At 35.3% G+C, this 112,968-nt stretch overlaps 16 protein-coding genes across 33 annotated transcripts; 11 read left to right on the top strand and 5 right to left on the bottom strand.

Moving 5' to 3' along the window:
• The first annotated feature begins 7,035 nt into the window (after positions 1-7,035).
• Positions 7,036-8,481, top strand: LOC109186244. Its single transcript, XM_019336171.1, has one exon. It carries the CDS (start codon positions 7,036-7,038, stop codon positions 8,479-8,481), a length of 1,446 nt encoding a protein of 481 aa, XP_019191716.1.
• A 9,482-nt stretch (positions 8,482-17,963) lies between these two features.
• On the top strand, positions 17,964-19,628 carry LOC109186184 (beta-D-glucosyl crocetin beta-1,6-glucosyltransferase-like). The gene has a single exon (XM_019336108.1). It carries the CDS (start codon positions 18,153-18,155, stop codon positions 19,521-19,523), a length of 1,371 nt encoding a protein of 456 aa, XP_019191653.1. The 5' UTR covers positions 17,964-18,152; the 3' UTR covers positions 19,524-19,628.
• A 1,812-nt stretch (positions 19,629-21,440) lies between these two features.
• Positions 21,441-26,302, top strand: LOC109186572 (neutral/alkaline invertase 3, chloroplastic-like). 3 transcript variants are annotated; one of them, XR_002055148.1, is made up of 8 exons: positions 21,441-21,624; positions 22,063-22,831; positions 23,662-23,827; positions 23,959-24,170; positions 24,595-25,088; positions 25,192-25,240; positions 25,653-26,097; positions 26,129-26,302. XR_002055148.1 is itself a non-coding variant. In XM_019336615.1 (7 exons), the coding sequence occupies exons 2-7, from the start codon at positions 22,172-22,174 to the stop codon at positions 25,980-25,982; spliced, it is 1,911 nt and encodes a 636-aa protein (XP_019192160.1). In that variant the 5' UTR covers positions 21,441-21,624; positions 22,063-22,171; the 3' UTR covers positions 25,983-26,269. The 3 variants fall into 3 exon arrangements, 2 of the variants coding, with proteins under 2 accessions (XP_019192160.1, XP_019192161.1); XM_019336615.1 differs by having other exon boundaries at positions 25,653-26,269; XM_019336616.1 differs by lacking the exon at positions 21,441-21,624 and adding an exon at positions 21,753-21,861 and having other exon boundaries at positions 25,653-26,269.
• A 3,071-nt stretch (positions 26,303-29,373) lies between these two features.
• LOC109186574 (peroxidase 5-like) lies at positions 29,374-31,150 on the top strand. Its single transcript, XM_019336619.1, has 2 exons — positions 29,374-29,614; positions 30,238-31,150. Exons 1-2 carry the CDS (start codon positions 29,381-29,383, stop codon positions 31,000-31,002), a joined length of 999 nt encoding a protein of 332 aa, XP_019192164.1. The 5' UTR covers positions 29,374-29,380; the 3' UTR covers positions 31,003-31,150.
• Positions 31,151-35,121: 3,971 nt separating this feature from the next.
• LOC109186573 (serine hydroxymethyltransferase, mitochondrial-like) lies at positions 35,122-40,501 on the top strand. Of its 2 annotated transcripts, none has more exons than XM_019336618.1 (16): positions 35,122-35,422; positions 35,562-35,612; positions 35,720-35,806; positions 35,934-36,055; positions 36,202-36,278; positions 36,557-36,681; positions 36,774-36,866; positions 37,603-37,695; positions 37,799-37,996; positions 38,166-38,270; positions 38,380-38,445; positions 38,551-38,628; positions 39,051-39,162; positions 39,343-39,453; positions 39,576-39,745; positions 40,288-40,501. In XM_019336618.1, exons 1-15 carry the CDS (start codon positions 35,336-35,338, stop codon positions 39,722-39,724), a joined length of 1,554 nt encoding a protein of 517 aa, XP_019192163.1. In that variant the 5' UTR covers positions 35,122-35,335; the 3' UTR covers positions 39,725-39,745; positions 40,288-40,501. The 2 variants fall into 2 exon arrangements, with proteins under 2 accessions (XP_019192163.1, XP_019192162.1); XM_019336617.1 differs by having other exon boundaries at positions 39,576-39,740; positions 40,291-40,501.
• A 1,113-nt stretch (positions 40,502-41,614) lies between these two features.
• On the top strand, positions 41,615-50,559 carry LOC109186571 (vacuolar protein sorting-associated protein 51 homolog). Of its 5 annotated transcripts, none has more exons than XM_019336610.1 (21): positions 41,615-41,778; positions 42,244-42,433; positions 42,620-42,759; positions 42,897-42,951; positions 43,072-43,179; positions 43,630-43,728; positions 43,855-43,932; positions 44,588-44,665; positions 45,209-45,358; positions 45,564-45,664; positions 45,816-45,880; positions 46,242-46,315; positions 46,431-46,497; positions 46,883-46,998; positions 47,603-47,869; positions 47,984-48,097; positions 48,934-49,005; positions 49,086-49,136; positions 49,407-49,637; positions 49,721-49,897; positions 50,132-50,559. In XM_019336610.1, the coding sequence occupies exons 2-21, from the start codon at positions 42,257-42,259 to the stop codon at positions 50,225-50,227; spliced, it is 2,316 nt and encodes a 771-aa protein (XP_019192155.1). In that variant the 5' UTR covers positions 41,615-41,778; positions 42,244-42,256; the 3' UTR covers positions 50,228-50,559. The 5 variants fall into 5 exon arrangements, with proteins under 5 accessions (XP_019192155.1, XP_019192157.1, XP_019192154.1 ...); XM_019336612.1 differs by having other exon boundaries at positions 41,616-41,817; positions 42,219-42,433; XM_019336609.1 differs by having other exon boundaries at positions 41,616-41,817.
• Positions 50,560-51,915: 1,356 nt separating this feature from the next.
• Positions 51,916-56,383, top strand: LOC109186821 (DEAD-box ATP-dependent RNA helicase 10). Of its 3 annotated transcripts, XM_019336975.1 has the most exons (15): positions 51,916-52,026; positions 52,249-52,261; positions 52,294-52,460; positions 52,575-52,698; positions 52,799-52,868; positions 53,012-53,074; positions 53,200-53,274; positions 53,361-53,480; positions 54,035-54,076; positions 54,157-54,231; positions 54,476-54,622; positions 54,809-54,946; positions 55,505-55,616; positions 55,701-55,789; positions 55,962-56,383. In XM_019336975.1, exons 3-15 carry the CDS (start codon positions 52,325-52,327, stop codon positions 56,076-56,078), a joined length of 1,308 nt encoding a protein of 435 aa, XP_019192520.1. In that variant the 5' UTR covers positions 51,916-52,026; positions 52,249-52,261; positions 52,294-52,324; the 3' UTR covers positions 56,079-56,383. The 3 variants fall into 3 exon arrangements, with proteins under 3 accessions (XP_019192520.1, XP_019192521.1, XP_019192522.1); XM_019336976.1 differs by having other exon boundaries at positions 51,916-52,022; positions 52,249-52,460; XM_019336977.1 differs by lacking the exon at positions 51,916-52,026 and having other exon boundaries at positions 52,246-52,264; positions 52,300-52,460.
• A 421-nt stretch (positions 56,384-56,804) lies between these two features.
• LOC109186823 (copper transport protein ATX1-like) lies at positions 56,805-58,425 on the bottom strand. 2 transcript variants are annotated; one of them, XM_019336979.1, is made up of 4 exons: positions 58,326-58,425; positions 57,431-57,506; positions 57,128-57,351; positions 56,805-57,079 (listed from the first exon to the last, which is right to left on the bottom strand). In XM_019336979.1, exons 1-4 carry the CDS (start codon positions 58,335-58,337, stop codon positions 57,017-57,019), a joined length of 375 nt encoding a protein of 124 aa, XP_019192524.1. In that variant the 5' UTR covers positions 58,338-58,425; the 3' UTR covers positions 56,805-57,016. The 2 variants fall into 2 exon arrangements, with proteins under 2 accessions (XP_019192524.1, XP_019192523.1); XM_019336978.1 differs by having other exon boundaries at positions 56,805-57,351.
• A 12,684-nt stretch (positions 58,426-71,109) lies between these two features.
• On the bottom strand, positions 71,110-74,641 carry LOC109186154 (GDSL esterase/lipase At5g03610-like). Of its 2 annotated transcripts, XM_019336078.1 has the most exons (6): positions 74,514-74,641; positions 74,223-74,396; positions 73,279-73,544; positions 72,249-72,543; positions 71,317-71,540; positions 71,110-71,234 (listed from the first exon to the last, which is right to left on the bottom strand). In XM_019336078.1, the coding sequence occupies exons 1-6, from the start codon at positions 74,572-74,574 to the stop codon at positions 71,205-71,207; spliced, it is 1,050 nt and encodes a 349-aa protein (XP_019191623.1). In that variant the 5' UTR covers positions 74,575-74,641; the 3' UTR covers positions 71,110-71,204. The 2 variants fall into 2 exon arrangements, with proteins under 2 accessions (XP_019191623.1, XP_019191624.1); XM_019336079.1 differs by lacking the exon at positions 71,110-71,234 and having other exon boundaries at positions 71,246-71,540; positions 74,514-74,640.
• Positions 74,642-80,828: 6,187 nt separating this feature from the next.
• On the top strand, positions 80,829-83,637 carry LOC109186829 (nifU-like protein 4, mitochondrial). Its single transcript, XM_019336987.1, has 4 exons — positions 80,829-81,217; positions 81,664-81,825; positions 82,930-83,414; positions 83,484-83,637. Exons 1-3 carry the CDS (start codon positions 80,995-80,997, stop codon positions 83,388-83,390), a joined length of 846 nt encoding a protein of 281 aa, XP_019192532.1. The 5' UTR covers positions 80,829-80,994; the 3' UTR covers positions 83,391-83,414; positions 83,484-83,637.
• An 82-nt stretch (positions 83,638-83,719) lies between these two features.
• LOC109186831 (zinc finger A20 and AN1 domain-containing stress-associated protein 4-like) lies at positions 83,720-84,977 on the bottom strand. Of its 2 annotated transcripts, none has more exons than XM_019336989.1 (2): positions 84,767-84,977; positions 83,720-84,518 (listed from the first exon to the last, which is right to left on the bottom strand). In XM_019336989.1, the coding sequence occupies exon 2, from the start codon at positions 84,510-84,512 to the stop codon at positions 84,000-84,002; it is 513 nt and encodes a 170-aa protein (XP_019192534.1). In that variant the 5' UTR covers positions 84,513-84,518; positions 84,767-84,977; the 3' UTR covers positions 83,720-83,999. The 2 variants fall into 2 exon arrangements, with proteins under 2 accessions (XP_019192534.1, XP_019192533.1); XM_019336988.1 differs by having other exon boundaries at positions 83,720-84,626.
• A 4,484-nt stretch (positions 84,978-89,461) lies between these two features.
• On the top strand, positions 89,462-94,013 carry LOC109186796. Of its 2 annotated transcripts, none has more exons than XM_019336941.1 (5): positions 89,462-89,988; positions 91,286-91,997; positions 92,504-92,876; positions 93,270-93,655; positions 93,741-94,013. In XM_019336941.1, the coding sequence occupies exons 1-4, from the start codon at positions 89,712-89,714 to the stop codon at positions 93,318-93,320; spliced, it is 1,413 nt and encodes a 470-aa protein (XP_019192486.1). In that variant the 5' UTR covers positions 89,462-89,711; the 3' UTR covers positions 93,321-93,655; positions 93,741-94,013. The 2 variants fall into 2 exon arrangements, with proteins under 2 accessions (XP_019192486.1, XP_019192487.1); XM_019336942.1 differs by having other exon boundaries at positions 93,764-94,013.
• A 448-nt stretch (positions 94,014-94,461) lies between these two features.
• On the bottom strand, positions 94,462-103,849 carry LOC109186858 (probable aspartyl aminopeptidase). 5 transcript variants are annotated; one of them, XR_002055178.1, is made up of 13 exons: positions 103,844-103,849; positions 99,440-99,678; positions 99,248-99,335; positions 98,624-98,759; positions 98,053-98,325; positions 97,721-97,868; positions 96,993-97,232; positions 96,691-96,823; positions 95,875-96,056; positions 95,541-95,653; positions 95,119-95,230; positions 94,802-94,899; positions 94,462-94,720 (listed from the first exon to the last, which is right to left on the bottom strand). XR_002055178.1 is itself a non-coding variant. In XM_019337028.1 (12 exons), the coding sequence occupies exons 2-11, from the start codon at positions 99,626-99,628 to the stop codon at positions 95,122-95,124; spliced, it is 1,611 nt and encodes a 536-aa protein (XP_019192573.1). In that variant the 5' UTR covers positions 99,629-99,678; positions 103,844-103,849; the 3' UTR covers positions 94,462-94,720; positions 95,119-95,121. The 5 variants fall into 5 exon arrangements, 4 of the variants coding, with proteins under 4 accessions (XP_019192573.1, XP_019192572.1, XP_019192570.1 ...); XM_019337028.1 differs by lacking the exon at positions 94,802-94,899; XM_019337027.1 differs by having other exon boundaries at positions 94,462-94,869.
• On the top strand, positions 101,259-102,179 carry LOC109186859 (protein YIPF5 homolog). The gene has a single exon (XM_019337029.1). It carries the CDS (start codon positions 101,302-101,304, stop codon positions 102,064-102,066), a length of 765 nt encoding a protein of 254 aa, XP_019192574.1. The 5' UTR covers positions 101,259-101,301; the 3' UTR covers positions 102,067-102,179.
• A 271-nt stretch (positions 103,850-104,120) lies between the features above and the next one.
• Positions 104,121-106,681, top strand: LOC109186401. The gene is made up of 5 exons (XM_019336361.1): positions 104,121-104,422; positions 104,602-104,858; positions 105,192-105,403; positions 105,586-105,850; positions 106,032-106,681. Exons 1-5 carry the CDS (start codon positions 104,392-104,394, stop codon positions 106,326-106,328), a joined length of 1,062 nt encoding a protein of 353 aa, XP_019191906.1. The 5' UTR covers positions 104,121-104,391; the 3' UTR covers positions 106,329-106,681.
• On the bottom strand, positions 106,490-112,239 carry LOC109186400 (diphosphomevalonate decarboxylase MVD2). The gene is made up of 10 exons (XM_019336360.1): positions 111,826-112,239; positions 111,112-111,310; positions 110,466-110,529; positions 109,951-110,014; positions 109,752-109,832; positions 108,441-108,527; positions 108,119-108,276; positions 107,923-107,971; positions 107,167-107,291; positions 106,490-107,012 (listed from the first exon to the last, which is right to left on the bottom strand). The coding sequence occupies exons 1-10, from the start codon at positions 112,030-112,032 to the stop codon at positions 106,793-106,795; spliced, it is 1,254 nt and encodes a 417-aa protein (XP_019191905.1). The 5' UTR covers positions 112,033-112,239; the 3' UTR covers positions 106,490-106,792.
• Between the last annotated feature and the right edge of the window lie 729 nt (positions 112,240-112,968).

Genomic DNA, 112,968 nt, shown 5'->3' on the forward strand with positions numbered 1-112,968 from the left:
TGCCTACGCATTCACTTTGGAACCATGAGATTATGAATTTTCTGTTATGAGATTATGAATTTTCTGTTATGAAATTATGAATTTTCTGTTATGAAATTATGAATTTTCTAATGAATCTACATTACATTCATAATCTCATAACAGAAAATTCATAATTTAATAAATATTTTACTTTTTATGCGATTATGAATTTTCTGTTATGAGATTATGAATTTACATTACATTCAAAATCTCATAACAGAAAATTCATAATTTGATCAAACGCGCGCCGTTAACTCCACATCCGCGATTTTTTTTTTTTTGTGTAAAAACGACGTCGTTTTGACTTGTGTTCAACATTCACGGTGAACACGTTTCCAGGGCATAATTTGCGTTTAAAATCAGTCCATCACACTAAATGGTAGTTGGCACGGTGTTAAACTCTTAATCAAGCCATTGATAGAATTTTTTTATTTTGGTCAATTTTTTGACTTGGTAATCATAAGATACAAGTTTGACTTTTAGTGAGTATAACTTAAGGGTTTTCTTGGTTTGAATCAATCAGTAAACATCCACCTAAATTTATCTTGCATGGATCGAGTTTTTTTTTTTAGTGAGAGTGGATTTTGAGTCGGGGTGGGCCTTAGGACAACCTCGTCAATACCAATTTACCCTATAGCTGGCACCTGCACTTGGTGGGGCGAGAGTGGTATTTAAAAATGTCCACCCGATGCGGGCCAGGCGATGTGGTGAGTGGATAAAGTATAAGGTGGATCGGGTGGTGAACCGTGGATGCCTCCTCGACGACCCATTGTCATCTCTAGCTATGAGCAATTTATACTAATTTATCCCCTTGTAATCTTTTACCTGTTAGAGTTATAAGACGATATTTATTCAATACACACCTTTGAATGGTGGCGACAGATTTTCCAATCACCAAAAAATATGCTAATTTACTATAATTTTATATTTTTAAATTTAAATTACTCATTTTTTTTCATTGAGTTCACATTGTAGTGGGTCATATTTGCCATATGTGGTGATTCATAGAAAAGAAAGAGAATTTTACAAATTTACTCGTTATCATTGACAAAATAGTGATAAGATAATAATTTAATAACTAAGTCTACAATATAAACATAATTATAGGACTAAAAGTGGTGTTTCTCATTTTAAAAATATAAAAATGGAAAAAGAAAATCAATCCAATATCCTAGGCTTGTCTTCTTGAGCATATCAGTCCAATATTTTCAATTCATCAATGATCGATCACCATTAATTATTACTACATAGTTATCTTATTTTAAATTTGTCTGATTGGTTAAACAAAAATATTGAAAAACCTTTGGCGTAGGAGAAAAGATATATGTATTTAAAATAAAAATAAAATAAAATAAGACAGAATGATTATTCCTTATTCTTTTTGGTCAATTTGCAGATATATATAGAAGAATTTTCCCCAAATTTCAAACCAAAGGAATTGAAGCATTTGTCTTTGGTAGGCAGACATCGTTGAACCAACTATAGCAACACATGCCATGCCATTCCCTAATCCGTTGGTCTAATGTAGCTTGGAATTAAATTACGACATCTCCTTTTCAAAATTATTAATTTATTTGTTTTTTTAAAAAAATTATTTCAAACTATTCTAAAATAAGTATTCATACAAGTACGATTATAAATTTAACATGTAAAAAGGCGTGATAATATTATATATTCTTCCAAAAGGCTGAACCCCAACCTTAAGGGCCCACACCCCGACCCGACAGAGCATTTGGGGGATAATATTATATATTGACTTTTCTTGTGGGAGTATAAATTATTACATTATAAATTTAATCTCATTGAAACTTATAAGGGAGATTGTGGGATCGAGCCTCAGTGGAGGCAATATTGACTCTTTGTGCTTCAATTGATTGAGAAAGTAGTTAGGAACATATACTGCATTGTAATAGAGTCAGTAGTATTCAAAAAAAGAAAAAAAAAAAACTCATTGAAACTTGCTTAATTATCTATTCGTTTCATGTTGCATACATGATATGGTCTTAGATAAAATTTAAACTTAATCTTATTATTAATTAATAAATCAATCATTTTTTATATACCAAATAATTTTAGCTTTTGAAACACACCGCAAACACATATAGAGAAGGGAGGGGGGTAAAACTTTTGTATCTTTTAATCCAGTTTTACCACGTCAAAAAAAAAAAAAAAATATATATATATATATATATATATATATATATATATGAGAGCAATTTTATAATAAGTTATTTATTTTCATTTTTTTATTTTTATTTCCAACCATATGATCAATATGATTATCAAAATATCACTATATATATATACACACACACACACAACCTAATCAAACGCCCATGAGAATAAATTCCTTAATTTAATTTGTATTATTTGATCTTTGTGGGCATGGATGTTGACATATCTATGATTCCCTCGTTAGGAAGAATTAAGCTAAGGACTAGCATAATTAATGAAACTTTGGCTTTATATTCTTCATCTTTCAACTAAAAGTTTGTATTAGTAGTAATAATATAATGGCCTGGGTGGTGCATCACTATTTGAAAGTTCAACATATGATTGTTAATAGTATAACACTATACGCCACTTGGAAATGAATGCTCCACTCAATATAAAATTATTTTTTTAAAAAAAAATATCAGAAATTAATCATTTTTTTAGGGTTATAATAAAACCATCCGTCATGATCGTCATCCACTTGAATCTTGACTTTTTGTATAACTTCATAACTTTATATTTGTTGGTGGGTTGGTAAATGGAGATTGCATACTGGACAATGGTCATATCTAATTAAATAGAAATAATATATAGTACGAAACCTACATGAATCAATCAACGGACTTGTGTTTAGATGACCAACTGTCTTCCTAACTGTCGCGTTTGAGAATTTTGATTTACAAAAAAGTTTGTAGTTACTTTTGAAGGTGTGCATTGGGAGAAGCTCGTTTGTGATTTTAACATTTAAAGGATCACAATAAGATAAATCAGTCTAGTTGTTCATGACTTACCAACTCAAATCAAGAAAGTCAATAACAGGCCGTCTCGCGAGAAGTTGAACTTAAAATTCAGATGGGTTTGGATAATGTATTCCTGTTTTTATTGCTCATATTTGACTTATTCTTTGCAAGTTGGGGCAAACTAGTGAATAAGAAATGTTGTGGAAGTTAATATATATGTCATATAGATTTATGCTTGATTTACAAAGAAAGTAAATAAATTCTTTTATAGAGGATCAAACTTTTGGAATTGTTTGTGAATTTGGACTATTTTTTTTTATTTTTTTTTTTTTTGTATTCAAAGGGTGAAATTTGTTATTTGTAATTAAATTATTTATTTATTATACATGAATAATTAAATATTTTAAATATTTAGGAGAGGGTCAATTAAACAGCCCTAACTCTATTTTCTTGGCCACTATTTGGTTATAGAAATTTCATGATTTTAATTTTTAAAGCTAATAATGAAGACAATTCAAAGAAAGACAATAATGAAGTATTTTAGCAACTAGGCTACAACTAGTTAGGCAAAAATATCTAGTCTAGTAGAAAAGTGATAATAAAAAGGGGATTTCCACTTTCAATTGCCATTCAGAAGCTAGGATGATGATGAGTTCCAGATGCAAGCAATGATGTCCCAAAAAATCTCTCTATTCTGATACTATTTCCATTGGTGGTGTATATGCAGGAATCTTGCATGCTTTTGTGGGGTTTTAAGGTTTTGCACATCAAAAGAATAGGCAGACAGAAAGCAATCATCTTACATGGAAATATCCTACAAAACAAAACAATGAAGATCATACTGTTAACACTATTCCTGTAATTTATGAGATACTTTCAATTTGACATGGCATGTGGTGATGTCATATATACATAAGCCTATGTAGATTGAAAGACTTGAAAAAATTGTAAGGTGTGTTTGGTTAATGGGTTTACATACCAAGAACGAGAATCAATATCATAGTTAATATTTATTTAGTTGACAACTTTTTAGGATTTGACTATCTATTTAATTAAAAATTTCTTTTCCTAAGGTTGGAATTACTATGCCACATCATTTTTTTTTTTTTTTATGAAATGGGTTTACAAATTTGCGTGTTTGCGAATTTGCAAACTCGGACAAAAGTCGTCGCTACTGCAGCAGTTTTTGTATTTTTTTTTTTAATTTTACTTTTTTACTTTTTTAATATTTTAATATAATTAATAATGTTATTTTAGTGTATTATATTGGGCCCACTTTTGAAAGTTGATTAGATTTGTAGGGATGTAATGTGAATAGTAGATGATTTGGAAGTGAGATCTATTTTTGAAAGTGGGAGAGATTTGTAGGGGATAATGTTAGCTTAATTGAAAATGGGTATAATTTCATCTCATTGATGATATAATTTTTAAGTTCGAAATAGTGCTTAATTTTAGATTTTTGTTTTGATTTTTAAAAATTCATATTGGTGTTTTGAGAAGTTGCAAATCCTCCGCCCTCCCATCCTTAGGAATTATAATTTCATTTCTCCCAAATACTGCCCACCTTAATAATCCTACATCTTTTTTTAGGAATTGCAATTACATAAGCGTTTTAGTCTTTATATTACTTATTCTCTTCTAATTCTCATATATATATATATATATATATATATATATATATATATATATATATATATATTAAAATTTCTAGTAATTCTATTTTAGCCTACCAAATAATAAGATTTAAATTTATACTTTATTTTCATATTATTTATTTCACACAGAATTATAATTTATTTCCTCCCTAATTCCGTCATTTACAACCAAATTGCATCTTAGGGGAGAGATAAACACCATTTAAGGAAAACAGTTCCTAGGGCCTGCATTCGTTGTTTATAATTTGGTAAATTAGTGTTTGGGTTATGGTGCTTGAGGGCCATCATTAGGTGGGTAAAAAGTCTTTGTATTCAGTATTATCAGAAATCATATCAAACTATTTTATTAGCAAAACTTTACACATGGCAGTTGGCAGCATCTTTTTGTTAAGAATAGGGAAAATGACACTTTTTCCCCCTGAATTACATACTTATAGCATTTTTCCCCATTAATTATTTAGGTAAGCACATTACCCCCCTCAATTATTCTAAAAGTGGTGATTTTTCCTCCTGATATATTAAATTGACATTTCTACCCTTAAAGCAAACATTTTATTTATTTTACTTCTCCAACAAATTATTGTGTATACGTAGGGATGACCACGGTTCGGTTCGAACTGAACCGAACACTAAAGCAATCGAATTAAAAATTTCCGGTTATGATTCAGATATATAACCCAACATTTGGATTTCAATTTATTAAAATTATGAATCAAACAAATTGGATCCTGAACGGTTGAACCGTGAACCGGGGGTTTCGGATCCGGTTCGCGATTTTAAACCTTCTTTATTTTAAATTTTTATTTTTTATTTTAAAATAGTCTAAATTCAACAATAAATGTATTTTATTTTTTCAGTTCGGAACATGAACCGTCCGTTCCGGTTCGCGATTTTAATAAACTTTAAATTTATCGGGTTTCGATTCTAAATTGTAATTGGAATATTTCGGTTTAGTTGTTATAGTGTTTGTTTGGTTTGAATCAAATTATGGTCATAATTTGTTGGAGAAGAAAAATAAATAAAATATTTATTTTAAATATTTATTTTAAGGGTAAATATGTCCATTTAACATTTCAGGGGGAAAAACAGCCACTTCAATAATTGAGGGGGAAAAAATGCTATAAGTATATAACACAAGGGGAAAAAGTGCCATTTTCCCTTAAGAATATATGATAATGAGAGACATTCTTCAAATCTCATAAGTCATATTTGACATTTGTTGTTTGTCTTTGCTTTGTCTAAATCCGTTTTGGTATAGGTTATGGAACCAATTTTATCTTTCTTTTTTTCTTTTTACGTGAACAAGGTGTATATAGTAACAATATTTGTTTATATTCAATCTAGCGGAGGTTAATGTTTTGGCATGGTGGAATGTCTAATTTGGTAAAAATGAAAGAAATCCAATTTATTATATGCATGTCTAGTTTGAGACTTGAGTATAAGCCAACTTTAGAATTTAAAGTAAAGTGTCAAAAAAGAATTAGAATTTAAAGTAAAGTGTCAAAAAAGAAAAAAAAAAAACGTTGTTATATTTTCGTAAATAACTTAAAATTTAAAGCACAATTAACAAAACTATAAGACATATTCCAAAATAAAATTAAAAAATAAAAAAAAATAAAAACAACAACAACAAGAAACAAAAGGAAAGAAGAAGAAATAGACAAACAAGGAAGATATAAGATGTGATGAAGGTGAAAAGCAAGTGCTCTCCACCATCACCAACAATTAAAATAACGAAAATCATTATGTTTCAAATCCAAGAAAAAGGTACTCAACTTTGAACCAAATTTTAGTGGATCTAATAGATTTAATTAACTAATTAAGTCTCACAAAAGTGAGCCAAGTTGGGAATTATCACATTAATTAATTAAATTAAATTTCCTTGATGTGAGGACACTTTTAATTAAATTTAATTTCCTTGATGTGAGGACACTTTTTATTTAATTATTTAATGATTTAATGGGGGTGATGGACCCCTGCCAGGCCACTATAAATAATATGAGCAATTATATTATATTATTTAATAATAAGAGTATTTTTCGTTACTTAAAATATCATGTTTCATTTTCTTTTTCTATTTCATTTTTAAAGTGATTTGAGAACAGTAGCTAAGAGATTGATAATACAAATTTATTTATATTTATCGTGAAACAAATTTCTGTGCGGACTAAATTGTTAGTAATATAATTAATTGTTGCTTTATCTTATACCATATGATTGTATTTCTAGTGGTTGAGATTTAGTCTAATTGTTTAGCCTACAGGATAGGAGAATAATGTGCAGACTTTAGTATAGCTTAGTCTCTCTCTGTAATTCAATTCATTCAATTCAGATTACCATTATCTCATCTGGTATCAAGAGCGATAGGTTAGCCTTTCTTTTTTCGAACAATCCCGAGAATTGAGATGTCGACTAACTCCTCCGAAAGAACCATCACCACCGCTCCTGCCGGTGCTCCACCGTCGGTCAACACTCTCACGGCAGCGCACCACTTTGTTTCCACTCGGCTCACCATGCGGAACTACTTATTCTGGCGCACTCAGGTAGTTCCGTTCTTACGTGGGCAGGGGCTGCTTGGTTTTGTCGATGGCTCCAAGCCGTGTCCGGCTGCCACCATTGCCGTCACTCCCGAGTCAGGTTCCTCCACCGTGACGGCGGCAACCACTGCACCGAACCCCGCCTACGAGGCGTGGATACAACAGGATCAGGCCATCCTATCCACGATCATCTCGTCACTATCCGACAAGGTGATGCATCTTGCTGTTGGACGTGAGACCTCGCGCGAGGTTTGGGATTCCCTTGCGTCTACGCTGGCTTCCACTACGAGAGCACGGTGCCTGAGCCTACTGGGGCAATTTCAGACTCTACGCCAAGGCCCAGGATCACCGGCCGACTACCTCGGACGCTGCAAGATGATTGCAGAGGCCCTCTCACTTGCCGGTCGACCGCTGTCCGACGAAGAGCAAATTTTGTATGTCCTCCGCGGCCTACGTCCAGAGTTCCGCACAATGGTGAATTCGCTCACTGCCACCGGCGCATCCGTCACCTTGACGCAGCTCTCCGATTTCCTCCAAGCCCAGGAGTTCATCCATGAGGATGATTTTGCAGTGGGCGAGTCAGCTGGTGGTGGAGGATCGCCGGCTGCCTTCTACGCTGGGCGTGGTAGACACGGCGACCAGCAGCACGGAAACCGTGGCGGTCGAGGACGGCAGAACCGCGGTGGCCGGAATGGGCAGAACGGCGGACGGCAGGGCCGTGGTGGTGGACCTCGCTTCCAGATATGCAGGTCCCATGGCCATACTGCGCTTTACTGTTACAAGCGCTACGCAGATCGCCCGGCCGGTCATGCGAATGTGGCTGTCTCTGGCGAGTCCGCGGTTCATGGTGCAGATGCTTGGTATCCCGACACTGGAGCCTCATCGCATGCCACTCCGGACGAGCAAATGTTGAATCATTCTGAGACATATACCGGCGGGGATGTGCTCAAAATTGGCAACGGTACAGGTTTGGACGTTTCTCGTATTGGACACACGGTTATCCATTCTAATTCTAATTCTAAATCCTTGTCTATGTCAAATATTCTCTGCGTTCCTAATTTAACGTTACCGTTATTATCCGTGTATCGTTTTACAAATGAAAACGATGTTTACTTTGAGTTTCACAAAAATCTGTTTTATGTGAAGGATTGCAAAACTCAGGTGGTTCTTCTTAAAGGGTCTACCTCGGGAGGAGTGTACAAGTTATTGGTTCCCAATCATCACCTTGTGCTTTCCTGTCTGCGCGTGCGTCCACCGAAGTCTGGCACCAACGCCTTGGTCATCCCCACAATCAAGCCTTGCAAAGAGTCCTAAAACACTGTTCGGTGGTCAACAATAAAACTAGTTTGTCAAAAGTTTGTACTTCGTGTCAATTAGGAAAATCCTCACGATTTCCTTTAAATAGAGTTTTGAGCACTAGTAATAATATATTGGATTTGATTTATACGGACATATGGGGTCCGTCTCCTGTAATTAGTGCGTCAGGATACCGCTACTTTGTACTGTTTGTGGATGACCACTCCCGCTTTTCCTGGTTTTATCCGTTAAGGCTAAAATCGGATATATATAAAATTTTTGAAGTGTTCCGGGCGATGGTAGAACGTCAATTTTCCCGTTCTATCATCGCCATCCAGTCTGATCTAGGGGGTGAATACCGCCGCCTTCACAAAGTTTTTGAGTCTCTCGGGATTATCCACCGCCAATCATGTGCCTACACACATGAGCAAAATGGGCGAGTTGAGCGCCGGAATAGACACATCGTCGAAACCGGCTTAGCACTTCTTGCTGAAAGCTCAACTCCTTCAATCTACTGGGACTGTGCGTTTGAAACTGCAACGTACTTGATTAATTCTCTACCATCTTCCGCTATAAACAATCAAAGTCCTTACTATCGACTATATAAAACCCAACCACCATACACTTTCTTTCGTGTATTCGGGTGTCGCTGCTATCCCTATCTACGGCCTTATAATCGGCATAAGATGGAATACCGGTCGATGCCCTGTGTCTTCTTAGGTTACCCAGTTTCCTATAGGGGATACCGTTGTCTTGATCCAATTACGGGAAAAGTCTTTATCTGTCGGCATGTCCGATTTGACGAATCCATATTTCCCTTTGCTATGCAGTCTGATGAACAGGTTGCTGCTAGCCCATCAACTCCACCTTGGGGATCCGGGCCAATAGTTGTGGGTTCTCAGTCCGTGCCCACTGCTATGGAGTTGCCTTTAGCACAAGAGCCGAGGCCGTTAGCTATTGCGGCTCCGCCAACTTCACCCACCAATGCCAGGACAGAACCACCGGCTAGGCGGGCCAGAGGCACCCGAAGGCGGGTCCAGGCTATTATACCACATGTCATGCGCACGAGGCGCCAAACACAAGGCCGGGGCGAAGAGTTCTACGCCCTAACTGCATCCACCAACCCAACTTGTTACTCACAAGCTATGGGTCACCCAGAGTGGCGTGAGGCCATCGACCAAGAGTTCAATGCCCTCCTACATAATAGCACCTGGGAGCTCATACCGGCCACACCGGATATGAACATCATCGGCTGCAAGTGGGTTTTTCGCACTAAGCGTAAAGCTGATGGCTCGATAGAACGCTATAAAGCACGTCTTGTTGCTAAGGGGTTCAATCAAGTTGCGGGCGAAGACTTCTTTGACACTTTTAGTCCGGTGGTTAAACCAACCACTGTTCGCATATTATTTTCCCTTGCTCTCTCTCACAGGTGGACTATGCGACAACTTGACGTTCACAATGCCTTCCTCAATGGCCATCTTTCAGAAACAGTATACATGAAACAACCCCCCGGCTACGAAGATCCAACGCATCCTGATCATGTGTGCCGACTCCAACGCTCACTATACGGGTTAAAACAGGCTCCGCGTGCATGGTTTAAATGGCTCCACGACTTTCTCATCACTACTGGGTTTCGAGCCTCTAAAACAGATGTCTCACTTTTCTACTACACTACGGGTTCGTCACGTGTCTTTCTCCTAGTGTACGTAGATGACATCATCATGATGGGCAACGACACGGATCTAGTCACCACATTGCTGCACCGACTCTCCGCGACATTCAAGATTAGAGATCTTGGACAACCCCGGTTCTTCCTAGGTATTGAAACACTACCAATTGGGGACACCTTGGTTCTTTCTCAACGTAGATACATAAAGGATATTCTCATACGCTCCGGAATGACGGACTGTAAAGCTTTGGCCACTCCAGCAGCAGTCACGAAACCGGTTGCTCCCTCGTCTGATCCGTTTGAGAATCCCACACAATACCGCAGGATTGTAGGGGCCCTGCAGTATTTGACTATCACCCGTCCGGATCTTGCCTACTCCGTCAACAGGTTGTGTCAGTTTATGCATACACCGACTACTGAACATTGGACTTTGCTTAAACGGGTCCTACGGTACATAAAGGGCACACAGGACCTAGGGTTACGGCTTACACCTTCGGCTACCTCAGATCTACATGCCTACTCTGACTCAGATTGGGCTGGATGCCCAATAGATCGTAAATCTACCAGTGGCTACGCTGTGTTCTTAGGTGCCAATCTAGTCTCTTGGGTCTCGCGCAAGCAGCGCACCGTGGCTCGGTCCTCGACAGAAGCTGAATACAAGGGTCTTGCAGATGTCTCAACTGAAGTGACATGGGTTATTTCCTTACTCCGTGAGCTTGGGTTACATTCAGGTACTCCTGCAACGCTATGGTGTGACAATCTGGGAGCCACATACCTAGCGGCCAATCCTGTTTTTCATGCTCGCACGAAGCACGTGGAGATCGACTACCACTTCGTTCGTGACAAAGTTGCAAGTGGTGATTTCCTAGTCAACTTTGTTTCCACCAAGGAACAGCTTGCGGATATCTTCACCAAACCGCTACCGGCCCCACGCTATCAGCTGCTTCGAGACAAGCTCAATGTTGTTTCCCTCCAACCTTGTGCTTGAGGGGGTGTGTTAGTAATATAATTAATTGTTGCTTTATCTTATACCATATGATTGTATTTCTAGTGGTTGAGATTTAGTCTAATTGTCTAGCCTACAGGATAGGAGAATAATGTGCAGACTTTAGTATAGCTTAGTCTCTCTCTGTAATTCAATTCATTCAATTCAGATTACCATTATCTCATCTAAATGACCTCATTTGGTTGTTGTAAATTCTTGAAACTGCGTTAGGGCGTTTGCTCTTTCTTGTTTCATATAGTTTAGTCTTTCTTTTTCATATATATCTAAAAAGATAGATATTAAACAAATATTAGCATTTTTTTAACTTTGTCAAAAATAAAAAGATGTATAATAATAAATTTTTATAATGTCAAATAATAGTTTTTTTTTTTTTTTTTTTTTTTGGGGGTGGGGGGTGGGGGATAAAAGCAAGGTTATGGAAAATGTCAAAATGCTCAAGTGGGGTGGGATAGTCTAATTCGGATAAGGACAAGTATAGTGTAAACGTAGACTTGGTTAAAATAAATAAGAGAGGGAAAAAAGGGCAACGTGAGGTAGGTAGGGACGCATATCATGCTGTGCATCTGTATGCACCATGCATGGTGCATCCGAATACAAAAACGACATCGTTTTAATAAAACGCACATTTCCCCTTAAAAAAAAATCAGGTTCGATTTCCAGCAACAACATATGAACTAAAATTCCATAATCGATGAATTATAATTCCATAATCTAATCTATTAACTAAAAATTCCAGAATGAATGAACTAAAATTCTATAATCTATAAACTAAAATTTCAGAATCGATGAACTACAATTCCATAATCGATGAACTATAATTCCATAATCAATGAACTATAATTTCATAATCTATGAACTAAAATTCCAGAATGAATGAACAATATAATATTGTTGTTGGGAATCGAACCTGAATTTTTTTTAAAGGAGAGACGCGCGTTTTTTAATAAAACGACGTCGTTTTGGCATCCGTATGCACCATGCATGGTGCATACGGATGCACAGCATAACGATTGAGGTAGGGATGGGTTAATTAAGTTGTTATTGGTATTTGGGTTTAGATTAAGCCATAGAGAAATCAAAATTGATCAAAAGTATTGGATAAAATAAAGAAAGTATAACTTTAAGTATTGTGTGAGACCTTTCTATCCTGAGACACATAATATTTTTTATAAGTACATATAAAACTATTATATTTAAATTAAAAGTATTATACATTTCATGTGAAATGTTATCACGTAAGATTTACTCAATTAGTAAATATTTTGTGTGGTTGGTAGACGCTTGGGAGGTTAGAGATGAGTAATATGGGCTTATCTCGTTTTGGTTTGGATGAAATATGTGAAATGTTATTCAGTTTTATTTTATATATACTGCAATTCTATTTCACCACAACTACAGTATCATTTTGATATAACTGCAGTTCCATTTGATAATATAAAAATAATATGTGAGGCAATGTCGGTTTAGATACACTGTAGTGTCACTCCGTTAACACTAACAGCGCCGCCGTTTCTTTACTTATAGAAATTACGCTATTTTGATGAGGGGTGCATAATCGATTATGCACCGCGGTCCATGATATAACGACTACCTCTAGTCCCCTAAGGCTTATTGTTCGTTCTTGGGCCACCATGTCTTCCTTACCTCTAGCCCACCAATACTCCTTCCTTCTTAGGCCACCATGCATTCTCTACCTCTACCCACCAAGACTTCTTCCTTCTTCTTAGGCCACCATTATTTCTTCTCTACCTCTACCCACCAAGACTTCTTCCTTCTTGAGCCACCCTATCTTCCCTACATCTAGCCCATCAAGACCCATTCCAACTCTTGGACTAACATGTCTTCTTCACCACCCCTTAACTTGGGCCAACCCTTCTTCTTTACCGCCCGCTTGGGTCAAGACTGTACCAATAAAATAGGCACCGGAGCCCCATGACATGGCAAATTATGCCCTGGACCTGTGTTCACAATGAATTGTGGACACGGGTCCAAAACGACGTTGTTTTTTTAAAAAAAAAACGCGTCACTCCAATTTTAAAAAAAAAAAATTGATTTTGTATCGCCGTTAACGGCGTTATTCGTTTGTGCCATTATGAATGTACAGTTATGGGATTATGAATGTACAGTTATGGGATTATGAATGTACAGTTATGACATTATGAATGTAAGTTATAAAATTATAAATACAGAATTCTGACATTATTAACTTACAATTATGAACATATAGTGATAAAATTATGAACATAGAACTCTAAAATTGTGAACATGGAGCTTCGAAAATTATGAAGTTCCAGTTATTGAATTATGAATGTACAGTTACGGAATTATGAATGTACACTTATGGAAGTATGAATGTACAGTTATTGAATTATGAACATAGAGCTCTGACATTATGAACTTACAATTATGAACATATAATAATAAAATTATGAACATATACTCCTATAACGAATCTGAAATTTAAAAAAATAAAAAATAAATAAAAAAATAAAGATAACAATGCCGTTAGGCACTGTTACCCAATCATTATTGTGTGGACCATGGTTCACACAAGTTGTGTGGACCATATTTTGCCTAGTGTAAAATAATGGTATATTCAGTACAAAAATAATGTACATTCAATACAAAAATAATGTACGTTATATAGAGAGGATGTACATTATTTTTGTTCTGAGTGTACATTATATTGTATAATGTACATTCAGTACAAAAATAATGTACTTTTGGTACATTAAAAATGTACTTTTTGTTATGGTCCACATAATATTGTATGGACCATGGACTATACAATAATTTGCCACTGTTACCCGTGTCCAGCATGCATGCTGGATACGGGTCCAGAGCATAACGATTGCCATGAGATCATCACTATCAATACTCAAAGACTAATTTTGATTGGTTTTGAACACGAAAATTTAATAATAATAATAATAATAATAATAATAATAATAAGTGCAATAATCAATGAATCACAACTAGGTAGAATATAAGTATATAATAACATAATTAATTCCAACATGCGACAACAAATTAAATTATAGAGAAATGACCATAAATCCTAGTTAAAAGCAAGATTGGCGTACTAATGTCACAAATTACTGTACTAATGTTGCCATGGCTACCATGCATGATTGTCACTCAAGCTTAATTTTATGTTTGCCTTGTGGCACAAAAGAACAATCATTCGACTACTACATCTTTCTAATTTTTATCCATTATGTCCAAAAATTAATTAAACTTGATATTCAATTATTAAAAATGTATCACTTTTAAATTTATTATCTAAAAAGAATTAAAAGTGACATTTAATTCGTCACTAGATGTTTTATTTATTTTTGCCTCATAGCATATCATCTTGTTGCCACATGCATGGTCTAATAGATTTTTTATAGGTGTGATATTTTTTTTGAGTAACGACGTTAATTCGCAACCACAACTCGATAGTGTGCATTGGGTAAATCTCGTCTTGTGACTCTAGCCGTCAAAGGGTCACAAGGAGGTAAACTTGTCTAAGTTGCATATATAGCTGACTCGGCTAAATCCAAGAAGACCAATAGGTCACTCCTGCAGAGAGTCAAACTTATAACTTTGTAGTTACCAAATCAACGACCTGACTAACTTGACTGGAGTTACTTTCGAAGGTGTAACATTTTGACTAGCCGATTGGTGTATTGGTGACGATGGAGGCAATAAGTGCATCTGTCACATGGGTTGGGAACTGCACTGCACAACCATTATTCTTATCATTGGTAGTATTAGGGTCACTTAATACGTCGCTCCATTAGGAGTTAAACTTATAACATTATCGTTACCAAACCAATAATATGACCAATTTAACTAAGTTGCCCCGACTTGATCATAGTTTTGATAACCAGCTTTTGTCTTGTTTTTTTTTTTTTTTTTTTTTTTTTTTTTTTTTTTTTTTTTGGGTGGTCTTGTGTAGACTTGTGATTTTTCAAAACAATTTATTCTATTTATTGTCGTCTCACTTTAAAATATTTGATCCAGCCAGCCATGAATTCAGCTGCTGTTTCTTAGAAGTTCCAACATAATGTTCAAAAGGTTCTTTTTTAATAAGCTATATATTCTTATATTTTAAAATAAAATAGACTTTAATATTTACCTTTTATATAACTTGGACAGTGGGATCGAACTAATTAATTAAATATTTCATGACGCCGGCTTGGACTAGCACTAGCTCGTTCATAATTACAATTAATTATACATAATTACGTAATCCACTACGCCAGAGTTTTTACTCTTTTTTTTCCAAAATTTTTATTAATATTATTAATTGAAAAAAAAAAACAATAATTTCTTTTTTATTTCAAATTTTAATTAGACATTATTTAAGAATTTGTTTCTTTTTTTTTTTTTTTGAAAGGAGAATTTCTTTCTTTTTATGCTTTATTTATTACGTCATTCATAATGTTCAAAATTTTCCAAAGATAGACTTTATTATACTAAAATAATAAAATTAATAGCATATTTAGTGAAAATCAGGACACTTTAAAGTGTAAGCGAGTCAAACTACTCATGAGATACTCGAGTTCAATTCGACGAATGTTCAATTTTGGTTCGGTTATTGATGAGCCGAGCTTAAGCAGTTCAAGTAACAAGTAGAGCCAAATTCAAGCTTCTTAGAATCTTAGTATTCGGCTCGAGTAACTCATTACCTAACTAACTCTTTAATTTTTATATTTTTACACACACACACACACACACACACACACACACATATATATATATATATATATATATATATATATATATATATATATGTATATATATAGTACGGATTATTATAAATGTAGATATATCTATATTTATATAGTATAAAATTATCTCTAAGTAATAATGTAATATAATATTCAGTTTCATTAGTATATTTAGTTGTAAAGTATTGTCTTATAATATAAGTGTAACCACAATAGTAGTTTTTATTTGGAAGAAAAAATTAGGAATTAATTTTTATTTAATCATTCTAATGGAAGGGGGGCGGCTGGGAAGAAAGGAAAAAACTTGGGCAGATTGCTGGGCACGTGCTTTGGGCGCATAATGGCTTTGGTTTGTTTTTTTTTTTTTTTTTTTTTTTTTTTTTTTTTTTTTTTAAATAAAAATTGTCCAGTTAGAATTTATTGTTTTTTTTTTTTTTTCTCTTCTCACTTGCTTCTTTCTCCTACATAACCTGTAAAAATCTCACAAAAATCTATTATTATTGAGGTTGCTCTAAAATTGATCTCGAGCTTGAGTTTCAATTTTTAGAACAAACAAATTGCACTTTTGGTCCTGTGAGTATTAGGGTACTGACAATTTGAGTACGTGACTTTCAAAACTCCCAATTTAAACCTTTAACTATGCAATTTTTGGCAGATTTAGTCCTCCGGACCAAATTGCCGGCCAATTTTGGCCGGAAAAAGATTTAATGCTTCGAATTAATTTCTGATGAGGGTAAAATTGTCATTTCACTCCCTTCTTCTTCATTCTCCCTTTCTTCTTCGTTCTTCTTCTTCTTCGCTCACCGGTTCTATCCCTTTGTCATGTCCCTAAAATCAGACATGTTCAACAACCTCGTGCCCCGCCTGGTTGCATACATAATCTCCTGCTGAAACACTGCATCACCATCATTGAGTAGATGGTGAATGAGCATCAAACACTTGAGGGCCACGATCCAGTCCCGGGTTTTGCCCAGCCTCCTGGACACCACCGACACACAGGCACTCACATACCCCCTGGAAAACGAAGTCAAGCGGAGAATCTCTCTGATATATTTCTCAGACGCTGGATCATCATTGTGGCTAGTGGCCTTCACAACCGCAACTTCCAGCTCCGGAGCCATGTTGCTAGCCACCTTGGCGAGCCCAATGCTCGTCTGGTCCTTCACTGTTCCAATCGCCTTCCGAATTGTGCTTGGCGCCATTGGATCGGAAAGATTTCTTCTCCTCTTTCTTCTACTTCTGCAAAACCACCACCAGATTTCAAACCACACCACCTTCAAACTAGAAATCACTTCACACACTAACAAATTCAAAGTCAAAGGGGAAAAAATAACGAAAAAAATTCCAAACCGAAAATAAATCCGAATTCAGTTGGACTGATGTTGCTACACATCCATCAAAATGTTTACTACATTTAAAATCCACCGACAATGTTTTACCAGCAATATTGTTGTTCAACCATATTACTTATCCCCAAAAAAAGTCCACCGACATTTAAAAAATGCAAAGATATAATTGAAACAGAGTAAATTACAGAAATCCCAACCAGGAAACAAAGCCAATATTTTACGGCAATATCGTAAGAGCTCTCCACACACACATACATATCAAAGCTAAAGCATTAGATTTTGGCACGGCTCAGAGCTCTTACAAAATCGTTGAAATGTAGACAGATCTTAAGCAAGGACTACATGGTCGAAACAACGCCGGATCACGAAGAGAAAAGAGAGAGATCTGAACTGAACAGAGAGTTGACCACTAAAGCATTGCCGACAACGCTGTTTCCTTCTCCTTTTTCCGGCCGCCGGTGGGCGAAGAAGAAGAAGAACGAAGAAGAAAGGGAGAATGAAGAAGAAGGGAGTGAAATGACAATTTTACCCTCATCAGAAATTAATTCGAAGTATTAAATCTTTTTCCGGTCAAAATTGGCCGGATGATCAAATCTGCCAAAAATTGCATAGTTAAAGGTTTAAATTGGAAGTTTTGAAAGTCACGTACTCAAATTGTCAGTACCCTAATACTTACAGGACCAAAAGTGCAATTTGTTCTTTTTAGAACCAAGTGGAGCTTCCATCCTTTGACTACTAAAGACATTACATTCCATGGACAAGTCAACAACGTTGTGTCGGAAAAATTAATGTAATTCTGATCTAGACTTTAAGATAAAGAATTCATACATTATTGAAATCTCAGACAACAATTTGACAACTTCAACCTGCATTTTCATCGTTTCCTCTCAGTTTTCATCTTATTTAAACAATCTTTCGATCCGCCAATCCTTCAACGACGACTAACCATGGGAACAGAAACTATGGCGACGAGGAGGAGCGTTGTGATGTTTCCATGGCTGGCGTACGGCCACATCACACCCTTCGTCGGACTGGCCAAGAATCTTGCAGACAGAGGTTTCTTGGTCCATTTATGTTCCACTCCTGACAACCTTAATTCCATCAAAAACAACATTCCTCAATCCTATTCCCAATCCATTCGATTACTGGAACTCCATCTTCCAGAATCGCCGGATCTTCCTCCTCACTACCAGACCACCAATGGCCTCCCGCTCCACCTCCACGACGCCCTCAAGAAGGTCCTGAAAATGGCGGAACCTGATTTCACCGAACTCTTGAAAACCTTGAACCCGGATTTGCTAATCCACGATGTCGTAAATTTATGGGCGGAAAAGGTTGCCTTGTCGCTTAATATCCCTTCCGTCCGGTTCTTCACCGCCAGCGCCGCCATGTGCTCTTACTTCACTCACATGTTGACTAATCCCGGCGCCGAGTATCCCTTCCCGGCTCTCCGGCTCCGGCAATACGAACAAACGAAAACTCGCGAGCTCATGAATCAGGAGACCCGCAACTTCAAGCGGGAGGAAACCCTAGATACGCCGGCTAATCAAGCAATGATGTTGGTGAACAGCTCGAGAGAAGTGGAAGGAAAGTACATAGATTACTTGTCGGAGCTTATGAAGTCCAAGGTAGTGTCTATCGGAACAACATTCCAGGCTCCTCCTCCGGTGGATCATGAAACAGAGCTCACGGATTGGCTGGCGAGAAAACCGGCGAGTTCCACGGTGTTCGTTTCGTTCGGGAGCGAATATTTTCTGAGGAAGGAAGATTTGGAGGAGATAGCGTACGGATTGGAGATTAGCGGAGTGAATTTCATATGGGTTCTCAGATTCCCAAAGGGAGAAGAAATCTCAGTAGAAGAAGCTCTCCCGAAAGGCTTTCTGGAAAGAATTGGGGAGAGAGGGAGAATGGTGGAGGGGTGGGCCCCGCAGGCGAAGATTCTGGGCCACCGGAGCACCGGCGGGTTTGTGAGCCATTGCGGTTGGAATTCGATAATGGAAAGCTTGAATCTGGGGGTTCCGATCATCGCGATGCCGATGCATTTGGATCAGCCGATGAATGCGCGGCTGATGGTGGAGATTGGGGCGGCGGTGGAGGTCGAGAGAGACGAGAAGGGTAAGCTTCACCGGGAGGAAATGGCGGCGGCTCTGAGAGAGACGGTGGGTGGGGAGAACGGAGAGAAACTGAAGAGGAATGTGAAGAGAATAAGTGAGAATTTGAGATTGGCAGGAAACAGAGAGATGGATGCAGTGGTGGCGGAGTTGGAAAAGCTTTGCAACAAACCAGAAAGGATTGCATTTGCATATGAAGAAAATTAATTTCAAACTTCTTTTTAAAGAATATTTTACACATTTTGTTAAGTTATAATACTATGATGTTTAATTTTATGATTTTTTTGAGTTATTATTAGAGCAACCTTAACAGGAATGTTTTTGCTCCCGTAATATTTTTGAAGAATATTTCAAAAAAAAAAAATGTCACATTACAATTAGTGTATTCATCATAATATGTATGGAGGGTCACAACAAGGAAGTATATCACAATATTTTATTTTTTTTTGAATGCTACTAGCTCTATTACATTGTAGTATCTGTTCATATACTTTAACACCTCCGCACTGAGGCTCGAACTCATAACCTTCCAAATGGAAGTCCAACCCGGATACCATTAGACCACATAGTCCTGGTATATCACAATATTTGGTGTACCCATCATACTCTAAAAAACGAAGCATTAATTGGATGCAAATACATATGAGATATCTCTCTCTAAACAATAGCCATATATAGTAAAAATGATCACTCTTCTAATTTGAATCATGCGATAAATTGAAACAATTTTAATTTCATAAAAACAACTACTCGCAGATAATAATCATCTATTATATAAATATAAGAATGTATGAATATATATATATATATTATAATAATAATAATAATAATAATTAGCTTTTGGAGAGCTGAATACATTTTTCATTTGCGTATTATTTGGAACCTATCAAAAAGTAATAAGCCAGCATGCATAAGAGCCCACCAACTAAGGGTGTGTTTGGTTTATGAGTTTACACACTAGCAATAGGAATCAAAATCATAGTTAGTGTTTGGTTGTCAACATTCTAAAACACAACTAAGAGATTTGATTATCCATTCAATTAAAAACCTCACGCGGGTGGTGGTGCGATTAGGGTGGGAGGAGGAAGCCAATGGGCACTGTGCAATTGGGAGAAATACGATTGAATTCTTTTTTTTTTTTTTTTTTTTTTTTAAATTTAGGCTTATATGACAATCTAAATACAAAGCAAAGCTCATGTGGCGAGCCAGGTGTGCAGTTACCGAAACTTACAAGCTAGGTAACCGGCTAATGGGCTTCACTGCTTTAAAATTGTAAGTTAATATGTTCAATTGCACTTTTTAAAAGTTCGTTGACCTAATTGACTTTTTGTGAAAAGTTTAGGAGTCTATTTGATATTTTTCTTTAATTTATTTTTTTCATGCTATACTATATCTCATCGAACTAACGGCTTTTAGTAACTTAACACGTTTTCACTTTTCAGATACCACAAAATGTTGACTCCAAAATCTCAATTGCTTCGTCAATTTTCATCTTCTTTTTTTTTTTTTTTTTTTTTTTTTTTTTTTTTTTTTTTTTGTTAAGAAAAATGCTAGATGTCCATATAAAAATCATTTAATTTGTCCCCAGGTATTAGCATAATGGTTTGTCGCTAGACTTGATATCATGATTGAAAGTGACACTGTGTGGTTCGAATTCCAGTGACTCATGATGATGGAAGTTGTAGATTGGATATCTTCTTAGCGCATCAAAGCGGTGGGCATATTTGCGCGACTCGTGATTTACCTTTACAGTGATTATAGAGACGGAGTCATGTGACTTTAAGATTAGTCCAATAAAATTAAAATCACCCAAGTATAAAAAAAAAAATATCATTTAATATGACAAAAATTAAATGACTTTTTATAACCCATTATGCACATAAGATCAAACCCCTTCTCTATGGCTAAAAATAATCTTAGATGAATTTTTTTTTTCTTCTCTTAAATACTGTTAACTAAACCAATGAATTAAGTTTGTACGGGCAGGGCTAAAAAGTATTTTTCTTTCTAAAAGGTGAAAACAAAATATACGAATATCAGTTAAGAAAAACAAATAAAAGAAACAAGAATATATTGAAATATCAAGCTCACGAATGGACAGAAATAAGCTTACCGAGCTTTCGCGTACCAAGTACAATGAATTCAAATTAACTTTCGATTGTAAAGACAGCGACTTTTTCTCGTGGGAGTCGTGGGTTGTTGCCATTTTACGCCCGCCATTGAGGTTGCGGCCTACACTCACACGCAACTATAAAATCTCCATTGCAGCCGCGATTGAAATTCAATCTTTAAATCATCACATTATCAGGTAAATTTTCTGTGAATTTCTTGCCTTTGTTGCTGTCTGGATATTTATCGTTTTCTTTTATGGCTTTGACATATGAAAATCGTTTACAGTGGTTAGGTGTTTGGAGGGAGTGGATAACGTTATTTTGGATTTCTTTTTTTTTTTTTTTTAATGTTATTGTGGGTAAATCTCTGAGAAAACAAAAAGATAAAATTGATTGATGCAAACATACCTGTTTAATATGATTATGGAATTTGGGTAATTTCGATCTCAATTTACGTACTTTTTTAATTTTTAGTATGTTTTGTTCCAAATAACATAGATCTGCTAGTTTGGGTCCTGTAATTCTGTCTGTCCTGATCAAATAACATTTGATTTTACGTAACTATACACGACAATTATCTTAATTCAATAAATTTCTTGCATTTCTACTTGGTTTCAATTGTGTTTCTTTCACAGATTCCAGTATTATTCCCTTTTGTTTCATGTGGGCAATTGATATTGAAGTGGAAGTGAGAGCCTCATTGTGAAGTATATAAATTGTTTGTTTTCGTCGAAAAAAGGACCAATGAATACTTCAGAGGCAGTTCTACGGGTTCTGGGCAGCGGTGTGCCTGGCCTATTCGGGTCTGATCAATGTTTTAGGGCATCAGGCCAAGGACATCCTTCTGGTTCCTTGCTAAACTTGAGAAATAAAAGAGGCTTAAAATATATGAAAATGCTCAAATGTTCGAACCATTTATACCTTAACATAAACAGTCGGTCATTTATGGGGGGTTGTCGGAGAGATTTGCATGGATTTGGTACCGGCCCTCTAAGGCGGATGTGCTACAACTGCCAAAAAGCGGATAGTGTAAGCGGGATTGCAGCAGAAAATGGGAATGGAGCATTGTTTGTAGATAATACTAAGGGATTTGACACGGCTCGTGAGGATTTTGTGTCCAATGGAAGCTTACAAACGAATGGAACAATTCGGGACACTAGCAACGGGAAGATTAGTAGCCCGTTTGTGGATGAGGCATGGGAACTATTGAAGGAGTCGGTTGTTTACTATTGTGGCAACCCCGTAGGAACAATTGCTGCAAAGGACCCAACTGCTTCTGATGTTAGTGTTCTGAACTACGATCAAGTCTTTATCCGTGACTTTATACCTTCTGGCATAGCTTTTCTGTTGAAGGGAGAGTACGATATTGTTCGGAACTTCATCCTTCATACGCTTCAGCTTCAGGTAAACATTTGCAGCTTCTGATTATCCGGGCAAGTATTTATCTATATTCATCTGCTTTCCTAGAAATTGTTACACTTGTAACTTTCCCCAATCAATATCTACACGGTCTATTTCTAGTTTTCAACCCCATGAATTCCATCAACTTGCTTTTTGTCAAAGGGGGTGTTTGGTAAATAGTTGTTAGCTGATTGGATTAGTGGGTTTGGCTAGTTGATAACATTAGCTGATTGTAGAAAGATGTTTAGTAAATTAGCTGTTAGCTGATAGCTGATTACATGCAAAATGACTTTCTCAAAAAACTTATTGAAAAAGCTGCTTTGAGTAGCTTTTTGAATTTTAGCGTTTTGGAGCAATAAGCTGATATACAAAACTAATTAATTAGAACTTATATTGGTTGTTTAACCAAGTCAAACAGCTAATAGTGGTCAAATAAGCTAACTATGTTACCAAGCAGGGCCAAAGTCTATGAGTTGTTCTAGTTGCTTAATGCAGCATTGAGATAAGATTTGCTAAAGACAGTTATCTGAAACCATGATTGGTTTATCATTGTACTATGAAGTCATTTTTAAGGTTACCTCAAGGCCTAAAATGGTTGACGATCTTTCTAAATGGGAATTCGTAGTCTTCCATTTGCTTTGTAGTTTTGAACTGTGAAACTTAAGCTACAACATTCTGCTATACCGGGGTTCTTGATCTTATCCTGAAATACCATAAGAAATTTTAGAATGAGTATTTCATTCATATTGAATATGTTTCTTCGACTACAATCACATGTTATATGCAACGAATAAAATGCAGAATGACTAGTGTACCGTGTAAATTTTTGACAGAGCTGGGAGAAAACAATGGATTGTCACAGTCCCGGTCAGGGGTTAATGCCCGCCAGTTTCAAAGTCCGTACAATTCCTATGGATGGTGATGACTCTGCAACGGAAGAGGTGCTGGATCCCGACTTTGGAGAGGCCGCAATTGGCCGTGTCGCACCAGTTGATTCCGGTAATGAAAGTTTCCACTTTCCAGTGGAAAGAGATGCAATGTTACGTTTTGAAACTTTGATAAACGTGACGACAAGAGACTATTTTATGTTGTTATAAACATAACTTCAATTATCTTAATGTCGATTGCAGGACTATGGTGGATTATTTTGTTACGTGCGTATGGAAAATGTTCGGGTGATCTCTCGCTTCAGGAGAGAGTGGATGTTCAGACTGGAATTAAGATGATACTCAGGCTATGTCTTGCTGATGGATTTGATATGTTCCCGACATTGTTGGTCACCGATGGTTCGTGCATGATAGATCGGCGTATGGGAATTCATGGTCACCCGTTAGAGATTCAGGTACGAGTCAATTGAGCCCGTTACAAAAGCAGAATAATAAACTATAAGATTGGGCTAGGGTTACTCAATTGGACTATAATGCACATGGACTGAACCACACTAAAAGATTGAATCCAATCAATTAGCTAGTCTAACCCATGGCCTTATAAACCTATATACAGTGTTGCAAAAATCGGGCCTGAGTGCCGATTAATCGGCGCCTAGGCGCTAGGCGGTCGGCCACCTAGGCGCCGATTAATCACTCTAGGTGCCCTAGGCGGTCTAGGCGCCTAGCGATTTTTTCAACCTTGCCTATATATTCTCTCTTATTTTATCAATGTGGAACTCTTAACAGGCGGTATAACATTTGCTATTCATGGGGACGGGGTGTGGTTGATTTGTTCGGGATTGAGTAGCATAATGCAGCGTTCTATTCTATTTGCAGGCGCTTTTCTATTCTGCATTACTCGGTGCACGAGAAATGCTCACACCCGAGGATAGTTCAGCTGAACTTATTCGAGCATTGAACAATCGTCTTGTTGCTTTATCGTTCCATATAAGGGAATATTATTGGACCGATATGAAAAAACTAAATGAGATATACCGTTACAATACAGAAGAGTACTCGTACGATGCTGTTAACAAGTTCAACATCTACCCTGATCAGATTCCCCATTGGCTGGTTGAGTGGATGCCGAATAAAGGAGGTTATCTAATTGGAAACTTGCAACCTGCTCACATGGATTTCCGGTTCTTTTCTCTCGGGAACTTGTGGTCTATAGTCAGCAGTCTTGCCACGGCCGATCAGTCACATGCCATATTAGATCTCGTCGAAACCAAATGGGCTGATTTGGTAGCAGGCATGCCGGTCAAAATATGTTACCCTGCTCTTGAAGGTCAGGAGTGGCAGATCATCACAGGGTGTGATCCCAAGAACACGTAAGTATATACTTCAATATTACTTCTTAATTGTTTTTTACTGTCTTATTACCATCGAATTAACCTTTCCCGTCTTATTATCGTATAATGCTTCTGTTGCAAGGCCTTGGTCTTACCACAATGGAGGTTCTTGGCCAACTTTGCTCTGGCAGGTTAGCCGTCACTTCCAATTTTGCCATTTGTTTAAATTTTTCTTAAGAAATGTCTATTATTCATTGTAGACATCTTATAAACTAAGATTGGGCTAGGGTCACTCAATTGGGCTATAATAATCTGAACAAGCGGGCTCATGAAAGCTTGGACGTCACCAATACCCATAACCTGGTGATACCATGTTATAAACTAAGATTGGGCTAGGATCACTCAATTGGGCTATAATGCATATGAGTCAAACCACATTAAAGATTGAATCCAACCAATTAGCTAGTCTAACCCATAGCCTTATAAACTCATATTTTCTCTCTTATTTTATCAATGTGAGAACTGAGAAGTGATTTATAGTTTTACAACCTAAAGATGATTACAACAGCTGACGTTGCAATAATTTCACTTTGCGTTTTGCAGCTTACGGTGGCTTGCATTAAGATGAATCGGCCAGACATTGCAGCAAGAGCTGTTGAAGTTGCCGAGAAACGCTTAGCGCAAGACAACTGGCCCGAATACTACGACACCAAAAGTGCGAGGTTCATTGGAAAACAGGCTCGCCAATTCCAAACTTGGTCAATTGCCGGATACCTCGTTTCAAAACAACTGCTTTCCGACCCCAGTTTAGCCAAGATTCTGATTACCGAAGAGGACTCCGAGCTTGTCAACGCTTTCTCTTGTGCCATCAGTTCAAACCCCAGGAAGAAAAAACGAGGCCCAAAAAGTTCCCAGAAGACCTACATCGTATAAGTTCTGAGCCGTATGATTCACACAGTTTTCGTCAATCAACAGTTCATCTATGACTGCTGTATTGCACATTTGTACAGTTCGGGTTTGCGGGATTTAAGAGTAGAGACGATATAATCTTCTGCTGGAAAGTATTTGATAATACTCAGCTCTAGTATATAGTAGCTTCTTTAAGTGGAACTATAGTGTTCTTGCCATTTATAAAGGACATAAGATCCACTACTGTTTTATCTTGTATTCTCTTAGAGCTCTTATTGTGATATATGTATTTGAGTTTGGGACTTTGGGTATATAAGTGATTACACCGGTGAATATTCTACTCAAGAATATATTTAAGAACTTATATATATACAGATTCTAAATTAATTTTATGTACCTAAGACAACAAATTCTTTTAATTACTTTCATAATCGGTGAGTTGACAATTGAAATTACAAAACTACTAATTTAATAAATTTGGGACAATTGAAATTTCAAAACTACTAATTTAATAAATTTGAGACAATTGTTAAGCTGTGAGTTGAATTCAGATTAATTTTACAGCCTGGTAGCAATACCATATATATGCAAAATAAATAAATAAATAAAATAAAAAATCAAAACTACCATATTGTTTTTATAATTAATAATAGAGTGATTACTCTTTGTTTGAGGCAATAGGATGAATTAGGTTTGATGTAAAGTTATGCCACCCTGTTATTTATTTATTTTTTATTTTCTTTTTATTGTCTTCTTCCTCGTAGAATTATATGCTTAACTTTAATTATGTTTCCTTTTTTATTTTTTATTTTTTCATTTCAGCATATGCTTAATTCATTGGATTTATGTTTCCCAAAGCCAATGGATTTTGATTACTGAATTTAATTTGTCATTTGTAACTCTTTCTAATGATATTTAATTCTTGTTAAAAATGGATACTATTGAAGTGCGTGTTGCCTGGATTTTTTGTTTTTGTGTTGTTGCCTTGTATGGGGAAACACAAAAACAGTATCTTTAGTTACGGATGCTCCTCAATTAATTGTTATTAATATCTGTTTTTATTAGAATAAATTGTGTTAAGTTGTACTCAAAAAATAAAAAAAATGTGTAAAGTTAAGAGACTGCTTAAATCCGAGGCCATAACCAAATATACTAACACAAAATGCCAGGTTGTGATCTGATCTCGTGCTTCACACATCACACCATATTCCCCAGCCTACTGGACCTTGTTCCAGGCCACCCACTAAAGGCACACAACAATTTTATTTTATATATTTTTTTCAGTTATGAGAAAACTCGCAGCTATTATTTGAGAGTGTGCACTAAGAATTATTTACTATTATATAATAGTCTGTAAATAATACAGAAGAAAGTAAACTGCCTAAAAAAACCATATATGTGAGCCTGATTAAAATGATTTTGACAATAATCGAATTCATATTGTATTAATATTCAATATATAATAATTTTTTTCGTGCATATTGTATTGGTATTTGCATTTTAATAAATGCGACTAGTCTAATTGATGTTCGGTCCAATCTTTGTTACGGTATATATACACATACATATTTCTGCATAATTTTATTATGGAATGAATATAGAAAAATTTTACTGAATTGAAAAATTTAGAGTCATTACTTGAAAAATGTGCTCTAGGTGAAGAATACCTTGTGACCTTAACCAGTAAAGGACTACAAATAAATAAGGCTAATAAACAATTCTTATAGAGAGTACGTTAAACTTGAAACTTTATAATTATCAAGTCAACTATTCAACTAACTTGGTTGAGATTGTCCCTAGACGATTATTTAAATACCATCACTACATGTGCAAATAAATGTGCAGTTGTGATTTTGCAATGCAAATAGATATAAATGGTTGATTTTTGGTTCTCATATTTGCCTTCAAGTACATGGAATGATACCTTTTGACATAACAGTAAGCGTTTGATCCTAACAAGTAACAAATACTCACCAACTGTACTTCAATTTTGAACTGAAAAAAGAAAAAGAAATATTATCAATTAGTGGTGGTGAAGACCTCTTGTGTACACAAGTATACCATCGGCGGGGGAACCTAAAATCATTTAGACAACTTGAGATTTACTTACCTCCCTCGTGAGCCTTAAGACGGGTTCATGGAGTTTAAGATATAATTTGGTAAAGTTGGGAAAGATGAGTTATTAAAAAGAAAAATGTTATAGTGGGTACTTGGCCCTAATGAACAATACATGGTACCAACTTAATAGAATTAAGAATAAATATGGTATCAGATTGATTCAGATGGGAGTTGGTATGTAGCTTAAGGTAGATACTACATAAGTGTCATTCCCCGTACGGTCCATTCATAATAAAATGGTCAACCCTATATGATAACAATGTTCAGTCTGTAATTAGAATAATCTGACTTGTTAAACCACATCTTTAGCCCTAAATCATTTTTGTATTGCAAGCTGTAGCATAAACAACTAATACAACCATTCCCATGCCATTTCTAAATCTATATTCCTTACACACCAACCCTAACTTTTGAAACTTTACAATCCACTATTAGAAACTTTTTTATTTTTATGGCATTTTAAAATTACCGGATAATTGATTTGATAATTACAAGGTTCCAAGTTCGACTCCCTATTAGAGCTGCTTATTATTAATCTTACTAGTTTGAATCGATCAGTTATAAGCAATCTAGGCGGACCTTTTATCGCCAGCTATAATTCAATTCGGTTCGTAAGTGGATCCTTTTATCGTTTGCTTGTTGATTTAAGTGGTTGAGCTTGGAAAATTTGACTGTGGGACAGAGGGTGTCCCGAGCTGCCAATGGTTATGTAGAAATTGCCTCAAAAGTCCTCATCTCCAGCATTAGATGTGGTATTTATAGGGAAAAAGAAGACACATGCCGGACTCTCGACATGCCTGACACGTGTCGTGCATGGAGTCAGTGAGCTCGGTGGCGGTGTAGTGACGCCCACATGTCACGATGTTCTTGACTTGCCACTACGCCGATATGGTCGGATCGAGATCAATAATCTAGGTTTATTCTCAAGTGAACTTGGTCGGATAGGCCGCCCCTAGGTCGTGATGGATCCTTCTAGGTGGGGCGAAAACTACTGCTAGTTAAGCATTTGCTCGGTCTTCACCCTTAGATCGGGTCGGCCATGATCAGTAATAGTTCCTCATAGTAACTTGATCACTTGGTATCGAGCAAATATGCACTATGTATCGGTAGGTATACCTAGGAAAATATTCTCTATCAACATTAATAGTTAACTTACCAACTAGTACCCCTATTAAGTTATGCTAAGAATTTTTTTTATTATTATTTTTTTAATGAAGCAGATCCACTTTTGCTTCCTCATCCTATATATAAATACATGCAGTATAATGCATGGTGAGAGAAAAGAGAGTGCCAGACCACCTGAAATGGATTCCAAGAAGCTTCAAGCTATGGCGCTTATGAAGCTCTCATGCTTACTCCTTTTCCTTTCTGCCTCGGCCATGGCGGCCAACCAACCACTTCTCAAAGTAGGATTCTATCGCCGTAGTTGCCCCAAAGCCGAAGCCATCGTCAAAAACGTTGTGTCCAAAGCTGTCTCTTCCAATCCCGGCATCGGTGCCGGCCTTATCAGGATGCACTTCCATGATTGTTTCGTCCGGGTATACCTATTTTATCTGTCATGTTTATTATTTCAATTCAAACCACATAGATAATATAGAATGAAACTATATTGGGTATTAGCTAGAGCTGATTGGTATTGATATTGATAGTATATCCAATATACGGAGTAATATAATTATATATGTATAGTTTTGGAGATATAATTATGTATAGTGTTGGGACAACCTAGTGTCCAAAAAGTTGAATTCTCAACCCAAGGATCCGCACACGTCAGAGGGCTAGACCCCTCACTTTGAGAGGTTACAGCTGGTGAGACTGGATCACCTACAGATCATTGTTATCAAACTTCACCCATGTAACCAACTCATAGCTGTCCATGCAGGCAACCATCATCCATGTGACCAACTGAGCTGCCCATGTAGGCAACCCTAGTCAAATTAAGAATTAGTTAGATTATTGACTTGGTAACTACAAATTGGTCCAGCTATGACCAACTTAGTTGTTTTACCTCTATATTCTCCTTTGTCATTAAAGTTACAAGATCGGATTTACTCAATCCACATATTATTTAAATAGTGACAGATAAGTTTTTTCTTGTCATCCAACAAAATTATGTATAGTCTAAAAAGTAAATATATTTGAGGTTTGTGTGTTTTATTAGGGTTGTGATGCATCAGTGCTATTGGACGGATCAGATTCAGAAAAGGAAGCTGTGCCTAACAAGAACAGCTTACGAGGTTTTGAAGTGATTGATGAAGCAAAGTCTAAGCTAGAGGCCGCATGCCCGGGAACCGTGTCGTGCGCCGACGTGGTCGCCTTTGCAGCTCGCGACAGCTCCCGAAAACTGGGGAACATTAACTACGATGTCCCCGCCGGCCGCCGCGACGGCCGCGTCTCGAGCAAGGACGAGGCCGCCGCCAATCTCCCCTCCCCGTTCGCCGCGGTTCAGGAGCTGTTCGTCAAGTTCGCCAACAAAGGAATGTCGCTGGACGAGATGGTGACGCTCTCCGGCGCCCATTCCGTCGGAATCGCTCACTGCGCCGTCTTCGCCAACCGGATTTATCCCCAGAACGGCGGCGAACGCCTGCCGATGGACGGGAAACTGGCGGCGTTTTTGAAATCTATCTGTCCGCCGGAAGCGCTCACCGTCGGGACCGGAGTGGCCAATGAGACGAACCTCGACGTCTTGACGCCGAACCGGCTGGACAACAGGTACTACGCGGCGCTGAAGGGGAAGAAAGGGGTGCTGATATCGGACCAGACGCTGGCGGAGGACCCCAGGACGGCTAAAATGGTGGATTTCAATGCTGGGAACGGCGGCGCGTGGGCTAAGAAGTATGCGGCGGCGATGGTGCACATGGGTAACCTGGATGTGCTCACAGGGAAAATGGGAGAGATCAGAAAGAACTGTCATTTCGTGAATTGAATTCATTGTTTATTGTGCTATGCTATTTTTTGGATTACCAGGAAAATCGACAGTCACTACTCGAATGTATGCAATAGATAATCCCGGAACTAATATCATTGTTTCTTAATTGTTTGTGTTGAATAATGGAAAGTTTGCACTTTGCAGCAGTCTATGAAAGTGTAAAATGCCATGCATATGCATGCATCATATCATTTTTTTTTTAATGTTAATTAATTAAAAAGCTGCTTTCTTTGTTTTTTTTTTTTTTTTTTTTTTTGTTTTTTTTTTATGAATAAAATGCATTATTATTTTGGCTAACAAAATAAAAATAATTTGATTTACCTAGTGGATCTACAGCTGTAAACAATATAATGAAGCCAAATAGAACTTACTTGCATCTGTTGAACTAGTCTTCTATTAATTAATTTGGTTCCTTGTTTATTGATTAAGTTTTAAAATGTGTTTAAGTTGGAATTGTTTATTACTCAACTTTGAGGTTATAAAGTTTCGTCATGAGACTAAGGGAAGATGATAGAAAAGTCACTTTTATTGCCACTTTTGTGAACATAATCCTGGCACCAACATGTGTTATGACCAACTTAAGTTACCAATATCATGTCACTATTTAATTATGATTTAGAGAATTATCAATAAAGATGTTTTTTTTTTTTTTTTTTTTTTTTTTTTTTTGTGAATTTTGAGGAACCAGGAGAGAAAAGGGAGGAAGAAAAAAAAAAGGAAAAGCAAAACAAAAAGTACTCTGACAACCGTTTAAAAAAACAAAAACACAAATAAATTTGTTCAGAGTCGCCCCAGCGGGCGCGAAGTGTGCTTCAAGCGCCGTTTTCGGGATTTTTTTTTTCTCTGCAAAATCTCCATCTTTACAAGAGAAAAAAAAAAATCATTAAAATCTTTTCTTTCCATTTATCTAAAATCTCCAACTATGACTTTTATTGTACCAAAATCCCCTTAAAACAAACAAATGGAGATACCCTTAGTATGTTCTCCATACTTTGACATTATAAATAGAGACAACATCCATCCTAAAAAGATATCTAATTTCTTATATATACTTAGGGTGTGTTTGGTTCGCACATGGGAATCGGAATCGGAATGGGTATCAAATACTTGGTAATAGTAATGAGTTTTGGTGAAAGTATTTAACATGTTTGGTAGTAGGGTGGAATGAGAATGGTTACTAATAGTAGTGCTTGAGAATGAATAAGGGAATGAAACCCTTATTTTATTTGGGTATGAGTTTTTCAATTGATGGGGTATTCGAAACCCATAGTAGTGTTCTAAAAACCTATTAACCAAACAATAGCAATCACTTTCATACCCATTCCTATGGGCAAAACACATCAACCAAACACACCCTTAGTATATTTTCCAAACACTATTAAGGCTCCTGAGCTTCTTTACTTTGTGTTTAGCTTATAATAAGGACTTCTCATTATCAATACAATAATCTTTGTTCTGTTGCCTTTCTTGTTTGGATTGTATTATATTCTCAATTTCATATAAGGGTACTGGTGTTTAAAAAATAGCTTATCAGCTAAAATTTAGGGTGTGTTTGGTCAGGGCCGGCCCTGGGGCAAGGGCAGGCTGGGCCCTTGCTCAGGGCCCAGCTTGGGGGAGGGCCCCATCCTATCTCTTATATATATAGTATATATGCATTGAGTGTAAGTAATTTATATACATATGTTTTACAATATAGTAAATTAGTTTGGTTGGTAAGATATTTGAATTTTAACCTCATTTAATCAAAGGCCGGTGATCCAAACCTTCCCTTCACATTTTAGAATTCCTCAACTTTACTTCTTTGCTTATATTCTAATGTATCTTTTAAAAAATTATTTTTATTGATTTTTTGTGTTTAATACGGAGTAGTATTTTTCATGTAGTTTTTAAATATATAAATTTTCATATATTTATACTAAACATATTATGAAAATTTTTTTATATTAAATATATAAATTTTTATATTAAAATTTTAATGCAGTTTCTAAATTTATAAATTTTTATATACTTATACTAAACATATTATAAAAAAATTGAATTAAAAAAAGTTCAATAAACTCATGTTAATCAAACAAGACACGTAAAAATAGGACGGAGGGGGTTATATGATATATTTTGAGATTGAATTATAAAAAAAAATTAAAAGATAATTTACTCCGTACCTTTTTATGAATATCTAATCAATGTAATATAGAAGCTTCTATCATGTGTCATTGTATTCAAATTATTCTAAAAAACTTGAAATTTTATGTATTTAAAAAAAAAGTATTTATAAAAATCATATAAATAATATAGAAGATGTGTGATTTATATGCTTTATGTTCAAACTATTTTATCTAGATAATTATGTTTCATATCTTTTTACATTTTTTATTGCGTTATGAAATATTTTAATTTCTTGTTCCTAGTCAAAAAAAATTTTTTAGCTTCATATATGTTTGCAATTATTGTTTAGTAAATTTTTAATAATAATTAATTTATTATTTATTATGCTAACAATGTTATTGTTTATAATTACTCAATTTTAAATTATTTATTCATTTTTATAAACTATAATAATTATTTATGTATGAAGGCACTTACGATTATTTATTATTTTACATTAAGAAAAGCACCTAGAATTTTTTTCAATGATTATTATTGTGTATGTAAAATTGTTAAAAACTTGTTAATCTTATTAACAGTTATTGGTATTAATAATTTTTTTTTTTAATACCAAGTGGCTTGTAGTCCATTGGTATCGGGTTGCTCCCCTAAGTGGGAGGTGTAAGGTTTGAACCTCTATTGAGGCAATAGTGTGTATATGTAGGGTATCCCCTTTCTTTATAATAATAAAAAAAAAATTATTTTATTTAAATTTTAGACATGAAATATATATTAATTGGGGGCCCATTTTTTTTGTCCTGCCCCGGGCCTATAAAATGATAGGACCGGCCCTGTGTTTGGTTCGCACATAGGAATCGGAATCGGAATGGGTATCAAATACTTGGTAATGGTAATGGGTTTTGGTGAAAATATTTAACATTGTTTGATAGTAGGGTGGAATGGGAATTGTTACTAATAGTAGTGCTTGAGAATGAATAAGGGAATGAAACTCTTATTGTATTTGGGTATGCGTTTTTCAATTGATGGGGTATTCGAAACCCATAGTAGTGTTCTAAAAACCTATCAACCAAACAACAACAATCACTTTCATACCCATTCCTATGGGCAAAACCCACCAACCAAACACACCCTTAGCTTGTTTGACTAGTTAAAGTCTTAAAGAACTAATATATATGTTTGATAAACAATTTTTTGACTCACTTATTAATTTGATTAACTTAAAATGAAAAAGCTACTTTAATATGATGAGTAGTTTATTAATATATATATATATATATATATATATATATATATATATAAATATAAATATATAAAATTGCGTTAACATCTTATTTTTATTATATTTTTCATTTGTAATTATATTTTAATATTAAATTATTATTAACTACGAAGTATTTCTTTATAATTATAATAGTAAAGTAATAATAAAAAATAATAGTTAAAAAATAATTAATAATAACACAACATAACAATAAATTATAAAAATATTTTAAATATTAAGTAAAATAATACAATATACTTATACACAATCAACTAATACTGTCAATTGATCACACAATCTAACACAATCAACTATCAGCTAGCAACCATTTGATAAATACCACCGTAGTATAGGCATTGTATGTATCAGTTACCATATATTGATGAATCTACTTGTGACTTGCTCAAGATGATAGATAAGTCTAAGCCATTGCTATTTCCTATGTTGACTTGCACCATAGAAGTGGGTAACTAGTTATGAGATAATATGATATGCGTATTGATGTCTTAACTATATACTATTCATAGATCAAATATGAAGTTTGAGGACAGAAAATTAAGTCTTTAAAATCGATAAATAATGACAAAACAAATACTTTTATTGTGCTGAGGACGTGACCCTAACATTAATATGTCGACTTAAGTGATTCTGTTCCGGTATTATAAATAGAAATCACAAAAATCCATACTATAAAATAACTTTAAATTGTTTTCCAAATCCCGTATTTGAACTTGGTTTTTTACAGGCCACATTGCCACAAAGAGGGAAGAGGCTGTGGGCCGGTTCCTCTCAGCTTACCAACTCCCGACCTGCGCGCTACACCTTTCGCAAACTCACCTGGCAGAAGTGCAGAACACATCAACCGATCAATTTTCACATTTTTTGTTGCCCATTATTGGAATCAATCCAAATTCTTGATTGCTTGCGAGCAAACACCAGACTGAAAAGCTTACAGTGCCGCAAATGTCAATGGCGTTACGAAGGCTATTGAGCTCTTCCCCACTTCTGCTTCGTCCTCTCTGCAATGGCAGCTCCTCTCTTCGGTACACGGTTGGTTTCTCTGGCCATCAGCATACAGTCTTTGTTACATGCTAGAATACTAGAAAAGATCAAGTCTTTTCTGAAAACTTATGTATACTTCCCTTTGTAGTAACACTATATGCTTTCTTTCTTGCTTTTACAACGTTAGTCCTCATTGCCCAATCAATCTGTTCGAGGAAAGGAGGACCCACGCGTTACGGTACCATCTAATCTTTGTTTTCATTTTCAAGATTTGTGGTTTTGGGTTTTCCCTTCGTTTCGTCAATATGGTGTTTGTCATTATGTCTCTGTGAACTGGACTGACAGTGGATAAAGCAATTGAATGCCCCTCTCGAACAAATCGATCCAGAGATAGCCGACATCATCGAGCTAGAAAAAGCTCGCCAATGGAAGGTGAGTAGTGTACATGCTGAGCCTGGGGATTGCAAAGCTTATAGTTCAAGTGTTATTGGGATATGACTAGGAAATTTGTGAATTTTAAATTTGGGCCCGTTGGGGTTTTGATGATTTCTGGAATTAGGGGCTGGAGCTTATACCATCTGAGAATTTCACTTCAGTGTCTGTAATGCAAGCTGTTGGATCAGTGATGACCAACAAGTATAGTGAAGGGTACCCTGGGGCTCGATACTATGGAGGAAATGAGTACGTGGACACTCTTCTGCACATTTTTCTACTGCAATTTGCTGGTCATATATTGTGGGATTGTGTCACTTTATCTACCTATCATTGTTGTAAATGTAATTTCATTACTACATATGGGGGATAATGTTTATTGTGTGTGCACCCAGGTATATTGATATGGCAGAGAGGTTGTGTCAGAAGCGTGCTTTAGAAACTTTCCAATTGGATCCTGAGAAATGGGGAGGTAATGATTTGCCCATCATCTTTAGTCATAAACACGTAGTTGTTAAGAGGGATGTGGCTTTAAATGCTTAGAAGTAACAAAGTTGAATTTTTTTCTTTCGGTTATAGAATGACAAGCAAATATTCAACCTTTTCTCAAGCAATGTAAAGTATTTAGTCCAGTCTGTTCAAAAGCCTTTGGTGAACTTTTCTTTGTTAAATTCGGTGTTATGCAAGACTCTTTCATTAGAATTCCAGCCATTATAATGTTTTTAAAGTACTCGAACTTACCTAGTGCAGTCAATGTTCAGTCACTATCAGGATCTCCTGCAAACTTTCAAGTATATACCGCTTTGCTGAAACCACATGAGAGAATCATGGCTCTCGATCTTCCTCATGGCGGACATCTTTCACATGGTTATCAGGTACTACAGTTTCTTCCAATTAAATCTCTACGATGTTTATTACATGGTTCTTTCTTTAAGATCTATTGGCCTCACCATTCTCCATTGTGCAGACGGATACCAAGAAGATTTCTGCTGTCTCAATCTTCTTTGAGACAATGCCATACAGATTGGATGAGAGTACAGGATACATTGACTATGACCAGGTATCTCATTAGTGACATCGATGAAAATTTTCTAGTTGCTTTAGCTATTCTATTTTGTATATGTTACTGTCTAGCTTATTGCTTATTTCTATAGTTTCCTTATGGTTTTTGTTGTTGTTGTTGTTGTGTGTGTGTGTGTGTTTTTTTTAAAAAAAATTTAAATAAAAAAGAAACAGAATACTGTGCATACACCCATTTCTTTACCCTGGTAATGGTTACATTTTTTTAATAGTGGATATGGGAATCATGTCCTGCCCTTGTATACATACAAACACACCCATGTCTCTATCCCTTGCAAATACTCCTCGAGACAGAATAGCATGTACAGTTGGAATTTTGTGATTCTAATTTGTATGGTTTTATCATGGTTCTAAATTCTCTCATCTATATACGTGTAACTTATCTCTGCTCCAAAGGATTTGGTTATGGATTGTGAGTTGCAACTCCAGAGCATGCATCACCCAATGTAGCATCTAATCATACGATATGATTATGCTGCTTTGATAGTCACATCATAAAGCTATTATACCCTGTCTTGACTGGCAGAAAATAAATAAAGGAATACGCGCACAGTGCACAGCACACACATATATATTCAATTATTTGTTTTTGTTGGGTATTGGTGTATTGCTGTGATCGTGTCTCGGTAGGTTGTGAGAGGTTAACAATGCTTCTATTGTTTTTTTCATTTCTACAAATTTGTCATGTTCATGTAAGGTTGAACTCTGTTATGCAGCTTGAGAAAAGTGCAACACTCTTTAGACCAAAATTAATTGTTGCTGGTGCAAGTGCTTATGCACGTCTGTATGATTATGCACATATTCGCAAGGTAACTTGAAAACCATTGTTGTCTCATTGTTTAACATATGAACCACTTACTATTTAGATATTTCAGCACAATAAAGTATTTTTATATATGGAATCTTTGACAGGTATGTGATAAGCAAAAAGCTGTAATGTTGGCGGACATGGCACACATTAGTGGCTTGGTTGCTGCAGGGGTCATTCCCTCGCCCTTTGAGTATGCAGATGTTGTTACAACCACAACACACAAGTCACTTCGTGGGCCACGTGGGGCAATGATCTTTTTCAGGAAGGGACTGAAGGAGATTAACAAACAAGGAAAAGAAGTATGTTATAACTTATAACTTATAACCTTAATGAACAAATAAATACAGACAGATTTGGATACACGTCTTTTATTTCAATTCTTGAAGACAATTTTGTTGCTTTCCTTTGTTTTTTTGGGTCATTGGATAACTGTCTTGGTAAAATAACAGTTTCATTTGTATACTACAGGTTATGTATGACTATGAAGACAAAATTAATCAAGCTGTTTTTCCTGGACTTCAAGGTGGCCCCCACAATCACACAATTACAGCCTTAGCAGTTGCTCTGAAACAAGTAATATTTTGTCACCTTTTTAAAAATAATAGTTTTGTCATTTTCCATTGTTATTGGTATATGGGATAACAGTCATTGTTTATTATTATTTTGACTGTCTCTTGTGTAGGCTACGACACCAGAATACAAGGCTTATCAGGAGCAAGTTCTCAGTAATTGCTCAAAGTTTGCCAAGGTAATAGTTATATTCATACTTCATTTCTTATTTTCTTCTGTAGTGTGATTTTTGTTGTCATTTCTTGACGATGTTTGTGATGAAAGTGGTCTTTCTTGCTGGCAGAGTTTGTTAGAGAGAGGCTATGACCTTGTTTCTGGTGGGACTGACAATCATCTGGTCCTGGTAAATTTAAGAAATAAGGTAGCTAACCAATATTTAACTCGTTCCCTCTCCTCCTTTTGGTTTGATAGGTTGTTGTTTTTCACACCTTAAAGGCTTAAAGTGTATAGTTAGTTCATTTATTTTTTTTTTCAATTGGGAATCCTTTGTGGCTTAGTAGAGTTCATCATTGGAGCTTTTACAAACAATCTAGCAACTTGGTCTAAGAGGAGCTCTAAACGGTCTTGTTCAATTTGTTGTGGAAGCAAGTTAAAAGGGATTGTGATTGAAGATGTTTCTCTCATTGCTTCATGTGGGGGTAGTTGACTCCTAAATAACCTATTACTCAATAAATTCACTAGTTTTGTAGACTATATAAGTTCTAAAGGCGGTGACATCTGAGACTGAAGTGGATATCAATTTTGTTTCTAAGCATGCGACTGCATTGTGACTTTTTCTTGCAGGGTATTGATGGCTCCCGAGTTGAAAAGGTTTTAGAGTCGGTGCATATAGCAGCTAATAAGAATACAGTTCCCGGAGATGTGTCTGCCATGGTGCCTGGTGGCATTCGTATGGGTAAAGCACTTCTCTTCTGACCATCTTCTTCACAAAATGCTTCCCTCGACTCTTGCCTGTTCAAATGCAGAAATGCTGAGTCGTGAAGTTTTCCTTGCTCTTCAACCCATCACTTTGCTTAAATTACTCTTTTGAATTGCATAGCTATTTTTAGTAACTTCGACTAACCTGACAATCCAGGAACCCCGGCTCTCACGTCTAGAGGATTTGTTGAGGAGGATTTTGTTAAAGTGGCCGAGTTCTTTGATGCTGCTGTAATGTTGGCACTTGAGATAAAAGCCAAGGCACAAGGTTTAATAAATTCATTCATGTTGACATCTATGGCTTGTATTACCCATCAACAATTGTTCCAAGTTATCGAGCATTTTTGAGATTATTCTAGTTATATGCTAACAAGTACTCGGTTTCCCCAGGAACAAAGTTGAAGGACTTCGTGACAGCTATGAACTCCAGTTCCAGCACACAATCTGAGATTGCAAAGCTCCGATCCGAGGTCGAGGATTATGCAAAACAATTTCCCACAATTGGGTTTGAGAAGGAAACCATGAAATACAAACACTGAACTTTTCAGAAGATAGGTAGTCCTCTTACTTGACACCTCTGAAAGTGTTAGACTTCAACTATTTCACCTGTTTATAGAATTACCAGCGAACCAGCTTGGTTGGCGTGAGTGGCTGTGCACTCTCATCCGTTAAGAGAGGTCGGGAGTTTGAAAATCAATCTGACCAACACTTTGCCCCTTAATTGGCTTAAAAGGTGCCTTTTACAGTTAGAGTTTGCTCAGGACACCTCGTGGTTTGACCAAAAAAAATAAAAAATTACTGGTGCTCTTTCTTTATGGTTCCACCCCCAACACCCTCCCCCACTTAGAGTGGACTGGATGAAATTGAGGAGTTTGAATCTTGAACAAAAATTGACAAAACTAGTTTGAGAAGTGCTCCCATTTCTTTCCATTTTAGCCAAAAACCCTTTGTCAGGAATGTGATTGAGCATCATTAGTAGGCTACATTTACTTCATTATCTTTAGTTTTTCGTTTTAATTTTTCATTTTATATTTTATGTTTTCTAAATTGAAGATATATATTACTGTGTCTGGTACTTACATGGTTTATTATGCTGTGTATATAGAGGATGCAATCTCACTCCCAATTCAAATGACAAGATTTGAATCCCAATTGTTCATGAAATCAAGAGTGCTGTGGTGCAATGAAGATCAACACTAAAAATGATTCTAGAAAATGTGTATAAAATATTTGTCTTCCCTAAAATCCTATGCTTTTTTACCAAAACATAGAAAATCTCTATTCATTTAATTTTACCTTAGTACATCATTGCCTTTTATTTGTTATTATTATTAGTAGTTTGCTTTTATTTTTCAAAAGGAATATTATGAAAAAAATATAGAATAAAAAAAAGCTAAAAGAATATAGATTAAAAAAAAAAAGACAGTAAATATTAAAATTGATTCATTTTGAGATAATGACTACAAGTGGAATTTGCTCTTAAGTAAATTATATGAAATTATGAAAATTTTCAACTGAAGGTATGGGATAATTCATACCCACCAATAACCAAAATGTTAATTGAGCTTAATATATTTCTTTATTTATCCAACAGAGTTGGGTTGTCTTCTTCTTCTTCTTCTTCTTCTTCTTCTTTTTTTTTTTTTTTTTTTTTTTTTTTTTTAAATTTAAGTTAAATCTTATCTTAAAATTATTTAAATTTTAAACAAATAATAGCCAAATGGCTTAATAAATGAATTTTGATTAAAGTTGTTAAAATTAAAAAAAGAAATTAGAATACATATTTTAATTTTTGATGCAACATCCATATTTATCACTGTGAGATTTTTTATGATCACTCATCCATGTGTCATTTCAATCATTGTGAGAATGGTAACAGACATGTCATCACACTACATAGTAGTTGGTTAGAGATTAATATAGATTCAACCAAAACTTATATTGTGGATCATGGTCTACATAGCAAGATAAACCCTTAATACAAATTTTTTTTTTTTATAATATAAAAATGAATATGTTGTACACAAAAATGGATTTGTATTAAAATATAATAAAAATGAATATGTAGTGTATTAAAAATGAGTATATAGTATGTTAAAAATGAACATGTGTCAAAATTCTCAATGTATAATTTGATATGTATTACGCACGCCAAGAACCATGACGCAATTTTCAAAGAAAAATACAATTTTTTTTAATACACTAGGTTTGCCAATCACGAACTGCCTAAGCGTTTATTACCTTACCGCTAGAGTACTGACTAAGTTACTTTAGATCAGATAATCTACCACTTAAGCTAATTTCGCGAGACAAGAAAAGTATATAGGGAGTATATTTTTTTCTTTTTTAAAACCATACGGAGTATTTTAATTTCATTAGAGGTAAAAGAATAAAAACGTTTTTTTTTTCCTAAATAATAAAATAGAATTCGTGTAGTTTTACTGGTCAGACATTTTGGAACAACAATAGCGCAGGAGCCAGGAAGGAAAAAAAACCATCTATTCTGCATAGCGTTCATCATTTCATCGTTGCTCTGAGCAGATCTGTTGCCTCCTTCGGGTTCTTCATTGCCGCCGAGCACCGCCGTAGCACTGTACCAACTACCAACCCAGCTCCCCCTCTCTCTATTCATGTATATACGTATATCTTGGATGTTGTTGAAGTGAAATTGATGTTAATAATGCTTCGTAGATCACGAGCAATTTTGTGATTTGGGGCGCGAATTAATTTGGCTTTTACTATGCTGAAACATATGCTCTTTAAGATCCGAATGCAGTGCTGATATTAGCGCAATATACATACAGTGTAGTGTTTTCAGTACTTTTTTTGGGGGGAAGTAGGTTGTAATGCTGCCTCTGCAATTTGGTGAGGAAGGTTTAAGCATTTTAGTTGCCCCTCGTACGGGCAATAAGGTCTATAAATTGTTAGCTTTAAATTTATTGTGGATTGATTTCTCTGAAATAATCATAATTTCCTGATTGCTTTTGCTTATAGTAGCTTGAATTGAAGGGCTACAAATTGATTTGATTTCAGTCCTTCTCTCTCCTCGAAATTCCAGGGAAGGAACAAAAATGGGGGTAGATGATGAGCAGTTGGACGACAAGGCAAAGAGAATGAGAGATTTGCTGTCAAGTTTCTATTCTCTAGACCCTTCTTCTTCCGGACCTCCCAATGCTTCTTCCAGATTTGCCACGCTAGATACCATTAACACCTCCTCCTTTGATGCTGATCAGTACATGAATCTTCTGGTAGGTCCTCAATTTCGAGCTTCAGAGTTGGACATTTTTTTTTTAAAGATAATTTAACTTTAGCAACTTTACCGAAGGTAGTATTGTTATTTTAGAATGCAAAGAGAACTCATTGATATCAAATTTTTTCTCCAGATTCTTGCAATGATTTCAACTTTAAAACCTTGACTTTGCACTTTTATTTAGGTCCAAAAGTCTAATTTGGAGGGATTGCTACAGAGGCATGTTGAAATGGCTGCTGAGATAAAAAATTTAGATACTGACTTGCAAATGTTAGTATATGAGAATTACAACAAGTTCATAAGTGCAACAGATACAATTAAAAGGTAAAACTAACAAACTACATTGTTAGTACTGGCATTTTTTACTTGTGTGAAACTGCAAATGCCATCAATTTTGATGTTTGCCAACAGCGAACACATTGATGGTATTTTATTTATTGATTTATTTATTTTTGTTACAGAATGAATAATAACATTGTGGGCATGGAAACAAATATGGAACAACTTCTTGAAAAGGTCATTTATAGATATTTCTTCTGTTAGTATAAATTGGCAATCTCAACTATAGCACGGTATTTTTAAAAATTAAGAGAAGTTGCATAAAAGGATCAATCATTTCCTTTCAAATTTTTTCAGATAATGTCTGTGCAATCTAGAAGTGATGGGGTTAATACTTCTCTGTTTGAAAAGAGAGAGCATATAGAGAAATTGCACCGGACACGGAATTTTCTTCGTAAAGTTCAGGTATTATCTTGACTGTAAACATTTCTAATTCCCTTTTCTGTTGAATATTGTGATGTTTATTATACTGGATCAGTTTTAGGCTACACTACTTAGAGTCATCATTGCCTTACAAGGAGGATAAATGGAACAACTGACTTAGAGACCTCATTGCCCTTAGAAGTTACAAGGAGGATAAATGTAACAACTTCTGTCTTAGATTCCTTTGGCTGGTCTAGTGTTAGTCTTTATGTTCAAACAAAGTGCAAATGTTATCAACTTTCCTGCCAATCGAAGCCAAAAATTTACTTCAGGCAGGCATTATCTTAAGAAAATTTAAATCATTTAGATTAGTGATCACTCCTGTCAAAGTTCATGGGTATGATTTCATCTTATGCCTTGTGCAATGTGTAAATTTTCATTTTTGGGCATGCATGAGTTACACCATTATTTCATTTTTGTGGAAAAGAGCAGTTCATATATGACCTGCCCTCTAGACTAGCAAAGTGTATCAAAGCAGAAGCCTATGCTGATGCAGTGAAATACTATACTGGAGCCATGCCAATTTTTAAGGTTAGTTATTGTTTTGGAATACTCCAGTCTATCATACTAGTGATATTACATCTACCTGTGCATGAAATTCTTAATTCTCTCTAGTCATCTCTCACTATCTATTGACATCTTCTTCTTTATCATTAGGCATATGGGGATTCATCATTCCAGGACTGTAAGCGAGCATCAGAAGAAGCAGTGGCTGTCATTGTGAAAAACTTGCAGGCACTTCCTTTTCTGCTCGTGCTTCTTGTTGGAATCCTGTTTTTTTATTTTTTATTTTTTGCACTTTATCTTTTCTGTATATTTCCTGTCCTCACAGTTGTAATTCTTGTTGTTCTTATGCATGTTCAATCATATATAAAGTCAAGGACCATTAAAGATGCATGATAGGATTAAATTTCCAAAACAAAAAGTAGATGCATCTAGTTTTGCTGTTTATAGATGAAGAGAATTTCATAAATCTAATGAGTTATGAAATTGCCTTCTGTAAAATGAAGGATAATAATATTTTCCAACAAATTATTTTCTTCAAATTTGAAATCATTTATTTCACCTTTAGTTGGCATGTTTCCGTGAGTATTGCTTACATGTCATAGTGTGTTTAGTATAGCGAAACAAGATCATTCAGCACGTCTCAGTTTTTAGTCCTGAAGAAGCACTAGATATGGATTCCTGCATAAGGCGTGTAAAATCTAAGTAGATACTTTAAACGTAATAGAATATTGTAAGTTCTTGAGAGTGAACATGTTTTTGTCATTATCCCTCCTTTTGTAACTTTCTTTGTCCCATTTGGGGTAGAGGATCTGACTTGCTCCTTTTTTAATAGGAAATTCCCATGGCTTACTAGGTGAGTTCTTAATATATGCATTGCTTTCAGGGAAAGGTATTCTCAGATTCTGAATCCATACAAGCAAGGGCTGAGGCTGTGATGCTCCTTAAGCAGTTAAATTACCCGGTATGTATTTCTCCATGGTAAAGCAAAATACGATGCAATAAATATTGCTTAGTGTTCACCACTGTTGTAGTAAAAATGTTATTTGCAGTGCTATACTCTCAATGAAAATGTTATTTGCACTTTTGCTGTGCTATATTGTATCAATAAAAAATTTATTTTCAGTGCATAAAGAGGTGTTTAACAGAATCATGCCCTTCTAATATGTGTCATTTTAATGAATTTATAGAATGTGCCTAAAAGGAGTACCTCTTGTATAATATAGAAACGAATATTATGCTTATGTTAATCATAACATGACTCCTGATATTGCTAATTGCTAGGCATTAATAGGGACTTACTGTAAGTTCAAGCACATGAAGATCAATACAAACATAATCGCATATAATGTCTTAGACTAGATATTTCTGTTGTTAATGAAATATGTTTTTTTTTTTTCTTCTCTCCATATGCAGCTCCTCTATATATGCATGCTGAGAAAGCTCTTTACTCTTTAAACTTTCTGTCTGTCTGTCTGACATCAATGTTTTAGTTATTTATTATCAGGTCGAGAATTTAAAGGTGCAACTATATGAAAAGTTAGAACAGTTCCTTGTGGACCTCAACCTTGAATCCAAGGAATTAATGCATGGCTCTTTGAATCTTGATATGCCCCCTGATCATGTAGATCTTTCTGATTCAACTTCTGTTGATCAGGTAAGTTAAAGAGATAGCTTTATGTGTTTGAAAGTCTCTCACACCTTTGCTACCACTGGATTATATTATTTAAAAGGGTGCATGCATGAACATTAATTCAAATAATATCTGATTAGATATATGTGGTGTGGTGATGTTTGTTCACTTTTTAAAGTTTTTGTTGTTTGTTCCCTGCTTATGAAGTGTTCTGTATGCTAAATCATAGGCTTCTATACGTGAATTTGCTGAAGCTATCCGTGCTTATCGAGTTATCTTCCCTGACTCTGATCAGCATCTTGTTAGACTTGCAGAAGACTTAGTTAAGAAGTATGCCTCAGTTCTGGTTACTTTCTCCCAATTTTGGTTTTATTTATTTATTTTTCTCTTTTGCCTCTCCCTCTCCCTCTCTCATTTTTCATTGCTTATTGCATAGTTTTGCCAAAAAAGTCTGATGGTCCATAACACTTCTTATTTATAGGCACTTTGAAGCCACTGAGCATCATATTAAGAAGCGTCGTTCCACTGATCTATTATCATTGCTACGTAAGTTTACTTGCTAGAAATGTTACATAAATTTCCTGACTAACCATTTCTTCAACTTTTTGCAACATCAATGATGTAAATGCTACTTGACCAATTTTACCTTCTCTGTTCTTCAATTTTTTTTGCATTATTTGATCCATTTTAGCTGACATTGACCAATACATTAACTTGCTGCCTATTTGCCTGATTTCAGTTCTCTTTCTCTCTCTCTCTCTCTCTCTCTCTGGTGTTCCCTTAACGTCGCTTGTTCCACTTGTCCCATATAGGGTGCCCCATCAATCAATTTTTTTCATAGGATAACCAATTATAGAGATAGAAAGAGATGCATCCCATGTTCTGGTATTTGCTTTCCTTTGCACAGGGATTATTTGGACTAATGTGCTCCTGATGGATGAAGTGTTACCTGAGGCTGGTCTGATTGGCTTCTCATTGGAGGTATATTACTGACAGTGACCTCTCCATGCATCCAACTCCATAGATTCCTATATGAAATCCTTATATGGTTGTTCTGGTAATTGTTCGTACGCTGATTGGCCCAACTTGCTATCAGGCTGCTCGTGTTTCTATTAAAAAATATGTTGAGAGCAGATTCAGTCATCTTCTTCTTGATATAACAGGTTAGTCTTATTAGTTATGAGTGGCAAAAGGAAGAAAAATATATAACTGGATGTCTTGAGAGTCTCTAACTTGTGAAACTTGAGAAGAATTCTCCAAGTATGAAACCGGAATCTAGAGTGAAATATATCATGTTTGGCTAGTTATTGAATTTTGAATCTTAAAGAACTTGAGGACTAGTATTTGCAGAGACCTGACTAACACAAATCAGAAAATGCTAGCTCTTTCATTTCTCTCTCAGGGAGCTTCATTTTACCAACTTGGATGCGGGGTTGTGATTTCCAAAGTATATGGTCCTTATAATTAAAGAGGGTGTTCAGTTTAGGTTTGTTACATATACTGGTAGCTGGCATCTGAATTATGATATCCTTCCATTTTGACTAGCAGGAGCCCTTGTGAAGCTCCAGGGTATGCAGAAGGGAGTAGAGGAAGAATATACTTTGCAGGCTGCACTTGATTCCAGTAAAAAAACATTAATTGAAGGCAGTTCAGATGTCTTACAGGTGAAAATCCACTGCTAGTACATACACCTGGTTTGCATGAACAGCTTGAATAATCACTTAGATAAGTGCTTTTCAATAAGCTGAACACAGCTTATATGGGTTTGCCATTTCAACTATACCTTTTTAAAAGCTGTTTTAAAGCTTATTCTGATAATCTAAGCTTTTCAAAAGCCATAAGTTGTTTTATAAGCATATGCATACATGGTAAACAAAAGTTTAAGTTCTTGTAGCAGTAGATAAGTTGATACTAAGCTCATCCAAACTTGGTTGTAGTCTGATTTCATCGTGAACCTTTTGAGTATTCTTATTTTTTTTAATTTTTTTTTTTTTTATAAATTCAGAATCTGCCAATGCTGCTGTTTTCAAAGTTTACTTTGCCCCCCTCAACCAAACCTTCCAATAAATTTTTTTAAAAAAAATGATTGAAGCTTTGAATAGAGTCCAACAGTGGTGGTTGAGAATGATCTGTAATAGTTTTGAATGTGTTAATGGTTTTCTTCAGACCTTGCTGCCCTTAAGGCTTTCAATGATGAATAGCATTTCCATTATTCCTGTTACATGTATCAATGTTGTATCATTTTCATAATTGGATTCTGCACTTCAGGAGTTTCAACGGCTTCTTAATGAAGACATGGAACTACTAGTGAAATTGAGAGAAATGATTATCAACTGGGTACAAGAAGGCTTTCAAGAATTTTTCAGGAAACTTGAGAATCAGTTCCTCTTGCTCTCTGGAAAGAAGTATTTTTCTGGACAGGATCAAAACTTGGGGGAACGAAAGCAGGGTGACAAAATCCTTCCTGGACTTGTTCTTGTGCTATCTCAGCTATCTATTTCCATTGAACAAAGTGTCATCCCAAGAATTACAGAGGCAAGGAATTGTCTCATAGTTAAATTTTATACTACCTGGCTTTCCAACTTTTGCACAATTATATATTCCAGAGTGGCCTTATGGGCCTTATAGTGTAATTGTTTAAATTTTCAGGAAATAGCTGCTTTTTCTGGTGGAGGAGCTCGGGGCTATGACTATGGCCCAGCTTACGTCCCTGCAGAAATTTGCCGCACCTTCCATTCAGCAGGTGAAACGTTCTTGCATATGGTATGAAGCCTAGCTTTTCTATTATTAATGTCTGCAACAAGTTTCACATGCATATATTTTCATGTGCATATCTATATCATATTGTCTTGAATTTACATGATTTTTTATGGTGCATATTTATAATATGATTACATCTAGGGATATGTAGGAATTTACTATTCCACCTTGTTAAGAGTCCCACATTGAAAAATAAGAGAGAAAGTTGTGGGTTTATAAGACCATGGGTTAGACTAGCTATTGGATTGGATTCAATCTTTTAGTGTGGTTGGGTTAGACTAGCTATTGGATTGGATTCAATCTTTTAGTGTGGTTTGGTCCATGTGCATTATAGCCTAGTTGAGTGATCTTAGCCTAGTCTTAGATTCTAACACACCTAGAACTTAATCTGTGGAATTTGGACAGCATTCAAACTTTATGGTCATATAGATAGTCAACGGAAATTTAGTTTATGTGATTCTTCTACAGTGGAATTTTAATCTGTTTTAAGTGTAGTGTCAATGTTCATATATGAACTCTTAAGGGGCCATTTGGTTCAGATAACACAATCCATGAATACAATGATTCCAAATTTTGGGACTTTTTTTGGGGCCCACAGATTAAATGTAGGACAAAATGTGAAGCAAACAATGAACTGGATAGGATTGGAAGTTCAATCCCATCCAATCCCAGCTACCAAATGACCACATAAGGTTCTTAATCCACAGCCAATTCATTTCGATGTTTTGATCTTCATTCAAAATAGTCTACTTTTCAATGTTTGACTCAGTAGTACCTTTCTTCTGTGATTTAATGTTTGAATCTGAGTAAGCATGCTAATTCAGACCTCTTCCTTTCAGTATATAGATACGCGAACTCAAAAATTATCAGTTGTATTGAAGAAGAGGTTTACAACTCCAAACTGGATGAAGGTGAGAAAATTATTTAGAAACATTTGTCATCTAAATTTAATCTTAGCTTTTGCTAATATTGCACTGCCTTATTCATCTAGCACAAGGAGCCCAGGGAAGTTCATATGTTTGTTGATCTGCTTCTTCAAGAGGTGAGAGTAGACCGCCCATCTTTCTTCTCCATGTTGTAAGATTAGGTTCCAATAACTAGAATTGATGTTTGGAGTTTGAGGGGTTCTCCCTCTTTCTTTTCATTCTGAATATTTTGTTGAGATCTATTGTCTTCTTCTGAAGAATGAACAAACTCATAGATGATCGGGACTTGGGAGAAATAGTCTTGTTTAAAAAAATATATATATCAAGGGGAAAGATACTTGATCTGAGAAAATTGACCTTTTTTACTAAATAAATTTCATTGGTAGTTGGATGCAATAGGTAATGAAGTAAAGCAGGTATTACCTGAAGGGCTTAATAGAAAACATCGACGTACTGACAGCAATGGAAGCACTACTTCCTCACGCAGTAATCCGCTAAGAGATGATAGGTTGAGCCGGTCAAATACCCAGAAAGCCAGGAGTCAGCTTCTGGAGACCCATCTAGCAAAATTGTTTAAGCAAAAAATGGAGATCTTTACCAAAGTTGAACACACACAGGTTTGGGCTTTCTTGTGGTTGTTTAGTAAGCTGCATTTTAAGTGAGAAAACAACAAAAATATCATTACCTTTTTATTTTTCAGGAATCAGTTATGACTACTATAGTCAAACTTTGCTTGAAAAGTTTGCAAGAGTTTGCCCGACTTCAGACATTCAACCGTAGTGGATTTCAGCAAATTCAGTTGGACTTCCATTTTCTGAAGACTTCTCTAAAGAATGCTGCTGAAGATGAAGCTGCCGTGGACTTCTTACTCGACGAGGTGAGTGGATTATATTTGAATATTTGATGTTTAAACTGTGAATTTTAGTTTATGCTTTCTGCACACCTTGAACTTATAGGAGAGTTCATTTCTGCAATTCTGTGTAGTCCTCCATCTCAAATTTTCAGTCTTGATCCATAAGTAGTTTGCAATTGCTCGTCTAGTACTTCATATCTCGAAACATCAACTTCCATAATAATCTGAAACTTTCGGCCACTGGAATTATGGTTGTAGGTCATTGTTGCTGCTGCAGAGCGGTGTATTGATCCCGTTCCTTTGGAACCCGCGATACTGGACAAACTTGTCCAAGTGAAGTTGGCGAAGATTTGAGAGCTTCTAACTCCAAGATAAGAGTATCAGTTGCAAGATGACAGTTTTGGTGTAGATTGCCTGACTTTCTTCCCCTATAGCATCCAAGTCTCTGAAGCTCTCTCTGCCTATAATCCTCCAGATTCCAGCTGAAGCTTTTTGTCTCAATTTTCAGGATTTTATTGTCTCATCACATAGCAACTTCAGTTATCATTCTGTGATTTTCATTGATATAAAGGGCCACTGTATAGAATCATAATGTACTCTCATGCTTTCCAATTCAACAGCCACAACAAACATTATTCGAGGATTAAAGAGATTTGAGAATTTCTATTTTATTTTCATTCTTGGTATGTTGAACACTACTGATGAAGATTTTCAATCGCCATATATTTTATAGTTTATTATGAGTGGCAAAAGATTTAGAAAAATGATCATTGAGTGACGAAGGAAACGCGTAGTCACTATCCAGAAATGTATATTGGGTAAATCACACCTTGTGATCTTAGCAGGTGAATAATCACAAAAAATGTAAGTCAACTTAAGTTGTTCATAATCGATCGGTTCAAAGGCTAATAGGTACTTCTGTGGCTCCCCTTGAGGAAAGGTTATATGTTTTAATTGTCTTGTAATGAGAAATTAATTTCTAATTTGCTCATTGAAAGTCCAAAGTGAAGTTTAGAAATTATTAACAGGAGAAGACTATAAAGCAGGCCAAGACTTCGAATTATGAAAGTAGCAAAAACAAGCATTCTCTTATCAATTGACCATGTCTAGTATTTTAGTCATATATTTGGGTCTAAATGAGGTAATTCAAGTGACATATAAGTAACTGACTACAATATTTTGAGGACACCAATGCCTAAATTTGAGGTGAAAAAATCACGTTAAAGATGAACTAACGAATTTGTCCAAAAACTACAACAATTTTGGAAAAATATAAGCACGAAGATACAACCTTAGCTGCTTAGGACAACACTCAGTGATTTCTTATTCGTGAAATTATACTATTTATTGTGATATTCATATACAAGAATCATGATTCTCCACTTAGCCATTTCTTTCGGAATTAAAAATCACTTGATATTATATATTGTTGAGAAAAAACATGATCAATTTCATATACAAAATAAATAAATAAATAAATAAAAACTTAGTTTGTCCTAAATTGACTAACGATGGAATAATTCTGTCCAAATTGAGAAGTGAGGATCACATTACATATGGGGCACTAATTGAGGGACCAAAAGTGCGATTTCTCCTATGAAATTATTAAGAGTATTTTTGACCTTTTCAAGTTAAGATCCAAATTTGAGCACGAATAAATGAATTTAAATCCTAAGATTTATTTCAATTCGCAGTTCTCCTCCTTAAATTAAGGTTAGACGAGGAGGAGAATTGCGAATTGAAATTGATCTTAGGGCTTAAATCTATTTATTTATGCTCAAAATTAGAATTTTAAGTTGAAAAAGATGAAAATACTCTTAAAATTTTTAGATTTTGACATGTAACGGGGAGCGATTGGCCTGATAAATTGTAGCATTAAAATAATAATCGTGAAAGAAAATTGCTAAGAATTAATTATGTGAACCATAATTATTATTTTGCTAATACTCATACGAACTAAAATTGGTTTCTTTTTATTTTTATTTTATTACTATATACTCCGTATATCTTAGCTCAAAACGGCAAAACCCTAACCCCCTTCCAATTTCTAAAATTCAATTTTCAGTTTTTTCACTCTCTTCACCCCGACTTGGACTTCCTCCCGCGGCGGACTGGCGGTGTAGTGACGACGTGCGGCGACTCCCTCTAAGTAGGTTGGTCTTCTACTTTCTTTTACCCTGTGTTTTGAGAGTGGTCATTATTTTGTGGCCTTGTTTTCTGCTGTTTTTTTGTATATTGATTGAACCTTCAAGCATAAGAAAGATGTTATTGTTGAATCTTCATAGAGTTTCAGTGTTGACCTAATTTGTTTGGCCTTACCTATTTTCAACCCTACTCACTCGCCTCCTTTCCTCATTGCCCCATTCTTCTCTCAGACTTTGAGCAGCAACGCCCTCGCGTTTTCTACCTTTACAAACCCGGACACCTTATTATCATAAGACTAGAAGAAGAATGGCAGAGAACGGAGAAGAAGAGAAAACATTCAAAGAGTTAGGAGTCTGTGACCAGCTAGTGGAGGCTTGCGAAAATTTGGGCTGGAAAACCGCTTCTAAGATTCAAGCAGAGACTATTCCTCATGCTCTTGAAGGTTCACTTTGTTTTTTTTTTTTTTTTTTTTTTTTTTTTTTTTTTTTTCTTTTTTCCGTTTATATTCCATGTTATAGTTGCTGAGGTTCTAAATTGAAACTGTTTACGGTTTTAGGGAAAGATATAATTGGGCTTGCACAGACAGGCTCAGGAAAGACTGGAGCTTTTGCAATTCCAATACTGCAGGCGCTCATAGATGCTCCTCAAGCGTTCTTTGCATGCGTGCTGTCTCCTACACGGTTTCTGCTTTTGATTTTTTTTTTTTTTTTGATTTGATTTATTGCCTGCTTTTGTGTTGGAAGCTCTGGTTTTTATTTATTGTTTTATTTTCTGTTTCAGGGAGCTTGCTATTCAAATTTCGCAACAGTTTGAAGCTTTAGGAGCTGGAATTGGTGTCAAATGTGCAGCGGTAAGCTTTCCAGGTCTTCTATTTGAATTTGGTCATAAACTTAGAGGGTTCAGGAAGCTGGGCAGGGACAAATGAGATATTTATATTGATATACTCTTTTTCTTGCTTTTCAAAATAAATTATCTTGCACAATTGTCTTGCAGCTTGTTGGAGGACTTGATCAAGTACAGCAGAGCATTATGCTTGGAAAACGACCACACATTCTTGTAAGTATCACGGCTTTCATATCTGGTCATTTTGTCCTTTCTTAATATCCTTATAAATGGCTTTCAAGTTGTATCCAAGGCTGTTCTCAACTCACTGATTTCTGATGAGATGAATTGTTGTGCAGGTGGCAACACCTGGTCGGCTCTTAGATCATCTGTCGAATACCAAAGGCTTTTCACTCCGCGCCTTGAAGTATTTGGTATGCAATTGTCTCTCTTCTGCTTGTTTGAGTTCTGGTTGCCTATCTATTTACTTGTGAAACTTTTGTTCTTTTGTTTAATACAGGTGTTGGATGAGGCAGATAGGTTACTGAATGAGGATTTTGAAAAAGCACTTGATGATATTTTGAATAATACTCCCCGTGAGAGAAGGACATATTTGTTTTCTGCCACCATGACCAAAAAGGTTTGTATAAATGTATAATATTTTTGTTGTGGGGAAGAAGAACTGTTACCTCTATGAAAAGGCATAAATCTAGATAAACAACATTGTGGAAAACATAGTTTTATTTTCTCACCTGTGAGCATTAATTGCAGTCTGGTATGATTTCTATGTATTGCATTCAATATATAGGTGCTTAAGTTTTTCTTTGGACTTTGTGTATCGCATGTTGACACTATTGGTGCCATTAATAAGTTATGTTTTACCATCTATTTCCATTTTTTTTCATGTGTTACAATTAATTTATTTGTTTCTGCTAGGTAATGTCCTCCCTTTTCTATAGATAATTTCTGCTGCTCATTATAGAGCATAAGTAACAATAACTCTATTGCATATATACATCCTCTGGAAAATACACATAAGAAGAAACAAATTTTCCCTATTATTGCTTTGTTATTGAAGGCTAAACTTTTCTGGAATATTTGTTGCTTGGAAGATATGGCTGAGGAATTATTGACAGAATAAAAATGTCATTAGTGATTATCCAACTGAAAAAAGTGTCATTCTTAATATTGTAGGTGAAAAAACTCCAGAGGGCTTGTCTAAGGAATCCTGTAAAGGTAACATGATCTTTCTCATGACAGTAAGCTTTGATGGTTTGGCTGATGAAGTTTTGATTTCTTATAACATTGCATTTCAGATTGAGGCTGCCTCAAAATATTCCACAGTTGATACTTTAAAACAGCAGTATCGCTTTATTCCTGCAAAATATAAGGTTTGCCACCCCCACTCATTGTTATACTGTGTTTTTCAATGTTGTAAGTCAGATTAAATCTAATGATGGTATGTATTGAATGATTTTTTTGATGAAATGCCAAGTAGACCCAGGTAAGTATTGATGAATCTCCCATCTGTTGCACTGAGATTCGATCTGAACCATGTTGTTGTTGTTTTTTTATTTTCTTTTTTCTTTTTTCTTTATTTTGTGTTGAAATATTGAATATTGTTCACTGTCACAGGATTGCTATCTCGTCTATATACTGACTGAGATGTCTGGGAGTACGTCGATGGTTTTCACACGCACATGTGATGCGACTCGTCTTTTAGCTTTGATGCTTCGAAACCTTGGCCTAAGAGCCATACCAATTAGTGGCCAGATGAGCCAGGTTACTGCTCTCGCCTTTGTTTAGTTTGAAGACTAGCGCATCTCTTTTAAACTCAAGTTCTCTTATCTTCCTTAAGTCTACTGTTCTATTCAAAGCATATACCCCCTCCGTCGAAAGAAATGAGATTATCGCGGATACTCCCCCAAAAACATGTTTTTTTTACCAATTTGTAGACAAATGTGGCAGGGAAAAAGACTTGGGGCATTAAACCAATTCAAGGCTGGAGAGAGCAACATTCTTATTTGTACTGATGTTGCAAGTCGAGGGCTTGATATTCCATCTGTAGATATGGTTATTAACTATGATATACCCACAAACTCTAAGGTCAGGCATCATTGTTTACCATTTTAAATTGTTATATGCTGTGTGCTCTTTGTAAGTATATAGAATCTCTAAATCCTTAACCCAACTACTGGTTGTGAGATTTGATGCTGTCTTTTTTTTTTTTTTTTTTTTAAATAATCCTGTTCCTTTTTTTTTTTTTAAATAATCCTGTTCCTTTTTTTTTTTTTTGCCTTTTACTGTTTTTGTTTTTATCCAATAAAGGGAATCCTTTGAGATTCATTCATAAGTGCAAAATAAATGAAATTTCATCAACAATTTGTTCTCATAACACTGCTTTTGACATGAACTTTGTAAAAGTTAATGCTTCAAACTTGCAACTGTGCCAAGCATATTGCTTTTCTATGTTCCCTGGTTGATGATAGCCTACACACCAGTGAAGCCTTTTACTTCATTTCAACATGAACTTTGTAATCTAAATGTTTTGAACTTATGACTTTCCATTATGCATTGCCTTCTATTCTCCATGATTGATGATTGCTGACACTAAATAAAGTTTCTATTTTCTCGTGTCTTCTGTATTCACAAAATGACCTGCAGGATTATATACATCGAGTAGGAAGAACTGCTAGAGCAGGACGATCTGGAGTTGCGATTTCACTAGTGAATCAATATGAGTTGCAGTGGTATTTACAGATAGAAAAACTCATTGGTAAGCAATGCAGGTTTCTGGTAGTTGTCCAATTGATGACGACTGTTCCTTGGGTATAAGAGTTTATTTTTATATCTTACTCAGGTAAGAAGTTGCCCGACTATCCTGCTCCAGAGGAGGAAGTTTTACTATTTCTGGATCGTGTAACAGAGGCCAAAAGAATCTCCCATACGGTGTGCACCTTCCTAATCAATAAATTACTACTATGTCTCAATTTTCTTGTCATTATGTCACCTTTACTATATTTTAAGATCAAGCTAATTCTTCTTTCTTCATTAGTTCTTGTTTTATAAATATATAAATTTTATTTCCCAACACTAAATTAACTTCCACCTTCTTCTGCAGAAAATAAAAGAAACCGGGGGCAAAAAGAAAAGAAGAGGTGATGATGAGGATGATATTGATGGATATTTGGGTCGTAAGAATGGGAAGTCATCTAATAAGAAGGCAAAGAGAAAATGATGAGCAAACAGGTCTATAAGTTTTGATCTTCATATTCTTTGTTCATTTTGATCTTAGTGTAATATTTGGTCGGATTCCTCTTGCCATGAGTCCTTGCAAGGGGTAAATCTAAGAGAACTGGGATTGAATCCCCTTGTTTATTGCATCCCTTATCCAAATGAGCATATTTTCCTTGACCTGATAATATATCTTTTTTTCCCTGATTTTTATTGAGATCTTGAGTCTGTAAGCTACAACTCCTATCTCAGAAGGTAATTACTAGCATTTATCCGGTTAAATTGAATCATTGAGACAATCTCCTTAAACCTTGGTCGTAATTTCATATAGCTCTGTGACTCAATAAACTTCATTGGATGAAACTATCAGACCAAAAATGTTTACACAATAGAAAGAATAATTTGATTTAGGATTTAATAGCTTTCTTATAACTTATTTGGTACAGTTCGTTGCACATTATACAGAGAAAATATGCATACTAGAACTCTTCCATTATCTGCAACATAATACTCTTAATGACATGCATTGCTATGCACCCAATCGTCTATAGTAGCATGATTTATTTTGTTGTTGCAATATCGAATCTCTTGTTTGGCTCATTTTTGGAGCATACATATAATCCCAGTATTAGAACTGTTTAGAGTCTGAACTTGTGAATGTAGAATATGTTTTTTTGGAGCTTCATGTTCATGGGAATTTCCATTTGACTTCATTGACTTTGGATAGGCATATAAAACTCATTATCATTTTAACACTGAACAAGCAATAGGAATTGTAGAACATAAGAGTGGTTTTTATTATGTTACAAGCACCACCACCACCAGTAGCTATATATAATAAATTGTTGCATTTCACATAAATTGCTTCAACACATAGATAACACATGCATGCCTAGATTCCCAGTAGTACTTGTCAACAAGAAGTTGCTGTTGATAGTGATATCAAGCAGTGGCAACAGCTGTTGAAGGCTCCGGTTTAGGCTGTGCTGGTGGCTCTGCTGATGGCTGGGCCAGGGGGCCTGATTCGGGCTGTTTTGGTGGCTCCTCCACTGCTTGGGCCGGGGGCCCTGATTCAGGCTGTTTTGGTGGCTCCTCCAATGCTTGGGCTGAAGGCACTGATTCAGGCTGAGCTGGTGGTGGTGGCGGTGGTGCTTCCGATTCCCAAAATGAAGTTTTCTTTCCAGTCTTGGTAACAGTCTGGAGAACCTCATCTGGTTGCACATTCCCCTTCACTGTCACCTTCTGCTCTTCTATATTAATGTCAAAAGACTCTACACCTGAAAGAAGAGTTAGCAAGGAAGGTATGAGAATATGATTGTGGTGAGATGACAAGAATGTATGTATGTATATATGTACCTTCCATCTTGCCCAAAACCCTCTTGACAGCCCCAACACAGCCTTGGCATGACATTCCAACCTTGAGAACAACAGTCTGCCATTACAAACAAAGAAGCCTCAGTGTTGAAAGGATTAGCTATCACCACCACCATTGCTACCGCTCTGGTACAGTAAAAAAAAATTATTTGTATGATTGTTTACTCGTTACAATTAGGGGGTGTAAATGAGCTGAGCAGCTCGCGAGCGGTTCGGTCAAAGTTCAGCTCGAGCTCGGTCAATTTTGAACTGAAGCCGAGCTTGAGTTCAAATGTTTTAGGCTTGTAGCCCGTCAAGTCGTTTGCAAGCCATATATATATATATATATATATATATATACACATACACACAAAATTATAGCTGGGTGACTTGTGAGCATTTCAGTCAAAGCTCGGCTCGAGCTCAGTTAACTTTGAGCTCGAGCTGGCTCATTTCATAACTGAGCTGAGCTCAAGCTTCAATTTTTAAGCTCGAGCTTGGCTTGACTCATTTACACCCTGGTTACAATTAATAATTTGTATAGATTGGCATTTGTACACAATAGATCCGTGCTAACAGTATCGGTACAACAAAAAGAAAAAAGTATATATGGTTAAGTTTAGCATCTGAAATAACTGGGAAAACATTATGCGGAGTAACTTATATAGGAAAGGACCAGTTTAGATTACAGAGCAAAGCTTGAAACTGTCAAAGAAAGATATTACAATTAAAAAAAAAAAAAAAAAACACACACACACACACACACAAGATTAGCATGATCACTGGAAACTATGCTATGCCTAACCAAATTTGAGAACAATAAAACAAAAATTACAATTAATACAAAGTAAAAACTCATAAATTCCAATTAAAAATTGGAATGAAAAGAAGCAAGAACCTGAGACGACATGGTGAGGAATTGGATTCAGAGAAAGAAGAAACACAGAGGAGGATTGTAGCTACTTGGGTACTTTAGATTGAAGGGGTTGTTTGGCATTTATAAGAGAGTAAAAAAGGATTGTGGAATAAAATACTTTTTTTTTCCTGCTTTTTCAAGATTCCCATTTTCCTCTTCTTTTTTTGTTTTCAAGAAATTCCTCTCCGTAACGTAAAGGAATTTTTCCATGATTGATAACAACCTCCACTATTCCATAATTATTTCAACTTTTTATTTTTCATTGAGAGGTGATCCAATACACCAACATACTCTCTGCAAATTCTTTTGCCCAGTGGCAGGCCAACGTCTCAAGTGTAATTCAAAGGAGGCAAGTTGAAGTAGTCAAAACTTGAAACTCGATTGGATAAAAGATTGAAGCTTTAGTTCTAATTTTATGTGTTTGAGTTTGACTTAAGTAGATTCAATTTTACACAAAAAAATTGTAACAATAAATATTTTATAACTAAATATCATAACAAAACTTAATACGGAGTATTATATATAGATTATGTGCATTTTTGGCAAAGACTTATGGGCTTTCCTCATATGAGAAGTATTGTTTGCCATTAGTTATATCATGGACCAATGTCCATCATATGCATTGTGAACCATGTACAAATTATGTACATGTTGAAGTTAACGTATTATGTACCTACATTTAATATGTACATTCAATTTATTTACAGGTAAATAAGATGTTAAATACATGTATCTAATGTAGATTAGGTTCCACGTTGCGCATGGTAAATCTTGACCCACAATATAATTTGCAATTGTTTGCGACATTGAAGTTGTTTTTGTTTCTGTTTTCGGGTGCTCTCATCCTAGTGAATCCAAAAATATATATATTAGTTAATTTTGTAATATTATACTTGTTAATATATATAATATGTTTTTTTTTAAATCTTGATTAAGCTTGAAAACTGCTCGAGCAGATTATTAAGATGCTTGAATTCAACTTAATTCATCAATTAAACTATTAGAAATTGAATTGGATTATATTCAATAGTAACTATAATTTGAATAATTTAACTCATTTATACCCTTAAGTCCAAAATTTGCACTAAGCCACTACTCCGCATACAAATGATACAATGCCGCCTGCGTGGGCAGCTCAACTAGTTATAGAGGTGAAAATTGGAAAGAATGACCAGGGATCGAGTCTCACCAGCGACAGTGTGGGAGCAACCTTTCAAAATGAGAGAGCTCATTGTGCGCAATGAACAAAGGTCTAGCCTCTGTGATTTATGTTCAGTTGAGTTACCATAATTTATATCCTCCCAGATATTTTATCGGGTCGGAGTGTGGGGGCCTTAGAGTCGTGAAATGTAACAATGCTTTGTTGTGTACGTAACAACCTATTCCAAGTGGAAACCATGTCACTTCTTTATCCTATCTATAGTGGGAAATTTGCATATCATTATTTTAATGCTCTCCACAATTAATAGGATATATATATATATATATATATATATATATATATATATATATATTAATGACTGGTATGATACATCCATTTGGATAGATCAACGGTTGAAAGTTGCTGAAAAATAAAAGAAAAAATTACTATTGTTAATTTTATAAATATTACAAATTTGAAAGTTTGCTATAATTCTAAAATCAACTCCTCACATTTTTTTTTTTAAATCATCAACTATTGATTAACGTCAATGTACATTGAAATTAGTTCTTACTTTTTACAAATGACCATATTTTCATTTGAACTCGCTCCCCCCCTCCCTCCTACACACATCTAATGCATCGATTTTTTATCTGGACAATTGAAGGATGTATTTCATCTCAATTAAAATGTTAAACTAATAGATGGATTGCGTATTTATGTTTTATAAGGTTTAGCTCAACATGCACCTAACGTGTGCATGACCTTTCACATGAGTCTTGACTTAGGGCTGTGCATAACCCGTCCAACCCGCCCAACCCGACCGACCCGAACCCGTCATACTGGAATGGATCGGGAACCGAACCCGAATAGCCAAAACCGATCCGAGGCCGAAAACGACGCCGCATTAGTTGGGGCGGGGAGGGGGTTATATTTTCCACCCGAACCCGTCCGATAACTCGAACATTTCTAAGCCTACGTATAACCCTATGTAATACGACGTCGTGTAGCCTAAGTATAAATAGAAGAAAAAGCGGAGAAATCGCAAACCCTAGTCTCATTTGCGCAGCTCTTCATTCCCTTCTTCCAGAGAACTCTCTCAGTTCTCTCTTCTCTCTAGTCTCTACCCTAGTTCTCTCAAAGTCTCTTCTCTCAGACAGTCTCTTTGAGTCTCTGAGACGCTGAGAGCCTGAGAGTGTGAGTGTCTGTAGTGTGGAAGCTATTATTCTCCGGTGGAAGCTCTCAAGAGTCAAGCCCCATTCGTTTCCGGTAGCCCTCAAGCCCCAAGCGAGTCTCCGGTGGGAGCGATACTCCGGTGGATTGCAGTTCGCTGGCTAGGAGTCGAAGCCCTTTGTTCTCGGGGGTTTATTTTAGAGAAACGAAGTAATCTCTATTCTCTAAACCCTAGTTTTTAAGATTGTTAGTTTGATTGTTTGATTAGGGTTATTCTGATTGTGATTTTTTGATTTGTATGGACTGTGAGGACTGTGATCTGTTGAGAAGTTCCAGATTACTTACTCACTTGTCGCTAATTTAAGATTGATACTTTGATTGTTTGATTAGGGTTATTCTGATTGTGATTCTGTGATTTGTATGGACTGTGAGGACTGTGATCTGTTGAGAAGTTCCAGATTACTTACTCACTTGTCTCTAATTTAAGATTGATACTTTGATTGTTTGATTAGGGTTATTCTGATTGTGATTCTGTGATTTGTATGGACTGTGAGGACTGTGATCTGTTGAGAAGTTCCAGATTACTTACTCACTTGTCTCTAATTTAAGATTGATACTTTGATTGTTTGATTAGGGTTATTCTGATTGTGATTCTGTGATTTGTATGGACTGTGAGGACTGTGATCTGTTGAGAAGTTCCAGATTACTTACTCACTTGTCTCTAATTTAAGATTGATACTTTGATTGTTTGATTAGGGTTATTCTGATTGTGATTCTGTGATTTGTATGGACTGTGAGGACTGTGATCTGTTGAGAAGTTCCAGATTACTTACTCACTTGTCTCTAATTTAAGATTGTTGGTGGAAGCTTAATCTGTATGTGTGTAACTCACTAACTGAGTTAAAGGCTTAAAGGGGTAATTGTCCCTAATCTGGTGGAAGCCCTAGCCCCTTTGTGTGAAATCCATATATATGATGAGCATTATGAAGTGGCATACATCCACTTAGCTTGAATGCCTGAATATGGATTTCTTTGTAAATTGTAAATTGTAAATTGTATTAAGTTTATGGATATGGGACCCTTAAATTGTTTATGTGCAATTCTGCATACATGATGACATGTGAAATTAACTGAAAGTAAATAAGTAATATGTAAATATGTAATACTTCTATGTATGAGTACTGTATGGTGGAAGCTTTAGTATGATTGGTTGTCTGCTTTATTTGGATACTGATGCCCATCTTTATAGATGGAAAGCATCAGTGCAACTGGACACCCTCCAACCTCAACTGATGAGGAGCATGGAGTAGAAGCTCAAGGTACTGAGAGAAATCCTCAGACAAATCCTATGCCTTCTCCTCCTGTTGTTCCTACAAAGAAGAGGAAAGAGGTGGAGTCTAGATCTATAGTATGGGATCATTTTGAAAAGATCCGTGCTCCACCTGCTGAAGGTGAAACTGAGGGACCAGTAGTTGAGGGCAAATGCCATTATTGTGCCAAAATCTATAAATGTGAAAGTAAAAAGCATGGCACTTCCTCTTTGAAAAACCATATGAAGGCCTGCCTAAAAAATCCTCATTGTAAGGACACAAGGCAGTCTCTTCTCACCTTTAATGCCTCTGGAACAGAAGCTTCTGAGGGGGTTTTGGGGACTTGGGTTTTCAACCAAGAGGCTATTAGGAGGGCATTGTGTGAGATGATCATTGTTGATGAACTTCCCTTTAGGATTGTTGAGGGAAATGGCTTTAGGAAATTCATTTTAGTTGCTTGTCCTAGGTTTCAAATCCCTTCTAGGTGGACCATTTCTAGAGACATTTATCAGATTTACCTAGATGAGAGAATAACCCTAAAAAAGTTGTTTAAGGTGAGCACCCAAAGGGTCAGCTTGACCACTGATACATGGACCTCTGTCCAAAGGATCAATTACATGTGCATTACTGCACATTTCATTGATGATCAGTGGAAGCTAAACAAAAAGATCATTTCCTTTGTCCCAATTTCTTCTCATAAGGGAGAGTATATAGCCAAAGCCCTTGAGAGTTGTCTTCTTGATTGGGGGATTAGAAATGTGTTCACTGTTACTGTTGATAATGCCTCTTCAAATGACACAGCTTTGGGGTTTTTCAAGAACAAACTTCTGTCTTGGGGTGGGTCTTCTGTTAGGGTTCAATATATGCACATGAGGTGCATAGCCCATGTGTTGAACTTAGTGGTCCAGGATGGGTTGAGATATACAGGTCCTTCTGTTAAGAAAGTTAGAGATGTTGTGAGATGGGTGAGGAGTTCTCCTGCCAGACTTAAGAAGTTTAGAGAGATTGTTGTGCTTAATGGGGTGGAAGCCAAATGTGCATTACAACTTGATGTTCCAACAAGATGGAACAGCACATACATGATGCTTAACACTGCCCTTCAATACCAGAGGGCCTTTGAAGCTTATGAGAATGATGCCTCATTGAATGCTGACTTACCTGATTCTATTCCAAACTTTATGGATTGGCTTTCTGTGCAAAGCTTAGTCCATTTCCTGAAAGGCTTCTATGAGATGACTGTGAGAATATCTGGTTCTCTATATGTCACTTCAAATACTTTCTTTTCTGAGATTTCTGACTTAGGTTGCATGCTGGATGACATGGTTAACTCTGTTTCAACCTCTGAAAAGGTAAACTGTAAACTGGTATCATTTATCTGAATGTGTTTGTATGCATCTCTTAATTTTTTCTGTGTTATGTTTGTTTTATAGGATATGGGGTCCCATATGAAACAAAAATTTGAAAAATATTGGGGAGATCCTGAAAAAATGAACTTCTTGATATTCTATGCCAATATTCTGGATCCTAGGGATAAGATTGAGTACATGCCTGCCCAATTTGCTCAATTGTATGGTGATGAAAAAGGAAAATCATGCTTTGAAAAGGTTCAATCTTCTATGGTTGTCCTGTTTAATGATTATACAGCCACCTACAGTGTGCAGTCTGCATCCCCTACTGTGCAATCTACCCAATCTGAACCAGTCCATTCTCAAACTTCAGTTGGAAAACCTCAGGGTAGAATGAAAAGCCAGCTTAAAAAACAGAGAATGGAGGCTGGTGGAAGCAGTAAAGAAACTGAACTCCAGATTTATCTAAGTGAAAAAATAGTGGAAGATGAAGAAAATGTGGACTTTGATGTTCTAAGATGGTGGAAGGTTAACAGTGATAGATTTCCTATACTCTCTAGAATGGCAAGGGATGTGCTGGCTGTTCCCATTTCAACTGTTGCCTCTGAGAGTGCATTCAGTACTAGTGGTAGGGTATTAGATCCCTTTAGGAGTTCATTAACTCCTAAAATTGTTGAATCCCTAGTATGTGCACAAGATTGGTTGAGGGCACCCAATCATCCAATCTCTGTGGAGGAAAACTTGGATGATGTTGAAAGATTAGAGAAGGGTACTGTTTTTATTTTATATCTTTTGTAGGTTTCTACTTTATAAATTGTTAATTGTTACTTACCTTTTCTAAACTCTTTTTTGTTTTTCCTTTTTGTGCAGAATTGTCCACTGGAGCTGCTGGTTCTTTACCAAGTACTGTTGGAACACTCCCAACAATTGCTGTAATACTTTTATATAACATTGCTTTCTGACTTTCTGTTTAGTTTGATTGATAAATGTGTGGACTCTTTGAGGCAAATCAGGTAAGATTCCAGAACTGCTAATTGCTAAGTGGCTTGGTAACTTTTTTATAAATGTTGCTGCCCTTACTCAGTTACATCTCTGGTATTCTGGAATTCTGGTATATCACTTCCCTTCCTCTCATATTCTCATTTCTGTTTAGTTATGGACTTATGGCTATGATGATGCTTCCACCATTTGTCTGAATTAAAAAGAGTTTGGGTGTTTGGTATGTTGTTCTGAGACAAAACTCATGAAGCAATTTGCCCCCAACTCTAAAATGATATGAAAAAAAAGCAATCTGAGCCTTTCTTATTAAGTATTATTAGTTCCCTACTTCTCTTTGTCTTTATTGTCTTTAAAGTTTAAAGTCTTTACTGGTTTTGTAATTGAGCAGGAAGATGAGGAATGGATGAATGCTGATTGCTGAAGGCTGATTGGTGACTGCTGACTTGCTGAGTTGCTGACTGCTGACTTGTTGAGTACTTTAGTAGTTAGTAGTTAGTAGTTAGTAGTTTAGTGTTGTTTGAGTATTGTAGACAAAACTCATTTTGTGGACTTCATTTTTGCTTTTTGAATTTTGAACACAAGTTGGAAACTGCAATATGTAATTATGTATCTAAAATCTAAATGCCTACATAGCTGATAGCTTTGGTAATTTAGATTATGGTTATTAAGTTTGAACATTGTTACAGTTTTTTTTTTTGGTATGTTTTATATTAATCCGAGTTCAAATCGAAATCCGACCCCACCCGACCGTATCCGAACATGGGAAATCCGATCGGATTTCCCTCTTAATTCGAACGAATTGGGGTAGTTTTTCCCAATCCGAAATCCGAGCGGATGAACGGTTTTCTAAACCGATCCGCCCGAACCCGTCCGATGCACAGCCCTATCTTGACTATGATACTAAATTAAAAGATATGTTTTGTTTCAACTTAAAGTTTAAACTAATAGATAGAGTACACATTTATATTTTATTTATTATATATGTTGAAAAGAAACAATTGCATCTTTCCTTTGTTGAAAAAATAGGAGAAGTATATTAATAACTCAAAGTAGTAATTAAAAAAAAAAAAAAAAAGTAAAACATACAATTATAAATATTGTGGTCAAGTCACACTAACAATAGTTGTTAGGACTTGTCGAGTGCCATTTATAAGATTTTTCAAGATATAAATCTTAAACTGTCTAAAATCAACATGCATGTATTACTAATCAATCTATACAATTATTAACTTCTACACATCATACATTACAAAAGATATTAACGTAAAATTTATAAATTTAAGGTATTTGTTACTTTCGTTTCTTTCTTTATTTTTTGTAGTGCCTACACAAATGAAATACATTGCCGGGCTTATCATGACAACATAGTGTTGCAAGTAAAGTTGTTAGCCATTATTCTATAGTACTTCTACACCTATAGGAGATGACCTTTGGAAGAAGCCAACAATTATTCCACTAAAACCTTAATAATTGGTAAAAAACATATGACACAAAAATGCTAACATAAGTACTCATGCAACCACTAACTCATGATTTTTGTTGATTGTTTTAAAGCTAAAGTAGATGCCTTAAAATCAAAGCTAGTTAGAGAGATGGTATATGGTTGGACCAAACTTTAATTTCGAATTTTGCAGTACAAAAGAAATCATCTTTTCTCTCTTCTTGGTAGTACATAAAAAATGGGAAGTACCTAACACTACCATCTTTTCATGTATATATAAATAGGAACGGAGCCAGAAATTCGGTTGAGGGGGCAAACAAGTAGGGACGAATTCAGAAATTTTTTCAATAAAAGCGAAACATTAAAACAAAAGAGATAATTTAAAAATAAATAAATAAATTACCTAAGAATTTTTTTTTTTATAACCATTACCTAAGAAATATAGTTGCAAATATTGTTGGGCATGTGCGAAAAATAAAACACATCAAAACTTTATAAAAATATTCATAACAAAATATGAAACATAATTAATTTTGATAAAATAATTTGAATAGAAAACACATTATAAATTACACATCTCACTATTAATATAAAAGAATGTTATATATATGTGCGTGTATTAAATATTAAAAAAACTATTAAAGACATGACTATGTTTAAGCCATAGGGGAATGAGTCAAAAAAAATATAAAACTATGTTAATTCCAAAGGATTCAAAACCCAAGACCTTTCTTAATACCAAACATGTGCTCTACCAACTTATCTAATTCATTTCTTATTAATATTTAATAGTTTTTTTATACTAATACTAAAACATATACTATATATATACATATATACATACAAAGATTATATATGGAGTGGGGGTGGGATGAGGGGGCGGCTGCCCCCTGCTCCCTTTGCCTCCGTCCCTGCCTATTTATATTTCTCCGCATATAAATATGCATTATAAACATTTTCTAAATATATTCATATACTTAACAGTCTTGCCATAGCAATAGAGTAAAAATGTAAAAAGGCATTATAGGTAAGAGAGAGATTAGCTAGTGTCGAGAGTTTCTTTGAAATTAATTTTTGTTTTTTTTTTTTTTGTGTAGCCAGAGTTTTTATCGTCGAACATAGTGACTAATTCTCTTGCTGAATTGTAGATACATCTTTTGGTTGGGACAACTGAAATATTTGCTATATTTAGTAATATATTCTGAACATATTTAAATATGTGCTAGAAATATTTCCTGAAATAGTCCTATACTTTACAGCTTTGTCATGGCCATAGTGTAAAGTGGAGAATTGGAGAAATGTATGGTATAATGTATAGTATTATGCTTAGGGGAATGGTTGGTGTTTGAGGCCTTCAATGATGTTGATATTTGGGACTCTTAAGGGGATGTTTGGTTCATGGAAAAGAACTTTCAAGGAAAATGATTTTCTAAAATTTGAGGAAAACAAAGTTTTTTGATATTTGGTTCATGAAAATTATTTTCCAATGGAAAACTAATTCCTCAAATATGAGAAAAACAAAATCTTAGCATAGGGTTGATATTTTGTTTTTCAAGGTGGGAGGGAAGAAAGATTGAGTTGATTGGACTATTTTACCCTTATGATTTCCTCTTTTTTGGATGCTACTGGCCCTATTACATTGTAGTATCTGTTCATATACTTTCTCAACCTACTGAAACACAAAGAGCCAATAACGCCTCCACTGAGGCTCGAACTCATAACCTTCCAAAATAGAAGTCCAACCCGAGTACCATTAAACCACATAGTCCTGGTCCTTATGCTTTTCTCTTAATTATTATTGAGTATTATTATTGTATAGGGACATTTAGGTCTTTATACACATTATTCCTTACAATCACAAATCCAACCAAACAATGGAATCTATATTCCCAGTAACTCATTTTCCACCAACCAAATAATGGAATTCATATTCCCAATAACTACTTTTCCATGAAATTTTAATTCCATTTCCTTTCAAATATTTTCTGCGAACCAAACGAGCCCTTAGGGGTTGTAAAATACTTTTTTTTTTTTTGCATGTGGGGTGGGGAACTCTTCTATTTTTATGCTCTACTGACTCATATCCCTTATTGGACTAATTCTTCATAACATAGTGGGAACCACTTTTTGAGCTACAATTATTTATCAATGAAAAAAAAAAAAGTAGAACTTTGTACCATTACGTGCATAATTAAACAACACTGATAACTAAGTGTAACCCGACTATTTAATGGACTCGAGTCCAATATGTAATGATGTTGAAACATTGACCAATGGGGATGGAGCACAAAGAATACTAGTGCAAGGATTACAATGCAAGTTTGATTTCGAATGAGAGTGCGTTTTGGCATTTTTTTATTTAAGAAAAAGTGACAAATTGTCTCTCTAAGTGAACTGGATAGTGCAATTGAGTTTCTTAAGTACAAAAAAGTTGCATTCGAGTCTTTTAAATTGATAAAATTGTTTAATTAAGTTCAAAATGACTTGTTTATCAGGTTAAATTGATAGAGTGTTGACACGTGTCTTTTATATTTTAATATTGTAAACAAATTTATTTTTATTTACTAAAATTACAAATATTATTTTAAAACAACACACACAGCCACCGGTTGTCCACGCCGGACAGCCGGTGGCTGTCTTCTTCACGGACAGTCGTGGCTGTCCAGAGAGGACAGCCACAACCGTCTTCTATATCTGGAACGATGGCGACGACCATGGTCCCTCGTTCCAGACGGTGACAACCATGGCCGTCTTCCTTAAGCAGCTATGATCGTCTTCCTTAGACGGTCGTGGCTATCCATGAAGAAGACAGCCGGTGACTGTGTGTTTTTTTTTTTAAATAATATTTGTAATTTTAGTAAATAAAAATAAATATGTTTAAAAAATAAAAATATAAAAGACACATGTCAACAACACATCAATTTAACATGATAAACAAGTTTTGGACTTAATTGAACAACTTTACCGGTTTAGATGACTTGAATGAAGCTTTTTTTACTTAGGGAATCAAATTGCACTATCCAGTTCACTTAGGGGGCCAATTTAACACTTTTTCCTTTTATTTAAGTTGGTCAATTATGACAATCTATGTTGATTTACCTCCCCTTGTGGTCCTTTGTCAACTAGAATCATAAGGTGAAGTTTACCTAATGTGCACTCTTGAACAACAATTGCAGGCCAAATTTTCATTGTCATCTAAAAGAAAAAGAATAGAAAACCATAAGGTATAGAAAAAAAGTTCAAAGCAAATACTCGAGTTGTGTAAGTTACTAGCCTTAAGCAAGGTGATGCAAAAAGCACGAGTTATAGAAAAACAAGTCCAACACTCAATGTGTAAGTCACTAGAGCATCGAATACTTGCATGAAGCACCATAGTCCATAGGTTGATGCACAAAGCACCAAGTTAATTCGCAGAACGCCAAAGTGAACTGGATGGTGATCAATTTTTTTTATGAAATTTGAAATTTTTAACCACTTTAATTTTTAAGTATACGTGACAGAAAATAACAATTTGTTGGCCATTAACTCACTTCAATTGTTTATCAATTTTTAATATAATAACTAAATTATTTTAAGATTAACTATAAACTACACCTAAAATTTAAAAATTAACCATCTTATCTTTTTAATGTTTAATAATAATAATAATAATAATAATAATAATAATAATAATAATAATAATAATAATAATAATAATAATAATAATAATAAACTTCTTATTCAGCACTGTGCTATGCATAATGCATCCATGCCACTAGTAATTTTATTTGAATGGTAAAAACTAACATTAATTCTTTTTTATTATTTTTTCTTATTATTTTAAACAAAAGTTAATTCTCATTTTTTAAAGAGATTTAAAGTGAGGTTTTATATGTGTATCCATTAATTATTGATTGTTTAGGACTTCCACAACTATGGAGGATGGATAGCTGGATATGTTTGGTAGATAAATTTATATATTTTATAAATTGTCCAACATGTTTTTATATTAATAAATAATCATACCAATGAAGTTTCAAAATGCTTTACGGTATTCATATCCATTTTGATGAATGGGCTTTGCATTAGTATACAAAGTTAATGGCTCAAAATTAAAGTTTCAAAGTGGTTTGATCCTTTAGTCTTTTTTAATGTTTCAAAATGTTTTTGAAAAACTTCAAAGCAAATAGAGAAAAGTGTTAGAAATTAAATATGTTGTCAATGAACTAATGAATGATTATATATTACTAAGTCAATAGTTGAAAGATATGAACAAGTTTTGAAACTAGGTCAACGGTTAAAAGATTAAATTTACACTAATTAATTAAAAATAATAACATAATTACATTTATAATTTTAGAACAATTAAGTGATTAAAATTGTAAATTTTTCATTGTCTTAACTGACCATAACAATCTTCTAATTGAAAATAATGCACGTACCGAATTGAACTTAATTGAAAAATAGTATCTATAAAAATCTATATTTAATTATTTACACATTAACATTCAACTCATGACTAGGGATGGCAATGGGTCGGGTGTGGGTCGGGGAGGGCTACATCCATCACCCGACCCACCTTATATTTTCTCCACCCACCCCCACCTCCAACCCGCATCGGGTGGACTTTTTTAGAACCCACCCCCATCCCCACCGAGTGCGGGTGCCCACTACGGGTAGCCACCACTTATCATCTTATTATGTTTTTCAAAAAATAATATTTAAATTATTTACACATAATAAAAAAATAAAATCCATTAGTGATACTAAAACATAAATAATGGAAATATTTAAATATAATAACTAAATTGTTAATTTTTAAAAATAAACTTAGTAGTTTTGATATAAAAAATAGTAAAAAGATACACGGAGTTATATAAACTATTATAAATAACTACATACTAGTATTTATTTTACTATTATATATATATATATACACACACACATGGTGGGTCGGATGGGGTTCTAGGCGGGTCTTGTACATAGAACCCGAATCCAACCCGACCCACCGCGGATTTTCTTTTTTAAGACCCACCACCCACCATCACCCAAAAAAACCCGATCCATGCGGGGTGGATTCGGGTGGATATCCACGGGTCGGATTAAAATTGCCATCCCTACTCATGACTCATTATCCATGCACATTTATTGCTTTTATTACACGTAATATATTAATATATTAATTTTTTTCTTCTCATTATTCCTAACCTAGCTCTAATCGCATTATTAGGATTGTGAATATCTATCACTACTCGCTCTCCCGACCTATTTCACAGATAAAAATCTGTGAGACGGTTTCACACAAATTTTTTTTCCGATATATAAATAGCATTGATGTCTTATTATATAACTAATATATTAGTTACGGAAATTTTTATGACACTAAATAGCATTGATGTCTTATTATACTTAGTATAACTACATAGGTCTAACGAATTCAATGCTAATATCTAATACAATTCATTATCACACTTACATAATTATAATTGCAAGAAGGTACAACTCACAGCACATTCACATAATATTTTAAAATATTTATTTTAAAATTCTACTTGTATTACAATGTAACGGAGGCAGAAGTAAATGGGGCATGAGGTAAGAAGAGAGTGTTGAGTGAGGGTTTCACAATTGAGAAAACGGCAAGCCAACCTTGTTGTGAAGGATGTATTGCATCCCAAAAGAATGAGTGCTTTGGATCCTCACACACTACATATTCCTTTCTTCCATCTTCATCAACATCTCCACAGCTTGATCCACTTCTTCTTCCCTTGCAACATTCTTCCCATGGATTCACAAAACTTGATTTCCCTAAAACCAAAAAAACATACAATAAATCAACCTCCTAACTTTTGTCTTTTTTATTCTTAATATAACACATTATGTTTATCTAATTGGTTGAGCATATATAAGCATAAATGTGCAACACAGCTATCAGTTTATTAGGCTTTTAATTGAGATGGAACACATGCTTCCATTTGAATTGATATCAAAACCAACTACATGTCAAAGTTCCTGAGTTATAATCTCTGCATCACTCGATAAAAAAGAGACTATGGTCCACATGTTGCTTACATCCCGTCAAAAAGTAACCGGCCCTTAGCCCCTCAGGCCTCCATAGAGGACCATGACCAACTCTCCATAGAGTGGTCCCAATCCAAGCTCATGCTCTTTTTGCTTGAGGCCGGTTCAGGACTAGTTGAACCCTAAACTAGCCGATTGTCGCCCCTACCTCCGACAGTTCAACGAATTCATACACTTAAAGCAACCATGATAGTAAATTTTGAGAAAATTTTGAATGAAGTGGAAGAAAGAAAATGAGGAGAGAGAAGGATTGAGATCATACTGTAAGATCAGAACTTGGTTTTTGTCTCTGAAGTGGGGGCCCACTACAGCGCAATAGCTTTTTTTTTTCTTGAAAAATGAAAACTCATTTTCTTGCTTTTTTTCCCTATCCCTTTCTCTCCTACTTGTCATCTTAAAATTTGTGAAAAAATCAACTATTGAGAATACTCTTACCTGGGCGATTATTGTGTACGTTAAAGGCATACATGAATGCAGAGTAGAGATCAAGAATGACAAAAGTGGATCCACCAGTTTCAGTGTTCAGTTTCTCCACAGCTTTTTTCAGCAGTTGATTGTGAAGCCTTGCAAATGAATTGTCCGATTCGTTGCAAGGTGAAGGTTGGATGGGAACAACATCTTGAGGCATGCATCCAAATGGCGGCACTGCCACCACACTTATTCTGGGAACTCCCAAACTGTATATGCGTTTCAGGTTCAACACTAGCTCACTGATAACACTCTCTATATCCTGCATGCACAAAAACATAGCATAATAACATTATAATACCTCAAATCCAGTTAATTCTGGTAATCTCTAACTATCACTCATTTTCAATTTTTAGTGCTTCATTTTAAAATTAAAGCTATCAAATTTAGTTATAGAGTATTGAATCATTCACAATTATAGTCTAATTTTTTTTTTTAATGCTTTGTTTGACACGCCTAGCTGAAAAGCTAGTAAGTTAATAAGCTAACTAATTAAAATTAAAGTGTTTGGTAAAATTAATTATTGAATTAGTTGATAATTAAGTGTAAAAGACAAAAGCTAGGATAAATTAAGATATTAAGAATTTGATTAATAAAAGGTAGATGATGTCAATTTTATAAATTAATAAGAATAAAAAGAAAAAAAAAATTAAACGCTATGAGCTTATCTTCAAATGCTACTTGAGATAGCGTTTCAAAATAAACTATTATTTTAAGCTCTTTATGTTTTACTCAATATAGCTTATAGTTTATTTGTAACTTAAAATAAGTTATAATATCTAAAATAAGCTTTATCAAACATAATGAATTATTAAATACCATGTGGTCCAATGGTATTTGGTTACTCATTTAAGTGGGAGGTGATAAGTTTGAGTCTCAGTGAATGTCTTGAGTAATTTCGATATCCCCTTCCCTTGTTAAAAAAAAAAAAAAAAAAAAAAAAAAAAAAGAGGCACAAAGAGACTTGACATGAGTTTAGGGATTGTTTTTGCCTTGCCTTTTGGCCGCCGACCGACAAAGCACCGTAGTCGTTCCCAGCCGCCGAAACATGAGCAACCGACGAACTGAGGTCGCGTTTGGTGAACACACGTTGTTGAATCAGTTGTTGGAAATCATTAATCTGTGAGGTCATGTTCGGCCCACCATTGATGGTGTTGAAAACACCGGTTCCGCCGTACGCAAAGTTCATCCCATAGTTCTGTAAATTTAAACCGAGTTTCCACCCTCTGTAGGGCACCGGAGATCTGATTCCCAGGTACTCAGCTGAACACCACAACTTTTTAGTAAATAAATTATTTCCTTTTTTTTCTTACATAAAAAAAAAAAATGAAAAAAGGACCTATTTTAGTCCCCTCCGGAATGTTTTTTTTTTTGTAAACAAATGTTTTGGTTATTAAAACATGTAAAATATTTAGTTCGGTAACTACCATATTTAAGAATTGTACCTGCTCAAAACTTTTAGTTCTGTAACTACAATATTTTAAGTTCAATTTTAAGTGAAAGTATTATTCTAAGTTAAATATGAGACAAAATGGCTAATATTATTTACTGATTAAAAGACAACACAACAAAATCCATCAATTATGACTAGAGATTAACACTGCTTTCACTTCCGCTACTACTAAGTTAATTTCTCATAGATTCTACTCAGTATTGTTAGACTATATTTAAATCTCACAAAAACAATCAATTGGTTTGATTTTCTCGATTTAAGTCGATAATCTATGATGATTTATTTCTTTATGACCATTTACAGACTAAAGTCACAAGACAAATTTTACTCACAATAATATTCACTCATCACCCAAAAATTGATCAAAATTTATTATTTAAAAAAAAAAAAAAAAAAAAAAAAAACTATGATCAATAATGTATGTTGAGTAATGACCACAAAAAAAAAAAAAAAAAAGGTATGGGCAGGTAGGTGTTAAGGAACTGCACCTATGAAGTCGGTGAGAACACGGCCGTCGGAGAATCTGCCGGAAGGTTTGCCGGGGAAAGTGATGCCATAGGGTTCCTCCCAACACTGAAAACCATCAACCGGCGGCGTATTCCCGGTATCGGCATAGGAGTCTCCGAAAACGAACAGCTTTGTATCCGCGCCATGTCCGACCTCTGCACTTATATATCAGTGGGAGAAGAAGAAGTTAATTATTGCAGTGCGGAAAAACATACATATGCCAAAATCGAAGCTGGAAACAATAAACGAAGAAAAGAGAGATTGTCGGCGACCTGGAATAACAATGAGAACACACAAGAAGAAGGCTAAAGTGAAGCTCACTTTCTTCTCCATTATTGTTGTAAAAAGGGAGTTTCAATCCACTTAAATTATTAAGGTTGGACTGTTCTTTCTGTACTTGGAGACAAGCAAGTGGTTGCCATACTGATTACTGACAATACTGTCCAATGCTTAAATTTTCCCAGCAAATGGTTGCCATGTTGTTTGGTTCAAGTCATATAACATAACCAAGGGAATATGACATTCAAGAGCTAACATCATGTTTGGTTCACATTATCTTAAGGAATCTAAGGGGGCGTTTGGTTCAGGTTATATAACATAACCAAGGGAATGTAACATTCCAAAGCTCACATTCCTATGTTTGGTTCATATTATCTTAGGGAATCTTACATTCCCAAAGAATGTCACATTCCCTCCACATAGGATTTTGAAGGGAATGTGAATCCCTTCAATTTCTTAAGTTATGTAAGATAACATTGGTTATGTTAGGAATATTATAGTGTGTATAAAAGATAACCCTAAACCAAACATGATTACATACCTCAATTTTAACCAAACACAGGAATCATTCCCAGTAATCCAACATTCCCAGCAATCTAACATTCCCTAAGGTAATCTTACATTCCGTGAACCAAACGACCCCTAAGGGTCCGTTTACCAACAGAAAACTATTCTCTGTTTTCTGTTTTCTAATTTTTCAGTTTTTGTTTTCTAATTTTTCAGTTTTCATTATCTGTTTTCCATTCTCTGTTATTTAGAAAAAACTTGTTTACTAACAGAAAATTATTCTCTGTTTTCTGTTTTTTAATTTGTTATGTTTTCACCTAAAATTTAGTTTAGATAATATTAATATTTTTGAGCTAATATTTAAAATATTTTTTTTATATATATATTCATTTGAATGACATGTATATGAATATATAACTTTTACTTTGAATTCTAATGTATATGAGATTTCAATATCCAATATTTGGACCGAACTTGTATTATGATGTAACATAATTAAAAATATTTGAACTAATAATCTATTGAGTTCAATCAAGATATAAAACATTATATACAGTTTAATTATTAATTCTTAATTTTAATAATGTAAATAATGTATAACTTTAAAATGTAAGCAAATAAATTATGTTTAAATAAGTAAAGTAAGTAGAAAATATAAAATATAGTAATAAGTAAAATAAGATGATAATGAAGGTAATCATAATAATGTGGTTATAGTAACATATAACCAAATAGATGATAGATGATTATATTTTCAATTTCGAAAATAGTTTTTAAGTGTGTTCTAGTTTTCCAGAAATTTTCAGAGATTATTTTCAGTTTTCATTTTTCAAAATAAAAACTGTGTTAGTAAACATGTTTTCTGTTTTCTATTTTCCAATTTTTGAAAATTTCTTGAAATTTCCAGTTAGTAAACAACGATTTTGAAAAGGAATGTGATACCCTTCCATTTCTTAGGTTATGTAAGATAATCTTGGATATTTATACATTTTACCATTTTAATTCTAATTATTAAAAATATATATTTTATGTTAGCTTATTATTATTATTATTATTATTATATATAATTTAATAAATTTAAAAATTAAAATAAATTAATAAGATAACGGTATCATATATAATTACATAATTTTAAAATATTAACTAAAATCTTGAACTTTATAAACAAAATTATTTTATATTCTAACATAACGTAATAAAATAAAAAATATATAATTAATATATAAATATATATATATATAAATATATATATATATATATATATATATATATATATATATATATATTATAATCTACAAATTTAATAAGAGCGAATAATGTTAGGCCCTTAACTGGAACAAAAAAAATGTCGGTACTAATTGTTTCTTAAAATGAATGGTTCATATTATTTTGATTTTAGTATCTTTTAATGATTTTCCTTATTTACCCTCTATTATATTATTTTCTTCCCTTAAATAACCCTAAATTCCGTTAGTTTAAACTTTAGTAACGGAATATTCCGTTAGCTATTTATTATTCTTAACATACTCTTAATTTATATAAGGTCTTAGGTTTGAACCTCATCCCAAGTATAGTTGGTATAATTGTTAAACATATATTATGAATATGTTAAAATGTATTAAAAAATATATAATATAAAATTTAACATAAACTTTGGTCAAATAATTAGCTCAACTAAATACATAGCATTCAAAGTTGAGCATCAAAGATTATAAATCAGGAACTACTTTAAAGTCATTTGATTTTCTTGAATTTTTTATTAAAAAAAAAAAACAAACAAACAAATTTAGGTTAAGTTTTTTTTTTTTTTTTTTTTTGTTTAATTAATATTCTTTTGATTATATTTAGAACAAAACTTAATATTTCAATTATGCTTTTACATTATTGGAATGATTTATGCCATTATGGTATTAATGTTTTTTGTATTTTTTTTTATAATGGTACAATTGTACATTACTTAATTTACAAATATTATACTATTATTTTTTTTATCGGACAAAATTGTTCTTACATCATTGTCAGACCTGCGCAGCCTAACAACAAAGTTATTGATCATAAATACAATTACACATGGACTCTAAAACGGTAGGATCATTTTCCAAATAATTGACAATGTTAACATCCTACTAGCTCCAATTGAACAAGTTTACACATCAAAAATTTATCAATGCATGAAAACCTTATAAAGAAATTTGTAAGTTAATTTTTACTATATCATTATATTAATATCTATTGTAACCATATATTTTGAATTATTTATTATCATCCTCTATTGACAGCAATTGTAACAATTGTCATGGACAAACTCTCAAAACAATTTGTCGCAACAAGGAATGGAAATTAAAAAAAAAAAAATCATTGATTTCTTTATTGTTGAAGAAAAGTATATATGACAATTTATTGCTCTTATTAATTAAATAAATTAGTACCTACAACAAAAAATAATACATATGCATTTAGTTAATTTAGAATTATATGTATATAATGCTTTATTTAAAAAAAATTATTCATTATAAAAAAATTTAAAAGAAATTAATTTCATTAGTTATATTATCTTTATTTTCTACAATTCAAAGATTCCTTACCTTCAAATTTATTAATTTATTATATTCACTACATTGTTCATTGTCTTCTTTTTTACATTATCATTTAATTAAATATCAAAGTTATAATACAAAATATGTTATATATATATATATATATATATATATATATATATATATATATATTTATTTATTTATTTATTTATTTATTTATTTATTTACCAAGTATTTTATACAAATATAATAAATATTAATATTTTGTTCAATACTTTCACATGATAACCTACGGCACACATCTCATAACACATGTAGGGAAAAAACTACCACTACTAAATATCAATAGGTGTTTGTACGCTAAAGAGTTCATATTACAACTAAAATCTCAATCATATACACAGCAAGACAAATCTAAAACTTCCTACACCATAATCTTTGCATCTCATTGCATGATGAATCCTTATATGCTGCTATCAGTAACCTAATAGCAAATGACACACTACCAATAAAAAACAAAAAGGACATGTACTGAAGATGAAAACAATAGCAATACTACCCAAAAGAGAATTCAGAAGAATTAGATAAATTTAAACCAAAAGTAGTATTTATTTAGACGATATCGCTTTAAGACTTAGTATTTAGACTAACGTTATTACAAAGTTGCAAACATTTATTTTAGGGACAATTATAATCAATCTCTCATATATTATCTTGCATTTATATACTTTAAATTACCGATTTAAATAAACAAATTCAACATTTATTTACCTATGCATGAACATCTCCTATATAATATTGCATTAATATAATTTGAAATACTTATTTAAAAATAATTATTGGGCATTATACCATTCGCGCAAAGCGCGTAAAAAAACTAGTAATAATAATAAAGTTCAAAAAGATAACTCTAAACCAAACATGATTATATTACATACCTCAATTTTAACCAAACATAGGAATCTAACATTCTTAGCAATCTAATATTTCCTAGAGTATTCCCATCTCTTTAAATTTTGTGTGGCAAAAGGTTGAATGGTTCACTCCAGATTAATTTTGGTGACTTAATTGATCAATCGAGGTTAGATTTTTGATTAATCACGGATAAGACTCGATTCTTGATATTTTGTAACAAATTTTATCTATGTGACCAATTGAGATGCACATGAAAATTATGTTATAAATTTTTTGTCAAGCCAAGTGGGAGGGGAAAAAGTGTGCTGATAAAAAAAAAAAAATCAAAAACTATTAAACAGTCATCAACACTGTTCTTTTCTTCTTCTTTTTTTTTTTTCTTCATGTGAGACCCACATAAAAATTTTTATTTGTAAGACATACTCAAACAATCTCTCAACTATTGATGATGCTTTTATACTATAGAAAATATCATAATATATATTTATTTATTTTTAATAATTGTAAGATATTTTTTGTATATGGTTTATTTTGACTTGTAATACACTGAAAATAAAAATGTATCAAAATATAATAAACTTACTAAAAAGGAATTATAATACAATAAACTTTAACATTACACTCAAAATAGAAATACAATATATTAAAAATAAACATGTATTAAAGTCCACCTTACAATATGAACTCAATTGCACAATATAAATTTGCAATCAAATTAAAACATTAATATTGTTTTGTATAACCTATCATCAGTCCATGAACCTGACTCTCGATGTTTGTAGTAAATATCAAACACTCACCATGTTGGTAGACGCAAATATTAAGTGTTAATAAGTAATGCTACACAAAAATATGAATATTAGGAGGTATATATGTGTGTCATTCTTGATAACATGTCTAATTGTAAATTTTTGTAGAGAAATATAGTATGACTTTATATATATATATATATATATATATATATATATATATATATACTCCGTATACAATTAAGAGAAATAAATTTTTTCGTCATTAAATTATTGTGAAATAGCTTTTTTTTTTTTGTCTATCAATTATACTAGGCCACCATCACTTTTTGTTATTTAATTATTTAAGAAATCAATTTATAAGCAACTAAAAGATTAAAAAATATAATGATAGTATAACTAAATGCTATTTGGTTTGCCAAGCACCTTATGCTCAAATGGCACCTCTGTGACTCTCCCGGAGGGAAAGTCACAGGATTGAACGCTGGTGAACTCCGGTGACGGGGTATTGACTCTTTGTGACCCTCCCTAAGAGAAAGTCACAGGATTGAATCCCGGTGAACTCCGGTGGTGGGGTATTGACTCTTTGTGCTGCATCAGTTAAAGAAAGTATAAAATAGATACTAACTTGTAATACCAGGACTATGTGGTCTAATGGTACCTGGGTTTGACTTCTATTTAGAAGATTATATGAGTTCGAGCCTCAATAGAGGCGTTTTTGGTTCTTTGAGTCAACAGATTCAAAAAAAAAAAAAAAAAAAAAAAAGCTATTTGAATTTTTTTAATAGGGAAAATAGCACATTTTCCCCCTCAATTATTTAGGTAAGCACATTAGTCCCCTCAATTATTCTAAAAGTGGTGGTTTTTCCCCCTAATATATTAAATTGACATCTCTACCCTTAAAGTAAATATTTTATTTATTTTACTTCTCCAACAAATTATTGCGTATACGTAGGGATGACCACGGTTCGGTTCGAACTGAACCGGACACTAAAGCAATCGAATTAAAAATTTTCGGTTATGATTCAGATCTATAACCCAACATTTGGATTTCAATTTACTAAAATTATGAATCAAACAAATTGGATCCTGAACGGCTGAACCGTGAACCGGGGGTTCCAGATCCGGTTCGCGATTTTGAACCGTCTTTATTTTAAATTTTTGTTTTTTATTTTAAAATAGTCTAAATTCAACAATAAATGTATTTTATAGTTTCAGTTCGGAACATGAACCGTTCGTTCTGGTTCGCGATTTTAATAAACTTTAAATATCGGGTTTCGATTCTAAATTGTAATTGGAATATTTCGGTTTGGTTGCTATAGTGTTTGTTTGGTTTGAATCAAATTATGGTCATAATTTGTTGGAGAAGAAAAATAAATAAAATATTTATTTTAAGGGTAAATATGTCCATTTAACATTTCAGGGGAAAAAATAGCCACTTAAATAATTGATGGGAAAAAGTGCTATAGGTATATAACTCAGGGGAAAAAGTGTCATTTTCCCTTTTTAATATATAAACAAAATGCTATTTACTTTTAAAAAAACATTTTCTCTAATTTTATACAATGAAAGTAAAAGCTATAATTAAGTATCGCATGCCACGTTGTAGAATCAACCCCAATCTGGTGAATCGCCGCCCGTAATCTGCATTCTGCCATTAACGCCCGTGCTTGCTCACACTAGCGAACAATCAACCCCAATAGCCTCGAATTGAAATTTCCTCTCCTTTATCTCTTCCGATTCGCTCACTGTTCACAATTGCAGTGATGAAAGGTTTGGGAAGGCTGATATCGCAAGCCGCTCGTTGCCGGAGCAACACTCGGCTGCTCAAATCCTACGCGGCGGAGGGCGGAGGTCTCCGAGCTTATTGCCGCCTTCTATTCGCTTCTTCTCCTTCCAAAGTGCCCCCTGCTTTCTCCAATTTCGCTTCGTTGAAATCCTCACATCTTCCTTCGTCACCGTACTCACCTACATGGGCTACTATTGGAGGTCAGTTTTAGAATATGTATAGGAAATTGTGTTCAGGTTTTGAAAAAATAAAAATAAAATTCCGAAGTTTGAATATGAAGATGAAGAATTTAGTGATTCAGGGCTTGGTTAACTGCAGGGAATTCATGTTTTCTGGGAACCCTAAGTTTTATTCATTTTGAAGTACAATATTCAGAGTAAAAAAAATTGACCAAAATCAGTTTCCATTGTAAATTTCTGTTATAGAAACTAGTAACTCGGAAATATTCTTTCCGATTATGTATGGTTTTATCCTTTTACTTTTTCCCGTGAAAAGTTTTATACTGTCATTGTTGAGCTGGGAACTATATTCTTTAGGCGTGCATGGAACAATGATATTTGAAGTAAAATTATAAGTTTTGAACTATTATATCCTAAACTTAAGATAATGCTTTTGTGCCTGTATATTAATCTTACTGCTTGGACAGGGCAGAGGAGGACCATGTTCATACAAACACAATCAACTCCTAATCCTTTATCACTGATGTTCTATCCCGGAAAGCCAGTTATGGAGACTGGAAGTGCAGATTTTCCAAATGCTCGTTCTGCAATGAATTCACCACTTGCTAAGGCCCTCTTTGGAATTGATGGTTAGCTTGTTCTCTGCGTATGTCTAGCTTTAGCTGCAATCTTATAGGCATTTCATTATTAACATAATCAGATCTTTTTTCGGCTCTTCTTATTGTTGGGCTTGTGATATGATCAGAGTCTTTCATCACTTTAAGTTATTTTCCTGGAAACAGTTGACATTAAGCTATCATGCTTGTGTTGCTCTGTAACCAAATAGATAAATGTAACTATGTGAGCTATGAATTAGACTAGTTACTTTTAGTTTGTAGTGAAGAACTAGATTTAGTGTAAGGATGAACATTATAGATTGATGAATTTATGCTGGAGCTTCTTAAACCATCCAAAAAATGGGGGGTGGGGGTTCTAAATTTGACATTGTTTTGTATGTCGTAAACATTTTAGTAGATGCATCCACTTTGTAAAAATTTCAGTAGATATATCCACCCCTAACATTAAGATGACCTTACTAGACATCTAATTCTACGTGATACTATTGATCTATATCTATGTTTTAATGTTGGGAGGTTGGGTTGTTGGTGGTGCATTTATATACATGTCTCCGACACCGCAACAGTAGAATCAATAGGATGAGTTGACATGGATATGCTTTTAGTCTGCTCAGCCTCTACAAACAGTAGAATACAAGGATGCCTAAATAAAAAGGAATAACATCAGGTGAAATGAGGTTGTAATCTTCAACATAAAACTTAACTAGTGGACCTTTTTATTATAGTGCTGCAGTTTCTGTTACTAATCAATATTTTTGTTTCCAATTACAATTTAGTTGATGTATTCTATTTCAGATATTATGAGTGTTGAAACTTAGAAACAGTAGACTGCTTTAGTTTGGTTTTTATTAGTCTGATGAATTTTGCCATCTGAATCTACTATTTTTTCATTCCGATGGTTAATATTGCTTGGGTAAATGAATTTGTGAATGTCATTTACTTTTTCCCCACTGTTAGTAAAAATGTAAATGAATTTGCCCCACGAACTAAACTCCTGACACCTATTTCTTAATGGTACACTATGCACTTTGTTCTATCCCTGATCTTACATTTGTGAAACAAAAGCTACTTAAATTGTCGTCAATGAATTTGTTGACAATTTTCCTCATCATGCAGGGATTACTCGGGTATTTTTTGGATCAGACTTTGTAACCGTGACGAAGTCTGATGATGCATCCTGGGACTTGCTCAAACCTGAAATTTTTGCAGCAATCATGGATTTCTTTTCATCTGGGAAGCCGCTGTTTCTGGATTCCAACACTGCAGCCTCCATGGACACAGCTATCCAAGAAGACGATTCAGAGACGGTTGCGATGATTAAGGAACTTCTGGAGACACGCATACGACCAGCTGTACAAGATGATGGCGGGGACATTGAATACAGAGGATTTGATGCAGAAACCGGAATAGTCAAATTGAGGATGCAAGGAGCATGCAGCGGATGCCCTAGCTCCTCTGTCACCCTGAAATCTGGCATCGAAAACATGCTGATGCACTATGTACCCGAAGTTAAAAGCGTGGAGCAGGAATTTTATGAAGATGAAGACCCATCCCTAACCGGAGCCCCACACGAGTAAATTCTCTCATTTTAGGTGCATCAATTTTGCATCCACCAGAGATAGAATTTTTCTCCCTTGTGGAGTAATACTTGCAGGTTGCTATGACATGCTTTCATAAATTTTGTTAACAATAATAGTTTGGCAGGGGATACCTACTTTGTTTTGAGGATAACAAGTCCCATTTTCTTATGAGGAACGTTGTGAATTTCACGTCTGAAGAACATTATGAGTTTTACGTTTGAAGAACATTATAAGTTTCACGTCTGAAGAACGTTATGAGTTTATAAATTTGTTTCATTTATCAAAACATGAGTTACTTTGTGATAGAGTATATCTAAGGAATAGGATGAAGAAAGAAGAAATTTGTCATTCTAACATTATTATAGAAGCAACATTAATATGTTCTTGATTGATCATACAATGAGCAACAGGAATATATAATCCAAGCCCCAGACCACTAACCAACCAACTACAGCATAAATCCACATGTTGAATCACAACCGTTGAGCCGAGCGGGGCCAGCTACGATCAACCATTCAACCTACCATCTGAGCCCAGAATTATCATTATCATTCAATCATTAAATCATAACCGTAAACTTTCTCCCCTGTGATCGAATCGGACGGCTCAGATCTTGTCCAGCTTCTCAGCCTTGACAAGTGGGTTGGCCTTGGCAATGGCTTCCCTCCCCATGGCCTTGTAATCAAACGTGCAGCCATGCTGTTCCGGGTACCTGTGGGTCCCGCAGTAGATGACCCCACACCTACATTTGAACCCCGTCAGCCCGACACGCTTCCGGCACGTGCCGCACCTGTTGGGTCTGGGTGGAGGCGCCGCCGCCGCCGGCATGGCCTCCTCAGATCCAACCTCCTCCTGGCGTGACGAACCGTCGCAGGCCGCCACCGCCGCCGCCGCCGAAGACGAAGACGAGTAGGAGGAAGAAGAAGATTCCGATGAGTTTCTCCCCTTGAGAGATCCTTCCATCGCGAGGTGCGCCTCCTTCATTTGCTGTTCCTTAATGCAGTGATCCTTGTAGCATTTGGAACACAGGTTCAGAGTCGTGCTGCTGCCGAAGAATCCACAGTTGTTCGCGCAGAGACTATGGCCTCCTGCCTTCTGACATTTTTGTTCCTCGGCCATTATTCGCTTCGAAAACAAATCGGATAGAAAAATATATAACAAATGTTGCGAGAGCGGTTGACTGAGTTTATAACAAATCAAATCAATCGCTCAACGCAAGGAGAAGATCGCAACCTGCACGCGGATTCATCAAAAAAAAAACAAATCAATTCAATACAATAACGAACAGAAAAATAATGTTGAAAATTAAAGCATTGGCCTGGTATTGATCGAATTGGGATGAGAAAGCTAAGGGAAGGGAAGGGAATACTTACGTGAAGAATCTGAGAGACGAGAGGAGAAGGGGTAATGATTCTTGGCCGGGGAAGAATGTGAAGAAAAGGCGGAGAGATGAAGAAAGGAGATGGAGAAATGCAAGGAGAATTGATGGTGATCGAGAATTGATGGCTATAATATTGGTGTGTTAGGATTTATGGAGATGCAAAAAGCCTCAACAAAAGTATGCTTTTTTTGTGATTTCAACTTTGGGTAACTTGTTTTTGCCGTTTTAGAACGATTCTTTTATTATTTTATTTTATTTATTTACTTTTATTATTACGGAGTATTATTTAGTGGCCGGTTTAATGTATTAAAATACATAAAATAAAATACAATAATAACACATTAAAATATTAAGTTTACATTTATTAAACGGATCAAATTATAAAATATTATTTTTTTAGTAATCAATCAATCATATATTAATACTAGTATAATATTAGTATTACACAATTGAATAAACACCCAATAAGAGAAAAAAACAAATAATAAAATTATAAATAAAAGGAAATAAACAATAATTAGTACATCATCAACAAAAAAATATATATATCAAATCGAAAACAACTTGTAAGTGTACAAAACTATAAACACAATGTACAAGTCAAAAATGAAACGTATTATACTAATACATTTTTTTTATCCTTGATGATAAAAACTTTCTAACATTGGTCTTTGTTTAATTTTTGTAAACAAATTATTTATTTCATCTATATCCTATTCAAAGCTTATTTACATAACTAGCATTTTGTACGCGATGTACGAAAACTTATGCCCAATATTAAAATATTGTTAAGTAACAAAATTTAAAAAATTAGTTAAAATTATATTTCACATTTCCTTAAAGTTATGATACTTTTGAATTATCATATATTTGAATATAGTGATTAAAACAATATATATATATATATATATATATATATATATATATATATTAATAGTAATAATAATTTACAAATAATACTAAGCTAACATCCACATATATGATATATTGATATGTATACACAAATAATATATATACATATTATTTATAATTAAAATTTAATATTCATATAAATATTTAATTAAAATATAATTTATAATTAAATTAATTGTTATATGATAATTTTAATAAAATGATAACTAAAAATAAGAAAAAGATACGATAGATGTAGGTGTATGGTAAGATTGGTGGACATATTAAATACTAACGGTGTTATAACGGTGTAAGGGTAATTTTGTCCATTACAAATCAAATGTACAACAATTAAAGCAAGATGTATATATTTTTTAGCATATAAAAAAAGGACAAAAATCAAAGACATAACTTGTATTGACACAACTTGTATTGACACTTATTATGTTTTTAGATTATATATTTTTCATGTCTGTTGAGTCATTAAGTTACCGTGATTTGTATCATCTCAAATATTATGTCAGGTCGGAACGTGGTGCTTTTATGATTGGGGATTCCACCTTTTGAGAGAAGAAGTAAAGAACTAAAGTATAAACATGATGCAGCATGTAATAAACAAGATTATGGATGGTGAGATTCTTCTGGTCGGAATGAAGAGTCGTTGAAGTTACGTTAAGGAGCAGAGGATTGCATTTCTTTCATGCTACGTTTTTGTTGAAACCATTGTATATTTGCCGGTTCATCAACACGGAAAACCAATTAATAATAGCCGTTTTTTCAACATTTTTTTAGTATTATATTTGTTTTCCCATTAACAATAGTCAATAGTGGCTGGCTGATGAAACAATCATCTTTGTATGTACGTTGTTGTTACGTTGTTGAGTCGTAGCAGAAGTTAAGGAATGTTTCTTAGCGTGTTATTTCCAAGAAACATGAAATCGGAAACCTACGGGTTAGAATCAAAACCGAGCTGCAGTCATCTCTTAAAATTATTTCTTTTCATTTTGTTACATTTAGGAACCCCAACCCTAAGGCCCCCCACACCCCGACCCGACAGAACTTTTGGGAGGATGTAAATCATGGTAACTCAATTGAACATGAACTACAGAGGCTAGACCGTGCTCACTGTGCACAAGGAACCCCCCTCACTTTGAGAGGTTGCTCCCGCACTGCCACTGGTGAAACTCGATCCCTGGTCATTCTTCCAAAGTTTTACCTATGTGACCAGTTGAGCTGCCCATGCGGGTCTAATTCCCTATTTCATGTTTCAAGGAATCGAGATAAAAACTTTGTGAGGGTGTAAACGAGTCGAGCATGGTTTGGCTCGAGCTCGATAAGCATGGTTCGGCTCGAGCTCGAAAAATGATGTTTGGCTCAGCAATTTTTCGAGCCGCTTAAGCTCAGTTCGAGCAGCTCGATTGTTCGAGCTTGGACTCGATTTTGACCTATTTGAATTCATATTTTAATTAATAATAAACATAGTTTTATCCATGCATAAATAATAAAAACTTTTTAAAAAATAAAAGTCCAAACTTCAATGTTTAAAGACTCCAAACACTCAAAACGAGTTTACAAATTCACTTTAATTAAGAGGTCAATAGTAGTCATTGATCCTTACCATATATATAATATTTATCTATTCCAACAATGGTCATCCGACTATATTAATTTTCCAAAATTAGTCCTCGACTTTTAATTTGGACACTTTAGGTCCCTTGACTTTCAATTTCTTTCCAATTGAGGTCCTTTCGTCAAAATACGGTTAATTGGACTTTAAATGAAGGGGTAAACTTGTCATTCACATGCCTATGTATTATTCTTCATATTTCTCCCTTCGTATTACACTATTATACCTTGTAAACATCTCAATAATGGAGGAACACACACACTAACAGTCAGCAAATGGGGAATGACGAGGAACATTCTAGGGCTTCGACTGAGATTATCTTCATATATATCGCATATATAAGGGAAAAATACGAAGAATAATATATATGCAGGTGAAATTATGAGTTTTCCTCTTTATTTGAAGTTCAATTAACTGTATTATGACGAAATGACCTCAATTGGAAAGAAATTGAAAGTCCAGGGACCTAAAGTGTCCAAATTAAAGTCGGAGACTAATTTTGGAAAATCAATATACTCGGATGACCATTGCTGGAATAAACTTATTTATTTAATTATGGCTCGCAAGCGGCTCGACGAGCCACGAGCTTAGAATATTGGGCACCTATTTTGTGCACTAATATAAAGTATTAATATTGAGCACCTATTTTGTGCACCGCGCATAAAAAATACTAGTATATATATACACACACGAGATGATTCACGTGTGAAGAGTCTTTCATATGAAATATGAGGTAAGAGCTGTTGATATAATTTAGATCAACGACTCAAATAAAAAAAAATTATAAAGAAAAAAAAAACACGCTTCATGAGAGCTGGATGCATTCTCCTCATACCATTCTTGAATTGATGCACCTTAAGTTTCAAATTGTCGCACCTTAAGTGTCGTATTGACGCACCTTAAGGGCATCCTCAATAGTGAGGATTTTGATGTGGTTTTTGAGGAGTTTTTGTAAGTGTGATTAGGAAAGATAAGACGTGATAGAAGAGAAAAAAGAAAGAAAAAAAACAATAAAAGCTTATTTAAAAAAAAAAAAAAAACAAAGTGGACGCCACAGTGAAGCAACACACAAGAGAGATAACGAGAGAAATTAGCAAAGTGGGCCCACATTTCTGACATAATCCTTGTTTTTGCAGGGAAAAAATGCAGTCCAAATTTTGCCTTCCCATTTGTTAAAAACTAACCCATGTGCATTTACTTTTATAACATTAGGGAATGAACCCCCTATTGTGGAATCAAGTATTAAATTGATGCACCTTAAGGGGTCGTTTGGTTCATGGAATGTTAGATTACCTTAGGGAATGTTAGATTGCTGGGAAGGTTAGATTACTGGGAATGTTAGATCCTGTGTTTGGTTAAAATTGAGGTATGTAATATAATCATGTTTGATTTAGGGCTATCTTTTATACACACTATAATATCCTTAACATATTTTCATGTATTTTAATAAATTTAAAAATTAAAATAAATAAATAAGATAACTGTATCATATATAATTACCTGATTTTTAAAGATTAATTAAAATCTTGAACTTGAGAAACAAAATTATTTTATATGCTAACATAACATAATAAAAATAAAAAATATATAATTACAAAAATAATTATATATATATATATATATATATATATATATATATATAAAAACTTACATAACCTAATAAATTGAAGGGTATTACATTCCCTTCAAAATTCTATGTGGAGGGAATGTGACATTCCTTGGGAATGTTATATTCCCTAAGATAATATGAACGAAACATGGGAATGTGAGCTTTGGAATGTCAGATTCCCTTGGTTATGTTATATAACCTGAAACAAACGTCCCCTAAAATGTCAAACTAATGCACCATAAGTATCAAACTAACGCACTTTAAATGTTCGATTAGCACACATTAAGTGTTAAAATGACATACTTAAGTGTTAAAATAACGCACTTTAAGTATTAAAAGGATATATTTTAATTGTTAAAATAATGCACCTTAAATATATAACTTATGCATCTTAAGTGTAAAATTGACGTATTTTAAACATCAAACGAACACATATTAAGTATAGAATTGACATATCTTAAGATTAATGCGCCTTAAGGTTCAAAGTAACTTACTATAATAAAATTTGGATTAAGATACTACTCCGTATTTAATAAACAAAAATCCGGTCCACTCCCATCCTGGAAAATCATATTTTGGCCTTTCCTTACTACAATCCACAAACCCCATTTTCTATCTACTTCTCGAAACCCTAATCGCTCTCCCCCTCTCTCTCTAAGCTTACGCTTTCTCTATTTCTTCCTACGAAACTATGCGATTTTCTCAAATCTACGTCGAATTTCAGCTCGCTTTGATGAGCGTCCGCTGGGGGTTTTCTTAGTACATCAATTTTCATATTTTTTTTCTGTTCGGAGGTGAAACTTGAAGAGCATGGAGGGGTCCGTCTCTGCGGCGGAGGATCTTGGAGCTCCGCCGGAGACATGGGAGGTGGCTGACCTGGACGCCAGCGTGCGCCGCCTGATGCTTTCTTCTTCCAACGACTCTAATGCTCAATGTGACCTCGCCGATTCTTCTTCGGCTTCAGCTCCGAATTCGGAGTCTGCGTCGAGTAGCTCAGCTCCTGCTTCGGGTGTTCCCGAAGATATCGTCAATTCCGTTGATCAGTTTCTCCGGGAGGCTTTGCAAAACCCTCGGGAGCGCCTTTCTGGTCTTTTTTTCTTCCTTAATCTAGTTTCTGAGTTTCTCCATTCGATTTGCCAATTTTCTTCTTCACTGCTTTGCTTGGTCTGTGCATATGACTAGATAGGAATTTGTGTGCATTAGTTTATTTATTTTATCTGCATTCGTCGTATTAGTACTTTAGCTAGGTGTGCCTGCTGTCCGATTGACTATAGTAGAAACTTTTAGTTTGGATGGTGTAACATGAGTTCGACACTTCAACATTATTGTTATGGTCATTCAAATTGATTTGTATCAGCTTTTAAAGCTGTATAAATGAGTGACAAGTAGTTTTGCATTTAGTTTCAGCTTATATTCAATACTTACTTAATTGGCCTGGTGAGATTATAGATTAAACAATTTATTTGTATATGTTTGACAAATATTATGGATTATATGACTCCTTTTAGCTTTTTTAATCCAATAATCTATAATAGGATTAGACTATGGATTATTGTTTATTGACAATCAATAATCATGAACTATATTCTTAAACATTACCAACTGGTAACTTAATGTAGTGAGGGGATTGTGAGAAGCTTGAAATATGAAGGTACTCGAAATTTTAATTTCCTGTTGCCTATGATCTAAGTAGTGAATTGGTTGTGTTGGACATGAATTGCAACAGAAAGATGGAACAAGCAAGCAATTATCAAATATGTGGTGAAGACCAAGGCACTTGGGGTGGGTAGAAGAAATGAGTCTACATTGAGTGGAAGGAACATCTATGACATATCTGAAACCTAGAGTAGATAGCCAATAAACAAACTTTTTCTTCTCTACAAGAAAATTGCCTACCCTGTGATCCTTGTCTAATGCATCAAGTTTTGTGTAAGAGCAGGACAAGGATGGGAAATACCGAAATAGTGGTAGGTAGGTCTGTTATCAAAAAAGAAAAAGCAGAACTACAGAAGGTATCAAGGTAGTCAGTGATGTGATGGGTTCTCTATCCCCTTTTTTTTTGGTAGATCGGTAGATTGGGGGTTTCCCTTCTTCGCTGCTTCAGTGCTTTTAATTGAGTGTCTACCGATACAAAAAGTGATAGAAAGGAAAATAGCTAACAGTTACTTATGGAGCAAGGTTGTGGTGGTCTTGTGTGCCTGCGCTGACACTGGAGTCTAAACAGTCTTTAAATTCCTTTTTCATAATTTTAAAATTGTTCTAACTTGTATTTATTTTTATTCATATAACAAAGAAAATCAAAATAATGGTGGGGTTGGGGATTTTATGTGCTTGATTTACTCATCTCTCACAGATAGTGACTTGTGTTTCATTTTTCCTTCCAGTTCTAAGAATGGAGCAGGATGTTGAAAAGTTCATCAAGGATCCAACTCAGCAACAGATGGAGTTCCAACAACTTCCTACCTCGTACTTGCGATTGGCAGCTCATCGTGTAGCACAGCACTACTCACTGCAGTCAACGGTCTTAGTGGACAGTAGTGTGCCAGATGGTTCTGCTTCAAGAATTATTGTACGCAAAACTTCTGAATGTCGGATGCCTTCAATTCGGCTGGCTGATATTCCAGTAACTTTTCCCCAGGATGACACAGGTGCTATCAAGGTTGCTATTAAACAGAGACCTCAGAAAAGTTCTCAGGCTGCTAGCGGTTCTGGTTCACATTCTCTAAAGAATAGGACTCCAAAAAGTGTGGAGGAAAGAAAGGAGGAGTACAACCGGGCTCGAGCACGGATTTTTAACTCTAATAATTTAGGCAGGGATGCTAATGAAAAACCTGAAAATGAAACAAGAAGGCTGGACACTTTCCAGCATATTTCATTAGGAATGTCAGGGATAGAAGACAAAACCAATTTGACAGGGGGTTCTGATGTGAATATTGGCAGGGGTTCCCTTGATTTATCACTTGGTAGCGGTAGGTCAGTTAGAGGTAGATCTGACATGGAGCCGATCAGTAGAACCAAAACTGGTAATAGGGTGGCCATATTCAGGGATCGGGAAATTGATCTCAAGGATCCTGATTACGACAGGAGTTATGACAGGTATGATTTCATTGCCTCCTCTTCCTCCTGGCTTATAGTAGGAGAAACATGAAGTATTGTTCCTCCCTTTGCCTCTCCTTTTACCACCATGTTATGTATCAGTAGATCTCTTGTTGTTAGATTAATGCTTCCTTGAATCACATAATAGTTTGTTCTATCTGCTTATGACCTGCTGGGCTTGATGAGTTTTTGTATTTTTCTTTAAGTGCCAATATGGGTATTTAGATTGTCCTGAGGCTTTAGATTCATGCATACCCTTTTATTGCCACTTGACTGGGATGTTTGTTGCATCTGTATAATTATATGAAGATATGTACTTGGTATTGTTTCCTCAATCTTACCCTTTGCACTATCTTTCCTCATTAATGAGTGTCTGCTGATTTACTCTTATGCAATTCTGAGTTATCATTTCTGAATCTGGCATTCATTTTCATACTGAGTTCTTACATCTTTGTAATCCTGGAATGTTTATATATAGTGATGTTAATTTATATCAAATGTGGCAGATATATTCAGAGATTCGATCCTGGATTTGGGTTTTCTGGAGGACCATATGGTATTCAACCCATGTATGCCCCTGCTTTGAACTACAACACTGAGTTTCCACAACTTGGATCAGCACATCGACCTGTTATCTCCACTGAGCACCCATCTCACCAACTTCCCCAACACTTACCTGGGCAATGGGCTACTCCATCAACTCCTGGCATTGGTTATGTTCCAACGGAGACCATGATTCCTCCATTTGGTCCCAATCATGTTGTCATGCATTCAAACTCTGCTTTATACTTGCACTCAGCTCAGTATCCACGCCAGCACCCTGGAATGCCCTTCATCCATCATCATGAACAAGTTCAAGGTCACCCATCCTTTTCACAGGTTTGTCATATTTTAGTTTTGAGAACAAAATTCTTCACACAGGGTAAAGGAAAGAAACAAAGAAGATGAAATGTGTGAGATGTGTCATCTTTTTTGTACTTGTGATGTTGTTATTTGGCTAGCACTGGTTCTGGTGTGTATAGAGAGTTAAAAGATGAGGACAGAATCAGTTCTTTTCACAATACATTAATCAGTTTTAATGTGTTGATCTGTAACTGGTTCACTGATGTGTTTATGTTTGCACATTTCAGTCACATGCTCTTCATTTTGGTGGGTTGAAGAATATTACCCACCATGGATATGCACATCCCATTTCTAACAAGCTTCATTAGCTAATATGAAGTTTGAGTTTTTTTATTGTTGCTCAGCTTGCTTTTTTCCCCTCTTTTGCAGTCTCATCAGCAGCTTCTGGAGCGAAGTTTTGGATTGGCCCGGCCCCAATAAGGGGCGTAGGCCATGCCTGCATCCTGCCATATTTCGAGGGAGCTGGTAGTGGAGCAGCACGTTAATTGCAAATTTGCAATTCGCAGGATGTAGGCATATGCAGCCGAGGGCTTGTTGGACTGGATACGCAAACTTTGCAACTATTCTCTTCTGTCCACTCTTCATGGACCTTGGCTTTATTGAGCTCCTGAATTTGAGGAAGCTCTTACTTCCTGAGAGTTCCATTGTTAACAATACTCCTGGAGCCCTGATTGCAATCAATAGAGATGATGATGACAATTGAAGGAACAAGAAGTTAGAGCTGTAAACGCAGGCTTGTTCTTTGTTGGTTGATGGTAATCCCAGTGCCTTTATTTTCTAGACCAGTTTGATTCTTATACATCCTTCGTGTAATTAATTTATTGCCGCACTCTTATACAGTACGTCTGACATGATGCCTTAAGTTGATAATGCTCCACCAAAGTAAAGCATGGAAGAAATATGCAGTTTGTTGAGGGACATGTGAAAAAGCAGCAGGCAGACAGGTAGAGCTGTGAGAGCTTTAGGGCTCTGCCGAGTGATGACTATGATTGTAGGAAACCCTGGTTGCCTAATGATTTCTCTGTACATGAAATTGAACACATTGAAATATTCATCTATCATTTGCGTCCTCCAATTCCTGTTATCACAAACTGCATTTTTTTTTGCCCCAAATTTTAGTCGATTCTCTGCAATGCTACCTTTATTTGCAAAGTACTAATATTGACCGTTGGACAAACTTCCCTAAGAATTTATTTGAGTTAATCTTCAAAATGGTCATTGATTATAGTGGTTTTTTTCAATTTTGTCTTAAATGACTTTGGTGACTTAATGACTTTGGTGACTTAATGTAGTCCTAGACTTTTATATTTTTGTTAAATTTAGTCTTTTGTTTGTTATTGAACAAAAACACAAAAGTATAACACTACATTAGGTCACCAGAGTCATTTAAAGCGAAATTAAGAAAAATCATTATAGTCAATGATCATTTTGGGTATTAATTCGAATTTATTCAAATCACTTACTATAAGCTCAGGAGTACTAGTTTAGTCCTCCAAACTGTTGCTTTAAAGCATATAACCTAAAAATGCAACATCCACCTAAATCACTATTTACTCACAAGTCACAACTTAAAAACACTAAAATTGCAATGGTATTGTGCTGCATATACTATGATATTCAATCAAAGTAAACATCTTTATCAATTCTCTGCTGCTGCTCCCTTGATGTCTAGTATTCTAATTTTTAATTTAAAAATATAATGTTTTCAGCATGTATCAACAAGTTTACAAAATATGGTCCTTTCTTCTTCAAGCACTTGCCTTGTCGATTTTTGTCATTCAGGACTTGAGCACTTTAGCATGGACAAAGAAAGCCTTGATCTGTATTGGTGAAAATATCAGGTTATTCACGAAAAAAGAGGCTAGCAAAACAGCTCAATGCTTCAACCAGGAAAACCACACTTCACTGTCTGAGCTGAAACAGAAGCTAGAAGCAGCTAAGTTGAACTGTGGAAACCATGTCTCCAATTCTGTCACCAACCAAATGAAATCTGGGAGACCTGACACAAAGGAACATGACTAAAATTCCAATGCAATTTTCTACCTTAATAGAAATTCTTTTTTAATCTTCTTGATAACTAAAAAACAAAATATCATCCGTAATTTTCATCTTCCACTATTTATTTTAATTATGGGGATAAGGTCACAAAATCAATCCAAATGAGATCTTTACACCACATCAGCAGATATGAAGTTGTGAAAACCAATTCTTTGCTCACCTATCAGCAGTCCACATTCAGCTTCCTGTCAACACTTGAGAAAGTCTGATAAAATGCCTTGAAGTGCTTGTATGCAATATCAATATCTTCCTTTCCACATATCTCTCTCACACTGCAACTCAAAAACAATCAGGTAGTGTTGAGAATTATTCAAACTAGAGAATATAGCTTGAAGTAAGCAGTAAACTTGAAGTAAAGCACCAAAAACCTAAATGGCATATTCTTTTCTGATGACAGAGTACAGTCTCGCCAATTTATTTCATCAGTGATTACAGAATTATGTAACTATGCCATTTTTTTTGTTCCTCAGCAGAGTGTCGATCCTCCAAAGGAAGTGCATGATTCTCTAACCACTCAAATACAGGTGGACACAAGCAAAATATACTTCAGATTCCTAATATAGTAAGCAATAAATATGGTACCTGTGCATGGATAACTGAGCAATGCCACAATCAACTGTGCGAATACCAACCCCTGAAGCAAGTATGGGACCTATAGTCGATCCACATCCCATATCATTTCTAACCACAAAATCCTGCGTTGCATAAAATCTAAGTTTGTTATTGTCAATATAACAATTATTAATGTTTGAAGAAGAAACATAGTTGCAAATAAACGAGAAAATCTGTAATGAACAAGTTTACTCAAGATATTATGAGTTCAAACTCAAATCCTTGCCCCCAAGCCAGATCCTAAAACAATTATGGAGTACAATCAAAGTTGGCTGATGGGAAACACTAAATTACTTCCAATCACCTGAGTCGGAAGGTTGTGGATTCTTGCAACTTCTTTGAAAAGAAAAGATGTAACTCCACTTGTCGCATAGCGCTGACTTGCATTGTGCTTGATAACAAGCCCTTTCTGCAACTCTGGGCGGTGGTGCTCTTCATGCTTGTCAGTAAAATTTGGGTGAACTCCATGAGCCATGTCCGCAGACACTATAAGAAAATAATTCAACATGAAGCTGTCTTTTCAGTTTCACAGAAAATAGGGATGACAGACTCATGCAATCTGCCCATCAACCTCTCTCTTCCAAAAGTTGTGTTAGAGCTGACCTCTAGGGATCACAGACAAAAATCCTATGCATGGACAAATGTTCAACCTTGCCAGTTTCTATGTATAAATGCAGAATTATGAATACATGAAGTGCATAGTGGCATTTACATGTCAATTATGCACTGTACACAAAATTGGTAGAGTTTTAATGTTTTTGAACAAATAGAAATACTTGATTGTACATCCCAAATTATTTGCAGAATTACTTCTCCAAAATACCATGTTTTTCCGCACTTGCATCTTTATCTGATCCATGATATATTCACCGTTTATGTACTATATTATATGATGCATGAGGAATGTAATGTAATTAGCTTATTCTTTCCTTTGATACACTTGTTATTTCACTTCAGAGAACTGGACCAGCAGCAGTAGCTTTAATAGTATATTAAAGAAAAATATATGTACTCTGCAACTAAAAGCAGCTTGCTATCATTACAAGTTTACAACAGTTCTTTGTTCCACCAATCAAAAAGCTTAGATATATCAATGCAACTAAAACAAACTAAGACCTACCAAGGAAGGAATGGCGGATCGAACGTGCAAAAATTGATTCTCCAACAGATTGATGACCTAAGCAATAGGTAATACGTCTGATGGCCTCAAACATAGTTGGCGCTCCAGCTCCTTGATATGAATCTGAACCAACCTGTAGTATAATGCAGTTGGGGCATACAAGGCATTGAAGTAGAGAACACAATTTATGCTAGGTGTCAGAGAACACACAAAGAATGATGTTTACATAAGATATGTCTTCACAGTAGTATATATAACATGTTGTCATGTTGAGAGGAGCTTGAACTTTGAAATAGACTTGCCTCTTCATTATCAAAAAGAGCTATCATTCGGATTGCATCCTCATTCACTAAATCTTCAGGTGAGGAGCATGAATCTACAAGAGCCCTCAATGAGCAAAAACTTGATGCAAGGTTATCCAATCTTCCAGAAAATATGAACTCATTATTGGCACCTCCAAGGCAACTAGGTTGGGTATCACAAATATTTAACTCAATACTAGCTATATCACCAACCTTGCAGCCCAATTCATCAGACAAGATCTGAAACAGGCAATTAGAAAGAGTAAGAAAGAAAATCTGATAATCACAAATGCTTTAAATGCAGAAACTCATTCTATCACAATCATTCCTTATTCTGAATCAAACAGGAAATACTCTAGATGGATTGGATTAAGTAATGCAGTTAAACAAAGACTCAATATATAATTGAAAGAGATAAAAGTTTTCCAAATTAATTATTTTACTGCAATTGTGTTTGCAAAAGAATTGTTATCCAAAAAAGAAAAGAAAACTATATTTAGCTTAATAATTCAGCGGACTATCAAATTTTATGCCTAACCACGTAATAAAGAGAAATTCCACTATACCATTGCAGTAATAATTAATGCCGAGTGTCATAGAATTCTAAGTCCCTGATAGATCTCTTAGAAGTTCAAAGTATCATTTATGAATGATTCATGAAGTCAAGCACAAATTTAAAATTTTCACCCAGACATCTTAGTGCAGATAATCTCAAGAGGCACATGTACCTGCAAAAGTAGTTGATGGTGCACGTCTTTTGAGGACGATCCATTAGTTTTCTCCGCAGACTCATCAGAACCATTCTCAGGCTTTGTGGCCAGCAGTGGAACAAGGTGAGTCTCAAGATTTGGCTTAAATCCATCCTGATTCACAGTGCTAGATACCCACAGGGGAAAAATAAGTGAAGAGAGAAGGGGCAGTTCGGGGAAAAGTTCCAAAAAATAAATAGCAGAAAATTACAATGGCAAGAGATCTATTGAGTTTTCTTGATGTAAAGACTATTTCCCAAAGGTTACAATATAAAAGAATAAAAATTAAGCCTTCACAGAGGACAACAGACCGGTTTAGATGAATAGCCAAAGTTGGTACTCGCAAAAGAGGCCGCTTCACTTTGACAAGCCTATGCAGGAAGGAACCATCCTCTGCTCTTAAAATCACCCTTCCAGCTACAGTCAGATCTCTATCAAACCAAGTGTGCCACAAACCACCACCATATGTTTGCACATTGACCATAAGGTAGCCAGATTTGCATGAAGCAGACCTTGGCTTCAGCTTCATACATGGGCTATCTGTATGAGCTGCAATTATATGAAAGCCATTTCCAATTGAATACCTGCAAAGCTAATGCATATTTCTTTAACAAGAGAATAAAAAATGGTATAGATTTGTGATTTAAAACACACACACAGAAACTATTAACTACAAAGTGCATTCCTTGGAAGAAGTTCTCAAAAAGTTCAAGTAAAATGCAATATGGAACAAGGGAAAATAGCACACAAAAAATTTACTATAATGCAAACAGCAGAAACTACAGTTCCCAGATCTTAATCTGTCAACAGGCTTGTATATGGCGAAGAGGATAGTATGAAACTTTCTAACTAATAGATAAGTGATATTTGTAATTTGCTCACTTTTTCCCAATGGCAAAGGCAACCAAAGAGGACATATTCCGAGTAAAGAAGTAGCGTCCACCAGGTTTTAGGTCCCATTCCTCATTCTCATTCAGCAAATGAAATCCAGCAGCAATTAGTTGTCGTTTAGCTTCAGCTGTTAAGATGAAATAGAGTATCTGTTAAAAAGTCTTCATCAGCCATCAATTCAAAAGTTCCCAAAAATGACAATTGAAATATGAAATCCATCGATTCAGTATGATTTATTGGGGAAGCTTTAATAAGGCTCTTGAAAAATAGCTTAGAAAGAAAAAGTATCATATAAGCATGGTTTTATGTCTGTTTAAATATTTACTCAGTTACATGATTCTTAACTACTGTTAACCTGATCACTTTATAAAGATCCTAATCCTTATTTTACTTACATAGAAGTATATGAATAAAGAAGTTCAAAATTCAAATGGCATAGCTGCTACAAACTATATTCTGAATAGTGCAATTTTAGTTAACCGATGCATAGCCAGTTTCATTGTCCTCTCTTTGTTTTCAAGCACCGTGATATAGTTTGCAGATAATTTGGAACTTGCAACAGGAATTGATATTTACCACAGCTCATTCTAGACAAAGGAAAGTTTTACAGCATACCTGTGGCATGGAATTGAGTCCATGACTCATTGAGGTAGTCCAGAAGGTCGCCGACTATGGATGAACTCGATTCAGAACTCACGAAAGCCTGAATTGAAATCAGTTCTCATAAACGAACACCTCTAGGTATGTGTATACACACACAAACAAACAAAGATAGACAGAACGAGAGAGAGAGAGAGAGGAGTTTACCTCTGGAACTGCGTCAGATGAGGAGGAGCAGAGTGGCGGAGTGGCGGAGAAATTGCGGAGGTGAGAGGTGCGGAGATTGGCGTTGGCGGCTGAGAAAGGCCGCAATGAGTGAGGAAATCTGGATAAGAGCACCGACGATTTGGATAGCGGAGGGGCATATAGGAGGTGGAATCGAGCTGCGGCCGCCATTTTAGCCACACAAAGCAGAGCTCGCGCTACACTCTCCGTCTCTGCCTGAGCTACACCTGCTGGCTCACGAAAATAACCAACCGTTTCTACATTTACCTTGAGGCTTGAGCGGACAAAAATGTAAAATGACAATGACATTTTTAAGGGATACGATTTAAGGGAAAATGTTCAAATAAATCTTGATGTGAAAAATTAGGTAAGTTCTTAAATTTTTAAAAAATTCAGTTACACCCATTAACATGTTATTTTGAGGCAATGAAACTCAAGAATCGATAATAACTTGCTATTACATGTCATTTGGGATTAGACATCATCTTCAGCAAAAATCTGGCTGGTTGATCGTCGCCGGTTGCCGTATAGCATAAAAGGGGAACTGTTCGCCTTATCCAGCGGAAAGCGACTGGTCGCCTTCTATGATAGATGGCGCGACCGTTGCCGATCGTCGAATTTTTGTTGGATATGATGTCTGAATCCAAATGACCTGTAATAGTAAATTATTTATCGGTTCTTGAGTTTCATTGATTCAAAATAACATATTAATGAGTGCAACTGAACTTTTTAAAAATTTATGGACCTAATTAACTTCTTAGATAAAATTTAGGATTTATTTGAACCTTTTCTCAATATTTAATAAGCTCTCCAACTAGATCAAATAGACAATTTGTATAATTAAACTCTCAAATTAAAAAAAAAAAAAAAAAAAAAAAACTTTACTTAAGTCTTTAAACTTTGTATATTTTGAAAGGAGTAAAAGACATTTTTGGTCCTAGACTTATAGTGGTTTGGACAATTTTAGCACTTTATAAAAAAAATTTGCCATTTTATGGACAGAGTTATTGTGGCGAGGACATTTTTGGTCCTCCGTCTATATTTCTGTTAGATAACCGTATGAGAGAGGGGCAATTACGTCAATTTAGGCTATCTCTTTATTGTGAGATGGACGATTTTGGTCCCACAACCATGCCTTTACTCTGACCCTCATTTATTTGTAGTTTTGCACTACGAAATGCTCTGCCCACAACCATGCCTTTACTGCAACTTGGACTCTCCGACTCCTTCGAATTATGACCGAGAAGAAAACAAAACACACATAGATATAATAGATAGAAGGAGATAACCTAAATTGACGTAATTACCTCTCTCTCAGATGGTTATCTAACAAAAATATAGACGGAGGACTAAAAATGTCCTCGCCACAATAACTCTGTCCATAAAATGACAAATTTTTTTATAAATGACTAAAATTGTCCAAGCTACTATAAGTCTAGGACTAAAAATGTCTTTTACTCATTTTGAAAGTTAAACAAAGTGAATTTGAATAGACTTTTGGGGTTGAGGTTTGAAAGAGGTTGGGTTAGGGGGGCAAAGTGTAATTTACTCTAAATTAGTATATTTTATTACTGCGGGTAATAATAAAATATACAGTAATAACCGTGCAGTAAAACTGGAAATTGTTGAGCGTACTCGCCTGAAACATCTTCTACTCATCGTTCACCGAAATTCCTTGAAATTTCCTTGATTTTTAATTTTTTCCCAATAATATTTACAAATCATAATCCTGCGGTACATGTTCGAAGATCTTCATAATCTTCTCAAAAATTGACTTTGGAGGTGTTTTTTTTTTTTTTTTAATTTAATTTTGATTTAATCATCAACAGATCGATCTACGATCGATGGCGAAGGAATTCAACGTACCGCCGGTGGTATTCCCGTCCGGCGGGAATCCAGGTCCGCAGCAAAGACGCCTGCCGACGGCGCCGTTTCAGCCATCCAAGGCATCGACGCCGAGCATCCCGTTCATGTCCTTCGACATCGGCTCCGCCGCGGCCTCTACCTCGTTTTCCACTCCCCAGTACGCTTCCGCCACCATTGGCAGCGGCGGCGGAGGCGGAGGCGGAGGCGGTGGTTCCACAGGGTTCGAGGACGAGCCGCCGCTTCTGGAGGAGCTCGGGATCAACACCAAGCAAATCTACCAGAAAACGCTCTCAATCCTGAATCCGTTCCGCGTGAAAGCGTACCTTCACGAGGACGCGGATCTGTCAGGGCCGTGCCTGTTCCTGATGGCGTTCGGGCTCTTCCAACTCCTCGCCGGAAAGCTCCATTTCGGGATCCTTCTTGGCTGGGTGATCATGGCTTCTTCGTTCCTGTACGTGGTGTTCAACATGCTGGCGGGGCGGAACGGGGACCTGGATTTGTACAGGTGCGTGAGCTTGATCGGGTATTGCATGCTGCCGATCGTGATCTTGTCGGCGATCTCGCTGTTTTTGCCGGGAGGAATGGCCATTAATGTTGTAGCTGGAGTGTTTGTTTTATGGTCCACAAGAGTTTGCACTAAGCTCCTGGTTGAACTCGCATCCTGCGGGGATGAACACCATGGTCTCATTGCTTATGCCTGCTTCCTGATTTACATGTTCTTCTCCTTGCTAGTCATATTTTGATCTCAGTTACCTCAACTTTTGATTCTTGTGCAAGTTTTTGCAGCCATGAAACTAGTTAATTAGGGCATTTGTTATTCTTTCAAGGCTATGAGTCATGGAATTCAATTCTTTTATTATTGCATGGCACAGCTATATATGGAATACTTAACTGTATGTGTAGTTTGAATTTCAATTCGCAGTCTTATTCAGATACAATTCGAGTGTTGTATTAGTGGTATGATTGTTAGTGGACTAACTCATATACAATCCGACATTGCATTATCCATATGATTATTAACGAACTAATTCAAATACGATTTCAGTGTTGGGTTATTGACTTTCTTATTGGCGTGTATATAATGTCTGAAGATGGTTTGATGCTCATTCCGTGGTATAACATCTGTGATTCAGATTCATTAGTTTGGTTGGAAGGTATATAGTGTTACGAATGGTAGCAGCCGAAGACGACGCGAAGTAAATTATGACTCCGGAGAAAGTTAGAAAAGGAAATTTCGGGAGGTCAATTAATCGACACAAAATGATATGTCGTTAAAAGGTGTTGGGCGCCACCGGTGACGAAATAGCAGTAGCCACATGGGAGACAATCCGCTCGGAAGAAGTTCCCGCAAAAGCATCAGAGGCGGCCGCCATGATGAACCTAGCCTACTGATACCATATGAGGATTGGTATATTCAATCATAGTCATAATCAAATAAGAAATATATGACTACTGATACCATATGAGGATTGGTATATTCAATCATAGTCATAACCAGATAGGAAATATATAAAATAAAAAACGTAAAAAACATCTTTCTACAACTAGCTAATGCTATAAGCTAGTTAAACCTGTTAACCCAATCCGCCTAACAACTTGTCGAACACTCCTAATTCTAATTTCATCTCAAATACATTTTCAAATAGTGACTATGATAAGTTTTTCTAAATATATTTTTAAAGAATCATTGAGCCCGTCCCACAAAATATATATAAGCCAGATTTTTTTTTTTGAGGGGTAAAACACAACTTTATTAAATCAAATAAGGAATAGATGAAAACCAAGAAAGTGAACCAGTTTAGGAACGAGCTGCTCTTGCTAGCGCATGAGCCAGCTTATTCACTAATTTAGGGATGAAACAAATAGACACAACCTCAAAGTATCTTCGATAACTCCTGCAATCATTTATTACACAACCGGCATAAGATGAATCAGGCATAGCGCTATTAATAAAACCGCATACCAGCTGATAATCTGAAAAAACCTTGATCTTCATAAAACCGCAATCCTTTGCCCAAAACAGAGCTTTTTTAACAACCATAGCTTTAGCAAAATGAACATCATGTAAGCAACGAAAAGCACCGTTTTATTAAAAGAGAATCAATTTTCAAACTACTACAGCAAGTAGTTAAAAGTAGTTGAAAAAACCCATTCGCATTGGCAAAAGCAAAAGTGAAATCATACCTAAATCAACAAGACAACAACACAACCACTACGGCACTACCTCCCAACTTTATTATTATGAGGAATTAAAAATAAGGGAAAAATAGGCCATTTAACTACACACAATAATGCAATTCGGCCATTAAACTTTAAAAAAAAAAAGACAATTAAATTCCTAAACTAACCAATTTCATACAATTAAGTCAATTTACAGATTTTACACGTTAGTAACATGTCACTCAAAATTTATTTTTTTAAAAAAAATTATTATTTAAAACTAATAATTTAATTTATTTTTTTTAAAAAAAGAAGAAAGATTCCCCGTCTTCGCCAGAGACGGGCCGGAGACGAAGAGACTCTCCATCTCTGGCCATGGAGACGAAGAAACTTTCTCCGTCTTCGGAAATAGTATTTTTTTATAAATTTTAAATTATTACTTTTAAATAATAATTAAAAAAAATTAAATTTTGGATAACCTGTTACTAACCTGTAAATTCTGTAAATTAGATCAATTGAATAAAATTGGTTAGTTTAAGGATCTAATTGATACAGTATTTTTTTAAAATTCAGTAACTTAATTATATTATTGTGTGTAGTTCAATGGCCTACTTGACCCTGCTCCAAGTAATAATAATGGCAGCTTTGACGGTTAGACGACTATGATGGAACCATGAATTTCCCAAGTTAGCCTCACCAACCCCCGCCACCGCTAGAATATCATCATATTTTATTTCAAAATTGGAGCATGCCCATCACACCTTCCCACTAATCATCCTTTGGCTCATATCTATTTGGAGACGAAATCAGCAATAAATGTTCAAAAAAGTTGCTTAAGATCATCAAACAAACACTTTGAATTTCATTTGATACTACTACCAGATTTGGCATAGCACTATTTGCTAATTATGAGTTTCAAACCCATGGAAGCGTCTTCAGGTCTCTCTCTCTCTTTCTCTTCCTCTTTTGGTGTAGAATATATGTGGGTTGTGATTACTTTTCATCTTACTTTTCTGGGATTGCAATTACTGTTTGGTTCAAGAATGCGTAATATAAAAGCAGCAACCCTTGGTTTTCGATCAGTTTAAGAAACTCGTGTTTTGATGTTTTGGTTTCAGGTAAGTTTAGGACAGCCATAATTGTGTTGTTGGTTGGTGGGATTCTGGGATGGGTATATCAAGCACTCAATCCGCCGCCGCCCAAACTCTGCGGCTCTCCCGGCGGTCCACCGATCACGGGGCCAAGAATCAAGCTCAGAGATGGCAGATTTTTAGCTTATAAGGAACATGGTGTGCCCAAACACACAGCCAAATACAAGGTCATTTTTGTTCATGGCTTTGGCTCTTGCAGGCATGAAGTATCCATTGCAGCTTCGGTAAGCTTATAACAGTCGATCCTCTGACCTTACAGTTGCATTAGCAGTCGATCCTCTGACCTTACAGTTGCATTAGCAGTCGATCCTCTGACCTTACAGTTGCATTAGTAGTCGATCCTCTGACCTTACAGTTGCATTAGCATCGATCCTCTAACCTTACAGTTGCATTAGTAGTCGTTCCCCTGACCTTACAGGTGCATTAGCATCGATCCTCTAACCTTACAGTTGCATTAGCAGTCGATCCTCTGACCTTACAGTTGCATTAGCATCAATCCTCTAACCTTACAGTTGCATTAGCAGCGGTTGATCAATTGTATGTAACTGTTGTTTCAGAAAGCTGCTGAGGAATTGCGGGTGCACTTTGTGTCATTTGACAGGCAGGGTTATGGAGAAAGTGATCCTGACCCGAATAGGAGCATCAGAAGTACAGCTCTAGATATAGAGGAGCTTGGTGATCAATTAGGTCTTGGATCCAAATTTTACGTGTTGGGGTTTTCCATGGGTGGGCAGATTGTTTGGGGATGCTTGAAGTACATTCCTCACAGGTAGATTATGATCATGTTTAACTGCCTTTTAGCTTAAACATTTAGTTAAAACAAAACAATTCATTCGATTTGGTATCAGAACTGACAAAAATTCATGGTTCAATTCTACTTTTATGATCTTTTATGCTTGTGCTTAAGTGCTGAGATCAGTTATGGCATATCTGTCTTTTGTGGTTTGGTAGGCTGGCGGGAGTGGGGCTAATAGCGCCCGTGGTGAACTACTGGTGGCCGGGATTTCCTGCAAGTTTATCTGCAGAAGCATACAATCTGCAGTTCCCAGAAGACCAGTGGGCGCTTTGGGTTGCACACCATGCCCCTTGGCTTGTCTACTGGTGGAACACTCAAACATGGTTTCCTTACTCAAGTGTTATTGCTGGGAGAGCCAACATGTCTCGCCAAGACAAGGAAATCATTTCCAAGCTACTTCCGGGCAAAAAAATGAACAAGGTACTATGTTGTTTGAATTCTAGAATCATGTCAGCACTAGGTACTATGTTGTCTGAATTCAAGAATCATGTCAGCATGCTGGTAATGTGCACATGGTTGGTTTGGGAAGTGTGTGTGTTGAGCTTGAACCTTTTTTTAGTTGAGATGGAACACGTTTCAATTCTGTGTTTTGGGTATGCAGGAATATGTAACACAGCAAGGGCTATTCGAGTCCCTGCATCGCGACACAATGGTTGGGTTTGGGAAATGGGAGTTTGATCCAATGGATATCAGCAACCCTTTCCCCAACGGCGAAGGCTCTGTTCATCTATGGCATGGCGTCGAAGATGGGCTCGTGCCGGTCACGCTGCAGTGCTACATTGCCGGAAAACTTCCATGGATACACTACCATGAAGTGCCTGAAGGTGGGCATCTGTTTGCACATGCTGAGGACATGAAAGAGGTTATTCTGAAGACTGTTTTGACAGGGGAGAAGTGAGAATAGTTACTGTATATCTGCAATTTATCTGTCAAAATAGGTAAAAGTATCTCCACACAGTTTATCATAACTCATTTTAAGGTACCATATTCTTTTGAGATAAGATAATAAGATATCAGTGACAGCTTTGAAATGAAGCATCAATAGGACAATTTGTAAACTTGAAGTTTTATATCACTTTATTGATGGAATCCATCACAGAAAGTTATTTCTGAATGCTGGAAGAATGAATTCCAAGAGAACATGTAGTTCTGTGAGAGTTAAACAATATATGAGTACACAGCTATTGACAACATAAACATATATTTAAAGCTGAATCCACGAAAAGAGTTTAATGGGAAAACCCGAAAAGGTACCCAGGAAGAAACGAAAAAGGAAAGAAGAAAATGCCTCGAATTGTAATGGTTACACAAGACTTTACCATTTTAGAATGGTAGCTTCTGCGATAGGAAGCGCTTGGTCCTTTACTTGGGTAACCCGGTTTCAGGGTTGAGGAGGGCTTGAGTTTCATCACTAAGAACCACCGGGCCTCTTCCAGGTCTCGTGCAGATGAAGTAACTAACATCGCCCTTGTTCTTAGTTGGAATGTTGTCCTTGATTTCTGGAGGTGGTGGAAGTGCTTCCACGTCGTTCAAGTCCTTAATCCCAGCATCCCCGAGTATTGATTTATCCCCTATGACATAGCTGGAGAATAAAGCGGGCAAAAGTGTATCAACAAATCCATCTGCAAGAGTGTCTAAACTCTAAAACTCAAAGCTCTATTTAGTAGTACTGTATAGTCAATGTGTGTTTGTACTGCTAAGTCACCTAATGTTTGAAAGAGTTCAACTGGAATTACCTGCTTAGATCAGTATCCGAGTTTGGAGGGAAGTAAAAGAGCAGTCTTTGAACCAGAAGGGCAGCTGCCTTTCTATTGCGAGCAATCATAACTGCATTTGGCCCCGCATCAAAAGTGTAAGCAACCTGCGCGATTCACTTTTTAGTAACTTTCATATCTCCAAAAATATAAGATAAACACAATGTCAAATCATGAATGCATTCGCTGAATACAAGTCAATAGTTAGGTTTGCGGTTTGATTAAGTCCTTTGGATTTCTGATATTAGGGACCTAAAATGCACACATTGAAAGTCAGTCACAACTCACGAAGGATCCCTCACAACCAGAAAGAATGGTGCACTGGCTTGTGATACGTAATCAGGCAACAACATAGTAATGTCAAATATATAGGAAGAGGTCTTTGCATTAAATATATATGAAGAGAACTTTATGCAAAGACCGAGTTTCCTTCAAGCATATCCAAGTTGATCGAACACACCTAGCCACCTAGGACACATTTATTTGATGTTTCATGTTTGGTTGATTTTTGAAACACGCAAGAGAAGTCGTTGACTAGTGTGTATCAATAACCTTTTTAAAACACTCTCAGAAATGAATTCTCCTAGCAAATTCTTCTCTATACCAACTGGATATGTAAGAGAAGTCGTTGAGATTCTATTTGTTATTGTATGAAAAATACACTCATATATTTAAAGGATTTTGGGATGAACATAACAGAAAAAAGTCCAAGTGGATAGGAAAAGAAATGAAAGAAACCTGTGGAGTTCCTTCCGAACGGTTCCATTTCTCCACACAGCTAATTATCCTGAAAAGTTCAAGACAACATCAAGGTTTAATTTCTATTCCTCTTGTTATGTAAGGTGATTTTGGGGTTAAAATATCTGCCTGTTTCTATGGAACAACCATCAAATGAAAATCCCAAGTTAAATAAAAACAGAAGATATAAACGTGCCTATGAGATGTATCATTCATGTAGAATATGGGGGGAGTTGTATCCAGGCAGACTGCATGAAACTGATTGCTATCTGCACAAGACAGATGGGCAAAAGATGGAAAGTCGCGATTTTTAATTGCTTCCTCCATTTGAACTACTCGTTTGGGTACTACCTCCTGTAAGATCAATAGATGGTTGGAAAAGGTTGAAATGTTAGAACCAACTTTCACAATTAAAGAGGAAATGGTCACCAGAACGAATGGAAACATAATGATCACTGTTAAGGACTTCAATGTGAGACCCAACAAAATTTTGAAGAATCAGGAGTAGGAGATTATACCTTTGCTCGGTGCTGTATAAGTGGACTGGTTTCAACAGTATCACGCATTCCACTGGTGCTGCTTGTTTCCTTCTGCCTTGAACTTACCTGAAACAAACAGTATATGAATCCATAGAGACCCTAGAGCATGGTTTGACAAGATAGTGCATGTGGATCAAACTAAAGAGGGAAAAGGCAGACAGGGAGCATAAGCTCTGTTTTCAAAGAGACTGTTTCTGAGGCATACGCAAATAATCTAATGGTCGAGAGGTGAGCAGTTGGCAACCAAAATGATCCCAACCGTTATCAAATTAACAATACCATTCACTATATGTGGTTTGTCTCATGCTAACAACACAACACAATACTTACACAAAATGGGGTTATGCTCAAATAACGTCTTATCCTATCAATTACTATTTCATCCTTTTGAGCATCATATATGGAGCCTGAATGATGAATGGTACATAGGTATATCATTCAGTTTACTGAATTCCCTAAGTTCCCTTTCAGGCGGCATAGGAAATAATTATGATTTAACAATGAAAATACAAATTAAATGTTCTTGAAGAGATGGGTGAAATAAAAGGAACCAAAATGACAAAAGTAGTTAGCATTTGCAAATAACTGAAATAAGCCATAAGGTGGCCTCTGGAGAAGAAAGAAATAAAAATTAAGCAGCATGACTTAGAACTTTTTGATCAGTACAAAAATTAGAGTAGGGCAGTTCTTATATTTTTCATGATGGTTCAATAGAATAAACAGTTAAAAAGTGGAGAATGGTATCATGAGTAGGCATTTTCCACAGATCTAAACCAACCCCAGGTTGGGCACCAAACCAATGAACCATAAGAAGTGTGTATATTTTTTGTGTCATCAAAAGGTAGCTGTATAAGAGCTCACATCTAAATACAAGACGTTTTATTTACTCCATCAAGTGCACTTGAAATGGGGCTAGGAGCCTAGGATATCAGCATTACACAGTTTCTAGTTGAACTTATTATCAAGTTAGTAACAGGCAAGCCAAAGTTTAGGGGAAGAGGGCAAGTGGGCATTTTTTCTTTGTTTTTAAGTCAAAAGAGAAAATACACAAGAAACAGTTCCTTGGGCACTTCACTGTTTCTGGACAATCTTACTATAAGAGTAGTAATCGAGGTAAGTCAAAAGGGAAAGAGGAAAGTCTGGGCATTTTTTCTTTATCAGTTGAAGCCAAAAGTTAAACATTAGAAGCAGTTCCAACTTTTCCCCTTTACAATGTTCCAGTATCAAATGTAAAGTGACATTCTTTGGACAAACAATAGCCATAGAAAAATAAAGAAATATAAAACATACCACTGCGATGATAATAACAAGTTCATCCCAGTGTTTCTCGTCCACTAGTTGAACAGCAAGACTATCACTTCCATCCTCTTCCTTCATACATCAAACAAAAGAATTAGAATTCGGAAGATGATATCTTCTCTCAAGAAAGGAAGGTAACATTCTGTCTAGAAAGAAGCTACAAAATAAGAACATAGGAAAGCAAACCTACTTTTCCCATGATCCACTTAACAAATCCTCCAAATAGACTTCGGCAAGCACTGCCTGAACCTTGCCTGTATGTAAATAAATGAAATTGTCATCATGGTTACTCAATTGAACTACTCTACCTAAATATCAAAGATAATGCTTGAAACTGGGCCTATCAAACCAAGATTGTCCCCCCATGAACAGCAGCCCCATGCACACATTCTTTGATCTTTATTTTTTAAGAAGCTAATGCAAGAAAAACCTAGGTTGGTAAACAATTCCAAAATTTCACAAACAAGTTCATCATTTATCTCATAGATCATAGTATAAAGCTCGAACACACAAATTTATCTGGTATAACCAACTACAAGCCTACAGCCAGTCATAGCCTCTCCATGGTCAGATATACTGCATTACAGCCCTTTGAAAGGCTAGATATCTACTACATCACACTGAGAAAACAAGGCTCAATTACAGTCCAAGACAAAGCATAGATCAACTTGCAGAGTAAACACTCAGCAACCAAAGAATAATTACCTTGCTATAGCAGAGAGTTGGCTATTATCTTCTTTCACATTCATTAGCTTTCCAAGGGCAAATACTGTATGTATAGGAGAAAAAATTAGTCTACTCAAAATACCACAAGAAGTAACAAATGCAACAAGACTAAACCAAAGATTGATGAGGTGAAAAAATTATCTGCAAAATTTTTTTTTAGGAAAAAGAGAAAAAATCCCCACTTTATAGATAGTCATATAGTATCAGCAACAAGATTCTTAGAATAACAAAGATCCGCAGTATCTATCAACAAAGAAATGTTGATGCTTGAGCAGTAGAGGTACAACTGTAACTTAAGTTGTTGGAAAGCTCTAGACAATTATTGGAAGGCTCCATAAAAATAAAATAAAAGCTTACAAACAAAGTTATACTCCATAATAGGCATCAAACCAGAAAGAGGAAAATATTTTTTGATAGGATTCACTCATTAGCCCCCAAAAAATGGTTCTTTTCAAGCTGCATTTGCAGTCCTTAATTTTCATTTTTTTTAAAACATTAGTGGCCATTTGAAAACGATCTAATCAATGAGAACAAGGCATGTGCCATAACTAATTTCTTTTAGTAAAGACTAAAGAGTTACGGAGTAAATAGTAATTTTTCAAAAGTAGAGTCTGGGTTTTGATACCAAGGCAGGCAAAACCAGCAGCTGAAGAAGCCAAGCCTGCAGCAGTAGGGAAATTATTGTAAGAAGCGATATGCACATGCAGGTTCTCCCAATCCTTCTTTGTTATCTTGATACCCTTCTTCTCATCCTCAACATCACAAGCACGGGCTCGAATTTCTTTTAGACAATTTTGGTATCTCACCCCAGAAAGTGACATTTCCTGCACAACACAAGCACTTGATATTGCAACCATGCATTGTATTTGAAGACTTTCTGTCAAATTACTACATCATATTTTCTGTAATCCAAATGGAAGTGAACATAAGACTCCAGGCCACAAACAGACTAATAAATCAACTTAAGTACATTGCTAAATAAGTCAATAATCAGCGAAGCTTATACATCTCACTGACTTCTACAACATGCACTAAGAGAGGGGCAAAGAGAACCGTATGGGATAAACTTGCCACAAAAGACCACCAAAAAAAAAAAAAAAAAGGTTTCTGCTTTTCAGAGCAAATGCTAATAAACTTGCTAGGATTGAAAATTCCAACCTCAATTTATTGATTTTAACAATTCATCAGCTTTTGGGAATACTCTTCTCCTTTTGGTCTTTTACTCAAACAAGAGATATGCAAAACCAGGGAGTCCAAAAATTGAAAAAAAAAAAAAGATACCGAGAAGCCGAAAGAGTGAGAATTAACAGTGGAAATCAGTATTCTAAACTGAAATTACCTTCCCGTTGAGCCACATGCGATCTTGGTCGAAAGCGGGGCTGACGGCGACGGTGGTGGTGGTGCAGAGGTGGGCAGGGTCAAGGGTGACGCTGATGCTGTCATTGATGGGGAGGATGAGGGTCTCGTCCCTCTTCCCCCAGTACTTTATCACCGCTATGTTCGTCGGCGTCTGCGCCGTCACCATTAGCACCCATTTCTCCGCCATGGTCCCCGGAAAAGGAAAAGAAAAGAAAAGCAGGCGTTGTTGACTGCAAAGACTATTGATGGAAACAGGGAGCGAGCGTGAGTGTACAAGTGAGATCAGATCTTTACAGTTATATAAGCATTTTTTGCGTGCGTCTGCTGAATGTAACAACTATGCGATGGCGGCTAGTATTATTATATTATATTGGGGTGCGAACTCCATTGTTGAATGGTATAGAGTTTGGTAATTTGTGCTTCAAACAAAGTGTGGTAGTTTGTTTTCTCGCTGTGATCGAAAGGTGGGGTCCACTTCAAACATCCTTCTTCCTCAAAAGGTCGAACCCTCAATTCCAAAGATCGCTTCACAATCTGGTCTAACAGAGCATTTGAACATAAATCCGTAAGACATCATGTTTTAGCAATCGGGTTCAAATCTTACTTTAAGTGATCTTAATTTCGCCCTTAAAGTTACAATAAAAGTAAATCTCGAGCTATACATATTTACACAATGTGCGTACAAAGAATTCAATGAAATTCAAACCTCTGCATTGCTGTCTTTCGTCGTGCCATCAAGTCAGACGACAAACCGCTATGCTAAGCTCTAGGGGACATATTATTGTGAATATTAATAGACAAGGATTTGGATGTTTGTAAGTTAATTGATAATATTTCGCAATTTTCTTACTTTATTAGTCTCCATAGCATAAATATTGAGAGGTTTTCAAGTTTGAGAGTTCAAACTTATGAGTTTGTTGACTAGACATAAAAATTATAGATATTTTAAGATTAGGTTACAAGGATAAAATTAGTTGTCTAAAATATTCTCATATAACATGTTAATATAATTATATTATCTTTTTTTTAATGCGGGATGTGATCGATTAATTTATGATAATTAATGAATAAAAAATTGCATTGTCACTACATTGATATGTTTATATATAAACTTAATCTATAT

Source organism: Ipomoea nil, unplaced genomic scaffold (genome assembly GCF_001879475.1).
Source record: "Ipomoea nil cultivar Tokyo-kokei standard unplaced genomic scaffold, Asagao_1.1 scaffold1407, whole genome shotgun sequence".
Classification (NCBI taxonomy): Eukaryota; Viridiplantae; Streptophyta; class Magnoliopsida; order Solanales; family Convolvulaceae; genus Ipomoea; species Ipomoea nil.

Excerpts from the sequence above, each read along its gene's own strand:
- LOC109186184 (XM_019336108.1), top strand. The coding sequence starts at position 18,153 with ATGGGAACAGAAACTATGGCGACGAGGAGGAGCGTTGTGATGTTTCCA.
- LOC109186796 (XM_019336941.1), top strand. The coding sequence starts at position 89,712 with ATGGAGGGGTCCGTCTCTGCGGCGGAGGATCTTGGAGCTCCGCCGGAG. Across the intron at positions 89,989-91,285 it reads CCCTCGGGAGCGCCTTTCTG|TTCTAAGAATGGAGCAGGAT; the intron begins GTCTTTTTTTCT and ends TTTTCCTTCCAG. Across the intron at positions 92,877-93,269 it reads GTCACCCATCCTTTTCACAG|TCTCATCAGCAGCTTCTGGA; the intron begins GTTTGTCATATT and ends CCTCTTTTGCAG.
- LOC109186401 (XM_019336361.1), top strand. The coding sequence starts at position 104,392 with ATGAGTTTCAAACCCATGGAAGCGTCTTCAG. Across the intron at positions 104,859-105,191 it reads AAGTATCCATTGCAGCTTCG|AAAGCTGCTGAGGAATTGCG; the intron begins GTAAGCTTATAA and ends CTGTTGTTTCAG. Across the intron at positions 105,851-106,031 it reads CGGGCAAAAAAATGAACAAG|GAATATGTAACACAGCAAGG; the intron begins GTACTATGTTGT and ends TTGGGTATGCAG.
- LOC109186574 (XM_019336619.1), top strand. The coding sequence starts at position 29,381 with ATGGATTCCAAGAAGCTTCAAGCTATGGCGCTTATGAAGCTCTCATGC. Across the intron at positions 29,615-30,237 it reads TCCATGATTGTTTCGTCCGG|GGTTGTGATGCATCAGTGCT; the intron begins GTATACCTATTT and ends GTGTTTTATTAG.
- LOC109186244 (XM_019336171.1), top strand. The coding sequence starts at position 7,036 with ATGTCGACTAACTCCTCCGAAAGAACCATCACCACCGCTCCTGCCGGT.
- LOC109186154 (XM_019336078.1), bottom strand. The coding sequence starts at position 74,574 with ATGGAGAAGAAAGTGAGCTTCACTTTAGCCTTCTTCTTGTGTGTTCTC. Across the intron at positions 71,541-72,248 it reads CGTACACAATAATCGCCCAG|GGAAATCAAGTTTTGTGAAT; the intron begins GTAAGAGTATTC and ends TTTTGGTTTTAG. Across the intron at positions 71,235-71,316 it reads TCTTCTTACCTCATGCCCCA|TTGTACCTTCTTGCAATTAT; the intron begins TTTACTTCTGCC and ends ATGTGCTGTGAG.
- LOC109186823 (XM_019336978.1), bottom strand. Across the intron at positions 57,352-57,430 it reads GGTTTTGGGCAAGATGGAAG|GTGTAGAGTCTTTTGACATT; the intron begins GTACATATATAC and ends CTCTTCTTTCAG.
- LOC109186573 (XM_019336618.1), top strand. The coding sequence starts at position 35,336 with ATGTCAATGGCGTTACGAAGGCTATTGAGCTCTTCCCCACTTCTGCTT. Across the intron at positions 35,613-35,719 it reads AGGAGGACCCACGCGTTACG|TGGATAAAGCAATTGAATGC; the intron begins GTACCATCTAAT and ends CTGGACTGACAG. Across the intron at positions 37,696-37,798 it reads ATTATGCACATATTCGCAAG|GTATGTGATAAGCAAAAAGC; the intron begins GTAACTTGAAAA and ends AATCTTTGACAG.
- LOC109186859 (XM_019337029.1), top strand. The coding sequence starts at position 101,302 with ATGGCGAAGGAATTCAACGTACCGCCGGTGGTATTCCCGTCCGGCGGG.
- LOC109186571 (XM_019336609.1), top strand. Across the intron at positions 44,666-45,208 it reads TTAAGCAGTTAAATTACCCG|GTCGAGAATTTAAAGGTGCA; the intron begins GTATGTATTTCT and ends ATTTATTATCAG. Across the intron at positions 48,098-48,933 it reads GTGAAACGTTCTTGCATATG|TATATAGATACGCGAACTCA; the intron begins GTATGAAGCCTA and ends TCTTCCTTTCAG.
- LOC109186821 (XM_019336975.1), top strand. The coding sequence starts at position 52,325 with ATGGCAGAGAACGGAGAAGAAGAGAAAACATTCAAAGAGTTAGGAGTC. Across the intron at positions 52,461-52,574 it reads TATTCCTCATGCTCTTGAAG|GGAAAGATATAATTGGGCTT; the intron begins GTTCACTTTGTT and ends TTACGGTTTTAG. Across the intron at positions 53,075-53,199 it reads GAAAACGACCACACATTCTT|GTGGCAACACCTGGTCGGCT; the intron begins GTAAGTATCACG and ends ATTGTTGTGCAG.
- LOC109186858 (XM_019337028.1), bottom strand. The coding sequence starts at position 99,628 with ATGGCGGCCGCAGCTCGATTCCACCTCCTATATGCCCCTCCGCTATCC. Across the intron at positions 98,760-99,247 it reads GACTCAATTCCATGCCACAG|CTGAAGCTAAACGACAACTA; the intron begins GTATGCTGTAAA and ends TCATCTTAACAG. Across the intron at positions 95,231-95,540 it reads GCTCAGTTATCCATGCACAG|TGTGAGAGAGATATGTGGAA; the intron begins GTACCATATTTA and ends TTTGAGTTGCAG.
- LOC109186400 (XM_019336360.1), bottom strand. The coding sequence starts at position 112,032 with ATGGCGGAGAAATGGGTGCTAATGGTGACGGCGCAGACGCCGACGAAC. Across the intron at positions 110,015-110,465 it reads CAACTCTCTGCTATAGCAAG|GCAAGGTTCAGGCAGTGCTT; the intron begins GTAATTATTCTT and ends ATTTACATACAG. Across the intron at positions 107,013-107,166 it reads TCGGATACTGATCTAAGCAG|CTATGTCATAGGGGATAAAT; the intron begins GTAATTCCAGTT and ends TTTATTCTCCAG.
- LOC109186831 (XM_019336989.1), bottom strand. The coding sequence starts at position 84,512 with ATGGCCGAGGAACAAAAATGTCAGAAGGCAGGAGGCCATAGTCTCTGC.
- LOC109186572 (XM_019336615.1), top strand. The coding sequence starts at position 22,172 with ATGAATACTTCAGAGGCAGTTCTACGGGTTCTGGGCAGCGGTGTGCCT. Across the intron at positions 24,171-24,594 it reads GTCACCCGTTAGAGATTCAG|GCGCTTTTCTATTCTGCATT; the intron begins GTACGAGTCAAT and ends TTCTATTTGCAG. Across the intron at positions 25,241-25,652 it reads GGCCAACTTTGCTCTGGCAG|CTTACGGTGGCTTGCATTAA; the intron begins GTTAGCCGTCAC and ends TGCGTTTTGCAG.
- LOC109186829 (XM_019336987.1), top strand. The coding sequence starts at position 80,995 with ATGAAAGGTTTGGGAAGGCTGATATCGCAAGCCGCTCGTTGCCGGAGC. Across the intron at positions 81,218-81,663 it reads TACATGGGCTACTATTGGAG|GGCAGAGGAGGACCATGTTC; the intron begins GTCAGTTTTAGA and ends CTGCTTGGACAG. Across the intron at positions 81,826-82,929 it reads GGCCCTCTTTGGAATTGATG|GGATTACTCGGGTATTTTTT; the intron begins GTTAGCTTGTTC and ends CTCATCATGCAG.